At 37.1% G+C, this 129,623-nt stretch overlaps 5 protein-coding genes and 1 long non-coding RNA gene across 10 annotated transcripts; 4 read left to right on the plus strand and 2 right to left on the minus strand.

Annotated features, from left to right (window-relative positions):
* Positions 1 to 23,734: 23,734 nt before the first annotated feature.
* Positions 23,735 to 34,842, plus strand: LOC104607546 (aldehyde dehydrogenase family 3 member F1-like). 3 transcript variants are annotated; one of them, XM_010273208.3, is made up of 10 exons: positions 23,745 to 24,103; positions 26,110 to 26,178; positions 29,089 to 29,185; positions 29,841 to 30,047; positions 32,780 to 32,904; positions 33,260 to 33,364; positions 33,476 to 33,648; positions 33,837 to 33,927; positions 34,022 to 34,171; positions 34,435 to 34,842. In XM_010273208.3, the coding sequence occupies exons 1-10, from the start codon at positions 23,903 to 23,905 to the stop codon at positions 34,669 to 34,671; spliced, it is 1,455 nt and encodes a 484-aa protein (XP_010271510.1). In that variant the 5' UTR covers positions 23,745 to 23,902; the 3' UTR covers positions 34,672 to 34,842. The 3 variants fall into 3 exon arrangements, with proteins under 3 accessions (XP_019055023.1, XP_088744211.1, XP_010271510.1); XM_019199478.2 differs by lacking the exon at positions 26,110 to 26,178 and having other exon boundaries at positions 23,735 to 24,103; XM_088888085.1 differs by lacking the exon at positions 33,260 to 33,364 and having other exon boundaries at positions 23,737 to 24,103.
* An 11,320-nt stretch (positions 34,843 to 46,162) lies between these two features.
* Positions 46,163 to 51,370, plus strand: LOC104607548 (coatomer subunit alpha-1-like). The gene is made up of 4 exons (XM_010273210.3): positions 46,163 to 46,496; positions 46,731 to 46,973; positions 47,405 to 47,899; positions 48,025 to 51,370. Exons 2-4 carry the CDS (start codon positions 46,766 to 46,768, stop codon positions 50,976 to 50,978), a joined length of 3,657 nt encoding a protein of 1,218 aa, XP_010271512.1. The 5' UTR covers positions 46,163 to 46,496; positions 46,731 to 46,765; the 3' UTR covers positions 50,979 to 51,370.
* On the minus strand, positions 51,075 to 60,903 carry LOC104607549 (uncharacterized). Of its 3 annotated transcripts, none has more exons than XR_016076355.1 (6): positions 60,575 to 60,903; positions 59,935 to 59,967; positions 59,214 to 59,321; positions 58,445 to 58,529; positions 55,450 to 55,788; positions 51,075 to 52,386 (listed from the first exon to the last, which is right to left on the minus strand). It is a non-coding gene; the product is annotated as an uncharacterized LOC104607549 (long non-coding RNA). The 3 variants fall into 3 exon arrangements; XR_016076354.1 differs by lacking the exon at positions 51,075 to 52,386 and adding an exon at positions 52,602 to 52,815; XR_736982.3 differs by lacking the exon at positions 51,075 to 52,386 and adding an exon at positions 52,602 to 54,675.
* Positions 60,904 to 61,159: 256 nt separating this feature from the next.
* LOC104607550 (Glutaredoxin family protein) lies at positions 61,160 to 75,810 on the plus strand. The gene is made up of 4 exons (XM_010273211.3): positions 61,160 to 61,543; positions 74,867 to 74,940; positions 75,069 to 75,167; positions 75,281 to 75,810. The coding sequence occupies exons 1-4, from the start codon at positions 61,371 to 61,373 to the stop codon at positions 75,337 to 75,339; spliced, it is 405 nt and encodes a 134-aa protein (XP_010271513.1). The 5' UTR covers positions 61,160 to 61,370; the 3' UTR covers positions 75,340 to 75,810.
* A 5,017-nt stretch (positions 75,811 to 80,827) lies between these two features.
* On the minus strand, positions 80,828 to 84,879 carry LOC104607551 (putative methyltransferase PMT24). Its single transcript, XM_019199460.2, has 8 exons — positions 83,255 to 84,879; positions 83,030 to 83,179; positions 82,654 to 82,924; positions 82,442 to 82,552; positions 82,158 to 82,332; positions 81,753 to 82,025; positions 81,423 to 81,617; positions 80,828 to 81,302 (listed from the first exon to the last, which is right to left on the minus strand). Exons 1-8 carry the CDS (start codon positions 84,740 to 84,742, stop codon positions 81,086 to 81,088), a joined length of 2,880 nt encoding a protein of 959 aa, XP_019055005.1. The 5' UTR covers positions 84,743 to 84,879; the 3' UTR covers positions 80,828 to 81,085.
* A 23,303-nt stretch (positions 84,880 to 108,182) lies between these two features.
* STY1 (Lateral root primordium (LRP) protein-like protein) lies at positions 108,183 to 110,639 on the plus strand. Its single transcript, XM_010273213.3, has 2 exons — positions 108,183 to 109,356; positions 109,914 to 110,639. Exons 1-2 carry the CDS (start codon positions 108,810 to 108,812, stop codon positions 110,300 to 110,302), a joined length of 936 nt encoding a protein of 311 aa, XP_010271515.1. The 5' UTR covers positions 108,183 to 108,809; the 3' UTR covers positions 110,303 to 110,639.
* Positions 110,640 to 129,623: the final 18,984 nt, after the last annotated feature.

The raw sequence follows: 129,623 nt of genomic DNA on the forward strand, positions 1-129,623 counted from the left end.
TGTCTTGAGTACTTGGTAAATCAAGTACTTGGAACTTGATATCATAATAGTATGTAAATCAAGAGAAAACCAGACTAAGAAACAAGTAAGATATTATAATAGCAGTATGTAATAAAAAGTAAATGAAATCTATCAAAAAAAAAAAAAACAAACAAACAAAAGACGAAGAAAATTCAATTACAGAAATCAAAGGGAGACCCTTTCATTTCAGCTAGTAAATCCTATTTTGTAGGATGATATATTGAAACAGTATTAACAAAGATTTCAATTGCCTATAAATCTTCTTTACAGGAGATGAGAGCCACCCTGCCATTTCACTATTTCAGATAGTAATAAAAATCATTGTCTTCAGTAGTTCATGGATTCATCATACCTCAGAGCTCATGTAACTGAAAGGCACAATGCTTTTTCAATATTTGCTAAGGCGAGGTTCAAGTTTAAATAAAAAAAAAAAACAAAAAAAACAAAAGCTTAAACCAATAAGCCCAACATGTAAGAAGTTCAGTCTAAAAATACTAAGCATCAAAGTGATGAAACCAGACCGCAAGGATTAGACATGATGAAACCAAATGGAATCCACATATTGGAAGAGAAGAAAGTAAATAAAGTGAAAGAAGAAAGCCATATTCTGATCAAAACCAGAATTAGTATAGTTGCTAATCCAGAAAATTTGCATACAGAATACCCAGAAAATTAGTACAAAAGAACTGACAAAACCAGCATACAATTGCTAATCCATCCCGATACATATAGAAATTAGTATAACATTAAGCGCCTGGGCCAGGAACCCAACTTTTAGCATATCTTTTGCATTCACACCAGGAGCGTTCGAACCCTATATTTTATTCTTTTTTTTTCTTTAATCTGTTCTTTTTTTCTTTAGTCAGTTTTTGCTTGGAATCTCTTCTCTTTGTTCTTCGAATGTTGATGGGCAATGGCGAAAGAGAAAACCCAGTTTCATCTAGGAAATCAAGGGATTCGCCACTAGGGTTCCTCGGTTAGTATTTAATCATGCGCAAGATTATGCCTTCAAAATTCTTAAAAAATCCTGAAAATCTAGGGTTCTGCACAGCTGAAAATCAATTTTTAAAGATCTGCGGAAACTAGGGCCATCAGCAATTTAATGTATGCAAAGAAGTAGGGAACAAGAGCCGTCGGAGAGAACGGTTGCCGGAAAGCGAGAGGAACCTGCTTCCAGTCTTGTAGATTTCCAGAGTTCCAGAGATAAGATTCGAGTGTTTGAACAAGGATTTCAGCCTTAAACCTCGAATAGGGGTTTCAAACGTGGAGCCTTCGAAGTGTTTCAGACTTCCAAGGTTTCTGTTCAGTTTTGATCTGTTTTAAACGACAGGGTTTTGGCCTTATGATCGGTAGGGGTGCAAGTATATCGGATTTTTATTCGATCCTATTTTGTCTAATTCGGATCACCTGTTCGGAATCTTCGAATCTGATTTGATTTGGACCATTCCTATCCGATCCGATATATATATTATTTATTTATTTATAATCATATCATTTGTAATACATTTTTGCAAATTTATTATATTAATTATTTTTTATAAAAAATATTTATATATATGATGAAACTAGCTGAAAAGGAACATGTTTTTTTAATTATTATATTTTATTTTTCTATTAATAATTTATTAACTTTTTTGAGAAATTTAAGTTGGATTGGATTAGATCCAAAAATCCGATTTCTTCATCAAGTTCATATTGGAATCCATACTTATGATCAACTCTAAATAGTGTCAGATCGGGTTCAAATATACTTAATTCGAATCCAATCCAATTCATTTGCATCTCTAATGATCAAATTATTGGGAATTTGGATTAGGTCCAATTCAAACCGATAAGAACATTGATCAATTTATTTTGGATTGATCCAACCCAATAATTACAAGGGACCAATCAAATCCAATTTAATAAGATTTGAATCAGATTGGGTCCAATCCAAAATTGGTCCATTGACACCCCTAGATAGAGATATTGGTGTTCAACCCGAAAACCAACTAAGCGGGTGTTTGATTTTGTTACTGTTTTGTGAAAAAACAAAAAAAAAAAAAAAAAACGGTGCCATGTCAAATCCAACTAGGCGTGGCCGTTTCTTTTTTTTTTTTTTAAGGATTGCTATTTGGTTTACACGTTTTTTGAATAAATACCAAAAAAATGGCAATAAATCGAGATTTGAACAGTGCGGAAAAGTATTTTGTTTCTCTTTACTAACCCGCAGGTAAGGACGGCATTCTCTTTTTCGATAAGTATTTTGTTTCCTATTCTTCTTGTTTGGGTTCGAGTTCATCCAAAAATACCATAGAGGCAGTTAGATTGGGCATCAAGCACATGGTGGTACCGGGTTAAAAGAGAAATTGCCTTACCAGACAGCATAAGTTGAAAAACGTTTTGAACAAATGGTTCTAAACAGTTTAACACCAAAAAATTGGATAGACGTGTGTTGTTGGGCGTGAGCGTTTTTTTTTTACATTATTTAAAAATTAGGTTAGCAGTTCAGTAATATCTAGTTTTGGTTAATATCAATAATAATTAATATAGATTAATAATTAGTTTCAAGTAATGAAGGAAGCTTAATATTATTTTGGTATTTTTTTAGTATTGTACGTTTCTAGTCATATAGCAATGACTTTGAATTTGTGTAATTGTTTGATAGGATAATGGTGCTATATCTGTTTGTCTTTGCATAATGGTTAAAAGCTATGGATATGTTTTTTCCTCTCTTTTAGGTTTCCTTTTAAGGGATACTTTAAAATGTTCACAGTTTGTATTATGAACACTTATATTTCTTTGTACAAGGAATTGGTGCTGATTTTATTCCTGATGTTTCGAAGGTTGATTTCAGCAGTGAATTTATTCAAGTAAGGAATAATGTATTGGGGTTGCAAGGAAATTTAACACTTTTTCGGTGTTAATGAGTTGTTAAAATTACAAGGTTCTCATGAACAAAGGACTGCAAGGGAACGAATGTATTGGGGCTAAGTGATGTAATTTACTGCAATATTGTCTGTTATTGTATTCTCATATTATGTTGTTGTTAGTGGGGATTAACAATCTTATTGGTGTACCTATAATCATGTACTTTCTCTTAAACTAGAGAATAACCTCGTACTAAGTACGGGGTAACTAATGTGTGTATAATTTAGTTTGAATTTTACTATTTAGTTATCAAAAATTAAATTAAAAAAAATAATATGGGTCTTGCATTTTTGTAATTGACAATTTATTCTGACCTATTTTAATTGAAACCCACTATTAATTTATGTTTTTTTAATTTGATTTAAGATATTAAATGAGATCTTATTGGTAAACAATAACCTACTTTATTTAGTATTTAGTATTTATATAATAAATCTATTTTGAGTTATTTATTTTTAAAAGTTAAATTAGGTTGCTTCCTAAAATTTAAATCAATTTATAATTAATAAAATATTTTCTTTTTGAAAAAAATACATTTAAAAACAAGCATGGGTTTATGGTAGTCTTTTAATGGGTTCCACCATTTGTTTTTAATAGACTATGGATGAACATGTGTTAAGCTAATAAATAATTGTCTATTGGGAATGTTTAGGAGTGAAACTACCTACTTTTTGAATCATATTTCTTGAATTAATAAGATGCCACGTGTTTGAATGGTGGTAGTGGATTGTGGGATTTAGCAACAATTTCTTAAAAAATGTCATGTGTCTAGCTTTCTAGAAAAATGAGAATGCCACATGTCTAAATGGTGGGGGCTGGGTTGTACCTTGGTAATGGATTGCGGGCTTTTGCAGGAATTTCTAAAAAATTGTCACGTGTCTAGCTTTTCAGAAAATGAGAAGGCCACTTGTCTAAATGGTGGTAATAGGTTGTGGGCTTTAACAATTTCTCAGAAAATGCCACATGTCTAGATTTTCAGAAAAATGAGAAGGCCACTTGAAAGCACGAATCTGGAATCTTTCTTGACAAAAATTGTCCATACATTTAAAGATGTTCATACATGAAATAGAAGGTCAATAATGTAAAATTTAATCAATTACAACATTTATAGCATTTATTTCTCTAGGAAATAATACAACTTTTTAAGTTAGTTTTATTGATTGAAATAAAACAGACATTAATTATAAAGCAGTTCCGATCCATGCAATTGGATTTCAATAAGAATTTTCCATGTCCATATTGATTAGCACAAGGTCAAACCTTCAACCTGATGGATCTCTAATAAAAAGTGAAAACTAATAGAAGAGTACTTTGATTTATTTATTTTATTTTTTAAATATCAAAACCAAACGTAATAGCTCACCCTTTGCTTCCTTGACTCCCTTTAACCCAAACAAACATGGAAAAACACCAATATGCCAAATCAAATTTCAAGTTAATGGTAAGAAGGCAAAAAGTAGGAAAATCTTTCAACCCCTTGAGAAACAATGATGTAAAAGCTACACTTCACCTTAACAATATAGTAACCATTCAAAGGAAATTTCTTATTATTTGCAATTAGTGGGTTAAACAATGAATGTCTATTTGGTAGTGTAGTAGAGTGTTGTTGTAATCGATTCGCTTACATGGGTTGCTTTCAACGATAATAGCAATGGATTAGAAGTAGCAACCCATTGGCCTTGTATTGGAGGTTTATACGAAAATGATGTAAAACTCTAGAAAAATCTCATGTTCTGTTATGGATGATAGTTTAAATGATAAATATTTTTTTATCAAAAGAAACAACACATTTTAAGTGACTTTATTTCTAAAGGGATTTAATTATGAATCTTACTTAAACTCATAAAACAAGAAAGGTTGTTATTTGTCAACACAATAGCTATTGGCTACCAACATTTTAGGGAAGATCTATAGTGCCAGAAAGGTATAATATTGGAAGAGGTTTGACCACTCAAAAACCCTGGTTAATTTTGAGAAATGCCACTTAATTGGTTACAACTTTTATGATACCAGTTGATTGGTTACAAAAATTTCTAGTATCATAGTTGAACCACAAAGTTTTGCCATTCATCATTAAAACGGTCGAGAAGGGGTTGTTGCCATTTCAAGTTTATATCTCTTGAAAACTAACAAAAATAAATTGTTTTCATTTTAAAAACAAAATCATATATATTGACATACTTCCAAAGTGAAAATTTCTCCAATTTTTATTTGGTCATTGTAGACACAAATATAGAGTATATACACTAATATCTAGAGTATATTAATCAACTTAATTATATATATATATATATATTAATATCTAATATTTTAATTACTGAAATATTTATTAAAAAGTATGAATATCATGACAAGGTTGTCTTATGTTAGTCCCAGCTAAAACCTCATCACAAGACATTGACTTGGTGCACATTTTCTGAGATGTATCACTCCCTTGTGATCCTCCAATTAATGAATCATTGAACTTTAGAAAATAAAATGTAAATCCTAATAAATTCAAGTACTGAGATTTGTAATGAACCATAGAAAACTAGAAAAAATTGTTAATAGAAAAAAAAAGCCTTATAATTCACAACAATGTAATAAACAAATAAAATACAATAAAAAATCCTACGGAATAGTTGAATATGTATTTTCTTTCATAAGCTTGGTTGGAAAGTTTCTCCATTGCTTCTCTCATATTGCCATACATATCAAACATATCAAAGTATGCCTTTAACATAAATAACCTACACTTTGTTTTTCCTTCTTGTGATGACTATAAATTAGCGTAGTCATGATCCACCCTCAACTGATGCAATCCTCTATGAACCCTAATCCTTTTCATTATACTTAATTTGTAGTAATTACTGAGAGGCCCTTAAATGGGTTGTTAATTTTAAATAATCATAACATAAGTAAGGTCCATTACAGCATAAAATATAAACAAAAAATAAAATAAAGTAGTCTATAGGCCATTCGGCCCATCCTCTATCATCCATTTAAAATTTAATAAATGAATGTTATTTTTCTAAACCAAAAAAACAAAAGAAAAAGAAAGAACAAAAATGTTATCAAAGGTTCTTTTAAACTTAACACATGGATATTAGATCTCTTAATCTAATTTCTTATAATTAGATACATGCTTCTCTCTCTCTCTCTCTAGCATTAGTAAATACTAAGGGTGGATTCGAGCTGGGCTGAGTCGAATAACTGGCTATTCGAGCTCGATTTGCCAAAACAATGTTAGGCTTAAACTCGATTCAAACTAGAGATTTGACCTTGAATTCAACTCAGCTCAAAATCTCGCAAGTTCAACCTTGGGTCAGCTCAAGCTCGACTATGAGCCAAGCTTCCTATAAAAAATAAAAATTAAACATATAAAAAATATTTGTTATTATACATAAAAAATATATTATATGTAATAATATTATTATACATATAATAAAAATTATATGTTAGGCTCACGAGCCTCATGACCTGAGCTTCACTAGGATCAATCTTGGCTAGAAGCTCGATTAAAATTAAGCCGAATCGATCATTTCACAAGCCGAGCTCAAATAGCTTGTGAAAAGCTCGATTCATTTCCATCCCTAAATACTATGAATTGAAGCTTTCAAAAAAAGTTATGGGTTCAAAGATGTTTTGAATTTTCAATGTTTTGAATCAATATTATTTTGTTTTTAAAATGATAAATTTGGAAATACCATCACGTGCAACGCATGTGCACATTTACTAATATATATATATATAATATATTATTTTTTAGTCATATTTATTTCACTTTTTTGTTTTTTTGGCATGTATGAGTTTTTTTCTTTTTCATTGGTCTTGGATAATACTTTAGTGATTACTATGTGATGTACTAAGAGTTTTGCTCCTAATCATCTTTAATATACAATTAACACTTCATAATGGAGAACCCAAGTGGAGATATTTAAAGGAGACCTGTTATATTTAGGGGTGAACATTTGGTTTATTCGGTTAAAAACCAAACCAATAAACTAAAAATTTTAAAGCTGAAATAAAAAATGAAAACCGAATTGAAACCGAATTACAATAAAACCGAAATAATTGAACCAAAATTTTCGGTTCAGTTTTGGTTATTTCGGTTAAAAACCGAATTTAATTAATATATATATAATATTATATATTATAACCTACAATATATATATATATTATGAAATTTAATTTCATTATAATACATTATATATAATATATTAATATATAAATATATAGTATACTATATATTATATATTATATAATGAATTTTAGTTAATTCGGTTTTTTTGGTTGACCGAATTTCTAAATATGAAAACTGAAACTGAAAACCGAAATTGCTTAAAACTGAATTAACCAAACCGAATTACCTAAAAACTGAAAAAACCAATACAAGAAAACCGAAACCGAAATTTTTGGTTCGATAATTCGGTTTTAACCAAATAATGCTCAACCCTAGTTATATTATTGTTTATTTTGACCAATGACAACAATTCTAGTTTTGCCTTAATAGATTGGTCCATTATCCTTTTAGCAATTTTGTTTAAGGAAAAAGAGTTGTTCTCACCTCATAGAATGAAAACTTTGGGGTTTCACCAATTATATAGCTAAACTTTCTTCAATGTTTGTGGTTTGGTTGTATTTCTTAGTAGTGGTATGTTTGTTTGTTGTCTTCCTCGCCTCCTCACCAGGATGGCCGATGCAGGTCAAATTGCCATTTCTAAATGACATATTTTCATTTCAATTTAATCATTTCTATCATTATATTGAATTTTCAAGTATTCTAATGCATCACACGGGTCACCGCTAGTCAAAACATATAAATGAGTTTTATTATACCCTTAACCTATTATTTAAAGGGTTATGAATGTAATATCTAGTATCATTATAATATATAATATCATTAATTGGTTTATATTCAAAGTCAACTGAATATCCAATTTGAAATATCATAAATTGATTCCATTAAAAATCAGGTTTTTGAATACTGTTACAAATTTGTGAGAATTAGAGGGTATAGAAAAACCTCAACCCTTATTTCATAGGAACTGTGGTCATAAAGTGAGACCCGGGTTCATAAAGTGGTATGCTTGCCAATAAAGAGGGCTGTGTGACCACATTTCGTTCATACACTATACAATACTTTTAACATGAATTTGAGAAGATCCTGATGTATGTTATCATTTATGGGTCCAAGCTCATATTGCTCCTCTTACCCTCTCATTCTCATTCTTAGCTAGGGGTGCAACTCAAGTGGGCCAGGCTGGGTTATACCTCAACTCAGGCCCAACCCTAAGAATTAGGCCTAAAGCCCGAGTCTGAGGTCAAACCCGAAATATCCAACCCAAGCCCAGTCTACACTAAAATTTCAGGCACTCGGGTTGGGCCCGGGCCAAACTTGGATTGGTTAATCAGCCCAAAGTCCCAAACTAAAAATTAATATACATTTATGTGTATGTTAATACATGTATTGCATTTAGAAAAGAAAAAATGCAATATAATTTTCATCATAAAATTAAAAGGAAGATTGTTTCATCTAGAAAATATAAGATATACCTGGAATTTTCTTTGAATCATAAATTGAAAACTTTAATTTCAAAAGGGGGAAAAGAAAATGTAACTGGAATTTTGATAAGTTTAGTGTTAACTTCAACCATCAAATATAAAATAAAATAATTCTATTAATCTAAAGAGCCATCAAACTAAAATTTCACCCATCACTATTAGAAATTAACAATATCATGTAAACTTTGCAATACACCCATCACTATTAATCTAAAGGGCCGGACTCAGGTTACCCAAGACCTCAACCCAAGCCTAAACCAAAAAATATAAAAACTCCTTTTCAAGCCTAGGCCCAACCCAAGGCTCAAAAACTCCAACCCAACTTGTGAAAAAAATTGGGTTAGGTCAAGCTGGGTTCGGGCTAAGCCCGCCCAAATTGCACCCCCTATTCTTAATACAACCACTAGTAGATCACCCTTATTTTTTTCCTTTTTGGCCGCAATGCATCAAATCAACAATACATTAATAACTCTCCATCAAAATCGTGGCAACTGATAGCGGAACTCAAATCCCCATCTTTGTGGGACAACCTAGGGGGTGTTCTGTAGTGTGGATGAAAAATTGGTGGGTGTGGACTGCTCCACACCACACCCCGTGACAGGGACCAATCCACATCACACCACAATCCACAACTATTCTGAACTGTGGACAGATTGTTTGGACCGGACCAGTCCACACCCACGGTGGCGTTCTGGTCCATACCACACTTTTTTATTCCATGTATCTCATATATATTTTATAGGAGATCTACATAGTCGGTCATAAATGTCTAATTTTTGCATTTTATATGGTAAATAAATTGAAAAAAAAGGCATCACTATGTAGACAACAATTTCATTTTTTAAATAATTAAAAAATATTATTTTAAATATTAAAAGAATTAATATTTTAAATATTGTTTTATTGATAAAATATTAAAAAATTAATATTTAAATAATGAAAAAAAAGTTGAGAAGGAGAACCGTCGAACTTGTGCTAGAATTAACATTAAAAGATTAAATATTAAAATGTAAAATTTAAAAATTATTAAAAGATTAAATAAAATGAGAATAATTGGACCAATGTAATGCAGGTACATTACATTGAAACCTTCCCACAAACTGTCCACACTATAGTGTGGACCATCCACAAGAAAATATTGTGGACAATAAATTGGGGTGTGGACATCCCTATCAACGCTATTTTGTGGACAGAGACTGATGAAGGGCAATTTGGCCCAACCTAGTAACAGGGGGACACGTGGACGCGGCCTAACTAGTAAGATGACAGCTCACCCCGACATGCCAAGTTTGCAACAGATCGAGCTCGGATAATCAAACCACCTCGGGACGAGTTCACCTCGATGTAAGGTCGGATCTGGACCACTTCGATCCCAAGGCACTTCGGCGTTCGCCCCAGGCCGGATCTAAAGAGCGGTAGCTCAGGTAATATTAACAGACCACTACGTTGCAACCCTGAAGGTCTTGCCATCAGACTCCGGGCCTCGCGGGATCACGCCGCGTAACAGCTAGCGCTATCTCCTTCGACCGATTCAGGCGGACTCGATAAGCCCCATCAGTTATCTCCATTATCGCGGAAACGGATCTCATCGTGTCGAGGATCCCGCAACCACTCCACGGAACCCGCGAGGACTCCACTATATAAGGGCTTCACCCCCGGGGGTGCAAGGTATGCGTGATTTCCTGCTCTCAAGCTCTCTCATTTTCAAGCAATTTTAGCTCGCTAGTAGCCTACTAATTTAAGCATCGGAGCGACCTCACCGGGTTAGCATCCCAGGGTTCTCTGACATCCTTGCAAGTTCAGTCTACCGTCTGTCTAGAAGCCAAGTCACCTCCATCTTGAAGCAGCCAGATCACGCTCAATCAATTGGCGTCGTCTGTGGGATGCGCTGCTAGAAGCCTCTTTCCACCAAAAATCTCAAACTCATAATCAATGGCATCCACCAGCAACGTCGGACAGAACAGAGAAATGAATGTTTCCGGGGGGCAACCTCAGATCCCGACTGTGTGCATCGGTCAGTTTACCATACCGCTCTCCACAGGTGGGATCCCTACACTGACTGTGCCTCAAGCAACCGTGCTTGTGAACGCCCCACTTCCTCCTGTAGTGAGTGTGAATTTTGTTGAACCAACCGTGGTTCCCCCTGGAGTCGGACAGAATCAACTCGTTGACCTGGTACATTGCGTGCGGGCTATTCAAGCCCAAATGCAACAGGTCCAGCAATTTCAGCATTACCAGCAGCAGGTTTTGCACCACATCTATCAGCAGCAGTTCCCACCACTACAGCAAAATCAACAGCCAGTCCCACCTCGACATCCGGTGACACAGCAGAACAAGTCTCGCCGTCAGAACAATCGCCCTCCTCGCCGGGGAGAGACTTCCCAAATCCAAAATCCTCCCGAGAGCCAGGTCTCGTCCCGTGGCAGGAGGGAAAGGCAAGTCACTCCTCCCGCCTCGCAGCAAGTGAATAGGTCGGGAGACACTCAGCCCGCCATAGCTACTTCACCTCGGCCCTTGAAGGTTCGCTTACAGGGAACTGGTTCGGGGTTTTGGCCGTGGACTCCAGACAAGGCCCCTTTGTCCACTGCAACCAACGTCAACAGTCTAAGCCACTCCATGCCAGGACATTGCCTGACAACACAGAGGTCAGCAGCACCAATTCGGAGTCAGTCAGGAAGCAGCAAAGGCAACGTCCTAAAACACGTCGAGCAGTAGCTCCAAGCTAGCTCGCGGGACCCAGTCAGCCCAAGCACCCTAAAGATAAAGAGGAGGCGAGCTCGGAGGCCACGAAGACCGCTCCCCTCCTCTCCATGTTATCTCCTTTGTCCTTCGAGCTCTTGGCGACCTCGATGCCTAAGGACTTCAAAGTACCTCCGTTGGATAAGTATGATGGGTCATTCGACCCGAATGATCATGTAGACTCCTTCCAGTCACAGATGCACCTAGCTGGGGCTGATGAATCTTGCATGTGCATTGCCTTCTCTACGACCTTCAAAGGAGTAGCACGCACATGGTACAAGAACCTCGTGCCCAGGACGATCAAGAGTTGGGCGCAGTTCGTGCAGATGTTCACCTCGCACTTCATCACCAGCAAGAAGTGTCCGAGGTCACAAGAAAGCCTCCTCAACAAAGTTCAGAGGGAGGGGGAGTCGATTCGAAGCTACATCAAACGCTTCAACGACACTTGTTTGCAGATCCCTGACCTGGATCCCGCTATAAGACTCACAGCAGCAAAGAAGGGTATTACCCACAGGGAATTCAAGTGGCACGTAGTGGCGAACAAGCCCAAAGAAATCACCAAATTCCTCAAGCTCGCCGATCAGTTCATCGGGACCGAAGAGAAGATGAACCAGAAGACTGAAGCCCCAGCAGAGAAGAGAAAAAGGGAAGATGACAACCCGAACAACGGTGACAGCAAAAGAAGAAAAAGCAAGTCCCCAACCCGGAAAAGAAACAAGTTAGATCAGCATTCCCGAACTCCTCCGGTTGAAAGGACGAGCTACACGCCCCTCAACGCGAAGCGGGGAGAAATCCTCATGGCGATCAAGGACGCCTCTTATGTGAAATGGCCACCTCGGTTGAGGGGAGATCCCACCACTAGGAAAATAAATGTTTATTGTCATTTTCATAAAGATCACGGTCATAGCACCGAGAATTGTAGAAATCTCCGCGACGAGATAGAAGAACTCATCCGTCGCGGATACTTGAAAAATTTTGTACAAAAGGATAATAAAACCAGACAGATCGGTAGGGGGAGCAAAGGAGAGATGCTCTAGAGTCCAACAACAAACAGAATGAGCAACCACAAAGACAGCTACCCGAAGAGAAACCAATCCGCGGAGTAATCAATATGATTATTGGCAAGTCCATTGTCGCGGGATGCACCTCAATAGCAGGGAAAGCCTCGGTCGGGGAACTAGAATGTGAGGGGCAGAATCCACCGAAGTGACCTAGGCTCGAAGATCCAATATTCTTTACAGAGGTTGATGTACGCGGGGTCCAATATCCCCATGACGATGCCCTAGTCATAAAGATGAGGATCAACGACTTCGAGGTGAAGCGCGTCCTGGTTGATTCAGGCAGTTCGACTGACATCCTGTTCAAGGACGCATTCGACAAGCTCCAGCTCCAAGAAGGTGATCTCAAGCCGACAGATACACCCCTGTTAGGCTTCAGCGGAGAAGAGGTCAGACCACTAGGTCGAGTCTCAGTACCCGTAGAGGTTGGCACGTGGCCCAACATTGCGAGGTTCGAGCATACATTCCTGGTGGTTGCGACTCCCTCCTCGTACAATGCCATAGTAGGTCGGCCTATTACCTACGCACTTCGCACAATGGTTTCCACCTACTACCTGGCCATGAAGTTCCCTACGGACTACAGAGTAGGGTTAGTGCGAGGCGACCAACTTGAGTCTCGCAAGTGCTATGCCGCCGCTCTCAAGGGGAAGGCCAAGATAGCAGCTGATGTCGAGCTCGAGCGACCTGTGGAGTATCTTGAGGAGCGAGCTACACCAACTGAAGAGACGGTCCACATCCCGGTCTCGAAGGAAGATCCAGCCAGAACTCTCCAGATCGGCGAATCGATCGAGGAACCCCTCTGTTCTCAGCTGGTATGTTTTTTACTTAAAAATTTAGACATATTTGCATGGTCCGCAACAGAGATGCCCATAATAGATCCTACTATTATAACTCACAAATTGAATACTAATCCTTTAGTTAGGGCAATTAGACAGAAAAAACAAAAGCTCGCCCTGGAACGCTGGAGGATAGTCGACGAGGAGGTTGGGAAGCTCCTTGCAGCCGATTTCATCAGGGAGGTCCATTACCTGAGCTGGGTGGCTAACCCAGTTCTGGTAAAAAAGGCCAATGGTAAATGGCGCATGTGCGTCGATTATACCAACCTGAATCGAGCTTGCCCGAAGGATTGTTTCCCACTCCCTAAAATCGACCGTCTAGTGGATGCGACCTCAGGGCACGAGTTGTGGAGTTTATTGGACGCGTACTCAGGAAATAACCAGATCCGGATGGACCCTACCGATGAGAAAAAAATGGCATTCATAACCGAACTAGGATTGTACTGTTACAAGGTCATGTCCTTTGGGATAAAAAATGCCGGGCCGACCTTCCAAAGACTTGTAAACAGACTATTTGAGTCGTTGATCGGCAATAAGGTTGAATGCTATGTAGACGATATGGTCGTCAAGACTCAGTTTTCAAACTATTTAATAAATGATTTACAATGTGTTTTTGAAATTTTGCACAAATATAATATGAAATTAAACCCTAACAAGTGTGTATTCGGTGTCACCTTGGCTAAATTCCTGGGTTACATAGTCAACCGACATGGCATCAAAGCCAACCCTGAAAAAATAAAGGCCATCCTAGATATGAGGCCACCTCGTAAATTGAAGGAGGTTCAGAGGCAGAATGGTCGTACAGTCGCTTTGAGCCGCTTCATGTCCAAGTCGGCAAATCGCTACCTGCCTTTTTTCAAGGCAATTAAGAAAAGTAAGGACTTTGAGTGGACCGAAGAGTGCCAGGCCACCTTCGATGAGCTCAAAAAATACCTACCTAGCATCCCGGTTCTTACCCGACCCGAGGAGGGAGATGTTTTAAAGTTGTACCTCTCCGTGAGCGATGAGGTAGTCAGCTCGGTACTGATAAAGGAAGTAGATCAGGTCCAATGACCTATCTACTATGTCAATAAAGTTTTGCAGGACGCTGAAACAAGGTACCCGGAGATCGAGAAACTAGCGTACGCGCTAGTCATTGCAGCTCTGAAGCTTCGTCCGTACTTCCAAGCCCACACCGTCGTCGTCCTCACCAACAAACCTCTGAGGCAAATATTACTAAAGCCCGAGCTATCTGGTAGACTGACAAAGTGGGCCATCGAACTCAGCGAGTACGACATCCGGTATGAGCCTCGGACGGTGATTAAGGCCCAAGCCTTGGCCAATTTCGTTGCAGAATGCACCTTCCGCACCACAGTCCCTGAGTTGATCAAGCTCGAGCACAGAGTGGAAGCTTCAACCAGTGCGACACCAGTCCCGGTTAGAACAAGGCCGACCTGGGACGAGGAGCCCTAAATCCTCCACATCGACAGCTCATCTAATCAACAAGAAAGTGGAGCCGGCATTATTCTGTACGGTCCAAGGGTGGTGAAGCTGGAGTACGCACTTCGGTTCGAGTTCGTAGCATCCAATAACAAAGCGGAGTACGAGGCACTAATAGCCGGGCTCGCTCTAGCGAACGAGGTGCAAGCAAAACACATCGTCATCTATAGTGATTCCCACATCGTGGTCAACCAGGTCACTGGCGATATGAAGCTCGTGACCCCACCATGGTTGCTTATCTAGCCAAGGTCAGGGAAGTTCTATGCAGCTTTCAGTCATACTTCATCAAGCAGATTCCAAGGTCCGAGAACGCTGAGGCCGATGCCTTGTCCCTGTTAGCCAGCACGAGCAGCAATACCATGAGAACCGTGTATATAGAGAACCTACCTCAGCCCAGCATTCTCGGGGGGGGGGGGGGGGGGCAGAAGAGGTCGCTCCTATTGCACAAGCAGAGTTGACCCACTCGCGAGCTACCTGCTTCATGGGACCCTCCCTGTAGATTGCAATGAGGCCAGAAGGGTAGAGCGTCAGGCAGCCAAGTACATCATTGATAGACGGACGACTGTACTGGAGATCCTACACGCTCCCCTACTTGCGCTGCTTGCGACCCTCAGAGGCCGAGCTTGTTCTCCGCAACACTCATGAAGGCCTGTGTGGCGGACACTTGGGGGGGGGGGCAAGACTCTCGCCCAGAAAGCACTACGATAGGGGTACTACTGGCCTACAATGAAGGTAGACACACTCGAGCTCATTAAGAAGTGTGATAAATGTCAAAGGCACGCCAACATCCACCACCAACCTGCTACCGACCTGAAGTATCTCACTAGCCCATGGCCCTTCGCACAGTGGGGAATCGACATTCTTGGCCCATTCTCGCTAGTGACAGGATATAGGAGATTCCTGGTAGTAGCAGTGGATTACTTCACGAAGTGGGGGGAGGCGGAACCCCTAACAACAATCACAACCCGCAGCATACAAAACTTCTTTTGGAGGAATATAGTATGTCGCTTCAGGCTACCTCGGGTGCTTATCTCTGACAACGGTAAGCAGTTCAAAGATATCAAGTTCCAGAATTGGTGCGCCGAGATGGGGATACAGCAAAACTTCACTTCGGTGGCACACCCTCAGGAAAACGGGCAGGCGGAAGTCACGAACAAAGCTATATTCCGTGGACTAAAGGCCCACTTAGACTGAGCTAAGGGACTATGGGTAGACGAGCTGCCCAGTGTACTATGGGCTTATCGAACCACCGTTAAGACTGCCACATGTGAAACCCCTTTCAACCTCACCTATGGCACGAAAGCGGTAATCCCAGCCGAGATCGAGGTACCTACGTTACGCCTGGAGGTATACGACGAAGAAGCAAACGATGACGAGCTCCGTACCAACCTCGACCTGGTGGAAGAGGTACGAGACCTAGCGTACATTCGGACTGTAGCCTACCAACAAAGGGTGGCTCGGTACTATAACGCATGGGTCAAGAAACGGCACTTCCGTGTCGACGACCTGGTCCTTAGAAAAGTCATGGTACCTGAGCCCGGTGTTGGTAAGCTTGGACCGAACTAGGAAGGCCCCTACCGAGTAAGACGGGTACTCGGGGAAGGTACATATGAGCTCAAAACCTTAGAAGGAAAACAAGTACTTCGAGCGTGGAACATTGACAACCTAAGGCGATACTACCTGTGATTGCCGAACTGGAGAGAGGACTACCAGTCACTCCCAGAAGTCCAAGGACTAAAGTGCCGAGCTGACAAAAGACTTCGGCACTACGATAAGTCCCAGTTGCCTCTTCGGCATGGGCATACAAGACCCAGTCGCCTCTTCGGCATGGGCAAAACCAAGGGTAAGGAGAGCAAACTGTGAGTCGCTCCCAAAGCCTAAGGGTTAAGGTGTCGAGATAACAAAAGACATCGGCACCTCATAAGTCCCAGTCGCCTCTCTGGCATGGGCGAACTAGTCCCAATCGCCTCCTCGGCATGGGCATATAAGCCCTAGTCGCCTCTTCGGCATAGGCAAAGTACCTCTAATGCTTAAGGCATAGACAACTCAGGTGTGAGCCCTACGATGTCTAGCCCACTTCGGCATATAACAAGAGGTTGGGCCCGTTAAGGACAACCGACATTTAAATGAGTAGCCCGTGCGCGGATAGGTCGGGTATATACCCTGCAATGTCGCCCACCTCGACGTACATTACGTTGCCCCTACTAATAGTCCTAGTAGACATTTCGGGGTGACAAACACTTAGAAAAATTTTTACTTTGGTTATCCTTACTTGTTGTCCACCTCGGTAGCTCGACAATCTAGGGTAACCTATACACCTACTCCTACCCCTGTCTGGTTTAGATCGCCAGATCGGGAGTCATTTACACTTTGAATATTTTTGCACAAGGATTACTCAAAAAAGTTCGTATTTCATTGATGGAAAGATTTTAAGTACAAAGATCTCATTTAACCCGAGCTCGGTGGCCTCGGGGTGTACATCCAAATAGTAAAAAGAAGAAAAAAGTCAGGATCATGCATGCGGACTGCCAGGCAGATCGGTCTCCATACGCTCCTCCGCATCCTCTTGACCTGATGGGCCCACCTCTAGGACTTCGTCGTCGCTCTCTTCTTCAGATGAGCCGGGCTCTTCGTTCGCCGCCTCCGCCACCTCGGGAGTAAGGTCAGAATAGAGACGACTTTGAGGTCAAGATCGGGGAATTTCTGCCGCATTAGGTACTTGCACAGCTTGAAGATAGAACGATAGGAGCTCGATCCATATTCGACCTGGAGATCATGGAACTCCGAGGATTCCTTCAAGCAGTCAATGACGTGGTTTCTTTCTTCAGCTCGCACCTCTTGGATGGCGGTCTCGAAGATCTCAGTCCGCTCTTGGATCATTGCTTCAAGGTTCTCGACCTCTCGTTGAAGCTTCGCTTTCTCCTCGGTCATCGCTGAGATCAACTCCTGTTATTTCACCTTCTCCGAGGTCAAGGCCATGACCAGCTCCTGTTGCTTCACCTTCTCCTCGATCATGGCCATGATCAGCTCCTGCTGGCTCTGAACTCCCTTCTTGGCCCGAAGAACCTCACCCCGAGTTATGTCTAGCTCGCGGTAAAGTTTTCACACCTTTTCCTCAGCTTCCTGAGCTCTCTTCAGGCAAATCTCGGATTGATAGACCAATGAATGAATGGTGAAGTTCACCTAGCAAAGAAAACCGAGGTAAGTACGTTTGAAAATTTGAGAAGGAAATAAAATGAAAAGTAAGATACTTACCACCATGCAGTAGTTGGCAGCCCGACCTCTGAGCTAGCTTGTAGGCATATCAGCCCATTCCGTGACCACAGCAGGAAAAACGACACCCTTGCTCTTGAGTAGTCCGAGCCGAGGCGTCATTATGCTTTCCTTGGGAGACTTAGGCTTCGGCGCGGAAGTGCTCTCCGGTTCATGAGGCTGAAGGTCTTCCTCCTGGTCCTCGTCCAAGTCCACTGCAATGGGTTGAGGGCAGACCTCCTCCTCAAGGAGTTCATGAGGGTGGACCTCCTCCTCGGGGAGCTCAGCAGAGATCGGCTCCAGAGCAAGGACTTCGGATGGAGAGGGAGCAGAAGAATCGGCCTCCCGGCGAGATTTCTTCGAAGCCTTCCTCTTCTTCCCTCTTTGAAAGCTCTTAAGAAGGTCCTTAGCATCGACCTCTGGCATGGTAACTGCAAGAGTAAGAAGAAGGGTTAATCGCAAACTAAAGAAAACCTTAAAATAAAAACCGAGGTGGAGACCTACCAGGAGGGCTCAGCCCAACTTGCACAAGCTTCTCCTTGGCCAAGAAATTCTTCATCTCCAGGCTAAGGTCCCTCCAAGAGTTGATAACTGCCCTAGTCTCTGCATCTAAACTCACCCCGGGATCCTTGATAGCCACCCTCCAATGAGTTGGAAAAGACCACCCCTCAGGATTTCGGACAAGGAAGTATCTCCTCTTTCAGGCCGGAATCTTGTCCGAGCAGCCAAACAGGATTTTAAACCCAGGCCGAGGAGAGATGTAGTAAGTTTGTTTGACGTCCCCGCGCAGACAAGCGGAATTCTTTTTGATAGAACATATCGAACTAAAGACGTTTAGGGACAGAGGTCGGCTATACTCATGGAACAGGGAGATGGTGCCTACTATGTTCCAGATACAGTGAGCTGCTCCTCAAAAACCGCGAGCTCGTAAGGGTCGTGATCCCAAGGATACTGACCTAGAGGAACACTGAAAACTAAGCTATCGGGAAGACGATAGCGGGCTACTAAGTACATTAACCTATCCGAGGTCAAGGTAGAAGGACCAAAGTCGTCCGGATCCAGACCCCGGGAAGAAGATGGGATCTCCGTTCTAGAGGTCGGTCCATCCTCCCAAGCCTCGAGCTCGCCAGGCCGAGATGGCCCAACTTCAGACATAGAAGCTCCCTCTAAAGCCGAAGAGGGGAGTCGTCCAGCGATGAGCTGGCCTCCCCAGCAGGGCCTAGGGAATGCACCTTGGCGCCCCCGACCTCACTAGAATCACCTAAGAGCCTATCTATTCTAGAACTAGACATGATTAAAATAAAAAAACAAAGGAGAACAAGCAAAGGAAAACACAAACTCACCAAAAGAAGGACGACCTCGAAATACAAAGGGAGAGCGAGCTAAAAGACTCTGACGCGACATCGGGAGAGCTCAATCACAAAATTTATGGCAAAAAAGAGAGGTCCCTCGACCCCCTATTTATAGTTCACCGCAAGGCGATTAACGGCTGAGATCTGCTCGATCCAACGACTTTCATGAAAACCGGTTGCATGACGCTCGAGGACGAAATCGGTTGAGCGCGTTTTTGACGTTCACAGAGTCCATAAACAACGTGACGTCCGCACGTACACCAAATGCGATCTAGGCTACGGCTAGTTAAATCGGAGGTTCGAACAAGTCCGACCGGCTGATCCGCTCGGCAGATCGCCTAAACCTTGTGCCAAATACACCTGGACTCGTCATGAACTCCCCGCACTGGGTCGGGACCCCCGGCTCGGGGAGTGGGGGCAGTTGATGAAGGGCGATTTGGCCCGACCTAGTAACAGGGGGACACGTGGACGCGGCCTAACTAGTAAGATGACAGCTCACCCTGACATGCCAAATTCGCAGCAGATCAAGCTCGGATAATCAAACCACCTCGGGATGAGTTCACCTCGATGTAAGGTCAGATCACACTTCGATCCCAAGGCACTTCGGCGTTCGCCCCAGGCCGGATCTAAAGAGCGGTAGCTCGGGTAATATTAACAGACCACTACGTGGCAACCCCGAAGGTCTTGCCATCAGACTTCGGGCCTCGTGGGATCACGCTACGTAACAGCTAGTGTTATCTCCTCTGACCGGTTCGGGCGAACTCGATAAGCCCCATCAGTTGACTTGATCAATCACCCATTGACCTAGGTGATTAAACCATCGGTCCGTTCAACCAATTCAATGATTTTGACCTTTTATTTTAATTAATTATTATTTTTTAAAATTTTAATTTTTTTTAATTAAAACAGACCATTCATTCAAACCGAAGGATTAAACTCTACCCAAAAACTGATAGTCAGAATGGTACCGGTTCCGAATCAGCTTTTTAAAACATGATTTTTATGATAAACAAATAAATAAATGAACATAATGCCAGTAGATGAAGCACATGCCTACTCATAAATGTATTGTGATAATACAGAAACATTAAACTTTCAAGCACCAGATTTTCTTTAATGGGGATAGAAAAATTTCCATAAATCTAACAATATGATGTGACTTCATCGTCAGCATTATTGGTGAGCATTTACTTCTCCAACCGTTTCTGATAGAAATTGGTAAAGGAAGCATTTAAGTCTTCCAACAATATTCAATACACATTAGGTGTTACGGCATTAAAATGAATAATTATATTACTACATGTATTATGTATAGCAGATTAATTTATCATTCTATTTCGATTAAATTTTTTTTCTCTATATAACCAGAATGAAAGTAGCATAAAATATTGTATTTATTTTGATGAAGGTCCAAAGTATTCAGTGGATATTTTGAACACCGCATATTATATAATAATAGAACGAATGAAGTTATTCAAATCTAATGAAATCTGTTGCAAATTAATATCTCTCTGCCTTTCGACTCGTTTAATTTTGTGAAGGGCTATTAGCTAGCGTGTTTGGACTTTGGACCTGGATGTATATGATCATGTGGGTCTGATTTAACTGAGTTCACATCTCTGCCCCATAATGCCCCACAGTACATTCCGACTTTATATTGAGAATATCTTTTGATCTCTCATATTTATCATTGGGAGATGTTCAACATTGTAGGGTGCCTCCCTGTGGGGCTTAAATGTGAATTTGATTTAACTTGCCTCCTATAAAAATATATTCATAAAATAGAATTATATTTAAATAAAAAAAAAAAACTTGATTAGTATCTTGTACATTGGGCTTAGGCCCTCATCGATAACGCTGAACGCTTACCTCTTATCACTCACCGTACGCGTTCAGCGATTAAAGGCCCGTTCGATAACACTTATAGTTGAAAGTTACAGGGCATTAAATACAGTATACAGTTATTCGCTGACCATTTCACGATTTTGCCCTTCTAACTTTAAAAGTGAATGAACGTTGGACCTATAATTAATAATTAATAATCATTAATAATAACGTTATATTTAAAAATTAATCATATTAGAATCAAGTAATAAAAAATAATAATACATTACTTAAATAAAAACAATAATACTAATAATTAATTCATAATAATATTAAAATTAATTAATATAAATATTAGTAATCTATATTCAATAATAAATAATTAAAAATAATAATGTTAATTAATTATTGAATAATCAATTCAAAATAATTCCCAAAAGTAATATTAGGATTAATTCATTAATGATTTTTCATTTAATCATTGTTGTTAATTAATATTATTAATAATTAATAATACTATTATACAGTTATTAATAATTAGTAAATCATAATTATTAATAGTGAAAAACAATTACTAAAAATATTACTTAATATTAATTGTTTTAAATATAAATTAATAATAATCAATTATTCATTAATTGTTAATTTGTAAGTATTTAATTATAGTTAGAATAATTTATTAATAAAAATAATTAAGTAATGAATTAATTAACAACAATAATACTATTAATCAATTAACAATTAATTAATAATTAATACTTAACATTGATTAATTAGTATTAATCATTAATGAGTAATGAATTATTAAGTAATACCTAGTAGTTAATTAATCATAATATTAACATTCGTTAAAAGTAATATGAATAATACTAATCATTGATCTTAATTATTAATACTATAAATAATATTAATTATTAAGAATTGATAATATTAGTAATCAATGATGATGATGATGATGATGATGATGATGATGATGGTGATGATGATGATAATAATAATAATAATAATAATAATAATAATAATAATAATAATAATAATAATAATAATAATAATCATAATAATCATAATATGTAATTAATGATAACTACTTAAGAATAATATTATTAATAACACATAATAACAATATTAATATCAATTCAGTAATGACTAATTAGTACTTAATATTATTAACAATTAATAATCAATAATATTATATAGTATTATATAGTTTTTAATAATATTAATAATTAGTAATGCATAAATTAAAAATAATTGAAATTAATAAATAAAAATAATAATTTAATAAGTATAATTAAAATAATTAATTAATTAAGTAATAACAATGATACAAATATTTACTTAACAATGATTTAATAATTCATAACAAATTGAATATGAATTAATAATAATTAATTATTAATTACTAATTAGTAGTAGTTAGCAATAATAATAATTGTTAATTACGAATAATAGTAATAATAATGAATTAATAGGATTAATTATTAATGAATTAGTAATTTTTAATTATTAATTAGTGATAATAATAATTGATATTAATTCTTATTATTAATTAATAGTAATTAAAAATACTAATAATTAGTAATAGTAGTAATTATTAATAATATTAATTAATAATTATTAGTGTATTTAATTACTATTAATTAATAATAATTACTATTATCACTAATTATTACTAATTAATAATTAATTATTACTAATTAATAATTAATTATTACTAATTCATTAATTGTTAATAATTAGTAATAATAATGAAATAATAATAATAATTAATTATCAATTAGTGGCAATGAATTATTAATACTAATTATTACTGATTAATAATAATAATCATTATTAATTATTAATTATTAAAAATTAGTAGTGATAATTATTTAATAATAATAATTAATTATTAAATGAATTACAAAAAATTATTAATATTTAATAATTAATAATTATTATTTGTTAATTAATTATTAACTTATATATTAATTATTAATTAGCAATAATTATTAATCATTACCCTATTTTTTAATATTATTTTTCATTGAATTACATAAAAAACAAAAAGTTCTTAGATATAGGATTAAAGTGGACATTTGACAAATTTCAGAGTTCAGAACAACATTCTTTGTATTCAAAGTTTAGAGGAAAGAAAAGTTCACCAATACCAATATACCTCTTAATATAATTATTGCACTTTCATATGTCAAACTTCAGAGCAAACGAACAGGCCCTTAGTGTCACTTTGGTCCCCGAACTTTAAAATGCGATAATACAATATTGGAAGTTTTAAAATGTACCAATTTAGTACCTATCATTAACTAGCTGTTAAGTGGCATTTAAAAAGACACAAATACCTTTTGAGTGTCATCTAATTTTATTTGATATGATCCCAACTTTTTTGAATAGAAGAAGTAAATATTTGGAACTGTTCATTTTTTATCAATATTTGGATTGTTTATAAATAAAGTTAAATGACACTCAAAAGTCATTTATGTCTTTTCAAATACCACTTACTAATGGGGAATTTTCTCTTAAGAAATAAAATTTTAATATTTTATTTATACCCTAATTTTAACCAACAGGTGTGTCAGATTTTTTAGAAGCCAATTGGGTACATGGCTTAAATATGCCCATTATTCCATACAATTCAATTCAATAGTGTGGAGCAAAAAGTGTCATTGTCTTTATTGAAGCAAAACCGCGATTGTGATAGCGGTGGGATGAAAGTAATTAATATTGAAGAGATTGGGTTTAATTTAACTTTGCAAAATCTAGGGGCCTAAACAAGCGAAGCTCAAGAGCTCGTGAAATCCATAAAAGAGGAGAGGCGGCGAAGACATCACGAATAGATACTAGAGAGCAAGCAAGCAAGGCTAAAACACAGAAACGAGAGACCATAAACATGACGGTAGCAGAGTTTGGGCTGGGAGAGAGATTGGGGGAACTCAGGCGGACATTCCAAAGCGGGACGACAAGAAGCTTAGCTTGGAGGAAAGCTCAGCTGCAGGCGCTCCTCAATCTCGTACGCGACAATGAAGAACAAATCTTTCAGGTCGTCCATGAAGATCTTGGCAAGCACCCTGTCGAAGCTTTTCGTGACGAAGTAAGTCAATTTTTTTTTTTTTAAACTTAAAGAAACTGAGAGTTTTATCTTGATTCAGATTTCTTAATTTGCTGCAACTCATGATGAATACTTACATCCAACTGGCTAGTTGCTGCTTCCCCAAGTCCTCCAAGTCCTAACTAACCAACCAAAGCTTTATCAGCCAACTGATCAACTGGCTGCTGCTTACATCGCTGGGGCATTCTGATCTCTGATACTTAATTCCACTCAGAAGTCTAATAACCCAAATTCCCCACCAAATACTCCCTTGTAAGGCAGGTGCTTCAGCTATCAGGCACCGTGTTTCCTTTCCCTTTTAAAGCGCTACCCAGAACCCCCACCCAAACAATTTGAGAATTTATTCATTTTCTTTCATTTGTATTATCTACCCTCTGATCCATTAGATGGGCCCAGCCCCAACCCAATCTAACGGGCGGGTGGAACATATGAAAATACAAGGTGGGCTATGTCCAGTCTACGGATGTTTAGAAGGTCCCAATCTCTCCTAAGAGAATGTAATCCCCTGGGGAAGGGGTAATCATGGCCAGGCCGGGGCGGGTTTAGCATCAATGATAAAGGCTTTAACTTAATTAAGCCCAGGCCCGGCCCAGCACACCCCTTGGGCCTAATGAGAAATGAGTTAGGCCTATGATGTCTAATAATAAAAATTTGATTATTTATTTTTTTAATTAAATAACATGTGATACATACAAAAAATGTGACACAAGCCCAAGTTAAATTGGGAATGGCTAAATTTTGGGTCTACATATAAAAAAAAAAAAGCATGGGTCTCATTTAATTCCTATAGTTGGTTTGGCGTGGTTTACTTATACTTGCCTTCATTCTCATTCTTGAGCAATATGCGACTTGGAACAACATTAAATAGTAAATATTACCATTGAATGTTTTTCTAAGTCTCACATTGCTTAGGCAATGAAAATGAAGACCTTGCCCTCATCTATATAAGGCCTTGTTTAAGTGAACAATTTGCATCTCAAGTATTCATACATGTGTGGATATGTGTCAATTTATTAATATTTATTTATTCTTTATATTTATACGTTCAAACTTAATTTTTATATTATATATTAGATAATAAACATTTAATATAAAATAAAATGTATTTGTATATATATATATAACATATAAATATAAAATATACTATAATATTATTATATATAATATATATTATATTATATATTACAGGTTGACCAGTCTAGGCCGGGCTTGAAGTGTTAGGCCCAAATCCGGCCCAGAATTTTCCGGGCTTAACACAAAAACCTAGGCATAGGCCCAAAAATTTGTGGGCCGGGCCGAGCCAAGAATGGTCACCCCTACCCCTGTGTGAAGTGTGATACAACTTTTTTCTTCCACGCCGTAAACTGTATGCACCAAAAGCATGGACCCCGGTTCATACTTAATAAATTCGAATTTTGGTTCAGTAATTAACCCATGCCATGAATGATGAGAGTCCTAGAAACAAAGTCGTATACACCGGATTAGGCAATAAGCATGGACCCTATGTGGGATTTATCCCGTCCTGTTATACTGTCAAAAAGAGTTATATGTAAATATTGCTTAATGATGTGGTGTTGTACTGTTTATGAAAAGAGGATTCAGGCATTGATTCATACCGAAAATAAAGAAAAAAATTAGGCAATAAGCATTAAACACTTGTGAAGAGAGTCAACATTCCATTGTTCCATACGCAAATGGTGTCGGCTAGCGCGGTTTACATAGACACAAGCCATACAGTCACAAAGCACGAGAATTGATCGATCATAAAAGGGAAAAATAAGATAACCAAAGTCTTCGCAAATGCAAATATTAGAGTGCAAAATCTTATATTTTGTATTATTTTGTATGTATTTATATTGTATATATTTGAATTTGTACTGCTTTGAAACTGAACCTCATCAAAATTGATTTGCATCTCATCTTTGGGTACCAATCCAAAGTAAAAAATAAAAATAAAAAGTTGTCGTTGACCTGGTTTTTGTTTATAGGTCGGAGTCATATTAAAATCACTGACCCTCAACCTGAATTGCTTGGAGAAATGGGCTTCACCCAAAAAGGTAAGATTTTTCATTGGTTATTCATATTCACAATTCCACATCCCTTTTTCTTTTATTTACATTTCATTAAATATAAATTGTCAAATTATCCACATCTATTCTTTCAGAGGGTGTTGGACAATATGATTCAAGGTTTTTAAAACCGATCCGGAAATAGAATCGGTCAGGGGTTTGTTTTTCAGTTCGGTGGTTCAACCGCCTGGGTTGAATGTTTGACCCGTGATGTCATAAATCAATTAAAAATAAAAAAAATGTTTAAAATAATAATAAATAGCATAAATTAAATAAAGTACAGAACACATAGAAAATACAAAAAAAATACAGGAAAAACACAAAATTTTCAAAAAAATACAGAAAAAAACATAAATTAGGATGTTCATAATATACAAAAAAGTAATAATCAAGAAGTAATTAATTTAAGCAAATAAACATCATTTGATTAACTAATCAAAAATAAAAAAAGGGATTTTATCATTCTTCATTTCTTTGACATCATCATTCTTTGACATAGCAAATAAGCAATGTAATCTTACTTCAACAAATCTGTACATGAATCAAGAAGCAATTAATTTAAGCAAATAAGTATCATTTGATTAATTAATTGAAAATAAAAGGGATTTTATCATTCATAAATATTATCATTATCATCATTCTTTTACATACCAAATAAGCAAGGAATTGAAAAAAAAAAATTAATGAAGCAAGATTAATTAAGCAAATGTGAATCTGACTCTCTATAACTAATTAAGCAAAAAAATAATTAATTAAGCAAAGAGTACTAGAATAGAGAATCTCTGTAAAATAGTATGGTATCCCAAAAATTTTAGATGAATGCATACGAATTCAAAAGAAAAAACATGTTGGGATCACAAAAATATCAATAGGAATTCAAAAGGAAAAACATAAATCATAAAAAAAGCCAGATTCCATAAGCAAAAACATGAAAACAATCAAATGGTATGATGAAAACGGTGTTGGGCTCACAAAAATCGCCGCCGGTGGATTTTACTTTGGTTGCCGGTGATTGCCGCTGCAAATTCTGGACGCCACTGCAATGTAAAAAGCAGAAACCACCTAGTCACCTACAGCCGCTGCAAAACTGCTGTAGATGAAGCCTCACCGCTGTTGCCGGTCACCGTAGGTCGTCGGGGTACGAGGGCTGAGAGTTGGGAAGGATTAAAGTTAGAATGAAAATGAATTGGGGTCGGGGACACGGGAGTCTTTTTTTGTTTTTATTGTTTTTTTAAATCAGCAAACTTCAAAATTATAAACCTGTGAACCGTTGCCCGGGTCGAACAAATTAACAGTTCAACCGCCTGGGTCAGCAGTTCTCTGACTTTTTCAACGGTTTTGGTGAATTAGTGTTTTACAGTATAACCAGGACTGGGGGCCTGAACGATTACCAGTTTTTCCGATCCATCTCGGTTTTGAAAACCATGATATGGTTGGTTTTGTTTTTGATAACAAATCAATTCTTACATGAGAAAAAAATCACATTGGATTTCCAACCCACTACTCTCTACCCGCCTTAAATTGCAGCCACACGTAATGAATTGTGATCTGTGTGGCTGCAATTCACGGTGAGTAGAGTGTGGATAGAAAAAGTTAATAAGAAATCTGGGTTCAGCAAAAACAGTACAATTTTTCTGATGTGGCATAAAACACAAAAAACAACCATGTTGTTGAACATCCCATGAGAATACAATCATTTTACTTTAGGAACTATTCTCTACCTGGGTAACTGATACCGAAGAAAATAAACTTTCTCTAGTCCCCAAATAAATCTGAAAAAAAAAAACATAGGATTTTTGGTCAATGGGAACCAAAATTCCATTGACCAACTTTCCCCCTCTTAAAATCTGAAAAAAGAACGCCCCCTAAATAATAATTCAGTCTATTATTCACCAAATATCCAGTTATTTTTTTGTATGTGGGAAGGGTATGATACTAGAAGGGCTTTGACCGATCAACCTCTATTGGAGTTTTTGATGAATACAACTTGTTTTTTTTTTTCTTTTACTTTTTTTTGAAAGCCCCCAAGGGCAATTGCATTTAATTAAGGGAGAATAACTGATAACCCAGGGTCAGAATTTGTAAGCTCAAAATACATTTGGAGTAGATGCCAGCTCGAAATTGACGTCAATTCAAGGCGGTGGATATAAGTACATAAAGTATGGTTTTTGGACCTTTATAACTTTACAGTAAGAATCAGAAATCTGCATTAGGCCTGTCATTACTTTTCGTTTAACTAATCTTGGAATTTGCATCTGTGCAATAATAACACACAAAAAATCCGGACAAGATGATCAATACCTGATCGGCTGATCCCACAACAAGCTAAAAGCAAATTTAGTAATTTTATGAGTTGTTACATTAATAGGTGTAATAATTTTAAAGCCTGACATCATCAATTTTGCATTGGGTTTATTAACATGGAGAAATTTGCAGAGGTCAAGGTATCGAGAGATTAAATGCATTTAATATAAAACATAAAGGAAGTTTGAGTAGTTTACTCTTCTACATAATCATCTTTTTCTAACATGGTTTTAAAAAACGATCCGGAAATGGAACTATTTTGGCCTGTTCTGGTTTGAATGGATGGCCCATTTTGACAAAAAATTAAAAATAAAAAATGGCCAAAAACCGTTGAATGGGTTGATAGTTTGATCGCCCGAGTTAATTAGTTGTTAACTTTTTCAATTATTTTTTATCAGAAATTGGTTTTAGGATAAAATGAAACTGGTTGCCTGGATGGCTCCCATGCCAAACGGTCCGACCGTCCAAGTCAATGGTGATTCAAAAACCATGCTTTCCAAAATCACACTTAAAACTCTCAATTAAACTAATGTGACCTATATTACTGTTGAAGCCACTGCTAATTTCCTAATGGGAATTTGTGTAAATTGGCAGAGCCCACTACCCTTGGCTTTCTTCCCTGCAACTGCTGAATTGCTGCCTGAACCTTTAGGCGTTGTTCTCATATTCTCTTGTTGGAACTTCCCTATATGTGAGTTTTTCCTTTTGGTTTTTTATTTGATAATATTTCCTTTTGTTTTTATTACAATTCAGTTAGATATATGATGTTAATAAAATATTAATTTAGGTGACATTTGACAAGTCTTTTTATGTGATCTCCTATGTTTTGACAAATTTAAAAGACTGAAAATTGGTCTTTTTTCATTTGGTAATCAAAAGCTAATAAGACTAGAAGACACATGCACAAAGGGACCCAAAAAAATTGAAAACACTGAATTTCAGTTAACTTCAAATGAAGCTTTTTTATCTATATAATAAATAATCTCTAAATGCATTTTTAAAATCCCGTAGACCAAGCCACTTGCCAAACGATCTTTATCTTCAAAGACAAGGCCCAAAAACCCAATATATCTTTTGATCATTTGTTCTGCAAAAAGATCTTTCTAAAAAAAAAAAACTTTTCTAACGGCACCTTATACAAGGTCCATGATCTATCTCATGGTAGGCTATAACCAAAATAATCAGTTGAAGATTGATGGAGATGTCCATGTTTTGGCATGAAGCAAAAAACATAGTCTCCTGCAACCAACCATGCGCAGCACTTCCATGGTTGTTTGAGTACTCCTGCTACAATTTTATGATCTCTTCAAAATACTCTTCCCAGCTAATGAGATTTCTGATTGCAGCACTGGCATTGGAACCATTGATTGGAGCCATATCTGCAGGGAATGCAGCACTTATTAAACCTTCAGAGATGGCTCCTGCGTGCTCTTCCTTTCTTGCCCGTGTCATTCCACGCTACCTGGACAATAAAGCGATAAAAGTTATTGAAGGTGGACCTGAAACTGGGGCAAAACTCTTAGAAGAGAAATGGGACAAGATATTCTTCACCGGTATCAATTACTACTTCATCTTTTACATTTCATAGTAGCTATTAATTTAAGCACCCTCAATTTTTAGTAGAGAATCTCCTCTTAGCCCAGTTCTTTTTTTTTTTTTTTTGGGATTTTGAGAGGGGGAAAAGTTGGTCAATGAGATTTTGTTTTTTATTGACCAAGATATCCATGTTCTTTTTCTCCAGATTTATGTGAGGTTCACAGAATTCTCAGATGGATAAATAATTTTCTCACTTGGAAAGTTGTCAACACTTAGATGGGAGTTGGGACATAATTGTTCCTTTTAATAATGATTTTTTTATGACTAAAATGGTCATTTTCTTATTTACATAGGAATTAAAAGAACATGGGTTTATACACTTACCTGGGTAATGATAAATGCATTTACCCGGATAAATAACTTCCCAAAAAGCCAAGAGAGCCTAAGAGTAAAGTCCCAACAGGTCAAAGTTCAATTTGACCCGACTCAAATATATGGAGCAAATCATAGTAAACACCTTGATTTAATTGAAAGCTAACATTTGCAAGAAAGATTATTTTGGTACTTTTTGTAATGATACCACCATTTTTTACCTTTTTTTAATCTATGTGGTGTCTAACTGGCTTGAATATATAATAGTGTATATACACATATAATTAATCCAATATCATTTTAAAGATTTTAAAAGTATAAAGTTTCATGAAAAAAAGCACTCACATTCTCACAGTACCAAACACCCTCTTCAACCCAAACATGACACAGTCAGGCTTAAACGAAACCTAATTAAAGCAGACCCCAACCCCATGAAAGTCCTTGCCTGTTTCTTAGCTTTCCATGAAACTGGGCTGAAATTGAGGTAAATGCAATAGCCTGATATCGATCATCGAGTGGTGGGGGCAAGAAGCCCAATCTGAATCAGTGTAAGCCCGTAGTTGTAGATCTGAGTTGGCGGGAAGAAGAATGTCGATACTTGGTGATGATTTAAGGTACCGTACCACTCGGACTGCAGCATTCCAATGAGAGGTGCAAGGACGAGAGAAACTGACTAAGGGTGTTAACAGAGTAGACAAGGTCCGACCGAGTAATAGTGAGGTAAAGGAGGCGGCCAATGAGACGCCAATATGGAGATGGGTCAGTCAAAGGTTTGCCATCATCAGGAGAGAGCCTCAGATTTTGTTCCATCGGGGGAGAGCTTGGTTTTGACTTTTGAATCGAGAGCATCCATGTCAGTAAGTATATCAAGAGAATATTTACGCAGTCATAGAAATATATCAACGCCGGAGCGGGAGACCTCGATGCCCATTAAGATATTTTAAACGATCAAGATCTTTTTAAGGGTTTTTTTTTCGGATTTAAAGGGAAAGGTTGGTCAATAAGATTTTGGTTCCAAGTGATTAAGAATTTCATGTTCTTGGATCAGGAAAAGTTTAATTTTGTGGGTACCACTTACCCATCTATTAAGTGGATCAGGGAAAGTTGCAACACTTGAATGGGATAAAAATGCCTCTTTTAATAATAGATTTTTATGACTGAAATGGTCACATTATTTACATGAAAAATAAAATAACATGAATAAATGCACTTGCCCGAATAAGTGTTTACAGATAACTGCATATTTAATCAGATAAATAAATTAGGGAAAAGTGAACAGGCCTAATTGAAATTGGTTGCGAAAAGAACTTCTTCAACGATTGAATGGCCTGATCATCGCTGCCTGCAATTACAGTGTCATCCACATATACGAGAACGGTAGTAAATGAGGAACCATGCACTGTGGTAAAAAGTGAGTAATCAACTGCTCTTGGTAGGCTGTGGTTTTGAAGGCACCACAGGTACACGAGGCCGGTGTGATGAGCATTGACAATTCATCCCAGAGAGACTCCAGTTTGCTGTAGTACGTGGTAACACAATCAGTCCGTTGGTGAAGCATTGCAATTGTCCTCCGCAGCTGATAAATCCGAGGTCCATTTGGAAGGTGAGAAACGATCCTCGAGATCTTTCCGACAAACTTCGGCTGCTGAAGTGGCGTATAAAACGCTTGGTGCCAAATCACAGTGCAGGGAATTTAGCAACCCAAGATAACACCATATTGTCAACTCGTTTGCAGGCAGGAAAGACTGGATCTGTAGAGGACGGTTGCTTTATAGTCCCATCTACAAAATCCTAACTTATTTTTGGCAGATAAGGGCATCCTCATGGCTCTCTTCCAGCTTACATAATTGTCGCCGGTGAGGAGCGCAGTAACCAATACCACCCCTGGGTTCTCCGAGTGATGTAGGTAGTAAGGATTGGAGGAATCCCCTGTAACTGAGGTTTGTGAACTTTCCATGATACCATGTGAAATTTCATTGAAGAGATTTTTATATTTAATTTAAGCCGAATGGCTTTGATTAAATACAACAGGTGTCTTGTTCTACTATGACCCTCAAAAACCTAAGTTATAGTTATAGTAGGAGAGGGAAGAAACAGCTATCTTATAGAAAGGCAGAGAGTCCAACACGTTTTTGGTGTTGTGCATGAATACGCCACTCGTAACAGTACTGACTGAGTTCATTGTTCTCAAATCATAGGTCAGCTTCTTTGTTTCTCTTTTTGAATTTGGGTTGCTGAAATACCCCTTTCGAAGTATATCTTTCAGTGGGCTAAACTTTGCTTCTTAACATTGTAAATCAGTAAATGCCAAGTATTATCTGGTCTGGTATTTGCTTTCAATTAATATTTTCTTTCTCTTGTATCTATACATCCTCAGGAAGTCCACGAGTTGGACGCATCATTATGTCTGCAGCTGCAAAGCATTTAACACCTGTTACTCTGGAATTGGGTGGAAAATGCCCTGTCATCTTAGATACCCGATTGAGCTCCTCAGAACTAGAGGTAGTTTCTGTACTGTAACTCCTTTTATTGTTTATGGGAAATCCATATCTGGTATGGAAGACACCTCTGAGTAGAAATTGTTAAACAAACAAAGGATGAAATTGATTAATATAACCATCATTCTTAACCTTATTATACAAAGCAGTGTTGTCAGACTTTTGGACAGGTGTGGAGAGTTGAATTAGTGTTGTCAGTTTTCCAGTTCTCTGTCTGGTCCAAGTTTGACATTTTCTACTCTTGTTGAGTTTAGATCCCCTACATTCAAATGAATTAGAGATAAAGAGTTGTATGATCAAAGCAACCTTCTTTATCCTGTTATCCCTTTTCTCTTATTTAATTATGTTTTAACCTCAAGGTTGCCATAAAAAGAATAGCATGGGGGAAATGGGGCCTGTGCAATGGCCAATCATGTGTAGGAGTTGATTATATTCTTGTGGAAGAGAAGTTTGCACCAACTCTGGTAATATACAAATAATGTTAGTTCTTTTTTTTGGGACTTGATTTAAGATTCAGTAGTTACAGAAACTTCAGAATTTAATCATTCTTTTCCTTGATTTCTTGTTATTTTCAGATTGATTTATTGAAAAAGTCTATTGATCAATTCTATGGAAGAAAAGCAAAGGATTTCAAAGACCTTACCAGGATTGTCAACAGGCACCATTTTGAGAGATTGCATAATCTTATAAAAGACCCAGCTGTTTCAGATTCAATTGTTCATGGTGGTCAAGTAGATAAAGAGAGAATGTAATTTTTATGACCCTTCTCTTCATAGTCACCATACTCTTTTCAGTTCATAGAAGAGGATGACTGTCTCAGTATCTAGAAGCCCGGTTTGGTGCAGAACCTAATTAATAGTTCTAATACATAATCAATGTACAATCATCTCTTTCTTCTTCGATTATGAAATCATAATTTTCTTATGCATCTCGTAGGTTCATTGAGCCCACGATTCTGTTGGATCCTCCACTTGAAGCTGAGATCATGACTGAAGAAATCTTTGGCCCATTTCTTCCAATAATCACTGTGAGAAATCTTTCACCAAGATTTTTTGAATAATGCTTCAAATTAGTGTGCTATTGATTCAAATATTTTTCACATCATGATCGTCCCTGTACAGTTGAAGAATATCGAAGAGAGCATTGAGTTCGTAAGTTCAAGACCAAAGCCTCTTGTCCTCTATGCCTTCACCAAGGATGAAACACTGAAGAGGCTGGTGTTATCACGAACATCTTCAGGAAGCGTTACATTCAATGACATTGCAGTTCAAGTAATGCAGCATAAAAACCTCTCCTACTCTTGTTTCTTGACTTCTAGCAAATTCCATGGTACAGAAACATGTTCTGTGGTATTAGTACTGCGAAAACACATATATAGACTGTACAATTATACAGTGATTTTGGGGTGCAGCATTTAGAGCCATACAATTGCCTAAGATTTACAGCACTAAAGCGTTTTAGCAATATATTTGTGGAGTTAAGATCTGCTGCACTTGTTAGTAAACTAACCAATTTTCTTTTTATGTGTATGTAGTTCATGTCAGACGACTTACCATTTGGTGGCATCGGTCAGAGCGGCCTTGGAAAGTATCATGGGAAATTCTCTTTCGAGGCATTTACCCATGAAAAAGCAGTTCTCAGAAGAAACTTTATATTTGACCTGGAGTCAAGGTACCCTCCATGGAGTGATTTCAAGCTGAACTTCATCAGATTGCTTTACAAGTATGATTATTTTGGGATAATTCTCCTCTTTCTGGGGTTGAAGGGATGATCATCACATCACAATATATCAAGACCCTAGTAACAATAAATGGCACGAACATGCTTAATTAATATCAAGTATTGCCCAGATAATCAAAATATCACTTTGTTGAATTCCAGATGCATACTAGTGAGATGGTTCTTCTAACTTCAGCTTGAATGAGACTTCTTTAGTTTTTAAGGTGTTTTGTTTCTTTTTTTCTTTTCTTTTCTTCTGTCCAAAGTCCAGAATGAACTGGTTGAGTTTGAGCTCGGCTTTGAACAATATACCATTTGGACTGCTAGATTAGATTTTGGATTACATTTGGGTGGTCTAGATGGATCATGATGAGTTGGAACAAAGCTTGGAGTGCTACACCAATTGAGTGGTTCAGATCAATAGTTATATATTGGGATACTACTTGAATGACTTAGGACAAAGGTTGAATAGTTAGATATTGGCAAGCCATTAAAGGGCCAGTTAGATGTTCAATAGTTAGATCTAGCTCTCGATAGTCGATATGATCACTGATAATTTTGAAGCTTGTAAAGTGGATTTTGGGAAGGATGTGATGTTACAGTAGTGTGAGTGGCTGAGTGGGATCTTTTGTCAAATACTTATAAAGCCTTGTTGCCTTTGACCTTATACCGTCGATGCAAATTCTGCCACATTTATGGCGCAGTTGGTTGAAGTGTAGAGCTGATATTAGTGGCAATTGGCTGCACTGGTTGGCCTTTGCTACTTGTTAGGAATTGGCTGGTTGGGATGGGTTGAAGTCTACATATGGGCAAAGGATATTCTTATACCTAGTCCAGCCCAAGCCCATTACCATGCTTGGGACCTTAGAACCAACCTTTACCCCCTTTAAGAAAAGCCCAAGCAAAATACGGTCTTTTACGGCTGCCCAATCCCGGCCCGGAGTCCACAAGGTTAAGTTGCTCATTGTATCAGGCTGGCCCAAAGAGGTGATATTTCGATTAGGAGGGGTGCAGCTTGGGTGGGCCTAGGGCCGGGCTTGGATTTTTTATCCTCGGGCTAGGCTCGGGCCTAAAGAGTCAGGCTTTTTATTTTTCAGCCGGGCTCGGGCCTAGCCCTTATACATATATAATTTTAGAGGGGGCTCATTGATCAACCCAAGCCCAGCCTAGGCCTGACCCTACTTGAGTGCATCAAATTACAATGTGTCTAGGCTCAGGTTGGGACGACCGGGGCTTGACCTCGGGTTCGGGGCTTAACCCCAAATTTTAGGTCGGACAAAAGTTGACCATAAACCCGAACCAACACGCTCCATTTGCATCCATAATTACTCTAAGATAGCCAAAGTAGATGTAGAACAAAATACGAAACGGAGTAATTGATCAATTAAGGGAAAAATAGCCCTTCTATTGATTCCATGAGATATAACAGTGTTCTATTTCGAGGGGGAGGTTTCAGTCCTTGCAAAAAAAGAGAGGTGAGATAAGTCTTTTAGCCTTATTTTAATGTCTACTATTATCAAGGTTCAAAAAATCATTATGTATCGACTGATACGTATCATATCGAGAGCACACCGATATGCCCCTACAGAAGATGTGTCAGGGTTTTAACCGGTTCAGGGGGTGGAGTAATCTTAAATCGGCCCCCTTGAACTGGATTTGAAAAAAAAAATAAAAAAAAACAGTACCGATACTGCTTGGTACACCCCTACTAGCGTATCGGGCGTAGAACCTTGACTGTTATAGTTGTGCAAGTGATGCCGCCTAACAGTACAGACATGGACCTTCCTTTGGAAGAACTAGCGGTGACCCGTGCAATACACGGGATATTGTCTTTATACTTTTTTTATGTATAGAATAGTAGAAAAAGGTTCTTTTCAATTTTTCATTTTTAGATAGTTTATATATTATGAAAAGCACATAAACTAAGTGATAGTGGCTCAATTGATACCTTATCTAATTAGTTGTAGGAGAGAATTGGATTGGAGTAATGGGTTTCCTCCCATTGTATAGTCCTATAAAGCCAAAAAATATGCTTAGCATGAGATTAATAACCGAGTTAAAAAAAAAAACAATTTCAAAATTGAACTGATGAACATAACCAAAAGCTTGCATTTAGTTCTTAGTACATTTTATTATTAAATCAAAACAATCCACTAAACAAATCTACATTAAATTAAATTAATAAAAACAAAGAAAAAAACCTAAACCAAGGAAAGGAGCAAAATAGGGGGAAAAACCTAATAACTCAAAGAAAGGAACAATGATTTGTTTAGATTGGTTTTTAGACATTAATTTGGGTTCAAGCTAAGGTTCAAATTTAGGTTTTTCTTTCTTTCTTTCTTTCTTTTTTTTTTTTTTTTTTTTTTTTGATAAGCAAGGTTCAAACGTAGGTTGATCCTTAATCTAATCCAACTCATCTAGTTAACACCCTACTTTATTAGAGAGAAAATAAGAATTTAATAGGAAGTGAAGATGTTACAAACATTGACTATTAAGGCGAGAGAAAGATTTATTAAAGAGTAATAAATATGCATGAATTTTATTAGAGACAATAAAGACCCATGAGATTTTTAATGATTTAATATAAAAATAAATATGCACATGTGTAAAAAAAGGAGAGAAGGAGGAATTACAGGACCCTCACCTCCCTTCTTTCCTCTTTATATTATATATATAGATTACCATTGCCGATGACCCTATTCAATCATTACAGGCTAGACCGTTCATCCTCAAGATAAGCATCAATGCCCTTTGATTTGTAGACGAACCATTCATTGTATTTTTTTTTTCTTATTCTTTTTTATTCTTATTGTGTAAATTAAAAAGACCCCCTCTACCATGGGGTTAATGACAAATATCCCCTTGAACTTTAATTTATGATAAAGGCTTCCTGAATTTTCACTTTACGACAAATACCTTTGAATTTTCACTTTACCAGATATATCCCTGAACTTTCACTTTGTAACAAATACCCCCTAACTATTAAGTGAGATAATGAAATGTATTAAATTATCAAAATACTGAAGAACTTTTCTTATTTTCCTTTCCTTACCCCTTTTCTCTTAAACCCTATTGACCAAAAATACCTTCATTTTCTCCTAACAAAACTGGTTAAAATAACAAGAATCATTTCATTGGCATAAAAAAAATTAAAATTTTTATTCATTTCACCCACAAACATAAAAATTATCCATTCCTCTTTCCAATGAATTAAGAAAAATCAAACAAAAACCATAAATTTATATCCATTGGAAAGAAACCTCTATCATTTTATTTGAATATTGAATCTAACCAAAAATCTACAAGAATCTATTAGAACAATTGGAAGGACTTCAATGTTATATTTAGAAAATTAATCAAAATTCAAATAAATAAGAAAAAAATAATTTGAGAATTAAAAAAAAAAAATAGTTGAATGAGAATCTTTTTTAAAGTTAATTGACGAAACTCTAACGTAAAGAGATTTTTGCCACAAAGTGAAAGTTCAGGGGGCATTTATGGCAAATGAGAGTTTTGAGTATTCAATTTCACTACCGACTTCACATTCCAAGGGGTTCTTTATAATTTACCCTAGAATTTAGTAAAGTACTCTGATTCTCGGTTTCAACCATACTTTCTGCTTCGGTATTTAGCGATGGGTGGAAATTGGATTTGGAATGTTCGGCATGATCAAAATTCAAAACATCTGCCTCATGCAGCTTCTGCTTCTCGATGAATACATGAAGAAGAGAGGCTCCGAGGTGATGAAGAATTGGAGATGAGCCTGAGACGGGTAGCGGTGAAGGCTGTTAATCCCATTCCATATCGAAATCAAAAGGCTTCTTGTCCTCCTCGACTTCTCAGGTATCTTCATGACCGAGAGGTGGCAGCCGAGATGGTCTATGAGGTGAAAAAGAATCAACAAGATATGTTGATTGAGAATAAGGAGGAGGATATTAACAAAGACAACCAGTGGGCAGCTGAAAATTTTCTCCCGCCACCGGAGAAGCCGTTGCTGGGGGACTGCTGCGGCAGCGGCTGCATTCGATGCGTCTGGGATGTGTACCACGAAGAACTCGAGGATTATAACAATCGCTACAGGAAATATTCTCAATTTCAATTGAAGAAATCCAAATAAAATTCCAGTTAAGGGTAAGACCACACAACCTCAGGATCTGTATTATTTTATTTCCTATCATATATCTGAAATCACTTCCTTTCTTTATTTTGCTTCCGATCTGGAATCACTTCTTTTTGTGTACCATTTTTTTTTGGTCGAAGATTTTATTTGTCTAATTACACCAAGCTTTTCTTAAGGGGCTTTGATCATTCATTTATTGACTCGAGAACCTGCGTTTTGGTAATTCAAATTCCGGGTGGAAATTGCGGTCCTTCCTTCGGAGAGAGGGAACCCGTTGGTTGGGGGCGCAGAGAGTTCATAATTTCTGCAGTTCTACTCATAATTTTAATAAGGCAATCACATAGACTGAAGACTCGTTTGGGAGGGCTTCAGTCTTTGACTGAACTGCTTTCATTGAAAAGCTTTGAAGAATATACTAAAACTAGCTTCCTTAGAAAGTTGTTTTCTTGTTTTTTTTTTCTTTTGAAAATATTGTTTATTTGTGGAAACGTTGAATATAAACATTTAAGTTCAGTTTGAAAGGAGTACAAATACAAATATATAAAGTGCAAAATCTTGCATTTTATATTATTTTTTATGAATTTGCACTGTACGTGACTATATATTTGTATTTGTATTTTTTCATGTTTGGAAAAAGTGCAAATGTAAATATGTATAATGCAAATACAAGGTTTAAAAGTCCTGATAATTACAAGGATTTACGTTATACATATTTGGATTACAAGGTTAAGAAATATCTTGTCTTTGCTATCTTCCCAAATTGAGGCCCCATTTGGTTTATGGGAATAGGGGTTTGGAATGGGAACTGGAATGGACTATTCTAATTCCAATTATTTGATTGAGGGGAATCAGAATTATATTCTCATTTTTTCTGGAATGGCATTCTCCCATTTGAGGGAATGGTCATTCTGTGCCCCTCCCTTGGGAATGAAATTGCATTCCTGTTTATTCTAATTCCCATTCTCATTTCTGTCTGAATCAAACAAACTATGGGAGTAGACCATTCCGATTCCAATTCTAAAAGATTTCGATTCCGGTTATGAACCAAACAGGCCTTCGCCTTAATCAAATATCTTTGATAGGAAGTCCCTTGAAAGTAATTAAAACTCGAGAAGTTTTAGACATTGTAAGAAAAAAGTGAAGGTTTTAGATAATTTCCCTTATCACAACCATGGTTGAACCAAGACTGTAATAGACTTGTACTAATAGTAATATACATGTGTGTTGATAAAAGGGGGACAAATTCTTTCCGATGAGGAGAATGAAATTTCCCAAGCTGCTTCACCACAAACCCAAATCGGTTTTTAACATCAAAAATTGCAACTCACTTTTTTATAGAAAGAAGAAAAAAGAGAGCCATTGCAAAGAACACTTGATCAAAACCGAAACTGAATTGAACTATCGGTTTTCATGTATGAAAATTAAAATCGAACTGAACTATTGGTTTATATTTTTTTGTAACCTAAAATCGATCGATACCGAAGAAAAACCGACCAATTCGGTTTGGTCGGTTTGGGTCTTATTATGAACAGCCCTACTTCCGTTCCTTCTATAAATCTATCGGCATGAGATACAGATTTTTGTAACTAGCTCACTACCTCTGATTGACTCAGGGCGATTTTCTTGCAATCTGAAACATAAACCGGCAAGCGAAGATGTCGTTGAAATAGGACTGGTCACCACCACCATCACAAGTGGAAGAAGCTATTTTCTCAGCGAGTATTTGTTATGATTTTCGTATTCGTCATTATAGTTTTGTTACTGATGGTCATGATTTGTGGACTAACCTTGGACTGGTTCTACAGTAAATCCTTTAGGCCATCAATTACTTCATGCCATTGGTTTGTTGCAATTTTGTTGCTGATGGTCATGAAAATGCAGACAGAAAACCTGCAGAATAGATTTACATGTGGAAAGATCAACTTAAGGTGAATGGGTGGATGATGGAATGAAGTACATTCTTCACACTTGATACAAGTTCTAGCTGATCTCTAAGTCTGTAAATGAAGTTACAGGATTTGAGAGATCCAAGTTAGTCCTCTTACGGATAGTAATTATAAAAATTAATACAACGGAATCTGATCACTGAAAAGCAAGTAATTCTCATGGCCCAAAGGTTTAAACTTTGAAAAATAGAAGGCAGTAATTGGAGCACCTTTTGCAATTCCTGGGAAATTATTTTTGATACTAGATCTCATTCAACTTCATCTAATTAATGAAGATATGATCTTGGGTCCTTAGTTCTATGGAACATTTGGAAGTGTCGAAATGACCATTACTTCAATCACAAGGTTTTCAGCCCAGAAACCGTCTTATTACAAGCTAATCCCTATTATACCACACTTTGTGCTGCTCCACAACTTTCTTCCCATTACTCATTCTGGACACCAAGATAGTCACTCTGGACACCAACAACAGTGGCGTAGACCACCTCACGGTATGGTCAAACTAAATGTAGACGAGGCAGTTGGAACTCTCAAATCTGGTGCTGGATTCCTCATTAGAGACCATCTGGGCACTTTAGTATTTGCCAAATCAACTCCCTTGGACAATTCATCTCCTCTAGAGGCTGAAGCTACAGCGATGTATGAAGGTCTAAAAACCTGTTCTACAGGTTTTCTATCTGCATTTTCATGACCATCAGTAATAAAATTACAATGAACCAATGGCATGAAATAATTGATGGTTCAGAGGATTTACTGTAGAACTAGTCCAAGGTTAGTCCACGAATCATGTCCAACGGATTCTGCACTCGATCTAGAATCCCTTGTAGATCTTCATAGAAAAGGATCTCCCGCATCTACAAGGCATAACTGTGAAGCTGTCGGATGATGAATATCATGGAAGAGAAAGCCTTATTCATGCTTCTCTAAAGCCTTCTTGCCATTGCCTATTCTTCTTAATCATCCGAAGGGACAGGGGAAGATCAATGCGGTTCGCCTTTCGCTCTATACTCGTTGGGATAATGTCATTCCTTTTTGGCCAGTCGAGGGGTTCTGGACTGATCACTAGCCACGGAGTCTCTACGGAATCAAGAAGATTCGAAGGGGAAAATGGTATGGGACTCTATACAGGGTTTATGATACTACTCATTATGGATAAATCTTCATTGAAGCAACCGTTGTTGCTTCCACTTCTTCATTCGTGGAATTGTTAGCTCAGGATTGAATTGGACGGAAGGCTAATGGAAGGGGGTCTTTGTCTCACAGTCATAGTACAGTGGGATCTTTGTTGCAAAACAAAGTATAGGGGGCCTTTGTCACAGACCCCATAGTACATGGGGGATTTGTAATTTATTATATGTCACGTGGTGTCACATGTATACAGACGGAATATTAACGATGTTAACGATAGGGATAGAGCTAACCAATTGTCAGAAATAATAGGAATACTTTAAGATAATACTGAAATAGTAGGTATAATTAATTAATTTCTTAAACTTAGGGGTAGTTTGAGAAATTTGTCCTATTTTAAAATACAAATATTGAAAATTAGTTAATATTTCAATAAATTAAAAATTACAGAATTTTGAAAAATATTTGTATAACTAATGAATAATTACTGATATGTTACTGAATTATTGTATTTTTTCGATACAAGTACAGCACTGATTTATTAGATTTTTCCATGAATCACACGGGTCTTGAGTAGTAAATTTTATATTACTGCTAGTGGTAATGTGATATTATCATATTACAGCGCCAAGTGGTAATGTGGCTTCCCAAGATTCAATCGGTTTTCTCTTGGAAAATGGTTCAAGAAATTTCTTTTATTTTCATATAACAGGGAAGAGATCGTATGAGATCGAAGAACTCTAAAATATTGTTTATATGGCCAACTTAAAAAGTAGGGTAAATTACAAAGTACCACCCTGTTCTTTAGGGGTAGTGACACTTAGTTCCTCAAACTTTTATTTGCAAAAAAGACCCACTTCTAACTTTTAGATCTCAGCACTTTTGCCCCAGTTGTTAGTATTTTGTTTGGATTGAAGGAAAAGGTAGGGAAAGAAAAGAAAAGATAGGAAAACTTATACAAATTTTGCATTGATTTCCTTATTTTTCTCTTCCCTTCCCTACCTTTTCCTTCAAACCAAACATATGAATTTCGAAAAAAGATTCTTATGTGATTGTCATGTCATGTGTGCTCAAATATTTCTAAAATTGCAGGCTGTTCTTATATCATTTTATGAGACCATTTTTATAGAAAATTGATAAAATTCAACAAAAAATAGAAAATAAATAATTCATGGGAAATTGCATAAAATATAAGAAATATAACAAAAAATGCAGGAAAAAATAAGAAGCTAAAATAAAATAAAAAGCATAAAAATGCAGAAATATATAAAAAGGAAAGGTTATTAATTTATTATCTAAAACCCCCTTTCACTTTTCCCGCATTTCTTTTTAAACTCACCTTGAATTTTCTAAACCCCCATAGACCGTCCTCAGAGATTTGCTATTAAGATACAGACAAAATTACTATTTTAACCCTCCATTTGGATTTGCAATTTGTATCATTTTCCGAACATACCTTTCTCACTTGAACCCAAAAATCTATTTTGCTTTGAGACTTTGTTCAAGTAGCAAATTGGCTGCCAACTAAGAAAAGGAATAACCTAATCCACACCCAAAGACAACCACTGTAAGAGAAGTCATCTGAAAAGAAGTAGTGGCCACGAACCACTGTATTTCTCATTATCACTATAAGCAAATTCTTTTTTATCTCTGTTCTTACCCTGAAACTTTACCCGTGGCAAGCATTATATACAGTGCTGTCATTTGAAAGAAATAGTGGCCGCTGACCATTGAATTCTAACTTTTTTTTTTAATACAATCATCATTATGATAACATATCTACCGTCATCATTTGAGAAGATTACAACCATCATTATCCAAGAAGAGATATATTGTGAATTTCTAGTTAAATGGAAGAACATGAACAAATGAGCTATCAAGTGGAAGCAAGGTTTTTAAAACCGATCCGGATAACGAACTGGTTTGGGTCCGGTTCCTGGGTCTGATCGTTTGAACTGAATGATTGGTCTGTTCTAATAAAAAAATAAAAAATGGTCAAAATCATTGAACAATTTAATCATCTGAATCTATGGTTTGTTGACTAAATTAACATTTTTTTGGGGTAAAAATTCGATTTTGATGAAAAACGAAATCGATCACCTGACTGATTCCTGATTTTTCTGGTCCAACCATTCGATCTGATCCAGTTTTAAAAACTATGAGTGAAAGAGATTCATCCCCAATAACTCAAAAGCTCCTTTCATATTAACTTACTTGAGTAAGTGAATTTACTTGAACAAGTGCTTCTCAGGCGTGATGTAACTTACTTGAATAAAGGAAGAGGTAGGAGGGGGAGAGTGTTATGGATGGGTGGGTAAACAATTTACCCACCCTCCAAGAGGGTATCAGTTAGCTAGGTAACTGACTCCGAAAAATTCACTTACTGTGGGATACATTATAGTGGCATAAGAATGCGAGGGCCAACTTACCCTCATGAGAGACAGGAAAATGAATGGGCCAAAGAAGCAATAAACAAATAAGATAATTTTTTTGCAATGGTGTCAAAACATTTTTCCTAAGGCTCAGTTTGGAAGCAGTACAAATGCAAATATGTACATTGTAAATACATACAAAATAATACAAAATATAAGGTTTTTCACTCTACGTATTTGCATTTGTACTCCTTCCAAATATGTATAGTACAAATGCATACAAAATAATACAAAATATAAGGCTCGGTTTGAAAAGAGTACAAATACAAATATGTACAATACAAATATATATAAAATAATATAAAATTCAAGGTTTTGTACAATACATATTTGTATTTGTACTCCTTCCAAACTGGGCCTAAATAAAATAGCTACCTGATTTTAGGGCAGCCTAGTTGCACAAGGATGTCACTCATGTGGGATATGGGAAGAGATAGATGTATACAACTTTACCTCTACACATACAAAGAGGCTGTTTTCAAGATTTGAACCTTAGTCACCTAATTTGCAATAGAGCAACCCAACTGTTGCACCAAAGCCCACTCTCAACTGTTTGATGTTGAGGATCCAACAAATTACCAACATCCTCAAATAATGACAGGCAACCATCATAGAGCAAGAAAATACTTAACCCTCATAAGATTGATCATTGACAATAAGGCAGTGTTTGGTTTGAAAGAAAAGGGTACATGTTCAGACTTTAAGAGCTTCATTAAACCACATCTTTACATTATAGGTAGGGGTGAGCATTCGGTTTAGTTTTAAAAACCGAATCGAAACCGAATTATAGAAAATCGAAATTTTCAGTTCAGTTATTCCGGTTAAAACTGAATTTTAATAATATATACTTATTATACATTATAACATATAATATATATTATAAAATCAAATTTTATTATATTATATATTACATATATAATAATAAAAAGTTCAGTTAATTTGGTTAACTGAATTTCTAATTCTAAAAACCAAAACAAAAAAATGAATTAATTAAAAACCAAATTAAGCGAATCAATTTAACCAAAAACCAAAAAGATTGAGCCAAACAAATTAAAACCAAAGTTTTCGATTTTAACCAAATAATACTCACCCCTAATTATAGGTGAGAAAAACAACCATGAACAAACAATACTGGCACTCAGTCATGAACTTTGAAGTATATAGGAAATAGCATGTTCAGTACACCTCATCATCAAAAGTGCTGAAGACCACTAGATTTTTCAATTAATCGGTTAGGCAGAGAAGTTGCGTTTCATCAGAACTCCAATCTTTTAATCTTAGTAAATAAATATTCTCATATATTTCCTCAGATCGTCAATTGTGGGTGTCAACGTAGTAGTTGTGGGAAGTAAACCGTTAAGGCTTAATTAGTTCGGTCATTTAAAATATTTAGTTGCTTTACATGGACAAACTTTGTTAATGGTCACTAATTGTGACCTAACCGAAGGTGAGTTTAAGGCGATAAAATAAAACTCTCTGACAGGGGCATCTTCAAGTTTTGAAAAGTTTGGATAAATTTAAAAAAATGACAAAAACAGAAGGAAAAATATGAAAAAATACAAAAAAAAAACATGGAAAATTGTAAAAACAACAAAAAGGAAATTCAGAATGCAGTAAAAAGATAGAAATTCATAAAAAAAAAGAGAAAAATACTTCATGTTTGAAAAATACAAAAGAATGCATGAATTTTGAATGGCAACTTTATCTGTATTATCAACCCAATAATTAAGTACTAATAAAAGTTTAAGGTGGGTTTTTGTAATAAATGAGAATTCAGGGGGCTAAGTATGACTTCGCCCATAGTGCATAGGGTGATAATATGTAGTTTATCAAAAAAATATGGTAGAATAAGAAAATGTTGATAGTTGGGTTTCGGGAAAGAAAAATGGTATTACCAATCTGTCTAGTTCTAAATTTCTAATACAAAGAGAGAATCATCATTCATCTCCCCGGCTTCGGCCTCGTTTATTTTGTCCCTCACCGCATTCACTTCGCTTTGTCTCATAAACGCGCGCGCGCGCGCACACACACTCTCTCTCTCTCTCTCTTGTTGAGGCTAGATCTACGAGAGACCTCAAAACCCTCTCTCTCTCTCTCAGCTCCCGATCTGTGTGCCCCTTTACCGGCACCCCTTCTCTCAGCTTTTCCACACCCCTTGTCACTGACTTATCCTTTCCTGCCGTTGATGGTGGCGATTGCAGAGGTGATGAGAGGTTTCGCTTGATCCGACTTTCTCCTTCTCAGATCTGAGGTAAAATTTTGTATCCTCTTAAAAATTTTTTGTCATCTCGAAAAATTGATCCTTGTAGATCTGTATCTGATTGACACTCTGAGACATCTGGATCGAAGCCCTAAGATGGTTATGGGGACAAGTTATGATTGGCAATTCGAACTTGATTCGATCTCTGGAGTAATAGTGGGCATACGTTAGTGGGTTCTGTGATTGAGTAAGTTGTGGTGAAATTTGTTTTATGTTTTGATGCAGTTCTTAGGTTAGGGTTTGAAAATTGATTGGAAACGATGCTAACGAAATTCGAAACGAAGAGTAATCGGGTGAAAGGCCTAAGTTTTCATAGTAAAAGGCCATGGATTCTTGCCAGTCTTCACAGCGGTGTGATCCAGCTCTGGGATTACAGAATGGGTACCCTTATCGATAGATTTGATGAACACGACGGACCTGTTCGTGGCGTTCATTTCCACAAATCTCAGCCACTCTTTGTCTCCGGAGGTACACAATTCTACTACTCCATTAAGTCATTAATATTTGGTTCCCATCTTCCATGCATTTGAAAATTCTCCAATTCCAATTTGCCACATTCATTGGAAATGTCTTGATTTTGCTCGTGTTATTTTCCGTTTCCTTTTAAAATCTCAACTAAATTCGTTGATAGAATTTGTTACTATGCTTGGTGTTTCTATGTTGTGTTAGATCCATGCGGCAGAACTTCTTCCTCACGCTTCATTATATTGCATGGGTGATATTTTTCTGACACCACCTTAATTCAGCACCTCCTTGTTACCCTAACTGTCTTGTAACCCTAATATTGTCTATCTTGTTCTGTTCTATTGTGATTGTAGTGTTTGCTTATGGTTATTATTTTCTGTAGAGTTCTGGACACACTATCTTTTATTTTTAATAGAGAATGCTGTCTTTTGCAGGAGATGATTATAAGATCAAAGTTTGGAATTACAAGATACATCGATGTCTGTTTACTCTTCTTGGACATCTCGATTACATACGTACTGTTCAATTTCATAATGAATACCCGTGGATTGTTAGTGCTAGTGATGACCAGACAATCAGAATATGGAATTGGCAGTCTCGCACTTGTATTTCGGTACTAACTGGTCACAACCATTATGTCATGTGTGCCTCATTCCATCCTAAAGAGGATTTGGTTGTGTCAGCCTCTTTGGATCAGACTGTCCGTGTTTGGGACATTGGTGCCCTGAGAAAGAAGACTGTGTCCCCTGCAGATGACATTCTCCGACTAAGTCAAATGAATACAGATTTGTTTGGTGGAGTTGATGCTGTTGTTAAATATGTATTGGAAGGACATGATCGGGGTGTCAACTGGGCTGCATTCCATCCCAGCCTGCCTTTGATTGTTTCTGGGGCTGATGATCGCCAAGTGAAACTCTGGCGCATGAATGGTAATGCTGTTAAACCTGTTCTCTCCACTCTCCGAAAAAAAGAAAAACATTTCCTTTTATTTCTATCTATTGATTGATTTCTATTTATATTTTTTGTTTTAAAGTCAATTAACCTCTGTTTTCAGATACAAAGGCTTGGGAAGTAGATACATTGAGAGGGCACATGAATAATGTGTCATGTGTGATGTTTCATGCTAGACAGGATATTATTGTGTCAAATTCAGAGGACAAAAGTATTCGTGTATGGGATGTTACAAAAAGGACAGGTGTTCAGACTTTCCGTAGGGAGCATGACCGTTTCTGGATTCTTGCATCTCATCCAGAGATGAACCTTCTGGCAGCTGGCCATGATAGTGGTATGATTGTGTTTAAGCTGGAGAGAGAACGCCCTGCTTTTTCTGTGAGTGGTGATCATTTGTACTTTGTTAAAGACCGGTTCCTGCGCCTATATGAGTTCTCAACTCACAAGGACAACCAAGTCATCCCAATTAGAAGGCCTGGTTCAATCAGTTTGAATCAAGGCCCTAGAACTCTATCTTACAGCCCTACAGAAAATGCTGTATTGGTTTGTTCAGATGTTGATGGGGGTTCCTATGAACTCTATATCATACCAAAAGACAGTATTGCAAGGGGTGATACTGTCCAAGAGGCAAAAAGAGGTGTTGGAGGATCAGCTATCTTTATTGCTCGAAACAGGTTTGCTGTTCTTGACAAGAGCAACAACCAAGTGTTAGTTAAGAATCTCAAAAATGAGATTGTGAAGAAGAGTGGACTTCCTATTGCTGCAGATGCAATATTCTATGCTGGAACTGGCAATTTACTGTGCAGGGCTGAGGATAGAGTGGTCATCTTTGATCTCCAACAAAGACTTGTTCTTGGTGATCTTCAGACTCCTTTTGTTAAGTATGTTGTTTGGTCAAATGACATGGAGTCTGTTGCATTGCTAAGCAAACATGCTATCATTATTGCTAGTAAGAAGCTTGTGCATCGCTGCACTCTACATGAGACTATCCGTGTGAAAAGTGGAGCTTGGGATGACAATGGTGTGTTCATATATACAACCCTGAATCACATCAAGTACTGCCTTCCTAATGGAGACAGTGGAATCATCAGGACCCTTGATGTCCCAATATATATTACAAAGGTATCTGGAAATACCATCTATTGTTTAGATCGTGATGGAAAGAACCGTGCCATAGCAATTGATGCAACAGAATATGTTTTCAAGCTCTCGCTTTTAAAGAAGAGATACGATCAGGTTATGAGCATGATCAGGAACTCGCAGCTCTGTGGGCAGGCCATGATTGCTTATCTGCAGCAGAAAGGTTTTCCAGAAGTTGCTCTTCATTTTGTGAAAGATGAGAGGACTCGGTTCAACTTGGCACTTGAGAGTGGTAATATTCAGATTGCTGTTGCATCAGCTAAGGAAATTGATGAGAAAGATCACTGGTATAGGTTGGGAGTAGAGGCCCTGCGCCAGGGGAATGCCAGCATTGTAGAATATGCATACCAAAGGACAAAGAACTTTGAGAGGCTATCTTTCCTTTATCTGGTAACTGGTAATATTGACAAGCTGTCTAAAATGCTGAGAATTGCTGAGATCAAGAATGACGTGATGGGCCAATTTCATAATGCCCTGTATCTGGGTGATGTCAAGGAACGCATCAAGATTTTGGAAAATGCTGGCCATGTGCCCCTTGCGTATGTTACAGCTGCTGTTCATGGTCTGCAGGATGTTGCTGAACGGCTTGCCATTGAGTTGGGGGATAACGTTCCCACTTTGCCCGAGGGGAAGGTACCATCACTTCTGATGCCTCCTTCACCTATTCTTTATGGAGGAGACTGGCCCTTGTTAAGGGTTATGAAAGGCATTTTTGAGGGTGGACTGGATAATGCAGGTAGGGGTGCACAGGAAGAGGATGAAGAAGCTGCTGATGGTGATTGGGGTGAGGACTTGGACATTGTTGATGTCGATGGCATGCAGAATGGGGAAATTAGAGTGGTGGTAGAGGATGGGGAAGTGCATGAAGAAAATGAAGAAGAGGGAGGATGGGACCTTGAGGACCTGGAACTCCCACCTGAGATTGATACTCCAAAGGCCACTGTTGGCACCCACTCTGCTGTATTTGTTGCCCCAACTCCTGGCATGCCTGTAAGCCAGATTTGGATCCAGAAATCATCTCTTGCTGGTGAACATGCAGCAGCTGGCAATTTTGATACTGCTATGCGCTTACTTAGCCGGCAACTAGGCATAAAGAACTTTACTCCTCTGAAGCCCATGTTTCTCGATCTTCACACTGGAAGCCATACCTATCTACGTGCTTTTTCTTCAGCCCCAGTGATCTCACTGGCACTTGAGGGTGGTTGGAATGAGTCAGTGAGCCCCAATGTGAGGGGTCCACCAGCACTGGTGTTCAACTTCTCTCAGTTGGAAGAGAAGCTTAAGGCTGGCTACAAGGCAACCACAAGTGGGAAATTCACAGAAGCTTTACGTCTTTTCCTGAATATCCTGCACACCATTCCTTTGATTGTGGTTGAGTCAAGGAGAGAGGTAGATGAAGTCAAAGAGCTTATTATTATAGCAAAAGAGTATGTTCTGGGCTTGAAGATGGAGCTGAAGAGGAGGGAACTTAAGGACAACCCAGTACGTCAGCAAGAGCTTGCTGCATACTTCACGCACTGCAACCTTCAGATGCCTCACTTAAGGCTTGCATTGTTGAATGCCATGACTGTTTGTTACAAGTCAGGGAACCTCAACACAGCAGCCAACTTTGCCAGGCGGCTCTTGGAGACAAATCCCACCATTGAAAATCAGGCAAAGACAGCCAGGCAAGTCCTGCAGGCTGCTGAGAGGAACATGCGAGATTCAAGCCAACTGAACTATGACTTCAGAAATCCATTTGTGGTTTGTGGTGCAACTTATGTGCCAATATACCGTGGACAGAAAGATGTCTCATGTCCATACTGCAGTTCCCGGTTCGTGCCAGCACAAGAGGGGCAGCTTTGTAATGTATGTGAACTTGCAGTTGTTGGAGCAGATGCATCTGGTTTGCTATGTTCTCCTTCTCAGAAAAGATGATTGAGCTGCTGAATCAGGAGTCTTGTTAAACTTGTACTGCTGGCAGTGGCACCAGTAATGTTGGATGTTTGGTCTTCGCGAGCAAGGGTAGGAATATTCAAAAACAAGAGTTTAGTTTCCTTGAATTGTTTGGTCCTTATCTTTCCATGTTATATTTTTCTTTCTTACTTCTCTCTCTCTCTCTCTCTGTTTTGTTTTGAATTTTGACAATTATGATTTTACTGTAATAAACTATTCGAGAATTTTGACTTTAGCCATTCTTGCTAGTTGTTATTAAACAAGAGTGGCGAAGGACCTTGTTAAAATGTTCAGCCATTATAGGACTCGTCTTTGTATGCAGATGCAGTTGGTAATTCACTCTTTCTGGTGAATTAATTGGGTTCAGGTTTCAATTGGATTGTAGGCTCTGTTTGGTTGCACATATAATGAAGGAAAATGAATGGTTTTCTGAAAATTGCTATTTTGCGGTGTTTGGTTGCACATAAAGTATATGTTTGGTATGACTTTCTTTTATTAAATAAACGTTTGTACTTGATTTGTCTTCAAAACCGAGAAAAAGTGGTTGATAAACGTTTTTCTAGTATTTGTTGACAGGTATGTGCCATTAGGAGCCACATAAGTGGAACAGTAAATAAAACACCTTTGTGTTGGGGGAAACATTAAAATGAAGTTTCTTATATTGTTGGTTTGCATGTAAACCAAGACAAACATTTATAAGATAAATAGGCGTATGAAATAGCATGATGGGACAAATGCCCATATGGCAATAATCCAAGGTTCAAAGTATCGACACATAGTGGCCGATACGTATCGTTTCAGGACCCCTCTGATATGCCTCTATAGTGGGTGTATCGGGGGTCTGACTGGTTCAGGGTGTGGAGGAGGCTTAAATTGTCTCCCCTGAGCCAGTTGCGAAAAAAAATAAAAAAATAAAAGCACTAAAATGATGTATTGATTCGCCTGATACGCCTATACCGGCGTATTGGGTGTATCGATATTTTGAACCTTACGATAACCTGGCACCGTTTATCAAATAAACGAAAGTCATACCAAACAACCTCAAAATGGCTGTGAAAATGAATGATTTGCTCGATTGATAAGATAAAGAGCGATCCATGATAAACATAAAGGAGAATAAAAATTAAAAAATTGTAGAGAAGGGAACCTTCCAAGGTCTCCCATGGATAAATGAGCCCATCTTTGTTTATGTCAAAGAAGACAATGTGCTTTTGGAGAGCAGTGTGATTTCCATTAATGGGCTTCCCACCATTAATACTTGCAATGCTCCATAGGGATTAGAGAAGAAACAAGGGTATAAGGAGGAATAGAGCAATAAGAAACGTTAAATCCTGGTAGAAACATTATTTTGGAACGAGAGAACCAGAGAAAGTTTTTAAATTCAGAACCGCTGCAGAATAAGCAAAATCTGTTAATTTCACAACTTGTACATGTGTATCTCAAGCTTGCAACAATTACATTACACTACACGTCTACACCCATAAGAAAGTTGAGACCAGAGAGCATTCTTTTCTTTTCTTTTTTCAAAATTTAAAATGAAAAAAAAAGAAATCCAGAGGAAAATACAGAAAATTGGATCACGTAATTCATTTTTTTTTTTTCTGATTGGGATTACAGATTAGGAATTCTGCATAGGACTATCAGCCGATGAAATCCACAGCCACGTTATCCTTTTAAGATTCTTTCGGAAATGAGAGACACTGCTTTGTTGTCTATCTTCCCAAGGAGCGCTTCTTTCCTCCCTTTATCCTTAGGAGAGAGTTTTTGTTTTTGGAATGGCGTCAAGTAATGGTTGCCGCGGTATCTTAAGCAGCCGATACTGAAAATATATATTAAAATAAAAATTTTTCCTTTTTTTTTTTAATTTTTTATTCCATATTATTTTTGAAACAACCAATGATATGCACTTTCCCAATAACCTAAATAATTTCATCTTCTAAAATTTCTTCTAAATTACCTCCCCCACTATCCCCTACTTTCTCTAAAATTATCTCTAATTTCTATTTATCTTCTAAATTATCTTTAATTCCTATTTATCTCAAAAATTATCTCTAATTTAGTAGAGTCTCCTAATTTATCTCTAATTCCTATTTATCCTCTCCCCAACTTTTTATCTATATCTGTCCAAAGAAAGTTTGGATTAAAAAATTTAAGAATTATTTAAATATTCTAACAAAATTATATAATAACTTTAAAATATTTATTAAAAACATAAAAAAAATAATTTTATATTTTTACATAATATATCATGAAAGTATTTAACATAACTAAATAATTTTAAATATTTTACGTATTATTTAAATATTTAAATAACTAAATATTTACCATAACTAGATTTTAAATAATTAAAATAACGAAATTATGTAATAAATTTAAAAAATTTATTAAAAGTAGAAAATAATTATAGCATAATATTGAAATTAATAATAATTCAATATCTTACAAAATTAATAATAAAATTATGTAATAATAATATAAATTATATTTTTTATGGATTATTAAATTCAACAAATAATTAATATTTTACATATTATTTAAGTAGTTAAGTAACTAAATATTTTAAATAACAAAATATTTAACATAACTAGATTTTAAATTAGTTAAAATAAATAAGTTATGTAATAAATTAAAAAAAATGAAAAGTAGAAAAATAATTATAACATAATATTGAAATTAATAATAATTTAATATTTTACAAAATTAATAATTAAATAAATTTATTAATAATTTAATATTTTTACATATTATTTAAAGTAACTATTTTCACTTATATCAATTAATATTTCGAGAAAATAACTTTCACAAAAATTAATATTTATTAATAATAATTTTAAACTCTTAATATATATTTATTATATAATTATATATTCTAATAATAATATTTAGTATTTCAGTAATTATTTATTGTTTTTTGTGATAAATGTATTTTCAATATAATTATGTATAAATTTATTTTTATTTTGTTATTTATCAAAAAACTTTCAATAATTATTGGAGATTAAACTACTATTATTAAAATTTTTAAATTTTGTTTATTATATTTTTTATATAACTTATTGATTAATATTTATTAGAGATTATACTATTATTTGAGATTATACTATTTATTGACTATTTTAATATATTTTTAGTTCTTATTGTATTTTTGCAATTATTGTATTATTTTCATTATCAATATATTTTTCAATAATTGTATATTTTAGCTATAAATTTTCAACAATTATTGAAGATTAAAATATTATTATTTATCAAAAATGAGATTAAAATATTGTTATTTATCAGAGATTAAAATATTTCAATCTCTGAAGATGGTTACAGGTTGCAAACTCTCTCGTTCGGTTACAACCTCTCTCGTTCATGGTTTGTCTGAAGTCTTCATTCTTCACTCTAGGCTGACTAGGACTTATGAGACTTGGATTATTTGAAAGTTTGAGTAGAGACTGATGTGCTTAAGAAGAAAAGGAATTGTTATTTATCAGACTCTAGAGAGTAGAGACTGGTGTGCTTAAGAGGAAAAGGAATTTTCGTACTCTTTTTAGTTTTCCCTTTTTAGTTAAATTTTAGGCTATGTTTGGTTTGAAGGAAAAAAGGTAGGGAAAGGTTTCCCTACACCTTATAGTCTTGACATTTGAAGTTTCCTTGTATTGGACCGGGCAGCTTCCACTTTCTATCAAGAGTCCTATGCAAGTATGCAGAGATCTACATATCAACTATCAATAATATTAAAAAAATTTATATTACTTCAAAAATAAATCAGTTTTAGTTAACCAATTTGTGAATAATGACAACTGAAATAAAAAACCAAAATATAGAAAAAATGATTTTGACAACCGAAACTGAACCAAAAATCGATTAAATCGAACCAATTAAACCAAAACCGAAATTTTAGTTCGATTTTAACCGAATTATACTCACCCTACTACTACTTATAAGTTATAACTAACGGAGGGGTTGCAGGGGCTAGTGGAATTGTGAAAGTAATTTCAATAAAATGATAAAACAAATAAATCATATAAATATATCACTATATATTTCTAATACAAAATTATATATAAATAACATAACGCTTGCAACATTTGGTGAAGCACTAAATTATATGTATCGATCTTTTAACAAAATGAGAGGGGGAGAGTGTATTGAACCCTATACCCCAAATCTTAAGAGTAGCTAGGAGAAAGAAAGAGAGCCCCCTCCCTCTTTTATGATTTGGGGTGCATAGAAAACCGTCTCTTTCCTTTTCTTTCCCCCATTCTTTATATGCCATAGAAATATGTTAAAGTAACTAATTTAATTTAAATAATTACATTAATACTAATAAATTAATTAGTTAAATCAATTAATTAATCTAAATTTAGTTGATTAAGTGATTTAACTAACTATTTATTTTAACTGAATTGTATAAAATAAATAAATAATTAATTAATTTTAATTGAGAGGGGGAGAGAAAGTGTACCTAAGAGAAGAGGAGATAAAGAGTGTGTAGAGTACCGATGGTTGATGCTTGGACTGAGAAAGAAAGAGAGAGATGTCTATGGTCTGAAAAGTATTCAATATGAACAAAAAATGACAAGTTGGGAGTTTATTTGTAATAAAAATCTTAAACAATAAATATATTATAATCAACATCGCATTGGTATTAATTTAATTAGCATTAGCCACATCTCAGAGAGCGCTCCTCACACCGACCTCACAGCCACATCCCACCGTGTAATTGGAACATGTTGTGACTGCCTTGACCTCCTCCCTTTCGGAGATCGCAATATCTGACCGCCTCATTCTCATCTTCGAATACCTGAAATGATTTATAGGAAAAGTGGATGAACAAATAGGCAAAGATGGCAACGACAAGTTCCAAGTTTCCAGCTAATTTCTATGTGAAGGATATTTTTAATCCTTAAGTGGCCTATTTAATGGATCACATTACTTATCAATCATATATAGAATGTCTAGCCTCACACAACAGATTTGGCACAAAGGAAGAAATAGTTGTTGCTCAAGAAGTTCATCACTATCTAAGGCAGCAACGACAATATCAACTCATAGCATGAATCTCAAGGTGATACCAAGATTTTTAAACACGGGAATAACCTAAACAAAGTTAGGACGTCATTGACTGGCTCACGTTGAATCCTGAATTTCGGATACATAAATCAGAGGAAGATTAGGAAGATTAGGAATGGAAGCAGAATGATTTGAGTCTGGCTTTCCTGCACTAACCAATCACTGAGTGGCAGGTGTCCAGGACTTGGTGTAAACCTCAGTTACTCTCATATGTATGGGCTTTTTACACAAGGAGTCAAATAACATATCAAGCAAATGAATTTATTTATTGTTGGAGTTGTCAACACATACTAAAGAACTGGATTTATTTGAGTGTTGTTTTTAAATGATCACATATTAAAATTAAATACAGCAAAGATCATTTGCCAAAGGAAACCAACCAAATCATAGAACCGGAGCTGTTATAATTGGTTCGATCGGTTTGGGTCCATTAGATCGACCCAACCCATTGATAACCCTAATCTAGTTTCCTTTTTGCTAGCAATAATAGTTTGTTAGTAAATTATTCCTAACTAAATAAATACTTTAAAAATAAAATATAAAAGGAGTAAATAAAAAGCAATAATATATTTAATTTTATTAAATAAATAAATAAATGTTTAGATAACATTTTATTAAATTGAATAAAATAAATAAATAAATAGATAAAAGTTTATTGGATTGTTGAACTGTCTCCTGTCTCATGCTTTGTGGGCATAAACAATCCTAGGATCAACATCTTAATTAAAAAAATAATTTAGTATGGTATAGTATTAGCAACATATAATAAAATTAAAAAGTGAAAGAGAAGATATCCCATATACAAATTTTAATCATTGTTTAATTATGTATTGTATAGTGCTTTTAATTTTAAAGTGAAAGGCACAAGAAAATTAAGGTGCAAGTTTTAAAAATACATAAACCTGAGTTTTAAAAGAAATTATAAGTTTTGAAAGACCCAAACAAAAAATTCTCATTCCATCTCCTTTATCTTTCATATAAAGCAGGGACCACTTCATTTTAATTCCTATTTGTTTCTCACAAACAAATAATAAAAATTAAAATTCAGAGTGAAAGAACACCCATGCATTTACACCAGTGCAAATGAAATTTGCACTACAAACAAGTTGAGCCTTAAGCACAAAATATAAAACAAATTCAAATTCAGAGTGAAAGCAAATAGATGCAGAATATCAAAATGCTTCAAGCACTTGATAATCAAGTAGTGTGAAACTCTCAATGTATTTGTATCTCCTACTTGCATCACCTCAAGTAACTAGTGTGATGTTAAATGTCTTGCATTTTCATTTGCACTATGCCATATTTGTGAATTAGTTTCAATCAGATAAATATATCTCTAGATTCACAAATATGGCACAGTGTGAAATATAGTTAAGACCCAAACATGAAAGATTATTGGAACTGCCAAGTGGAATTTGTGGTACAGACTTCTTAATAGGCAAATAAAGATACATGTCGGTATTAAATTTTGAATCTAAATATTCAGGATTTAGACAACTATCAAATGCAACAAGATAATAAAATATGCAAGCTTTGTTGTGCAAGCAAAAAAAGAAAAGCAAGAAAGATAGGGAAAAAAAAGTGTTTTGAAAGAAAGCCACAACTTAGATAAAACCACAAAGACTGCATATATGAGACCCTTTGACCCTCTAACATCCATACTGGCACTTAAAAGTATGAATATGCAGAATGTCTCCAAGGACACAATTGCTTTCAGTGGCATCTCCCCAAGGATATTCCACTTCTCCCAATGCCCATGCCTTAGCATTTTCTGAATCACCTTAGACTAATAAAGGTATCCGCTTGAAATATATTTAAAACTTAGGCATTCAAGGACTCCCACATCTATCCCATAGGATCTCTTAAAATCAACTGTAGCACAGAGTCACTACAAACACCACCATCCCAATCAAAGAAAAAAAAAAGGTAGAAAAGAAAAGAAGGCAGCTAGGAAATTTCCAATGAGTACCATTTGGCCTTAACTTCCCTATCTCCAATCTTATCAATAACCAACATGAAACATGGGTACCAATAACCATGCACCATTGATTCATGTTACAATTTCTGGGTCTATAAGTTTTCAAAGCATAAAATAAAAACACAATTTATGGGTTTGTTAGGTCTCAAAGAATGAAAATAAAGGCAGATATAAAGAAATGAGGTTGAACACAATTTGTGGGTCTATTAGTTGTCAAAGTATGAAATAAAAACACCTAAGAACTCAGAATTCCATAAGAAATGTATAGCTCTAATTATATTTTTCATTCTTAAGAAAATGGAAATAATGTCTGCCATGTTTACATATATAATTTCATTACCTAATTAGCAAGCTACTCATGTACATTGCATAAATTTATATATCAAGAAAACTGATACAACTTTCTTACCTTATGCAAGACTTCAACACACCAACCACGAACCTGCCTCTAAGCCCAAAGATGGAGATGTTCCCTCTTTCTCCTCAACTTAAATCTGAAAGATCACAAAGCAAATAGATTAAAATAACAAACAAAAGCATCAAAATCCAAATTGTATCAGTTTGGATTAAAATAACAAAACCAGTAATTTGATGTTAAACTCTGAAAATACTATATTGCTAAAAGCCCAAAATCCAAACTTTCACAAACAAAAGCATCAGAAAATTTAACAAAAAGGAAGACATAGAGAGACAACAAAAGATGAAATCATGTTTCGGCCCTATATTGTTGAAGCCCCTATAAACACCCCAACCCAACTTAAACAAAGAAACCCTAAAATCATGATTTCATCTAAATACAAAACAAATGAGAACTAAAACCCTATTCAATTGAACTAAAAATAAATACTGCAAAGCCCTATTTTAAACAACAAATCATCCAAAACATCGAAAAAGGAACAAAAATCAAAACCGATGGTGAAATGATTGAACTATTAAAAAGTTTATTGCTTCTGTCTCTTAATAAGCTTTTGTGGAGGGGAGCTAAAAACATTTAAAAGAAAATAGTGAAATTATTATTATTACAAACAGATATAGAAATGTGCAATGCAAACTTATCACTTAAAAGAGACAAAAGCATTCCATAAGGGGGGGGGGTAATTGAAACCTATATCTTTATATGAGAAATGCAATGGAATTAAATCACAAATAAACACCAACCCGCAATTAATTTAACATACCATCAGTCACATAATTGACAATTTAACATGGGCGAATGGTGGATGGATTGGTTAGCCTTCAACCTCCATCTCCAACACAAACCAACCTAATGCATCCATTGGCTACCCCTAATGGCAATACATAGATCCAACTAAATTAAATCATAAATTACAAAGGTAGTGGGAATAAAGAAAACTAGGAAATATCAAAGAAAACAAAAGCCAAATATAAATGCCAAGAAATAAAATACCTTGCAAAAACACAAATCAAATAAGCAAAAAACAATTAAATAAAATACCCAACAAAACATAAATCAAATAACCAAGCAAGCAAGAAACAATTTAATAAACTGGAATCAAATAAGAACAAATAATTAAATAGACAACAAATTAAGGGAAAACATGAATCATACAGAAAGAAGAAGCCCTTTTTGAAGCATAGACCTAATCATGATCCATGGAGTAGATATGTAGAAATTGCATAAACAAGGGTTGAAGCAATGACATGTGAAATAAATATACAATAGCAAAATTTCTTAAATTTCCAAATGTTCCAAATACAAAAAACAGAGGTGAACCAAATGAAAATAGTGGTCAAAAAACTTTTTCCTGCACCTGTTTAGTAATAGATCAAAACGAATAAAACCAAGGAACATAGATGTACCATGTAGGAACCCTAGGAAAAAACTAAACAACTGCCAAATCGGAGTACAAACTACAAAAGAAAAGTTGAAACACCAACCGAAACCAGCAACAACTCTACAATAAGCGTAGCCTGCAATACAAACCAAAAGAGACACTTTAAAAAATGGAAAACAAATTAAATCAATAAACAAAAATGCGAATGGGATTTTTTTGGTAGAACAATGGAAATTAAATCAGAAATTATAAAGATAGTGGAAATTAAATCAGAAGTTACCAAAGACATTTGTTAGCAAGAAGGTCACTGTGGGGCACTAGTGCTAGTACAAGAAACAAAACTCAGAACCAGCCACAAAACCAAAAATTCAAGTCAGAAAAATTTGAAAAAAAAATGAAAAGGAAAATTTTCAAAAGAACGTAACCGCATTGAGAAAACAAATAGTAATATTAAGAACCCAAATGCAACAAATTATGCGAGAAAATCCAACCAAACCCCTATAATACAAAAGCAAATAGTATTACAATCCATTACAATGGAAATCAACCTTTCCAACGTCAGCAAAAACCCCTACAATCGGAAAACAAAGAGAACCAGCAAAATTAAGGGAAAAGCCAAATAAACCCCTACAATCAAAAAACAAACAGTAATACTCTTCATGGCACCATAAACCCAAATCCTCAGAACAAAAATAGAGAAAATCATGAACACAAAATAAAATAAAATAAAAAACCAGACCTACCAGATTCAAAGTAGCGACAAACCCATTCCCAGTCCTTCACTTTATCAACTGAGCTAAAATCAGGGGAAAAGAGGGTTTCATTTAGAACAAAAAATAAGAAACCCGAACTGCTAGACTTAGGGTTTCTTCAACGGAGAAGGCTGCTCAAGCATGCAAATAAGAAACCAAACCACAGAAAAAAGCTAAAAAAGATAGAGGAAGAGAGTGAGGGAAGTGATGAAATAGGATGAGAGGTAGAGTGGGAAGAGGAAGCGGAGAAAGAGAGAGAGGGGGCAGTGGAAAGATAAACAGGGAAGAGAGAGGAGAAAAGTGGAACACGTGTTATTCATGCAATGTGAGCTACGGTGCATGTTTACATGCTACATGCGATCTACTCACACGGTTGGGTTTCTCTCTGGTGCGATCATTGATCTATTCACACGAGTAAATTCCATTTAGCGCACGGAGAAAACATTGCGGTTGCATAAAATAAGATAAGATACGCTCTCAACATTATTCCAACAAACCATTGCGGTTGCATAAAATATGTCCTCATTCATGTGACATGTTTTTATGTACGGTTGCTTGTTGGGGCGTTGTTGGCACCGTTTGTTGGTATCTGATCCAAACTCATCTCGCGCACCGCAGCGAATTGCGGAATTGTGCGTCAACTACCAATTGTGTGTGTCTCACCCAAGTCCTCCTATCTACAGCCGAGCTGGGCCGTTTCCCGCCCTGGTCGGAATTTTACACACAATGGTCTAAGACGAGTGAAAAATTACTCTCTGGAACGCCAAACTGTGGTAGATAGAAGACGATGAGAAGGTCGATAGGTGTCGTCGGCTCATCTCCTATGGTTCTTCTTCTAATTGTTGGGATTTTCTTCTCATCCTCACCGAACTCAGCGCTCGCCTCCAACTCGGCCTCCGCATTCGTACAGAACGTCATATACTCCAACAGGATCGCCGTCTTCTCCAAATCCTACTGCCCGTAACTCTCTCAATCTACACCATCATCGTTGCGAGGATATGAAAATGTTTAATTTTATATTTGCCAATCAAATTGCTTGAGTTTGAACCTAGGGTTTCATAGGGCAAAGATTTAAGCCAATGAAACCTCATATTTTTTCCATATGTGAATTCATAATAGGGATTATTTTGTCTAATATTCACTTAAGAAATATTTGAATGAAAAACATAGAAATATGAATATGTGGACGAGCTATCTGTCTTATAGTGTCGAAAATCCCGGTTTTGTTGCTCTTACACATCTTTTTTAAGTGTATATGTTCCCCTTCCCATTTGTCCACCATCTTGGGACCATGTATTGTGCCGGCTAACGGACTATTTTTTAAAATGCACCTGCAGATCGTTTTTAGTGAAACATCCTTCGATGTGTAGAATTTTCTTTAATCCTTAATACCTCAATCGGCTCTTTCGAGATGGTTATATTGATACAGGATGGAGTTCTAAAGTTACTCAGAAGTAGTGTAGCATGTACTCTCCTAAATGGATGAAGTGTCCGTGTTGGGAACATGTCTGTTGTCTGATTCCTACATTCCTTTGATTCTTGACATGAATGAACTACACAATGGATGATATTTTTCCTATAAAATGTTATTATGGTACAAAGATAAACTTCTAAACCTTTTCCTATAGGTATGTAGTGTTGGAATTTGAAAAAAAGGTATATATAGACTATTTTAATAGTTATACTTTTCGACATGTCTCCTCAAATCCTTGTTTTTCCATCTCCCTGAGACAGATTCCTCCGGACACACATCAGGTTCCGATTCCTGTTTCTAAGCTTGTAGAAATTAATGATAACCACTCTATGTGATTATGGGGTATTGTGGCATCTACTACTACTTCCAAAGCTATGATACAGGAAGTTTGGTCCCCACTGGCACAACAAAGGGTGAAATTGAACTTTGATGGAAGCTCTATAGGTAATCCAGGCCCATATGGTATAGGAGGTGTTTTCAGAGATAATGGCTTTGTTTTCAGGTCCAATAGGAGTTGGAGATTCCTTAAGAGCGGAAATCTTGGCACTACATCAAGGTGTAAAACTGGCCAAACAATTGGGGCTATGGCAGATTGAGATAGAGGGAGACTCCAAGTTGGTAATTGAGTGGATGCAATCAGGGCAGTTGGGAATTTGGCAATACAGACAGCTGATAAGGGAAATTCTTAGCATAACAAGGGAGGTGAGTGTTTGGTTCAAGTGGGTAAGGAGATTAGCAAATGGTTTTGCTGACACCCTAGCAAAACAAGGGACTGTAAGGGAGAGTCTTTATTGGGCAGTTCTGTAATGTTTGATGTTTATTGGATCAACCTTTTCTAATAAGGGTTGAATTCTGTATTTCAGTTTAATTTATCTCTAATGAAAGTTATCGTTTCTGATAAAAAAAAAACCACTCTATGTGGTGAAGGAAGGCTTTTGCATCATGTCATAGTAATTGGAACTTGTTCCATTCTGTATTTTAAGTGCTTACTCCTTTCACATGTCATCATAACACTAGGAAAACCAATATTGAAAGTCTAACTCTTAGGCTGTATTTGGTTTGTATAGGTTTCCTTACCTTTCTCTTCCTTTCCCTATCTTTTCCTTCAAACCAAACACAGCCTTAAAGTATGCAATCGTTTGCATGATGCTTTAAACCTATGAGATCACAATTATGAAGATCTAGGTTTCATATCATCATTCATTGACTTACCCTAAGGACATTCTCTCTTGTAGAAAAATTATTTTCTTAAAAATTATCATTTCAGTTCATCATCATCATCCATGCCTTATCCCAACTATATGGTGTTGGCTACATGAATCATTTTTTGCCATTCTGTTCTATTTAAAACTATATCCATTGTTAAATTATTTAGTGATTAAATAATTTCTTACTACTTCTACCCATGTTCTTTTTGATCTACCCCTATCTCCACTTGTAACAAATCACTTCTTCTAATTGGAGCTGTTGGTGGTCTTCTAGGCACATGACGAAACCATCTTAGTCTACTCTTTCTCATTTTATCACTTATTGGAGTTACTCCTAGGTTTCTACAAATGGCTTCATTCCTGATCCTATCATTTCTTGTTTTTCCACTTATCCATTTTAGCATTCACATTTCTGCCACACTCCTTGTTTGAACATGTTGTTTCTTGACTGTCCAACACTCTAATTCATACAACATAGTTGGCCTTACAACTGTTTTATAGAAATTTTCTTTTACTCTTAAATGGTATTCTTCTATCATATAAAAGTCCTGATGCACACCTCCATTTTGCCCAACCAGCACTAATTCTTTGGGTGACATCATCCTCAATCTCTCCTTTGGTATAAATTATTGAACCAAGGTATTGGAAATGGTCACTCTCCAATCCTAACTGTATCCTGATTTGCACTACCATTATTACTAAACTTACATGTCATATACATTGTTTTAGTTCTACTTATATTACAACCTCTTGTTTTAGGGCATTTGTCCATAGGCTTAATTTTTCATTCAATCCTTCATTAGTTTCATCAATTAAAACAATGAAGGATTAAATGCAAGGTATTGGATGACATCCAGCTCTAATTCTTTGGGTGACATCCTCCTCGATCTCTCCCTTGTTATGAATTATTAAACCAAGGGATGGAAATAGTCACTCTCCAAGCCTAATTGTATCCTGATTTAAACTTATATTATTACTAATTTTACATGTCATATGCTTTGTTTTAATTCTACTTATTTTAAAACCTCTTGTTTTAGGGCATTTGTCCTGTTGTCCATAAGCTTAATTTTTCATTTAATCCTTCATTAATTTCATCAATTAAAACAATGTCATCCGCAAACAACATGCACCATGGGATTTCTTTCTGAATTATTTAGTCAATTCATCTATGATCATTGCAAATAGATAAGGGCTAAGTGCTAAACCTTGGTGAAGATCCATCTTAGCTGTAAAATCTGAAGCCTCTTCCACTGATGTTCTAACATTGGTTGTTTCCCCCTCATACATATCCCTAATTAGGTAATTAGGTCTATATACCTATTTTGAACCCCTTTCTTTTCCAAGGCCCACCATATTATTTCTCCAGGCCTTTTCTAGATCAACGAGCACCATATGAAGATATTTTCTTTTTCTCAACCTTTTCAATTACTGCTAATAAATAATCAACTATTACAATTTCTTGTCAGAAATGCTTTTTTATTTAATGGAGGTTTACAAAATGAACATGGAGCAGCAGCCCAGGTAACATCCAAGGCTTTTCATCCAAAAACGTGGGAGTTGTTGTTTTAAGCAGTTGTGTGCTACAAGTTTAGAAGGATCCTTGGTTGATCACTTAAATAATCAATGGGATTTCAGAACTAAAAAGCTGGCAGGGTGATGATTTTAGCATCATTTAAAGTGATACCGTTGGGATGGAGAATACACCTTTTAGATGTAATTGATAACTTAGGAGGGAGTAAAGTTATTAAATCTATCTTGAGGAATTATGAGTTGACAAAATGAAATTATATGAAGGAATTCTTGATGGTGCTAAGGATGTTTGGTGTAATTCAAAAGTGACAATACCATGGACCTGGAACAGGTTATTTTTTTTTGAAGGATCAAAGAAAATTCATTAAAATAAAAAGAGAATACAGAGAGAGGTGACAAGAAATCACCCGAGAGAAAAGACAAACACTAAAAGGCAAATACACCCAAAGACACTGACATACCAAATATATTCAAAACAAAGAAAAAAAACTCCAAGATGACCACCTGCACCTTGCTCCTAATTGAGTGACCCTGAAGCAAAGCCCAAATGCCAAGGCTTCCTAATCATCTTCCTTGAAACTTTCGTCCTACCCATCATCTTCTTCATCCCACTTGTCTCCTCTTTCTCTAGCTTCCAATTTCTTCAGCCTCTCTTCTGTCCTCTTTCTCTGGAACTCCTCAAAGGCCCTCTTGGCAAATTCCTTGCCCCCCCAAAGTATAGACCAAGACTTGTACCTATTTTGACTTCTCTCTCCACAACTTTCTTGATGGGACTCTTCTAAACCTCTCCTCCTTTTCTAGGCTTTTAACGGGATCACTTACTTCAACTGAGAGATCAAATTTGTAAGAACCACCTGAGTGTTCGTCTTACCATCCTCTTCCGGGTGTGGAGCTACCAATGCCTTCCTTCCTCTTCTTTTGTAGACCTTTTTGTAATTTTTTGTAGGTCCTATCCCCCACCAAACCAGGCTTCAAATGAGAGAAGACCTTGGTTACGTGAATGATGTGTGAATTCCTGGCCCCATGCAGTTTCTTGTGACACTCTTGAACTGAGTTAATTGTCACATTCTCTATCACCCTTTTTCGTCCTAGATCCTCACCTAATCTTCCAACCTTCACTTCCTCATATAGCCATTTATCAGAGTTGTTTTGTTCAGCCTGGAGGAGTGAACCACTAACAGCGCCTCCATTGTTACTCCCTGAACTCCCTCCTGAATCCACTGTAGTACTCCCACTCAAATCCTGATTCTCCTTCTCCACCCTGAGCTCTTATTCGCTGACCTCTTTTGGGGTATTGGTCAAGGCTTTCTTTGCCTGATCAAAGCCCAATGACATAGAGCTGTCCTCTTCCTTCTGGATCGAAGCTTCATCTCCCTCCATAGATTGATCGCAACCTACCAAAGCGTTCTCTCTTACGTTGGAGATCCAGGCAGCATCGGTTTCTGTGCTTCTCACCGCTGTTTTCACCAAAGTGTCTTCTCTTCCTTTTCCGTATCTGAAGATCACCAACTCCCATTGATCTTCAGTTCTTTTGATTTTGTTTGAAGTGATTTGTTCCAGACTCCACCTGGAACATTCTGACTGTTTAAAAGGGAAAAGGATCCTTCTATTACATTTTAAACCCAACAATCCAGGTAGATTTTTGGGCTTTTGAAAATGGGCCGCTCCTCAATCATCATTGAGTATGCCTGATTACTTCCTTTGTCAGACCCTAACCCTTTTTGCTCTTGGACTGCCAGGTGTCCTTCTATTTTCAGCCCTGCCCTCTTCGACATTAAAAGCTGAATCTTACGGGCCTCCCTTCTTTACTTCTCCTGACCCTGAGTGGACCCACCACTCAAGACCTCTTTCGAAAACTCCCCTGATTTGCCTCTCTTCACCTTCCCAAGATCTCGAAAGTCGATCAGCCCCAACTCGCCGACCCCACCTTCATCATTAGCTTGGAGCCCATTCGACTTCTGCAACTTTGAGCTAGTCGAATCAGTCGAAAGAGGAGCGCTCCACTCCTTTCTCCATTGATCCAGATTGGCTAACCAACTCCTAGGGTAGGACCCTTCCACCACCACTCTAACATCATATGGTTCTCCTCCGAAATGAGGTAACAAAGAGGTTGGAATGAGATGGATTTCCTCCATCTCAACAAGGATACAAGCATAGGTGAGGTTCTCCCAGTTTATGGTCCTTGAATCAATGAACCTAAAACTTCCACAAGCATCTCCAACTGCCTTGAAGGTTTGAAAACTCCAGGCATGTAGCAGAATGCCATATACATTTATCCAAATGAAACTTGATAGCCCCAGATTTCTCAAAGCCCCAACGAGGGTTCCATCTCCCCAACCTTAAGAAACCCGCATTGAGTCTTCTCACTTGGAAGTGACTTCTCGTTTTCCATTCAGTGACTGCCCAAGTCCAAATGTCTTCCACATCCGGTTCAGCATTAACGAAACGTCCAACCAAACTTCTATTAAGAACCTCTAACCGATTGCTAGTTCCTTTTGTTGAACTAACAACCACCTCTCTCATATTGAACTAACTCACCCGCATAGTCTATTCGGAAAACATAATTGGCCTTTTAAGGTGCATACAACAGAAGGCAGAGGATGGAACGATTACCAAATTTACCTGAGAATTGGAAGATGGAACAAGTTTGAGAATCGCCTCAATTATCCGCCCAGAGTCCTGATCTAATTGTTCCACAGAAACAGCAGGACAACTGTTGCTTACTATTGGAGCTATGGTATATTTAACCATCAAGTCTGCTACCTTTGCAAACCCATAATCAAGCATGCCAACCACCTGTAGATGGGAGACAAAGAAATTCAAACAATGCAGAGCATACAAATCTTAAAATGGCATTGGATCCAAACTGAGAGCAGAATCAGCTCATTTTTATTGCATCAGGATTCAGGCATCTTTGATTTTCATCATAATATGACATCCTTTCATATAGTTTCCGGCTGCAATTATTTGGCAGTTGAATGTGGAAGAGAAAGGAGTAGCCCTATGATGCAAACAAGGATGTAGCTGACACAACAGATAGGAAGATCTCCATGGCAATTTGTCTTTCTGGAGCAGGTTATGGATGGATTAGAATTAGTCAACTTATGAGCTTGGAACTTACATGGTACATTGACATCTGTGCTTTGGTCACATGAACCCATATGACCTTTGTTATAAAGGAGAGAAGAGAGGAAGAGAGAAGAGAGAGGAAAGAAGAGAGAAGAGAGAAGAAAGAAGAGAGGAGTGATTTGAGAGTCAAAAGATGATGTTGACGGCACCAGCTTTTAGTATTTATTACTAGGGCGACAAGACATAAAAAATAAAAGAAGGAAAGTACAATAGTACCCCTACGGTACTATACTTAAAGAATAACCAACTTTTAACACTCCCCCTCAAGTTGGGACATAGATGTCAATCATGCCCAACTTGTCACATAAATCATAATGTCGTGAGTTATGTAACCCTTTAGTGAAGATGTCTGCAAGTTGGTCTTCAGAGCTAACATAAGGGGTACACACTTCCACTGCAATGACCTTTTCTTTGATAAAATGTTTGTTGACTTCGATGTTTTTAGTTCTATCATGCAGCATAATTTCAACCACTCCATGACCTATGTTTTTAGTCATAGGTCCATCAACTGAAAAACCCAACTCACTCAACAAGTTTTTTAACTACATAATTTCAGCCACTCCATGAGACATTGCCCGATATTCAGCTTCAATACTAGACCTAGCTACCACAATCTGCCTTTTGCTTCTCCAGGTAACTAGGTTCCCTCCCACAAAGGTACAATAGCTGTTGGTCGACTTCTTGTCGTTCAAGGATCTTGTCCAATATGCATCGGTATACACTTCAACTTTCAAATGTCCGTGCTTTTGAAACAACAAGCCTGCACCTGGGAACTTCTTAAGATATCTGTGAACTCTTTCTGCTGCTTTGAGGTGGGTAGTCTTAGGGGCATGCATGAACTGGCTAAGAACACCCATTGCATAAGCAATGTCTGGTCGAATCATAGAAAGATATAATAATCTTCCTTCAAGTCTCTGAAACTGTTTCACATCCTCGATGGGTTTACCTTGACAGTCACCTAATTTGTGATTAGGATCAATAAGAGAATCTACCAGCTTCCCTCCCAATTTTCCTATATCCTGGAGTAGATCTAGGACATACTTTCTTTGGGAAATGAAGATACCCTTTTGTGAGCAGGCCACTTCAATCCCAAGGAAGTACCTTAGAGGACCTAGATCTTTCACTTCAAACTGGGTAGCAAGTAGACCTGTTCATGGGCCGGGCCGGGCTTTCACTCTGTATTAACAGATTTTTCTAAGGCCCGTGCTCGAGCCCGAGCCCGGCCCGACCATCGGGCCCACAACTTGGGCCCGAGCCCGGTCCTCATAAAAGGCCCGAAGCCCGGGCCTGGGCCTGAGCCTGAAATTTAGCCCATACTATTACTATTGCTGAAGCAGCTGAATAGAGAGAGAGAGAGACAGAAATTATAAAGAAAAGAATAAAAAATGTATATATTAAATTATAAATATATATTTCAATAAATATTATATTATTTATATATTTTATATAATATATAAAATACATATATATTTATAAAATATATAATGCTGAGTCGGGCCGGGCCGGGCTTTTTTGACAAATCCCGAGCCCGGCCTGAAACACAGTTAGGCTTACTGTGTTAGGCCCGCAGGCCTAATTACATGACCAAGCCCGACCGGGGTGTGGGCCGGGCCATCGGGCTACCCGGCCCACGAACAAGTCTAGTAGCAAGAAAACTCTTCAACTTTTGAATTTCATCATTCTAATCAACAGCGATAACTATATCATCAACATATACTATCAATGCTGCAATTTTCCCTTCCCCTCTTTTCACAAACTATGTGTGATCAGATTGACACTACTTGTATCCTCTTTGCTAAACTGCTGCATGAAACTTGTTGAACTAGGCTCTCAGTGATTGTTTCAGGCCATATAATGATTTTTTTAACCTGCACACTTTTTGTTCATTACCTTAAGCCCGAAAACCAGAGGGGTTGTACCATGTATGCTTTCTCTTCAAGGTCACCATTTAGAAAGGCATTCTTGATGTCTAGTTGATGAAAGTCCCAATCAAGATTAGGAGCTAAGGAGAAAAGGACTCTAAAGTTCATCTTAGCAACGAGTGCAAAAGTTTCTGCATAATCCACTCCGTACACTTGTTTTACCATTAAACGAGCTTTATACCGCTCCACCGTGCCATCAACCCTATGTTTTACTGTGAAAACCCATTTACATCCAATTGGTTCCTTCCCCTCAGGAAGATCTACTAGTTCCCATGTGTCATTTTTATGTAAAGCATTAATCTCTTCCTTCATAGCGTCTGTCCATTCAGGCACCAAAAGAGCTTCTGCCACATTCTTAGAAATAAGAACACTGTCAATGGAAGAGAGGAAGGCCTTAAAGGAAGGTGAAATGTTCTAATAGGAAACAAGGTGGGAAATGGGGTGTTTAGTGGTGCAAGACCTAACACCTTTCCGGTGAGCAATGGGAAGGTCAAGGCCATTAGCAATAGAAGTAGCAATAGCAATAGGGTCAGGAACATCAATGGGAACCAAGGTACCTAGTTGGGTAGGATCCACCCCCTAGAGAGTTTGATGGCATTGGTGGTACAACTTCTAGGTGCTCCACAACTCTTGAACATGGTTGGCCTTTGTGACGATGAAAGAAGAAAGGGAGGAGGAGCTAAACCAGTTTCTCCTCATTCCTACACTCCCCCTGAACTAGTAACCCCTAGGCCACTTCAAGAAGGTGTCGGTTCTTTCTTTCAGCAACACCATTTTGTTGTGGTGTTCGGGCACAAAAGCTACAGTGAAGTGATCCACGCGAAGCAAAGAACTCCGTGAGATCATTATGAAAATATTCTTTGGCATTATTGGATTGAAAAACTTGGATAACTTTTGGTACTTCATCCTTGGTTCACATGGGATACACCCATGTATATTTGGAGTAATAATCAATAAAGATAATAAAATACTCATAGCCACTCTCAGATGGTAAAGTAACAGGGCCCCAAACATCAGAATGAACAGTGTGGAAAGGAAATTCAGATTTATTATTCTTTGAAGAAAAATGAGTTCCACAATGCTTAATCAATTGACAAGTTTGACAAGTAAATGCTGACACTGGCACTGCTTAAACAACTTTGGAAACACCATTTTCAAAGACTCAAAAGATAAATGACCAAGACGACCGTGCCATAAATAGACCTGACTCTTAGACTCTTTGACTGTAAGACCAACCTTATTCTCCAACATGTAGAGACCATCCATCATGCGTCTTCTACCAATCGTCTTCCCCAAGGCCAGATCCTGGATCACATAGTAAGAAGGGAAAAAGGTCACTGAGCAGTTTAAAGAATTAGTGATACTACTAACAGAGAACAAATTAATAGGAAATTTCGGAACATGTAAAACATTAGATAGGATGAGGCCAAAGGGAAGAAAAATGGATCCTTGACTAACTATAGTAGAGTATGATCCATCAGCTAGTCTCACCTTGTTTCTTCCAGAGAGGAGGTGATAGGTCTGAAAATAAGAGGGCTTACTAGTTATTTGTTTATATCCAGAACCAATTATCCAAGGAGAGTTAGGGGAATGGGACGATACATGGAAAGCTGTGGCAGAGTTACCTGATGTAGATGCAAATGAAGTTGAGGGAGGAGGAGCATCCATTTAACGAATTGCCCTACCATAGAACACTAAATGGTCATAGAAGGAATTAATAATATCCTCCCTTGGGTCAGAACCAGAGGTGTGTGTCTGAGTCACAGTAGTAATAGGGGGCTGATTCTCCTTGCTGTCCTGACTTCTTATTCAGATCTGAACCTTGCTTCTTACTCAAATCCTGAGCTCATTTTGGCTTCCCATGAAGATCCCAACATGTATCACGGGTGTGTCGGGGTTTCTGGCAATGGGTACACCATAGTTTGTCTTTGTCATCCACCCTTTTATGAAAGTCCCCCTTCTTAAAGATATTTCCCCCACTTGTAGTAACATTCCCTTTCGTTGCCAACACAACTGCATCCCCACTAGAACTATTCATCAAATTCCTTCTACTTTCCTTTGACTGTACTAATGCATTAACTTCCTGGATAGATGGAAGATCTTTGCTGCCTAGGATCTAGACTTTGATAGATTCATATGCAGGATTCAAGCCATGGAGAAAAGCAAACACTCTTTGCTGGGAAACAAGTTTCTTATATGCTTTTGCATCTTCATCACACTTGCAGTCCACACTCTGACAATGATCTAATTCCTTCTAGACGAAGGTCAAGTTTGAATAGTACACAAAAAGATTCGTCTCCCCCTGTTTACAAGTGGATGATTCTACCTGTAACTGGTAGATTTTTGCATAGTGACACAGCTCAAAATAGGTTTATTTTGTTTGTTTCCAAATCTCATAAGCCATTTCAGCCCACATAAAGTTCCTTCTCACTTGAGGTTGCATAGACACTAAAAGCCAGGACATGACCATACTGTTTTCCTGGTTCCATTTGTCATACTTAGCATTCCCAGAATTAGGTTCTTCAATTCTCCCATTTATATATCCCATCTTTCCCCTTGCAGTAATGTATAACTTGATCCCTCTCGACCATTCTAAATAATTTAAGCCATCCAGGGGAATAACAGCCATGGGAAATGATAGATCCACACCCCCACTCATTCCATTCTGCATTGAGGAAACACTGGATGTGGCAGAATCTTCACCACTCATGATTACAATTTCAGATCACTCTTAAAGTGGGCACAAAACTTTAAAAAAAGGCAGTCTAACACCAAGGAAGAAAACACCTCTTTTTTCCTTCTGAAACTCAACTTTTTTTTGGTTAAAAAAGGTGCTGTTACAACACTAATGGGTCATCCCTTGACCTACAGAACCAAATATAGCTGCTGTACAGCACTAACAGGTCATCTCTTGACCTACAGAATCAAATATAGCTTCTGTTGCAGCACATACAGGTCATTTCTTGACCTATGCATCAAATATAGTTGCTGTTGTAGCATGTACAGGTCATTCCCTGACCTACAAGTTCATCATAAAGGCTGCTGTCACAGCATACAAAGGTCATCACCGACCTACAGCTTACACAGGGATCAACCGATCCCACAAATAAGGAAAGAAAGAGGTGCTGATCACCTCACATCCAACCAGCAGACCTAGTATAGGTTCTGTTCTGGCACACGACCAGAGACAAAAGAAAAGGAGGAAGAGAGAGAAGTTACTTCAGTGCGCTGTAAAAAAAACTGGATCTTCAATAACCCAAACAATAGCTGGCGAAGGAAGATCTGATAGTTTGATGCGAAAGAGGTTCACTCGATCTCTCCTTTCAGATCTGATAGTCCCGCTCTGATACCATGTTATACAGGAGAGAAGAAGAGAGGAAGAGAGAAGAGAGATTTGAGAGTCAAAAGATGATGCTAGCGGCGCCAGCTTTTAGTATTCATACTAGGGCGACAAGACATAAAAAATAAAAGAAGGAAAGTACAATAGTACCCCTGCGGTACTATACTTAAAGAATAACCAACTTTTAACAACCTTCATCCTCGTATTTCTCTAGACATTCACTAGAATACTTCATTATTGTTGTATTTTCTTCTATGATGTATTTTAGGCCATTCCCTGTGGGGGAACTGTGTAAAGTAGATGCTGCTGTTTCCATATCAAAAGCTCTTTAACACTGATTGGACAGGTTCACCATTTGAGGAAAGATCCATTATGGGGTAATTTGTCGAGATTTAAGAGTTGAAAAGCAAACAATTGGTGGTAAGATCTAGTGTAATGTAGATAACAAAGTATATATAAAAGAAGAAAAAGAAAAGAGAGATCTGTTGAATAGAGATAAAGTTATCTAACTTATATGGTTAAATCACTTGTGAAGGAGATGGTGTTCTATGAAAGTGGACATACTGAAATGCTTTTTGCTAGCAGGCAATTCTTGCATGGTGAGTAACTTGGTGTTCCAAGAGCACTTGATATATACTGAAGATTTGTGCTGCTTTTCTGGATAGTGTAGCTGTTAGATGATATGGTTAACTCACTTGTGAAGGAGATGGTGTTCTAGGAAAGTGGACATACTGAATGCTTTTTGCTAGAAAAGGCAATTCTTGCATGGTGAGCAACATGGTATCCCATGAGGGTTTGATATACACTGAAGCCTCATGCCACTTTTCTCGATAGAGTTTAGCTATCTGAGACTTTCATGTAAGGTCAGTAAATAAGCCGGATAAATTTTCCTAGTCTGGTTGTCATCAAGATTGTTTATTTTTGAGCTATACCTCATATGTAGGCTTTTGTCACTGTTCTCATTGACGTCAATCCTAAAGGCTCAATTTGGAAGGAGTACAAATGCAAATTTGTAGAGCGTAAAACCTTGTATTTTGTATGTATTTGCACTCTACAAATTTGCATTTGTATTCCTTCCAAACTGAGCCAAAGGGATTCATGTAGCATCTAATTTTTTTTTTTTTTCATTTTCATTTTGAATATACAGCACATATATAACTTCCTCATGCCCATTTTATTGGAATGTTTTTTTCCCTTTTCTGTCCTAGTGTACAGCATCTTGTTGTAAATGGGCTATTCTCATGCATTATGTTTTTATTTCTTTTTTTAACTATTGCAGTTATGCTTACCTTTCAATTTTTCTATTAAAAAAAGTGAAACATATGAAGAAAATAGAAAATGTCTGTAATGTAGGTCCCTTTTTTCTGTTTATTCTTCTTGTAACGAATAAATAAAAAGCAGTACTTAAGAAATATGGAAGAAAAAAAACCTAAGTTAAATATTTTTCATCTCTTGTAACCTCCAGTGTCATTCAGTTCATTATGACCCACCTAGTTTGCACAACCACTTTAAGAAAACTGGATACTTCGCAATTCTTGCTATTCACATTTTCTAGTTGTTAATTCTAAATGAATGTACACTATGCTTTTACAACCCTTCTGTTCATTCAATACATTTGTGTTAACACTTATTAATGTTGTTGAATGGGATGAGTTTAGCATTTACTGTCATGATGCCCAGGTATTCACTACGTGCCAAACGCATATTCAATGAACTGCATGAGAAACCTTTTGTTGTGGAGCTTGACCTTAGAGGTACATACAATCATGATTGTTATCTTCTGTTAGTTGCCACTATATGAAAATAAAGGTATTTATATGTCATAATTGATGTTAATTATATTCTTTTGATGGGTAAATACTAATACATGTATTCAATGCAGATGATGGGTCTCAAATCCAAGATGTTCTTCTAGATTTGGTAGGCAAGCGCACTGTACCACAGGTTTTCGTGAATGGCAAGCATATTGGTGGCTCTGATGGTTGGTATCTTTGAGTGCACTCATTTTACTTGGATGCTACCCTCTATCTGAGTACCTTTTTCTTCTTGATTTTTATGAAATTTCTGACTGTAATCCATTTTTTGATTCTTTAGATCTCAAGATAGCACTCTTGAATGGTCAATTGCAGAAACTTTTAGATAGAAGTGATTGAAGTGCTAAGATGAAGAAAACACATGCATCTTTGGGGAAGCTACTTATGGTTAATCAGATAATGAATCCTAGAGCTTGAAGGTAAATATTAGGACGGCTTGACACAATGATGCTCAAAAGTTGTCATTTCATATCCACAAAATAAAAAATATGATTGGTTTTGATGGTTCTTTCACTCTTAAATGTTCATGTGAATGCACTCAAAAGCATTAAATGAGGCAATTCTGAGGTGATGCAATGCATGCTTTAGCAAGTTCTGAATTTGAAAGTTTGAATAGAGCTCTAGATCCGTTGATACTATTGTTAACACTTCCTACCAATGTCACCTTTTAAGAATGGTCTACCTTTCATCCTGTTTTTCACTTTGCACTTGTAGTAAACTTAAATCAGCTTGCTTTTGTTGGTGTCTAAGCTGGATATGGGTCAAAATGAAATGTGCAATCAAGGTGCGTTTTTGTTGGTTTACAGTAAATTCTCATGGCACCTTGGCTGATAAGCCTGATATGATTCCATTGCGGTTGCATTTGAAAGAAAAATCTTCTCATGAAAAAAAGAGAAGCCCTTTCCTGTTAATAAATGACAATAGGGTGTATTGGTCTGTATTATTTTTTTTTTTTGAAACTGGTTCAGAGGGGTCGGTATAAGGCCTAGTTATCCTCTGAACCAGTGTCTGACCCGATACAATCCTTAGAGGGGGTGTATCAGGGAGCCATCGACACGATATATTGATACTTTGAACCTTTCTGGTAAGTGGTAAGCACTCAATTTTGCAAGAGTAGGACATTGTCGGTTCAAGTGCCATTAGAAAGTAAAACCATTTTTCATCCACACTACCCCATGGTAGTGCGTTGGGTTATAATCATTATCATTTTGGTATACTCACATAAGCTAACTCTGGGCTCCAAATATTTATATGATTGGTTCTTTTGGTGTTTGTCACAATTTGTGGCCGAACCAGACCTGGGGAGCTTGCTTAGTTCTCTGCTTGGTCCTTTGAACCCAGCCCCAGCCATATTCTGAGAACTGGTCTTAACAGAGATCTTAGTCCAAGTTTAAGAAAGTGTGTACAATGTGAAGTGAATTGATCTACAAATTCTAAATGAAAAAAAAAAGTCTATTATAGACTGGAGGGCTTGCTATATGTGAGGGAATGAGCAATAGAGAATAGATAACTTGCAAAGAGGGGAACTGGTAGGGGTTGGGACAGGGTGGTTTCAGTCCTGAATGATTAAGGGAAAATTCCCGATCAGTACCCTGTACTTTGACTCAAGTGACAATTTAGTTCCCAAACTTTAAAATGCGACAATCCAGTACCCGAATTTTTTAAATGCAAAAATTTGGAACTTATTGTTAATCAGTTGTTAAGTGGCATGTGAAAAGACACAAGTGACCCTCAAGCTTCATTTAATTTTCTTTATTAACCATCCTCTAAAAATCAAAACCAACACAAAAATAAGGCTAGTTATGCAGAAAATTCAAATTTCAGATGTGCGCTCAATGCTTCTTTAACCAGTTTTCAATTCCCCCGGGTTGTAAGTGATGAAAAGGACGCTCCTTCAGCAGCTAAAACGAAACCAGAAGAGAAAATCTCAGATATCTCTGTTAATGTTATACATCTCTCTTTCGGCCACCTAAATACTGATAGTGTATATTGAATCTTTTACAAATACAGCAGAGAAAATTGGACCTGTCAGGCGTCAGCTACACACCAACACCAGTACCCCTGGCCTCAATTTATTGCCCCGCTCTCTTTCATCTGTTGATCATTCACCTAAATTAATAGCATGCAGTTATATTTATAAAGCCGTACATAGATACATAAAATGAAATGGATTTAACTGTCCTCCCTACTCTTCCCCTCTCAATCGGATGGTCCAGCCTTGCTCTTTAGGTGCTGCTTGAAACCTTGTTGAGATGGTTGAATTCATAAAAAATGGTTTTGCATTTTAGAACAGAATAGAGTAATTGAAAAGGAGATAATGACAGAGACACATAGATACAGAGGGAGATACGTTGCAGAGAAGAGCTTTGGAGCTGTGAAGAAATTAAGCACAGTTGCTTCTTGCATACTTGGGGCAGCAGCAAATGTTGCATAAAAAATGGTTTTGTTATACAGTTGCTTCTTGCACACTTGGCATGCACATCGAAGCTATTGTCCATCGACAATCTGGTTGGAAAACCTAAATTGAGAGAAAGCTTTGGAGCATCAGTCCTGAAAAGCCCAGTCTTGGACCAAATTGTCATTCAAGCCAAAAAATCTCCTTTCTGGATTCTCCACTTGTATTACTATTACCTCAAGGCAACCTCTGTGAACATGGGGCATCAGTCCTGAAAGCCCATAAAGCAGAAACCTTCCTAACTAGTTCCCTCTCTCTCTCTCTTTGTATGTATATATATATATCTGACATAGAGATTGGGCTCTGTTTCATTTTTTGAGGAAGAAGAAGATGAACAAAGTGTTTTGTTTTCAAGGATAATTTTGACATTTTTAAAAGTCTTAAGTTGTACATAGGGTCACGTGATATACATAACTGACAGTCCATTAACGGCAGGTACTAGATTGTCGTGTTTCGAAAGTTCGGGTATTGGATTGTCGCATTTTAAAGTTCGGGTATTGGATTGTCGCATTTAAAGTTCAGGGACCAAATTGTCACACGAGCCAAAGTACAAGGTACTAATCGAGAATTTTCCCATTGATTAATTACTAATCAGCACAAAATCACAGATCATAACCGTTTCGGTTAATAGTTGGGCCTATTGGTTCTAGGTATATTGAAAAATATATTTGTTTATTTAAATAATAACTTAAAACTTAATTGGGAAAATTCCCGATCAGTACCCTGTACTTTGGCTCGAGTGACAATTTGGTCTCCAAACTAAAATGCAACAATTCAGTACCCAAACTTCCAAAATGTGACAATCCAGTACTTTCTGTTAACCAGTCCGTTAATCAATTGTTAAGCGATATCTAAAAAGTCAAAAATGCCCTAAGAATGCCATCTAATTCACTTTATCAACCATCCAAACATTGACAATAGAATGAACAGCCCCAAATTCTAGATTCTTCTACACAATCACCAACTTTTTTTGAATAGAAGAGGTTAGGATTTGGGACTGTTGAGTTTTTTTGTTAGCGTTTGAATGGTTGATAAAGAGAATTAGATGGCATTCAAAGGGCATTTTTTATCTTTCAAATGTCACTTAATGGTTGATTAACAGACTGGTTAACGGTAGGTGCTGGTTGCCACATTTTGAAAGTTTGGGTACTGGACTGTCACATTTTAAAGTCTGGGGGACTAAATTGTCACTCAAGCTAAAATACAGGGTACTGATCGGGAATTTTCCCTTTTTGATAATATATAGTCTTAATAAAAATGATAATGAAAATTTAAACTATTAATATGTTAATAAATTAAACATTTTAACTAATACTGTCTTATGTATTATTTATCAAATTTCTCATTTCAAATATTAATAAAATATGATAAAAATACAAAAAAAAAATAGAAAAACCTTATATATTTAATAAAATAATTGGCCCATAGAATCAAAATCCACAACCGGCTCATTTATAAATCAGGACAAAATCTTGGAGACAGAAACGACCCATTAACAGCCCTAGGAACTGGTATGAATCCATGAACCTGAAGTTGTATTAATTTGGATGATGCCCTTATTTCTTTTATTTTTTTATTTCCTAGGTATTAGAGGGATGCTGTTGAAGCCCCTAAAGTTTTGAAAACCCCCTAAAATTTTCTGCTGTGGATGGATATTTTGATCCTTGCCATGGACATATAACTGGAATTGGAAAGGAGGGACCAGTATGGTATGGTAGCACGTAATAAACAGGCAATACCTTGATATCCTTCCCACATCCCTACCCACTACCATCAAGATTCAATATAGTGGTCCCTACCTCTTTGCCTTTCCAGGGTGAGCCTGTTAGTCAGACAATTCTGGAGGTTCCTATTATTTCTATTCGGGCCCGTTGGAAAAAAGATTTGAGCCCAAATAGGTCGGAACTGCAGCAACAACCTCTTCTTATCCATCACTTGAAGATATTGGGCCAATCTAAGGGAGTCTTTAAGCGAGGGCTCAGAATCTCGTGTAGGAGCATTTATCATTAGGGACATGATTATTTCTGTTGAGAGAGACAAGGCTTAAGTCTTGCAAAAGTCTTGACTTCTCTAGCTTACTTGACGATACAAGGAGGGATGGATTTTTATTTTGTGTGCCTCCCTCAGAGAGTCAGAGAGGCTTCTTCTGCTAGGAGTGATTCTGCCTTGAATGGGGAAGCGGAAATGGAGGTGCAGGCAATCAAATCGGACATGGTTTCCGGGCTGCAGGTAGAGGTAGAGGAAAGAAAGGCGTTCTGGACCTAATATTCGTGTTGACAAGTGGATGGAGTTTGGCAAAAAGTTGGGGGGGGAGGGGGGGGGGGTTTCAAGTTTCAACTTCAATCCTGGATGGAGAGGCCTTGCGCATTCACAAACCACAATTGGTTCAAATCTCGAATTCAAAATCGGATTTTCCAATACCTCTACTACTCTATGTTGAAATGCTGATGCCTTGTTCTAGTCCTTTCTTGGCCCAGCCTTAGATTCCGGTCTGGGCCTTTTTAAGGTTTTGAGGTTTCAAGCTTTTGTTTGTTTCTTTGGTCTATGCCATGGTGTGGTAATTGTTTTTGTAATTGGGCCTCGCTTTCTTTTGGGGTGGCGTTTTGGGTGCTGCTCCTTGGTCTGGTGAGCTCTACTTACTTTTCTCATCTTGTTCTTCTCTCTAATAAAACGAAGCTTTACCATTCTCAAAAGGAAAACAAAGGACAGCAGAATTTTGTTCTTTGATCTTGTCCATATAACCTGCACTTGGAACTTCTTGTTTCACAACTCTCCTCTGTTTTTGTGCTTGATGTGGACCCACCGAATTTTCCACTCTTGTCTTTGGATAATGCAAACGTTCTAACCATTTTCCACTCCTTGCTTTAATTATCTTTATCTTCTATCTGCTGTCTGACCAACCAACTGAACTATCTCAATGTCGTGTTTGAAGCAATTTCCTCAAAACAATCCTTGGTATCCCTTTCAGTAATAGTAAGAGTTTTGAATGAAGTGATAAAGAAAAGTAGCGCAGACTGTAGAGAATCGTTTTTGCGTTTAAACGATATTTCATTTCATCTAAAGCCTCTGCACTTTTCACCTTCTTCCTTGCAAAAATGTTTCTTTGGTTTTATTCATCTTAGTGGCCTGCCAGCATGCAGCACGTGTTCATCAATCAGACTGCACTTTTTTTTTTTGGGTCCTTCACTTTCGACTCTATCCTCAAATAAACACTCTGCTAGCAATTGACACAGTCATTCATCGATGTGTGCTTTAGCACTAGAATAGCGACTGTTGACAGTTTGTGCCTAATCTACGCCATGTAGAGGATGGATCAGAGCCTTCACCTAAACACATTTGAAAGGTTTAACACTTAATATGAAGGCTTTGCAATTACAACTGAAGCATTTCTTTCACATTACTCTTGCACAGATTTGCAGGGAATCTGATAAATAAAAAAGCTGATATATTTACCTAATCGTATTCAATGAATTAACTTTGTTTTAGTGGAAATTAGCTTTAAAGGCTTATCATCCTAACAGAAGAGCAGCACAAATTTCACCAGTCTTTCCTTGGGAAATATTGGTGAAAAAAATAAAATAAAAAAACTCTACATATCAAAGCTTGGAACTCTAATCAATTTCTCTTAAATCAGAAAGAAGCTGCGTATGTTGCTGGTCGCCAATCGGATTTTTGTGCACTAAGGATTCCTTCTTTGTTTTTGGAAAAGGTCAAGTGAATTTCCCAGTGCAGAGATTTCAAAATGTTTTCAATTTCACGCATCGTGGTGGAATCATCACGGATAATCAGTTTTCCTCCTGGTTTAACTATTCTATCGATCTCTGCTATTACAGGCGCAAGCTTGCACCTGTAAAGTTCAAATCATACAAATATAATCATCAGAGATGACATGAGAAGAAAAAAAAAAAGAGAAGAGATCCCAACCCAAAAATTGAGTTGAAAGGCACAGTAAGTGGATGCATCCTACCTCTTCTTGAGCTTCGAGAATAAGTGGTCAGCATGCAACAGATCATAACTTCTGGGATAAGTGCTGAAAGATTCACACCAGTCATGATATATCCCAAAAAGACCACGCTCGTAGATGATGGGAAGTGTATCTGGGGAATCTATGTTCACCACATTCAGGACCCACACTTGTAGGTCCCTCAGTGCCGCTGCAAATCTATAAGCAAGAGAGAGAGAGAGAGATTAAAAAAAAAAAAGCTTCTTTTTACTCAGTTTCAAGTGCAGTGACAGACTGAAAGTGTTATAGTGTGTTCATGAAAAACAAAGAAAAACAGCAGATTTTCTTAATTACCCGCCATAAACAGCTCTCATGTCCATCACATTTCTGACGTTCGACCAACTGATGCCCAGTCCGGTGAGATAGGACTTAGTCACCACTCTTTTCCAATGCTCATAATCTGCAGAAAAATCATCGGGGGCTGGCTTTCCATAGACTCCCATCTGAGATCTGTTTAGCCAAAAGGGAGGGGTCTCCAATCTTTTCGGCCACTCCTCAGGCCACTGAGACCCCCTCTCAGTCCCGTCAACCGGAACTCTGTGCATGCACGATTGCAGAGGTACATACCTAGAGAACAGATAGATGCATTTATTGTTGGTTTTCCAACAAGATGAGATGAGCTAATTAATGCATAACAATCGAATTTTCTGCAACAAAAGTAAACAAGAAGAGTTTGGTGTGTATTTTGAGAAGACCTACCAAGCTGCATTTGGATCATCTTCATCCTTACACATGGGAGGACTGTTTTGCTTTCTGTTGTCGTAGCATTCATTGGAAGTGGGTTTTCGGTAAATGGCCGCACCAATAGAATTCAATTTATCATTCTTGATGGTGAAAAGATCCCAACACATGGATACTGTAAGTGCTGACATTGCTGCCATGCGTGCATGCATAACAGAAGTACACGAAAGTGAAACTCCGACCCACATAAACAAAAGCTCTATTTTGAATGGAAATTAAGATCAGAATTCTCATGATCCTACCCTTCCAAATCTCCACATCTTCCGGCAGTTTCTGGTACACAGGAGTAGCTGACCAGACAAAGTAACCCCCAGGACGCAGAACACGGTTCAGTTCCAAAAGAAGAGCACCACCTACAGGAAGCTCCAAATTCTTGATAACCATGAACAAGGTAAGCATTGTAATTAGCAACAGAGGAGCATCAAAGGGGGTGGAATGCAGAAATGAATTAGACCTTCTACGTGCCATGGGACTCTGCAACGTGCGCAGTGAACAAGATCAAAGACCCTGCTTGGAAATGGCAGCCGCTGAGTTCCCATCACGGCAGATATTGCTGGTATTCCCCGTTCAAGAGCAAACTGAACTTGGGCCTCGTGTTCATCTTTTGGTGCAAACGACATGGTAAGAACATCTCTCTCGAATAGATAACCACCAAAGCTGGCAACCCCGCAGCCAACGTCTAGTATCACTCGTGTGCGCTTCCCCCATGCGATGTTGGGCACAGACTGCCGGCAAATTACAAAGATGGGGTTTTAGTCTGAAACTCCGAACTCAGAGAGAGAGAGAGAGCATACAAAAATGAAAAGTCCGAAATAATATGAACTAACTACCTGTTGGATGAAATCAATGTAGTGCAGTGCGCCGTGTATGAATTGGGTGCCACCGCCCGGAAAAGTAAGAAACTCTCCGGTCACCTTCACCCAATTTTGATGCCCCTTCACCTCTGCCAGTTTTGTATGCGGAACGTTATGATACCATATCTGGACACGCACGCAAGTTGGTCACAATGAAGAGTTCAAATCTGACAATCGAACGGTTGAGATCCTTTGACATACCTTATCTCTGCTTTTAGGCCACTCGATGGATCTCCTGTATCCCTCAGGAAGTGGGACCAGGCAAGAGGGACTCTCATCGGGACAATGCCTCTCTCGATGCTCGTAGTGTTTGGTAGTACGAAGTTGCCTGAGCGCCTTCTCGTTGTCCAAACAAGGTATGTAGTCCGGACCTGCCGTAACGTTACAGAGTTCCCATGTGTATCCATATATGCTCCCGTCCATGCTGTTGGACTCTCCCTTCCTTCTCTCCTTCTCGTTCTCCGACTGATCCGCCTGAGTAGACCAGGTTTTTTTTGATTCTTTGGACTCCTTTGGGATCTCCGAGTGAGCCCCAACCGGAAACGTCTCCCCTTTCACCTCCGTCGTCGTCTCATTCTGAGTTTTCTGGTTGGAACCGCTGCCTTTCTCCTCGCTCTGTTGCCGAGTTTCTTTATTCTGAGATGCCATGCTTTCGCTTTGCTGTGATTCTTCATTCTCGTCTGGTTTATTCTCTTCTTCTCTAATTTCTTGGGATTGTTGATTGTCGGTTGTTTGGGTTTGCTGTTCGGGTTCCTGCTGCTCTTGTTGTTGGGTTTCATCGTTAATGGCCTCTTGAATTGCAGCTTGTGGAATACTGTTAACTTCTGAGATTTTGCTCTCTACAATCTCTTGTTGGGCTTGTTGATGATCCCCCTCGAATGTCTGCTGCTGTGACTGCTCTGTGTTTTCGTGGCTTTCGATCTCTAACTCCTGTTGACTTGTCTCTTTTTTGGCTTCTTCTGTTATTTGTTGAGTTTGATCTTGGCTTTTGTTACCTTCTGTCTCTTCTCTTTGTTGTCGGGTTTCTTCGGTTTCTGTGCTAGCTTGATCGGAGATTTCTTGGTCCCCTGTAGTTTCTTGGAGTTGTTGCTGGTTCTCTTGATTTTGATTGCTTTCCTTTGTGACCTGATCAGTTTCCTCTTTACCTTGCTGTTCGGCACCAGCAGATTCCTCTGTTCTTTGTTGAGTCTCGTCCTCCTTCTGATCTTTTTCTTCGTTGGCAGTAGTTGTAGCAACCTCGTCGTTCTTATTGGCCACAATGTTTTCTTGTTCAGTTTCTCCTTCCGCGTGGCTCTCTACAACAGGGTCTGAACGGTTCTCTGGCAATAATAGCGACAAAGACTGGCTATCGTCCTGAGAGACGGCATCGATATTAGTTGTCTCAACCGTCTGCTTGGGCTCGTCGGCAGCCTTGCTGACATCGTCGCCCTTGAGTGCGTCGTCAGGGAGGTCACGCTGAGCGTCTCCGAAGGCTGGAGCGTCCTTACGTGGGTCGACTTTGGCCAAGTGAGAATCGGCGGAAGAAATGTCGTTAGAAGTTCGTGTGCTTTGCCGGGGAATAAGGGTTGAGGATGTTAGCATCCACAGACCAATCACACAGGAAGCGACGAAGATGACTACGGTGATTGTCGATACGTAAGATGTCAACGATGACGACCGTTTACTGGAGCGTGCCTTCCCTAAAGCCATTTTCGACTCAGAGAAGAAGCAGAAGGAAAAGAAAGAAACTGATAAAAAAAACTATAACAAACAACCAACGATTGTTTTTGCTGTCGTACTTGGTGTATGTAAATCGGAGAGAATTCGTCCAGGCTGCAATTCCGAGATCCCAGTAAATCGGAGAATTTTGTGGACAATTTCTTCATCCTGACAGGATGGAAAAGTAGTTTACCAAAAAAAAAAAAAAAAAAGACAAGATGAATAATAACTAGACCGAGTCTGTTTTTTAATCACTACAAACTGTAAGAACCACGAACCTGTCTACCCTCCCAGAAGACTCTTGGTCTGTTTCTTGCAACTTGTAGATGTGTAGGGAGTTTTTGAGGAGACATCTACGCGGAGAAAGTGGAAGGCAGGCTGGGCTGGGTAGTTTCGTTGTCTTTGGCCCATTCAATTTCCGAGTGGGGCAGTCACAAAGGCCCAATGGGCAGTCATAACATGAATATTTCTGTCTGTCTGGACTCTGGACTCTGGAGTAATCAAAACTGTGTCTGAGACTCTGAACCAATTGCAGCATTGAAAACCATGAGGACAAGATACATCATGGAGAGCAATAATAGCTCATGAATTAATTCAATCACCAATCCGTCCAGCTTACAAGAGGTCAGCTACAGAGATTGGCCGGCCAGATGTACAGTGCCTGAATGGTGAAATGGCTTAGGAATTAGGATTATTCGACTTAAAAAAAAAAATTAACAAATCATTCTCTCCAGATTGTCAGTCAGGTTGTGGCGTTAACTCCAACCTTTATAATCACCAAAATCTTCTTTAAATGAACAGAGCACACACATTTTTCTATGATTCCTGTTTGACATATTGTTCGATTTTGTTCAGGTTCCTGTTATCGATAATTGGTATAAAATGCCTGTGACCTGACCCAAGTTGTCATACACCTTCGAAGAAAGCAGTGTTTGGATAGTTCAACCCAGTGCCAGCATATCCCAGATTAAGTAAGGTTGCAACAAGGAAATCCAATGGTAGGCCTAGTTTGGGCTGGGCTTGGGCAAATTGGGTTGTGTAATTGTAATAAGAACTCAAGGGTTTGAATTTAGGTATTGGAACTGGATTTGTTAGTAGACCTGTTCATGGGCCGGGTAGCCCGATGGCCCGGCCCGCACCCCGGTCGGGCTTGGTCATGTAATTAGGCCCGCTGGCCTGACTTCGGGCCTAACACAGTAAGTCCAACTGTGTTTCGGGCCAGGCTCGGGATTTGTCAAAAAAGTCCGGCCTGGCCCGACTCAGTATTATAAAAATATATAAATAATATAATATTTATTAAAATATATATTTATGATTTAATATATACATTTTTTATTCTTTTCTTTATAATTTCTCTCTCTCTCTCTCTCTCTCTCTATTCAACCGCTTCAGCAGTAGTAATAGTATGGGCTAAATTTCGGGCTCAGGCTCAGGCCCAGGCCCGGGCTTTGGGCATTTTATGAAGGTTGGGCTCAGGCCCAAGTTATAGGCCCGATGGTCGGGCCGGGCTCGGGTTTGGGCCTTAGAAAAATCTGTTAATATAAAGTGAAAGCCCGGCCCGGCCCATGAACAGGTCTATTTGTTAGAGAATAAAAACTTATTTAGGGATTTTAAAAGAACAGTCGTTCAGGATGATATTGTACGAATGGACCTGTATTGTCCACGCTTCAACTCTGATGGACCTTTGTCAGAGTCTGTATTTCCTATCCACAACAACTCTACCCACATAAGGCCGCAGTCACACATGGGGAATATCTCATCCTCTTACATGTTATTATGCATGGGGAGATGTTCCCAATGCATGAAAGTAGTGCTTTGTGGATAGGCATGTATAGTGTTCTTGTGGGTAGAATATCCGGAGTCCTTTTATCAAAGGGGTCATATTAAAGAACCTCACCCAACAACTAAAACTTTTGGGTTAAACGATTTCTTTAATATACTTGAACTCAAAATGGAAATTAATTGGACATGTTAACTCAAGAAATGGCTTCGATTTTCAGACCATCTGTCCGGTTGTGGACCCTGGGCTTTGAACCTGAAAACACAACATATTAGGCTGTGTTTGGATTGATAGAAAAGGTAGGGAAATTCCCTACATTTCCCTTCCTTTCCCTACCTTTTCCTCCAAACTACACACAGCTTTAATGATGAGCAGCGTTTAGTGGTTGCTGACTACTGATAGTTTCACCTTAAACTGTGAAAATGAAGCAGATCACACCATTCATTTCATTCTAATTGTTTTAATCATCTGGGCTTGTAAAAGAGGCAAAGTAACATCAACGATTCAATTTCTTGAATTCAAGGAAACTACTGGGGGAGCCAAACCCCTCAAAAAGCCTAGTGGAATATAAAGCGAAACCCAACTTGGGCTGCATGGAAGAACCTAGATGGGCTGAGACAGATGGGCCAGACTAGCCACCTGAGAATAATTGTTTATCGAAGAATGCTGAGCAACGAAGAAATCTTCCATGTGGCAACGCAGGAGAAAGTGGCCATAACCTTGTCAACTTGAGAGAGATATCCTAATTTCAATCTATGATCACTTTGTAGGCTACAGAGGGGTTTCAGTGAATAACAATTGTTAGTAAGCCGTAATTCTTTCATTCCATCCCCAGCCAGTCCCCCCCTTCCCCCCCTCTATATCGGACTCTTCCACCGTAAGTATCAAGATTCTGAATCAGGAAAGATTGATGCTTTTGTGGAATAAATTGTAGTAATGGATTTGAAATTATGACTCAACTTTACTCCATTGATCAATAGTTTTGGGGGCTAGACATATTTTCTTTTTCTTTCTCTTTTCCCTTTCTTCTTCTTCTTGTTCTTGTCTGAACACAAAAAGAAGACTTTGAGCCACGAGTTTAAACAGGGGTGAAGAGGAAAAAGGGTTTTGATTTGAAATGGTTTTTTTCCTTTTTTGTTTCTAACCTTTCACCACATGTGTTTGGGATGTTTTATGAGCTGATATAAGTTTGTAACCTGTAAGGCCACATGTAAATACGTATGAAAATTGACCGATTGACGTGGTTTGATCTTTGGACTTGGTCTGAAGCCTTAGAAACTACACTAAGGAGAAAGGAATTGTAAGGGCTTGAATTTAATGCCAATTAATAATCTAGTCCCTCTGTCTTAAACTCAAAACTAATGTTTAAGCTGCCATCCCATCCCAATCATAGTTCAAACCATGGAACTAAATGGAATGGCTGGTCTAATTTGGGGTGTATTTAGCAATTTGCCACATTTGGTTCAACTATCATTTTTTTTTTCTCATTATTATTCAAGATGAAATCCTAAAATGGATAAGTATGAGTAAAAATGGACAGAATAAGAAAATATTGCTAAGAATCAAATGTTTTTTTCCTAAAAAATGAATTCTTTTCAGACTGACAAGTGTCCTATGTTGCTCGTTTTCAATCTTCAAAAAGCTCTCTATCCACAGCCATAAACTGCCAGCCTAATTCCTCAAAACTGTTGGCATAGATATTTACTGGTGGGTAGCCGGTAGTCAATGTAAGTTTTCACAGCAATCTGCCAATAAGCTTATGTGGCAATGGTTTTGTAGATCTAAGCCATATTGGCATAAAGATTCTTTAAAGAATGAAAATGGATAAGATGGGGCATGGCATTTTTTCATGCTGCAGGCTATATATCTCAAATTTTATGTTATGAGCTGATTTTTCATTCTGAAAATATTAAGGCCCTGACAAAAATTTTGTAACCAAATACTCTAATGTTATTCATTCTTGTCTATTTTTACCCAAAATGAAAAAGAATTAAAAGAATGAGACCATGAACAATGAACCAAACATGGCCTACATGCTTGACTTTTAAGACCAATTGATTATGGGGTTTGGTAGCGTAGTTCATATGAAAATATTGTGCTTGATCTATTGCTGTGAAAAAAGAAAACAGCATTCATTTGAGACATAGCTCAATTTGATCATCATTAGAACAAAGATTGAATTGGACCTATAGATAATCTGTCATAATAGATACAATTATTTATGTAAAGTCGTGCAATAAATATTTAAAATACTTTATAGATACAATTATTTATCCACATTACTCTGATGTAGTTTCAACCACTCCACATATGGTAAGACTCAATAGATTGAAACACTTCATGTTTTATTGAGCCACAGTACCGAAGAACCCTTTAGCATATGAAGTGGGCAGGCCTGACTTAACCCTAGCAATTGTTAGCAGAAGGTGATAAAAGTTTATTGATGAATGCGAGTTTAAGGAGACTGACCATATGGCTTTTGTTGGTGTTTGTATGTGTAAAAACCTAAAGATGGGCTACTTGCCTACCTCCTCATGGGATTTCACCTTTTTTTAATAGAAAAACTGAAAAAGTACTTAATATTAACAAACAGACAGAAATGCAACCAGATATTTGTTCCATGCGGGTGCCCAAATATTAGTTCCATTATGTAGTATGTTCTTAATTTAATTTACATACCAAAATGACAAACAAGGTTAATGAACCACACTTGCTGTTCTAGCAAATGGGGAGCAAATCGTCAGTCAAATATAATCTTCTGCCTAACACAGTTTTCTTTCAAACTTTATGAGATGATTTATGTAGAGCAGATGTAGTTGTTCGGTAAACGTCTGGGCTTCACCCATTTCAGATATCAGTTTCCATCGGGAGGGCTTACATCACCCACCGGGGTTGTAGTTCATTCCAGAGGTTAATGGATTCATTATTACAAAGAGAATATCGTATTGCGTTGCCTGATTGTATGTATGGAAAACGTACGTGGCATTCATAAGAGTACCTGCAGCCATGATTATAGTTCTCTCTCTCTATCTATCTATATATCTGACGATCTGCATGTCACATAGCTAGCTAGCATCTTGTCAATTCAGACACAATGTACCAACAGAAACAACTGGAAAATTGACTATTTAATCGTAACTGTATGTTGAAAGTTCAAACCTTAGAATCCGGAACAATCTCTACGATTTTTCACTCGCTCTTAAGTCTTCTGTCGTCCCATCCAAAGTAATGGATGACCCAGAAACTGTAGACGAACAACTCTGAAAAGTTGCGAATACTGTTAGCCGATCGCTCAGGTCAAGTGATGAATTGGAAAGTTACTGTCTAATCATCGCAGCTTTTGGGTTGTGACCCATCTTAATGGCTCTACTCTGCTTGAATGCCGCAGGTTGATTTGATTGACTGCAAGCTTTAATTTGCACTTTCTCACACAGTAGTTGAAAACTTGCAATCATAGAAGGGGAATTTGACGATCGACCAACAACAACAAGGTGCATTTTGTTGACGAGAGCGATGCTCTCACTCTAACAATTCCCAGTAGCATGATTCGAGTAGTACTACCAACAGTTCAGAATATAAGCTGGCTGTAGATGATATATATATATATATATCATCGGACAGACTAGTTAACAGTAAAGTGGCCCGGCCTGGTCAGCGTAGCCCAGGCTCTGTTAAAATTTGAAGTTTATCTTATATACAGAGGAGGAATAATAAAGACCGAATCTTGAAAAGAGAATAGGATGAAAAGTTGGTTCGAGAGAAGACGGAGAGCTTCGTTTACCTGAACCGATCTTAACTTTGAAAGAAGGAAGCGAAGTCTCCATGTGGTTCATGTTCCTGAGAAAAGTAGGTAATCGATTGTGCGGAGAACAAACCATAAATATTCTGAGACTGAATAGATGTAATCGATCGTTACCGAACATTTTGACAAGGAAAGGTGGAAGTATATAAAAACACTGGCCCTACCGACTCGATCGACTTAAGGAAAAGTTAAATGCATGTCTCCTCTCCTGTACTCCACTCCAAATGAAACACGAATCCAGATAGATGTTTTCAAATTAAATGATCTAGCTAATATGGTAAAAGGAGTACTTGCTTTTGAATATTAATCTGGCTCTAATTATATATATACATATATATCACCTAAACACACCCTCATGTATGTTAATTTACATGTCTCATCTCATCACCATACCAGAGAATATACACGTCTCATCACTGCTCTAAAAGTTGGATGCAACATCGAACTAACACGGCTGGTGGCCGTAATCTGAATGGTCTGAGCAATGGTATTGTTCATTTTCTAACATGCATCTTCAAATTTCAATTACATGCAGAACCAGTAATACCCCATATCCATTTTATGGGCTGGATTCGGGTCGTCCCAACCCATATTCACCCTTATCTCGCAATGGGATTTATCTTCAATTTACAACAACAAAATATACCAGGTAAGGCCCCCCCAATCCCAAAAACCAATAAGGGTTGGTTTGAAAATTAGGTTAAGGTTAGGGTTAGAGTTGGAAAGGCCAACCCAATATAAGTCAGATGGGGTTAGGGTTTGATGCCTTGCGAATCTAATGCATTACACTTGCTTTTATGCATATATATGTACGTGTGTATGTAGATGTGAGAGGGGGAAGAGAATATGATACTGGGAATTTGGATTAGCTGATGAATGTGATGGCTGTTTAGTGGGCTGTAGAATCAATGATTGAGATTACAAGTCCATAATAAATTCATGGGCTCATTCACTGTAAAAAGATGCAGGTCCCATATATTTTATTATTGACGTAGAACCTCATCATTGGTTCTATAACCCGCTAAACAGCCTTTGGGTGCTGGCTGGGGAAGGTTTCAATCCGACCAATTAATGGTCCAGGCATAAAACCCCGGATTGAATGAAGTTCAGAATCCAGATTGTGTTAGGGTTAGAGATGAGGTTTGAACACAATGGGTTGGACTAGAAGTGACCTCAACCCAAACCAACCCGACTCTGCCCCCAGTTGCACCCCTATTAATTCTAATTAAACTGATCAAACAATTATATGCAAAGTAATTTCCTGGTATAGTAATTACTAGGTTAGGGATTATGAAGCCCAATGTCTTATAATTTCTTTTTATCTAAATTAAAGACCCAACCAAAAGGCATATTACCTGGTGTGTTTTGAATTTAATACAAGCGGGGACCGTGTTCATGTTTAATTGTTTACTGGGTGACGGTCGCAGCTGATGCGAGCTCTCTTTTACCAACCAAACAAAGCAATCAATAAACATTGACCTTCTTATTTCTTTTACCAAACTAATAATGTATTATTTCTTTATAGCTACTTAAACGTTTCAAATTCTGACTGGATATTGAACTGGTCTGCTGTCTAATAAGCTAAGTCACTGGTTTAGCGTTTTTATCTGGCTGGTAAACCCACTACAACGATCAAAAGTAGTCAAGACCATAAAAAGAATATCAGACCCATTCAGCTTGACAGCTTTCTTGGTCACCGGAAAGTCCAAGTCAACGATAGTTTGAAAAACATTACCTAGTTACTATATTAAAGCAGTTGATGAGAATGTGAGAGAGAGAGAGAGAGAGAGAGAGAGAGCCAAGTGAAGAACTAAGGCTGTGTTGTGTTTGGTCTGAAGGAACAGGTAGATTGGGAAAGGAAGGGAAGGGTAGGAAACCAACCATACACAAGGTTTGTATAGATTTCCCTTGCTTTCCCTACTTTTTGCTTGAGACCAAACACAACCTAAAGGGTTGATTAACAGCCTTATGAAAAGAGTGAAGGGACTATTTCTTAACCAGGAACAATTTGGCATTGATGAGGTCTGTTTGTGGGATGGATGTTGTCATGTATATAGGAGCTACAAGTTGGATGGTTTTAGGATGCTCCAGCCGAGAGACCACCACCTTTACATGCATCCAATCTCACATGATACAACTGTGTCCTTTTGTACTCTTACTACTTTTTTATTTTCTTAAACCCAAAAAACAATCAGGATACAAGAAAATTCAACGTACTCTAATAATAAAACTAGTGCTCCTATTCTACCATATCTATATGGTACCTACCATGTTCATGATTCGAGAAAAGAAATGAGATTGCATATGACAGATTCTGTACCCAGCTGGTATTACTATTACCATCAAATTAAGCCATCTTGGATGCAAAACATCAGCCAATCAGAACTTTATATTTCCATTCACCATGGTTAAAACTTGAAGGTAAGCAAATTTGTTCTTATAATTAATTATGATCATAAATGCAATCAGAAAAAAAAAAAAAGAAAAGAAAAAAGCTGTTGATGAAGCAGCTTACCATAACATAGGCCGGCAGGACTGTCCAACAAATCTAGAGGATTGACAGTCATGCTTTCCACAGCCTCTTTTTTTTTTCTGCTAAATATTTTTAATTTGAACACCAAAGCATTATATTATAGCTAGAGATATGGCATGAAACAATATTCATATTTCTGACAATTTTTTGAAGCATGAGTACTTGGAGGTAAGTAAGGGCGTTGTTCTGGGTTGGATCCTGTTCAAATCAAAATTAATTTGGATGGATTGGATGGACCAATAAGACATATTGAATTTAGACCACTAGTCTAGGCTTGATAGTCCAAAGTGTTTATTGGATTAGATCGGACCTGGTCCATCCATAATAGATTTATATTGGATTGAATCAATATCTGATCTATTGATAAAAGATACGCATACAGGTGTTAATGGATCAGGTTTAGGTTATAATCAATTTAAATTAAAATAAATTTGAATAGATTGGATGATCCAAACATTAAATTGGACCAATCCATATGATCCAAAATATTGGACCAAATCCGGTCCAACCTTACTTGGAGGAAACCCAAACAAAGTATGTCTACGTCCCAAATTAACCTTTAATTTCCAGGCTTGATGGACTGACCAGCTCCTCTGGGCCGGTGTTTTTAAAACATAATTGAATATTGGACCGTTAGAAAAAGGTAGGGACGATGGAGCTATTTTACCTAGCGAATTAATTTTAGGGAAAAAAAACTTAATGATTCGCATCATCAAAAATGGAACATGAGACACATTTAAGGCGATTGTCACTTTGCTCATCACATGGACCAGATACGAATTCTTCTAGTTGGATAATTTAAACAAACAGATTCTGGGTTTGTTCATGCACAGACTCTAATAAGCCAAGCCCAAGGGCATGTTTGGTTGTTTAAAGGTGGGGAACAGGGGGGGCCTGCCCCTTTAGGGCTCTGTTATCTTGTGAGTGTAAGCTCCAGTCTCCCTTTTCATTTTTATTTTTTATGGATGATTTAGGTTTCAGAATAGGGGTTTGAAATGGGAAGGAATCAATAACTATTTGACTGGGTGGAATCGGAATTCCATTTTTATTTTTGCTGAAATGACATTCCCCCCATTGGAAGAAATGATCATTTCCTATCCCTTCCTTGAAAATGGATCATTCCAATTCCAATTCTGATTGAAACTAAACTGACCCTTACAACTTAAGCGCGCCATATATAGAGAGAGATAATTCTGTGATGGATGTGAGTTCACTCACTTTTTGGGACTCAAGGAAAAAGACTATAGCTAGATGAAGCTCTATAGGATTGTGGGTTTCCATTATCTGCAATTCCTAGTTCCCTACAACCTTTGTGTAGGGTCGTCCAAGGTCATGTAGATAGATGTTAGGCACGTGGCTGCAACGTTTATAAGACAGAGTGACAGGTAACCAAACACACCCCTTCTCTATAAGGAATCCTATTTAAATTAATTAGGCCTATTAACTTTGACGCTTGTACAAGCTGCACACGTGCAAATGATCCACACAGTCTATCCCATGGGCCCTACCTAGGATCTTCGTTGATCTAAAGATTCCAAACCAATGACTTCAACCACCAACATCATATCATCATATCACCTAGATATATCTCCTTAGGCTCTGCTTGGTAGGGTAGGACCCATTGAATCACTTCATCCCTCGTATTCCCCGGGGCCCACATGTAACATTATTGATGACCGGAGCCGGAGCAACCAAGCAAATGGGCCTTTGGCGGGGGGGTCTTACTGTTTATTAGCATCTTAAAATGTGGGCCCCATCTGAAAATCAAGAAGATTTACTGCTACCAAATATGAAAATCTAACTAGAGGAACATAAGCACAAGAAAATCTGTACGGGGAGATACACAAGAGTACTTAAACAAAAAATATTAATATAGAAAGTGGTGATTAGAGTTATTTTAATCAAACAGATTTAGGGCAGAGGGGTTGAGTCACATGGGGTCCGGTCATTGGTAGCTAGATTTTGCATATTGCCTATATGATTAACGAAACCTTGTTATAAACAAAAAAAAAAAAAAAGGTTCTGCTTCCATATATGAGGAGCATTGAGACTAGGGAAAGTACTTAAAAGAAGCTTTTTAAAAATGGCCTACCTGTCGGTTGATCCAACGGCACTCGCCTCTGTACTGGATCATATGGGCCTCTAAGACGTGAATTTGGAGTGATCCTTGTATAGCAAGTCATGGGTTTGTGTTATAGCTACTGAACAGGAAGGACTACACCTTTCGATGCATATATGACATATCAAATCAATTTATGGGTCATATGCATCTTAGCAACATAAGTACATACAACCCATGTGCATGAAATGTTTTATATATCTCATATCTACTTATGTAGAGCTAATAAAATGAAAAGCCATTAGCCTTGACCGGTCCATGTGAACCCGATCGACCCAAACTGAAAGAAAGAAAAAAAAAATGCGGGTCAGTGATCAAGTTGTGAAACTCACGTTTGCTTTGATATGATGGAAGAGAAAGCATCGAATTGGAGCGAATATGTACTGTTTCTATATGATATTAAGTGATGCCTCCTCGCCTACAGCAAAAGGTGAGGCATTCGGCATTCCACATTTAAAAAATATATATATATTTTTGTAAGGAGTTGGTGAGAGCATGTGAAAAGCTATCTTTTATGTTGGTTATAGAAAGCTTGGCCTCTCTTTGTAGCTTTGTTTATTCCTCCTCTAATTAAGATAATGGTCTTCCTTTTAAGAGTAGTGAGTGGTAGTGTCTGTGTTTCTACATGGGCGTGTGTGATGGGATGATGGGAACAGTAGCCGTATATCCCTTTGCTCTTTAGCTTTCTCGAATCATTTGTTACAAACCAGAGATTGCTACTTTACGCTGCTTATAAGTTGACAGGTGGAAAATTACAGGTGCAGTTCGAGAAACAAGTTGAAAGTTTTTTTAAACTGGTTAAAGAAGAAATAATGGACGAGAGAGAATGGACCCACAAAACTTGGACTATTCAGAACGGGGCTCGGGCTCAAAAGTGTACGGAGGGTCTCTTTTTGCACAACCAAGAGAGAAGAGACGTAAGTATGGATTGTTGGATTTGGTGCAAACCTTTGTCAACTTTCTCTCTCGCTCGCGTGTGAATTGTGAAGCTGTGGTGGAGTCAAAATTAATTATTGGCTTTTATTTGGGGTTGGTACTAAATGTTTGTTATCGTTGAGGCCACGCAAAACCTACCACTCTCTCTCTCTCTCCATCGAAAAGCTTTTCTAAAGCTAGACAGCTTGTCCCTTACAAAATCTATGAATACGGTTTCCAAATCCTAATTCTTAACCCAGAAAAGGAAAAAGATTTCTTTTTTTTTTTTTTACCTCTTCATTTCATTCCAAGAGGTCTAGCTTAATTAATAAAATCAAATTATTCCCATTAATTAATAAAATCAAATTATTATTATTATTACATATAATATTAAAGACATTAAGAGAGAGAGAGATAGGACGATTTCCCATTTATGCAAAATTATGGGTGCCATGCAACAAAATTTTTGAGGTCATAATTTGCAGACAAGACGAAAGTCTATTTATTCTTTTCCAACAGTATTCTAATATATACAAAAATTAATAATAATAAGCAGAAGATGAAGCTGTGCAATTTTACATTTTTTTATATACTTGCAAGCTGATACGTATATGTACGTACACAACTTCCATATAAGCCGCGGACCATGCTCTTGTCCACATCAAACCTCTCTCTCTCTCTACATACAAGATAAAAAAAGGGAAACAGGTTCTCGTCTTGCCATGTAGAGTGCCAACCGACTGAAATTCTCTACCATTAGGGTTGTATTCTGTTGTTTTTGTTTTCCTTTTTGTGGGATGGGTTGGAGAAGAAAGAAAGAAAGTCTAGCTATAACAAATCTATTTGCATATTTGATTTCTTAACACTTAACTCTTTTTTTTTTCATTAAAAACTTTTTCAGTTTTGAAATCTTGATTCCTTAAATAATAGACCTAGTAATTGAGATGGTCACTTGGTGTTGATTCCTTAAACAATAGATGATGACCTAGTAATTGAGATTGTCACTTACAATGTGTTTGGTTTGAAGAAAAAAGTAGGAAAAAGTAACGAAACCTTCACAAACTTTGCATATGTTTCTCTACTTTTTTCTTATTTTCTCTACCTTTTCCTTCAAACCAAACGTAACATTAGTGTTCCTTCAAAGAGACAAGGTTCAAACCCCATCAACCTATAGTCCCTCCGTGGTAATATAAATGGACCTCACATACACCCTTAGTCTCCTGTAATTAATTTGTATTATATCAAACCAGAATTAGAAATTATAAAAAATCCATACCTTCTAAAAACTGGTTCTCACCTTGTCCATTGAGAATAACATTTTTGAAATGTACATGTTTTCCCACGGGACAAAAGTAATCATGGTCGGTTCTTGAAAAATATGAGAATCTGATGACAAAGTGAAATTTTTGGGGAAGAAGAAGAACAATTGGGCACCAAAGAGCTGCACCATGTCCCCTTTAAAGAGGGATCAAGTCACTGTAGTTCTGGTGAAGTAGCATCAGAGGAAAAGGTTAGTGAGAGAGAGATCCTCCTTGCTTCGTAAAGTCACATTCAACTTATTTATTTATATTTTACTTTATCTTTAATGGGATTTAGCATAAGTGGCCAGATGCCAAATTCATAGATTGGCTTGGTTTTCTAGATTGTGACTCGGGTTGGACTAGACTGGTTCGGTTTTAGTTCAAGATGGATTGAACCGGATCTATGGCCCCTAATATATCTATACTCTTAGAGTACAATCAGGGGCAGAATTACATCATGGGGGTTCTTCGTTCGTGTTGCCACCCCCCCCCCCCCCCCACCCCCAAAAAAAAAGATAAAATATAAAAACTTCCTCTAAAGTTTTTGACAATCATCAAAACTTCCCCTTTAGTTTAATTTTAAAAACTATTTCTCCTAAACTTTTGAGAAATTTGAAAAACCTCCCTTCCGTCGTTTTTTTAGACAGAAAACATTAGACTGATGCAGTAGTTTCTTCTAAATACTTATTCTACCCTTTTATAAATTATTTTACATACAAAATTATTAAAATAACCCTATTTTTTACTTGACAAAAATCTCCTTTTAACAATCATCTTCAAATGTTTGTATGTAATATGATTTATAAAAGGGTAGAATGGGTATTTGAAAGAAACTGCTACATCAGTCTATCGTTTTTTGTCTAGGAAGGGAGGTTTTTGTCGAGAAAGGAAAGGTATTTGTTAAAATGAAACTAGATGAGAGGTTTTTATAATTGTCAAAAACTTTAGGAGAGATTTTTATATCTTACCCAAAAAAATAATTTTAACTGTAGTTATAGGGAAACCAAGGGTGTAGCCACCAAATAAGGTGGGTCCTTGCCTCCCCCCCCCCCCCCCCCCCCCCCCAAACTTTTATAAAAGTAACCTCTCTCTCTCTAACCCATTTTTTGTAAATGGGTAAAGATGATGAAACCGGTTCATGATGGACTCGACTCGATTTCAAACTATCCAAATGAGCAGCCGGGTAAGCCTTATGGCCAACATGTGAATTTAGTCCATATGCATAAATATGTAAACGTGTATCCGTGTCTGTATATTGGTCATTGTATACAAGATGCATTAATTAGCAAGTTCAAAGTTTTATGTCAGGCTACACGGGATCAAGATTGTGTAAGAAATTTAAGCCCTATTTTTTGTATATTTTAGATAATTTAAAAATACACTTGAATGTTCCTACATTGTCTGCGGAACTCCACAATCTATAAAGTTTGCACATTTATGTAATTCTAAAAGAAAGAAATAAATAAGTTTCTAAAATTTCCAATTACTCAATATGTACACCTTTTTAAACATACATATACTGATCTACATCTAATTATCTAAATAAAATATTTGCATATATATTCTTGGAATTCCTTTCATTGTTCTACTAAAACTGTGTTTGTTTCTCCACAAATGGTGAAAATTTGTTTGGAGGGCCGAAAAGCCTATTGTAGGCCCATTTTTTTCAAGCATGTTGAAGCTTTTTTGTTTTTTTCCTTCCTCCATAGGCCCATTCCAGTGAAGGTCGGTCATCTAAGCTCTTCTTTAACAAGCCATTTTCCCGGGCCCACTATGCCATTCTCATTTTATTGGTTCCCTGTGGAGGGCAAGCTGCAGGAACACATTCTATCTTGACTTCAATTCCCTTGCAATAAAACTAGGCCCGACGGACCTTTTTCTCATGTCCATCTGGTTGACTCCTAGGAATAGTAGTCTCCTTAATTCAAATTGGTTACTAACAAGCCGGATCAGAATTGGAACTGTTGAACATGATCTAATTCATTATTGACTGTCCTGAGGGAGAGTATGATGAATAGGATGTTAATGTTCTACATCATTCATCCCTTCTATCTCAAGATTTTAAGCACAAAGAAAAAGAAAGACCGGGATTAGGTCATGGAAGCCCATCTATAATCCATACATGTAGCAAGTGCTTGTTGATGTTGATGAGTCATGTATATAAATGGTCCGTCACCCGTATCCTCTACATGGGTCAATGACGTGGGCAGTCCGGAATGTCCAGTTGGGTTGCTGATTCTTGGGGTCCGTATTAAATTTTAATATTCGGTCCCTATACTCTCCATCCTTATCTCTCATCTCATGGATTTGTACTTCATACCCTACTTGGCTACTTCTACTCTGTACCCAACTGCTTCCCCTATTAATTGTAGCAATTGAGAAGTCTCTCTCTGGACTCTGGTCTCTGGTCTCTCTACTCTTTAATGTTTAATCTCCACTTAAAAATAAAATTTTCATTAAAATAAAACAAAGTGACGGAGCAAGAAATAAGGAAGGGGACCCCTTTTTTTTTTTTCTTTTGGCTGGGGTGGCTATTGAGCAGATGAGAAATTTGCCAAATGAGCAGAAACCGAGGTTAGTCACGTGGAATCCTCCAATTTGAACAAATCCGTGAGCCACTAGATGTGGTTGACCGCTGAAATATTCGGTCACTAGTGGCTTGACTTGACCCATCAGGCCATCAGTGATCAGGATCAGAGCTGGGCTTTGTTGCCAAAAGCCCGCTTGTTCTTTACTAAGCGGTAAGCGCCAGCTTCTTCAAGTTCTACCTAATTATGGTGACCCACCCAAATACCCTTCCTAGGTTCCGTGTCAAATCTTGGTTTTAGTTGTCATCCATCCCACAAGCTTTTCTACGGAAGAAGCTTCTGAGGCCACGCCTTCTGCAACTCTCGGTTGGTACATTATGCCCTCAACCATTAAGGGAACAAGCTGAAGCAGCAACCCACCAGTTGAGTTGCCACTCACTCTGGATTCTGGAATTGGATGGGCTCTGACAATGCCCGGATCCATTTAAGGCCATGACTCATGGGCATCCGGATCCGAGATGGGTTTAAATTAACTGAATTTGAATGCGCAGAAGGTAGCGTAGTTCAGTTAGTAGAGTAATAATAGCATATTGCGGAAAAAATTACATCTTTTTTGGCATATTAGATTCCACATGAACGTTAACATCAACCAATTAAAGACTGATAGTGACTTCCCTCCACTCCTCTCCCTTCTCTCTAATCCAAAACGCACTCACTCTTTAATTCTTTAACCACAAATTAACACATAAAACATTGGCATGGCATCTCTATATATATGCAAAGACAACGCAAGAGTGTTAAGTGTGCATGTAACACAGCAACAGCCCTGCTCTCTCTCTCTCTCTCTCTCTCCCCCTTATCTTCGCTCTCGTATCGTGTACTGCCTGTGACTAAGAATGAGTTAGTTAACATCGGGATTTGTGGATCGCTGCCCTAATCCCTCCTCCCTCATTCTTTCTTGAGTCCTCCCATCTCTCTCTCTCACCTCTTTCTCTTTTCTTTCATAGCACACACTCTTCTCTCTCTCTCTTTTTCTTTCTGAGTGACAACGCGTCTGATCTTTCTTTTGCCTTTTTCTCTCTCTTACACTCTTCATCTATCACTTGCTACAGAGAGAGAGTCAACCAGAGGCAAGCACAGGGCTCGAGAATGACAGACAGGGAAACAATTATTGGGAGTCGCAAACTTCATTCATCCTCTCCTCTCTCTCTCTCTCTACATATATATATATATATACTAAAATAGTTTACGTAGTACTGGTACCGTGTATTTCTAATGCGTATTTTATTATTTTAATAATATATTCTGATTTCTGATGATTCACCGAATTGGCAGATACTAACAAATTAGAAGATCTTTTTCCCTCTGCAACCAAACAACGTCTCTTTTTCTCTTATTTTCTTGTTTTTTCCCTCATCCCTAGAAAAATATATATTTTCAAAATATTGAGAATAGAAAAAGCTCCTCCGGTCCGGTGAGTAATAAATCAGTGGGTAAATGGCAGAATGAATGAGTGATATGATACGTGGGACTTTTGGCCTGCCTAGGGCCCCTAATTCTAGTTTTTTAATAATGAGAAATATGATTGAATTTGAATGGTGGGTGTTTTCTTTTCCTTCCCTTTTTTGGGGATTGCCTTGCAAATTATTTAAGTGGTTATAACTTATAATGTTTTGGACTTTCAGGAATTCCATTTCCATCCTACAGGAATGAGCATTCCTCGCTACACGTGCTCTGCTTTCGATATTTATTACTAAAATCATCCCTGATTTTACTGACAATCATATAAACTTTCCCTATGTTTTTTACTGTAACAAATATCTTCCTAACCCTTTCAAAAATGTGCGATTATCTACTTTCTAGTATCTTTCCAATAGCATAGCAAATGAAATTACTAAATGATCCTCTAAATTTTCATTAATTAAACAGGAGAAAAAGAATGGTGATCTTAGAGTTGGGATCACCTGCCAATAAAATTCATTCCAACAATCTATCAACATCATCTCTCATCGCACATCTCTTACATTCGAAGTCCCACTTTTATGTTAGGTTCCAATCTCATGGTGACATGTGCGGTGTTACATCAAGTTGATGGAGGGTTGGAACATGTTTTATTAGTAGAAGATTCCAATTCATGTTCATGGTCGAAAATTGATAGGTGGTAACAGAGGGCCTTATTCAAAGAAGAGCGGTCGAGGCATGGAAACGCTAAGTTAGTTTGAAAGAAAAAGTAGGGAAAGGAAGTAAAAGGAAGAAAAACCGATGCGAACAAGGTTTGTTAAGGTTTTTTTCCATCTTCCGCTTTCTTTCCCTACCATTTTTATTTAGAATCTAACACAGCTTGAGGTTGGCGTGAACTGATTTAATGCCAGAAATCAAGAAAATTCTTGCATTGCTTGAGGGTTTTACAATGGAGAATGAATCGTGATGATGCACGATCTGAAAGTTCCTAGCTAGAAGAATACCTGGACATTGTTCGCGTGGCGAGCTGGATCAAACTGTAAAACAGAAATCAGAGAGATTAGGGTGGATGACCCAATGAGGCTTGTCATCCCCTAGCTACGGAGGACCCGGTGAGGCGAGCTGGACACTGTGAGGCCTGCCGTCCTCCACTTCGTCAAGAATGGCCAACCCCTAGCTACGAAGACTACGAAGTATCGCCATTTCCAAGCCAGCACTTTATTGGGTAAGCCATGCAAAACTTTGTACCCTGATCGAGGAGAAATATAGTAACTACGCTTCTCGTCTTTAAGGACACAGGCCGAGTTCTTCTTAATAGCGTAGATCGAACTAAAAACATCAAGGTTAAAGAGGTCTATTATACTCGTGGAAGAGGCAAATGATATCGACAATGGACCTGATGGAGTTCGGGTGAAGCTGGTCTATGATAACGTTAAAAAACTCAAGGACATCTACAACGAAGGGATGAAGTGGGAAACGGAGTCCTGCTACGAGGTGTTACTCGTAAACAGTGATCTCGTCTGACTCGTGATCCCAAGAGTACTGACCCAAGGAAATGCTATACAAGTGGTTGTCAAGGAACCGGTAGTAGGAAGCTAAGAATTGCAGCCTCTCGGCGGTCATAGTGGAAGGGCCGAAGCTATCTGGTTTCCGGCTGGGACGCGAGGTGGACGCCCCATGTTTAGACACCTCATGATTTTGACTAAACGCATCCACCCTACCCGAAGTTAAATCCGGATCTTCAACTGAAGCACATGCCCCAATAGGACCGAACTCCTCAACATAGGCCGAGGCACCCACCTCGGCCCGACGGACTCGTCGCTCCCATCAAGGAGACTATCTACACTATGACTAGACATACTGGACTAAGAAGGGAAAAAGACAACAGAGCAAAGGAAGATGAACTCACCGTGAAAACTGAAGGAAGCGAAATGACCTCGAATTTGGGGATAGCTGACGCCGAGCTGGGAGACTCAAAACGCGACCTCAAGAACTTCAGAACTCGACGAGGATGGTGAACTAGCCGATGGTCCCCGATGAACCCTGGGGAGTGACTGTTTGCTGCTCTTGCCCCCCAGTGATGTTCATGTCGCTCTTTCCGATGTGGCTGGAAGATGCCATTGAGGCTGAGATTAAAACTAGGATGGGGATGACCTTTCGATCGTTTCCCACAAACGACGCCAATTGATGATGCGCGATCTGAAAGCTCCTAGCTGGAATGATGCCTGGACACTGTTCGTGTGGCAACCTGGATCAAACTGTAAAACAGAGATTAGAGAAACCAGGGTGAATGACACGGTGAGGTTTTTTCGATGCTTAAGTTAGTATCTTTGTTGTGGTTGCGAGCTAAAAGCTTGAATGCTAGAGAGCTTGTATGTAAATAATCGCGCGTACCTAGGCCCTAGAGGGGTTGATGCCCTTATATAATTGAACTTTCGTAGGTCTCACGAAACGATTATGGGATCTTTGGCCTGAGTAGATGAGATCCATTTCCGCTTTAGGCGGGGAGTAACGTACTAGTCAATGAAGTCTATCGTTACCGCTTGATCCGGGGCGGGGAGAGGATAAGGCCTGCCATTACACGACATGATCCCGGGAGATTCGGAGTCCGTTGAGAAGCTTCTGGAGTCGATTACATGTCACTTTAGTTCCTGGGCTCGGAACTGGCTTAGGTGCCGAGGTGACTCTATGCCAAGGTGACCGAACACCTGAGCTCCCAAAACTACTGACTAAGCTCCTCTTGCCGAATTGCCATCTTACTAGTAGATCGCATCTACATGACCTTTACTTACTAGGTTGTGCCCTGATCAAATCGGATCTATCCATTTCCCTCTTTAGCGATGTTTGTTAAGTGACTAAAGTCCCATCCTTTATCAAATGCATAGAATGATAGAATCATAGCCTTTTGTCCTCAAAGGAATAAGTTGGTCCTTTTTCAGTTCGGAAGATAACAAAAGGGAGGTAATTATACATTTCCTCAAAATTAGAGGGGAATTTTCGTTACGGTGAAAGCCAAATGAGAGATTTATGTGATTGTAAGAAAATGGAGGGAGGTTTCTGTATTTTAACCCAATAAAGAAAGGCTTAACCGCTTAAATACCTAAACAAAAAAAATAAAGAAAGACATGATATAAAGGAGAAAAAGAAGCCATCAACATTCAGCAGTTGAGCAGTGAGACGAGACTTTTGTGTTGTGCTGTGTTGCTTAAAATTAACAAAAACCCTCGTGAATACAGGGAGCGAGAGAGAGAAGAAAGAGGGGAGCTACTTAGTACAGCGCAGGCACGCGTTACGAGTCCGTGAGAGACCGTATACGGCGGGATTTCAGGTCGGCGGAACAGTGAATCGCAATTAAATCACATCAATATGATATTATTAAAATATTATAAAAAAGAAAAAGAAAAGAAAGAAGGAATACGAGGAGTGTGCAGCGACAGAGTTTCTCCTACTGAATGAAATACGCACACACTGTGTAACTCAAACCAGAATTTTGGGAAAGTCGAGAAAATTCGCCTTTCTTTCCACCCCATAAAAAATCTCTTCCCCTCCCCGGGTCTCAATACTAGAGCAGAGCTGACTCTCAATCTCGAATAAACAATAAAAATAAGTTAAATCAACATCGATTTCCCACAACAGATTTTCTTTTCATGCACTTATCATTGTTTCAACTATTTATATTTATCATTAATAAATAAAATCGAGAGAGGCGAGAAGAGCTGTTGAAAGTTGAAACAACGTCGTCTCTGGACGGGGGACGGACAGTCCAGAAAGAGAAAGCTCTAGAGTTATCATGGATCCTTGTGTTAGCCACGTGGCTAACTTATTCCTCAATGCACAAGGACTTATAACGTAAATACCCCCTCCCCACCTCCTTTGCGAGTTGCACCGGCATGCTCTATTTGCGTTCGAGCTCTACTAAGTACACAACAAGTAAATGAAATCCAGTTGTGAGTTGTGACTTGTGAGGAGGTGGGAGCTCCAGCCCTCACCCTCTTAGGCTGTGCACGTATTAATGATGCACTAAAGCTGCAACTAAAGCCCCGTTTTCGGGTTTCATGTTTTTGAGTTGTTATGTCGTTCAAGCTTCTTCGTTTTGATTTCGTTTTCTTTTTGACACACAAAACGACACCCAAATCGGTCTTAAATAAATACACCTTAAACGAGTGCAGTCAAGTCCAACTGTTGCACTGTGCTACCTTACTTCTCTGCGTTATCTATCTATAGTCCAGTCAAGTCTATTCTTCTTTGATTTAAAAGTTTTCGACCACTAAAGCTTCCGACCTTTGGATTGGGAGATCTGTTTAGAATCTGTGTTAAGACTGGCTATATAAATACTATATACTACCACTCGAATATATACACAGACTGAATACGAATATATATGCACAGATTGCATTTGACAGAAGGAATCAACAATGAAACCCTCCTTTGTTTTAATACGAATCCTCAATGCAGTGAGTGATGGACTGCACTCTGGGTGTCATCTCGGCTTTGGAAATTCCTTTATCCCTTTTAAAGGGACAAGCGAAGAAGCATCCTTTGGCCACCTGCCAGAGTGCTACTAGGCCTCAACTCAACTCACACACAACTTCAGCGAATATAGGGATGCTTTTTAATTTATAACTAGTACGGACCCGTAAGATGCACTATATTTGTTAAGCTAAAGATAGATAACAAAAATATGTAAGAGTATATAATTATTTACATTTTATATATTATTTTTAATATTTTTTTATAATATAAGAATAATAATTAATTTTAGATAGGGTTGTTTATTAAATTTAGGGATGGCAATTCATCCCCGCTTTGCGCCGTTGCCATTTTGAATCAAACTAATGAAGCTAACCAACCCGAATTCTAGTATTTTCATTAGGCTTTAGTTCAACAATTTCCCAACTCGATCGGGTTCGATCAGTTTCACTATGCCCAATTGTAAATTGCCTAAAATCGAAGGACCTGAACATAGATATATTAATATTTTATATTTTAAATATATTTTTTAATATGAGAAAGTGGGAAATTTCCAATATTTCTTAAGCTAAAACAATTTATATCATAAATTTATTTTTTAATAATGCCATTATAATTTTTTAAAATTAAAACTTAATTTTTAAATTTAATTTTTTTTAAGTTTAAAATCTTTTGAATTTAATTTTTTAAGTTTTTAAAATTAAAACTTATATGTTGGCCAAACAACGTATAACTGAATTGAACCAACCCATGAACAATAGTTATTAAAAATTTATAGCAAAAATACAAAATAAATTATATTTAAAAAGCTAAATAACAGTAGTTTAAACTCCAATAATTATTGAAAATTTTCTATTAAATAACAAAGAAAATAGATTTATACTTAATTGTTGAAAATATATTTATAACAAAAAACAATAAATAATTACTGAAATACAATAAATATTAATTTTAGTATAGAAAAATATATAATAAATAAAAATTAAGTTTTTAAAATTATTATTAATAAAAAATATTTTTTTGAATGTTATTTTCTAGAATTATTAATTAGTATAAATGAAATTAATTATTTATTTATTGAAATAATATCATTATTTAAATTTTAAAATAATAATTACTTGTTGAATTTAAAAACCCATAAAGTTATAGTACTATTAATACATAATTTTGTTATTTTAACTTTTTAAAATCTAATTATGTTAAATATTTCGTTATTTAACTAAATATTTAAAACCTTAATCTATTTATTATAATTGAAATTTATGTAACTATTTAAAATATAATGTTAATTGATTAAAAATATTAATTTTAATTTTTTTATTTAAAATATTTTGTTATTGAAATATTTAAATAATATTTTATTTTTAATTTTAGATTTTTATTATTTGAATAACATTTAGATTGAATTATTCAGAAAATCATAATTTATATTGCTTGTAGATAAGAAGCTATTATATGATTTATATTGTTAGATTAAAGTTATTATATAATTTTGTTAGAATTTTTTAATTCAAACATTCTTCACATACATGTAGATAAAAAGTGGGGGAGAAGATAAATAACAATTAGAGATAATTTAGGGGAGAAACCCTCTACTAAATAAGAGACAACTTAGGAGAAAGTTAGAGATAGTGGGAGAGGTTGAGGAGAAAGTTGGGGATAGTGGGAAAGATTGTTTAAGAGAAATTTTAGAATATTAGATTATTTAGGTTATTGGAACATGTGGGGAAGAGATAGAGAGATTTTAGGATGATTTTTTTTGGAAGAAAGTAGAGTTTTAATTGATAGTTTTGAAAATAATATGGATTAAAAAAATTAAAAAATAAAAAAAAATAGATAAATAGATAGATTTGTGACTCAGAGTTCAGATTCATGGTGATACCGATCCTATCGATTCGATGTGTGATGGTCCAACCTGACACGTGTCGATTACGATTGTTGTAATCTCAATCTCATCATTGCAACGCACGAGCAACCTGTTAACCGTCAAATTGGAATCCCTCATAACCCCCAGGTTTTGATCAGATTGTGACTGTTGAGAGCCAGAGCCAGAGCCAGTTGGGAGTATTGAAATCAACATGCATCCTAAACCGGACTCCATAACCAGATGTCACGTCAGGGCATGTCTTGCCTACCAATTAGTTATCACGTGGCGCCAGCGTATGTCTACATTCTAGTTGTCACGTGTAGGATATCGACACGTCCAAACATCTTCGAAAACGGGCCCGTCCAGTGTAGTTAATGTTTCCCTGGTTTCTATATTTATTATTTAGAGAAGCGAATATTTTGGTTTGTTGAATTTAAGTGGTTAGTTAAATTGCATTAGAGTTTTATTAAAAGAGGGGTCACAAAAAGTAGCGGGTTTTCCGGTGCAAGGACGGGTGAGCAAAAGCTGGTACTTTGACACGTGGATTTTCTAGAGACCGTGAGATGGGCATGGGACTGACACGATGAGCATTTTAGATCGATCGGAATTGTTGTAGCTGTGAGAGATAGATAGATTACATTTTACACATAAAAACAGCTCTCACGGAACCCGTCCTCATTATCAGAAACTATCAACGCGAGAGAGAGAGAGAGAGATAATAAGTATATAGACGAGAGAGAGAGAAAGGAGGGGTGTTGGTGAGCTTCTCAGTTCTCATATCTCACATCTCAGTTCTGTTGTTTGTCTTAAATTGAGGTCGCAGAAGGAGTGCTGTTGCCATGGCGGCGTTGCAGAGTTGTAATTCCGTGTCTTTAATGCTACCAATACAGAAAAGGAATTGAACGATCAACTCTGCCCCAAAATAATCCGACGTGTGTCCGGAAAAGCTGCACCGCCCAACGACAACAACATCTCTCAAAACAATTCAGAAGGAAAGAAGAAACGAAAAAGAAAAAAAGAAAAAGAGAAATCAACACACAAACACAAACAAAACCCCACCTTCTTCCCCAAAACAAACCCAAATTCCTCTCACGCCCGCACTCGTTTTCTCTCTCTCTCTCGCCCGCACATTCGGGGGAGAAGAGGTTACTACCATCTATCTTCACTGGCTCTCCTAATTTCAACCCCAGGCCTATTCCTCAAACCCATCAAAGCCCAAGTGAGCTTCTGCTATGGATTTTCTCTCCCAATTGAGGTTTGGCTCAGCTTTTAGGTTGAAACAATGGCTGGGTTCTCACTAGGTGGAGGAGGAGGAGGAGGAGGAAATCAGCAGCAGCACAACGAAATTCCTCCAGAGAGTCTATTTTTGTACAGAAACGAAGAGATCTCCTACAACAAGGGTTTCGAGCTATGGCAACAACATCTCCACCAACGGCATGGGCAGCAAGATATCTATTCCTCCGCCTTAGGGGTGGGTCCTAGTCGGAGCGCTAACATCTCCGATGAGTCACCGTCGAGAGCAGCACTGGTCATGATGCGGCAAGGAGGAAGCGGGGGAGGAGGAATGAGTTGCCAAGACTGTGGCAACCAAGCAAAGAAGGACTGCGTTCATATGCGGTGCAGGACTTGCTGTAAGAGCCGAGGGTTTCAGTGCCAAACCCACGTCAAGAGCACTTGGGTCCCTGCTTCTAGAAGGCGGGAGAGGCAACAACAGCTCGCCGCTGTTGAACAGCAGCAGCAGCAGCTCCGAGGAGAGAATCCCAAAAGGCAGAGAGAGAATCCAAGTGCTTCCTCTCTCGCCTGCACTCGTCTACCCACCACCACGTCAGGTACAGTTGCTGCTGCTCTTCAATAATACAAAACATACAGATACAGAAACAATCTCTCTTTAGATAGATTGATAGATTGGATATACAGAATTCCTTATAGATACATACACATACACATGTATATAGTTATATTATATACTTGATTCTCGAAAGAGATGTAAAGGTAGATCTGGAGACAGATATCGAGAGAGAGAGAGAGAGAGAGAGAGAGAGAGAGAGCTATCCACATCCACCAAAGCAAAAACCATATCGTTTGCGTGTGACGAAGTCGACCTCCATAATCATCCCAACCAGCTTTTCTTTTTCTCCTTCTTTTCTACTATTAGTAAGTAATACTGACGAATGGATTGACATGAACCTATAAAAAAATTGAAACGAATTGATAATTTGATATTGATTTATTGTTCAGTCTATCTGTCTAACTTGCTCTCCTCCGTGAATATATATTTATTCAGCTCCATGGAGGTGGCGCATTTATTCCCTTCTTTTCTTACCTTGTTTCTCTCAATATCTAAATTGCCATGTTCTCATGTCGCTGCCTTTTTGATTTCTGTTAGGGTTGGAAGTGGGCAACTTTCCTGCCGAAGTGAATTCTCCGGCGGTGTTTCGTTGCGTTCGAGTGAGCGCCATGGACGAAGCTGACGCTCAGTATGCTTATCAGACAGCTGTTAACATCCGAGGGCACGTCTTTAAGGGCATTCTCTATGATCAAGGTCCCGAAGGTCATTACGTTCCCGGTGAAAGCTCCTCCGGTGGAGGAGGAATTCCCCTTAATCTCATCACCGCTGGAACCGCCGCCACCACCACCACCACCACCACCAATGTTAGTACTAGTACCGCAGCTGCCTCGGCCGCTGCCGCGTTGCTTGATCCTTCTTCTCTATACCCAACTCCCCTCAACGCTTTCATGGCTGGTACGCAATTTTTCCCACACCCAAGATCTTAAGAAAACACTGGTTTTTTATTCCTTCTTCCCATCGATCTCCTTTCCTTAACCCACCATCTCCCTCTTGTTCATTGTTCTTATTATTGATGTTGTTGATGCCGTTGTTGTTCTTAGCACTTTAACACCCATTGGTCCGGAGGAAGAGAAAGAAGAAAAGAAGTAGAGAGATTGAGTAATGCGGATGTTTGTTCCAATTTCAATCCAGATTTTCATAGTTATATCTACTCTTCTTATTGTCGTCATTGACCTTTATTTGCTTTATTTATTTGTTTCCAAGTGTTGCTTGTGTTATAGTACCGAATGAGTGTCTACTGTCTAGTAGTCTCTCTCTCTCTCTTGTTGTTTGTTTCTCACTTTTCTTTATGGTTCTTTTCTCGTGTATTGAATTGGGTTTTGCTTTCTGGTTGGTTTTGAACTTCGAACCGCTTTTTTCCCGATTACCCGTTTTGTTGCCGGTTTGAAATGGGACGAGATTGGTTCCTCGTTTGGTTGGGCGAAGGAGAATAGAGGTTTTCTTCCATCCAAAATTCCCAGCCTTGTTATTATTTTCTTTCTTCTATTATTCCTAATTAATATTACTACCACTATTATTGGGGTTGAGGAGTGTGGACTTGAGAATTGAGCAGTCCAGCACTGCAGTGCAGAGAGTGTTTCATGCATGAACATCTAGTATTTAAAAGTGAAAATTTGGACATTTAATTATTATTCATTTATTTATTGTAGGAGTTCCTTTTTTTTTTCAAATGCAAATTTATATTTTTTATGTACCATATATATTGATATAAATTTGAGTTTGTTTGTGATGTGAATTTTTGAAGTCTTGACTCTTAAGTTCTTTTTGAGTGATTATTGAAGGTTAGAAAACTTTTTAGGTCATGGCAGACTTACTGCATGTGAAGTAAACAGAATGGTTGAGATGGTTTCTCTTGTTTATAATCTGCCTGTCGCGTAGCTTGCTCTCTTTTCTTCCAGTGCAGAAAGGCATTACTTACAAAGCCATCTTGAATGACTATGCTTTCTCTTGTTTCTTCTTATTTGTTTCACATGTTATAATGAAATGTGCATTTGTTTGTTAATGATGATACATCATGGTATAAGAGTGGAAATAGATTAAAATCCATCATTTTAATGGTAAGAAGATCAGGAGAGATGGGTTCTTCTATCTGTTGTTTGCATGATCGAAAGAAGAAAGAGAAAGAAAAGAAAGGAGGAATTACTGAAAGTTGAGGGTAACTAATATTGTATGTTATAAGCAAAAAAGCAAAGATATCCTTTCATCATATATTTTATGGGGAGAAATAAAAGTTTAGGAGGTGGGCATCTAATTTTTTATACAAGATTAATAGTCTTTAATGTTAGAACACTATGTATATTTATCAAAAAAAAAAGAAAGTGTTAGACCACTATGTATAAGCCCCATGTTTAAATTATCTCTTCAAATGTGTGAAATATCCATACTAAAAAGGATCCACATGCCCAAATAGAAGGAAAGCAAGAAAAGCATCTTAAAATGGTTCCAATTTTTAAACAAGTAACTAAAACCACAACCTGCCTAGGAAATCAACTAAATGGATTCTTAACTTGATAAAAAAGAAAGTAAAATTTCTCTTATTTCCCAATTTTGATATTTAAATCTTACAATTTCCCAATGGAATAAAATACAGAAACATGAACTCTAAACATTTCCTTTGAGAAGAAAAAACACACAAACTAGATCAAAATAGAAAACAAAACTTGAGGCTTTGATTCTTGAGATGGGTGGTAATGTAGAGCTTTGTGATGGGAACACTTCCAAGAGACCTACATGAAACATGAACAAAATGACAATCATTGTAGAGAATGAGCACGATACATGAACTTGATCAGACCAATTATTACACAGAACAAAACTAGGCAAGCCATCCTAGCTCCTAAGCTTGAGCACATGGAGAACTGGTTGACAGATTTATAACCAAGAAAATACAATTTCTAGGGTAGTTCACCAATCAAAATAAAACAAGAAAAAGGATAACTGACTTAGAAAATTAATTCATTTTTGTAGTATCCATACAAACAACTAGCATTTTGAATATTCCAGTCGTTTTCTTATATTCTGCAAAACCCGAATTTTGACTTAAGTTCTGCAATTTACAAGCCTGGAATTAAGATTAGCAGGTCTGAGGTGCCTCTTAAATGAGACGACGAAATTTATTTTTACTCTACTGTAACAAGGGTTTTAAAGTTTAAACTGTATATAGCTTGCAGATTTCGTGAGGCTTCGATTGACATATACATTTGTAAAAACATTCTTCCATTTTTTTTTTTTTTTTTTTGTAGAGATCATTCACTTAAAATATACTAATTGATTGAACAAGTTAACATACGTTAGTACATCATGACCTGTTTCTTTGATAATTTGTCCACCGGATCAAATCTATCTGCTGACAGGAGGTCAAGAATGGGTGATTAATCTAATACAATCTGCAGTTTACTTTTCTAATTTAATCTTGTATACTGTAGAGGTAATAATGTAATACAAAATCTAGGGGCATTATGAATTACAATGCTATGAATTGGGTGGGGTACTCGAACTTGGGTGAAAGAATTCAGGACACAATCAATTGTCCCATTCCACATATTTGTACAGGTTTCCTACCTTTCCTTGCCTTCCATACATATTCTTTCAAACCAAACAAGCTACTGTAATGAAGAAATCATGTCAAGACCATCTGAATTTCCTTCTTGATATTGATTGTTCTTGTTCTAGCAACCATTGTTTCATCTGATCAAGTCCATTAAGCCTAGATATTCATTTTAAATGCCAAATCGATAAAAGAGGCAAGGTATTCATTTTAATTAATGCATCGTATATCATGTTTTGGATGTTAATAATGAACTAGATAAAAAAAAAATAGATGACTATGGTAAAGAAAGAAAGTTTTAGTTTATCACAAAAAAGAAATCAATTTTCTAAGCAGCAAAATGATATTGCCAATGAATCAAGAAGCGTTTACTAATAGTTTCAGATTAATACGTTACCTGAAACGAGCAACAATCACGTAAATATTTAATATGTAAATCAATATTCCCAATTTTCATTTAGTTTGCTTCAATATATTCTTGTATTATCGCCTTTTGAATTAGCTTTCTTTAATATCGGACAGCCATCATTTTTTTTATTTTTATTTTTATTTTTATTTATTATTTTGCCTAAGTGTTTTTACATTTGAATCCAAATTTATGGTTTTGTTACATACTAGATTCTCCTGGCCTTGGCCACAAACATGTCAATCCATTTATTACCTGGTTGGTAGAGAAGATTGTAGGGATGATTATTTTGATGATAATGTATTTCATGTTTTATGTATGTGCAGTGATTCCGAAATTGGTAAATCTTTCTTTCTCGAATGGTTTGTTATAAACCTCCTGGATGAATTCAGGTTTTGTTGTTACAAAATCTCAATTCCATTCTGGACCCCTAATTTATCTAGGATGTGGAAAAAGGATTTCCTTGCGAAAGCTATAAATTTGCAGTGGTATATTAATTGATTCATACATTTTGTAATTCTGTAGAGCAATTCCTCTATTACCCACTCTGGTATGTGTCGATAAATATTAGATTGTGAGTGAGTGTATTTCGATTTACAAGCATTTCACTTTGAAGAAGCCAATTTGTCGAGAGATTTTGGCTTTTGTCTTTTTATTTTATCATTTTTGGCTTCTTGGGACTCCTGTATTGAGACACCAAGTGCTGTGCAATGTGCTAGCTTGAGCCCGGGGAGCCTTACTACTTAATATAAAGAGGCTGAAATACTTTTTGTTTTAGACTTTTAGTTGCTCAATTTTACAAAGCTTTGCCAAATGAGATGATAATTTTGGTAGTTGTGCTATCTTCGTGGTTGTATTGCTTCAATTCAAGCAACGCAAGTAAGAGAATGCTTGAATTCCCATCGACCAAATGCAGTTTATGTGCCTGAATCCATCTGTATACATGATTTTGTGACCAAATGCAGTTAATACAAGTTAGAGATTAGAAACAATTTGCCGAGTGTATTGCATGCGCAAAGTGTACGAGAGAGAAGACCATCTGAATCTGAGAGTGGAGAGTGGAGAGTGGAGAGTGGAGCTGGAGTTGGTCGGGTCCCACGACGCAACTGGGTGTTTCACTTCATTTGTGGGATCTCCCCCCTTTTTGTTATGCGTCTCTCTTTGGACTGTTGGGTCGTACACAAGTGACTTATCAACTGCTCAAACTATGATGCTGCAGCCTACGTTTGGTTGTCTTCTAAATTCTTTGCTAAAAACTACCATAATCATTTTATTGCCCTTGCCCAAAATTCTTAAACTTGGTTTGCTATTAATGAGATCCTAACAATACCAATTTACCAATCCAATAACCTTAGTTAATTACTTTCCCATCAAAGTCTCAGTTTGGAAAGAATACAAATACACATAATACCAGTGCAAATACATACAAAATAAAAGATTTTACACTCTTCAAACTTGTTTTTGTACTCCTTCCAAACTGAGCCAATTACCTCCAACTACTTGTTTTAAAGAATTTGCACATTAGCCATTAATCAAGTATCAGTCCCTTGATTACAGTGGCCATTATTTCGTATTTAGTTTCTTAGCTGGTAATAGCCAAACCTGTTTTACACTATAATACATGGTTTTGTTTTTACCATCATTCAATAATTTTAGACATTACAAGTGCCTCTCTCTCTCTCTCTCCCTCTATTTCAATTTTCCCATCACACCAGGTTTTTTTTTTTTTTTTTATTGTGAAGTGTGAAATTATAAATATATAGGGGTATAGGCCGGGTACGGTGTTCAGCTCACAGTGCATCAATGGAACTTTTCTAATAAGTAAGGACCTCAAAGAACCACCATCACTACTCGTCAATTGATGTACATTTTCCGTCTGTCCCATGATCATGACATTGCTGCCTCTTCAAATGCAAATAATTGGTTGTGGTTGGGGATGTTAGGTCGGAGTGATTCTTGGGTTATGATTGATCTCACTGATGGCCCATCAAATGGACTTTTCTTCTCCAATCCCTCTAGAATGTTACGTTTCTGATCAATTCCAATTCATCTCTTAATTCCTTAGCTTCTTCTGTAATCACTAATCAGTGTATGTATCTTCATTTTAAGTGTGGTTTTAATTTCCACCCTAAAGACCTTGGAATTTGCTTATGGTAGTGGGTTCACGGTTCACCATCAACCTGGAGAGTTGATACCGTCTCCTGTTCATAAATTAACTAAAAAGACTTCATTTCTGCACTTTTCTGATGAAGAAGGCAGTGAAACTGTTGGATATGATTCTCGTTATCACCCTCGTCATCTGGTAAGTTTTCATTTTCAGGCCGGTGGTGTGCTGTACTCCTTTACAGCCATGAATGACTTAATTCTTTCTTTCTTTCCGCCCTGGCAGCTAATTTTTAAATGTAGAAGAAATCAAGAAAAAAGAAAAAAAAGTATAGCTTGTTTTCTCTGAGGGCAATTACCAACTACAGTGAGGTATTGAAAGGAGATGGGAAAGGACAGTGGAGACGTGGATATTATTGAGAGGGTCCATCATCACGTGGACTGTCAAGATCCGATCCATGTGGTTGAAAACTTTGTACCTCATTGCGCGAAATGACCGCAATGAGAGACCAGAATGGCTTTCAATCTTTCATACTTCTTCTTTTGGGATCATCATAGTCTTGTTCTTTTAACAACTACTAATGTAAATGTCACCCCACCCATTTTAGTGAATTTCTCATAAAGTTTCAGTTTTATTTATTAACTATTGTTGTAATGAAAATATCAGAAGAGTCCCTGATATATATTGTTATTATGGCCTTTTCAAATTTTTCTACACTGTTCTCTAGTGTTAAAGTCTTGAAATTGTGAAGAATAATGTAGTGTTATAGATAATTGGCATGAGAAATGTCTGATGAATTAATTGATGACTTGAGTAAGTTATGATTTAAAAGCCAAGATTGAGTGCATTAAGAGAGATGATAGGGTTTTGTTGGGATTCTGTCAAGATAGAAATTAAATGCGATGCAAACAAATGGTTTGACTTAAACTATGTAGCTGCTTAATATTGTCTGTGGGTTGGGTTTTCCAAAAATCATTTACGTACTATTTTGTTATTGCTACGTAATGTATCGTAGCATCAATCATCTCCAAAGCTGATGCTTCACGACTCCAGCTACACTTTTGTTCCATGTTAGATTCGTAGACACTGGGGTCCCACATCTCCTATCCTTTTTCTGTAGGGCCAATACAACAGTGGGCCCTGTTTTCTATGAATATGTAAAAGAAATTTTATTTGTGATATATATAGAATAGTGCATCCAAATTTCTGCATGTACCTAGGGATTGGTGATAGCTAGGTATATGGGTCCCTTGCGCATGGTGACACGAGTTTGTTTAGATATGTGACCTTCCCATGCGTTACAACTCTTGTCTGCGTGTGTATGGTTTGGTTGGAAGAGGAGAGAGAGAGAGAGAGAGAGAGGGGATTATTCACTTGGAGACACTAACATTATTCACTTGCATGAGCCCTAGATAGTCTACTCCATTTATTAGGAGTTAGCCTAGTCAAATGTTTAGTACTTTCCAAATGAAAGAGTTAGGAGCGGTTATCCCATGGGTGTTTGAATAAAACATTAGGGCAAAGGTCTCTTAAGCTAAAGCATGAAAATAGGATAATCTGTTTTGAATTCAAATCCGTCCATTTAGGAAATGCCACTCACTTCTTGTAAACCTTACTCGCCTACTCTTAAATTTGGTTCTCAAATTTTCCTGTTGAATAATTAATGGTTGTCAGTGATTTTACAACTAAAACGATGATGAGAAGATAAAACCCTGAAAGATGTTTATCTTTTTCATTCTATGGCTCAGTTTAATTTGGAAGGAGTGCAAATACAAATATGTAGAATGCAAAACTCTATATTTTGTATTATTTTATATGCATTTATACTGTACATATTTATATTTATACTCTCTCTCTCTCACACATACACAACTTTTTAACTGGAATCATAAAGCTGCAATAGCATAAAAATGGTTTGATTGCTTGTATTGTAGCACAAGAAGAATATGCCATGAGTATTGAAGAAACTATCTACTTTGGGTGTTCAGCCAAATGAGTCTAAAGTTTTCTTTTTCTGTTTGTTATGCCCTACTTAATAACCATGAAATATGATCGTATTAAATTGGTAAAACTGATGCTCAACTAGGTATTCCTTCAAGCAATTGCTTTTTATATCATTAGTTTTTTTTTTTTTTTCTGAATTAAGAGGTTTACTTTTTTATAGTTTTTTTTTCTCATGTATGGCTGGAGAACATGCATAAAGCATTAATGCATTTAATTTCTCTTATGTTTTCTCTATAAATTTTATTTTTCACATAATCTGTTAAACACTTAATTTAATTAGATCAAATCGAATACCAATAATATTATCAGTTATGGATATGAATCTTTACTTTATAAATCTGCTACATTTCTAATTGAATTCGAGTAATGGATATATCGTATCGGATCGATCAAATTCAGATGTGTCTACTAGAATTCAGCTTGTTCCATTTGCTGCCCCACATGAGAAGTTTTGAGAAGGTTGAGGTGGAAAAAAGCAGGTCATTCTTCAACCATAGTTGGGTATTCACGAACTAACTAAAATATACAAATTTCATCCTAATTATGGAAAAATCTATACTGTCGTAATGATACTTGAAGAGTTTTGACCAATCACCCTCAGGTTGAATTTTTATAAATACCACCTCATCGGTTACCACTTTATGATATTGGTTTATTGGTTATAAGCTTTTCCAAGTATTATGTCTTTCCGGTATTATGAATAGGGGAGAGGATAAATAAGAACTAGAAATAGTTTAGGAGAGAACCTCTCTACTAAATTAGAGATAATTTAAGAGTTAAATAGGAGTTACAGATAATTTAGGAGATAAATATGAATTAGAGGCAAATTGGGAGAAAGTGGTGGAACTTGGCTAAACATTATAAAAGCAAATTTATGGTTGTTAGAAATGGTTAAACATATGTGATTTCCTTATTGATTTAATGGGTAACTATGTGGAATTTAAAAAATAAAAAATTCATAAAAACAGAAAAATAACAAGGGGGTTTGGAGAAAGTACAGGCATGGTGATGTGGACTGTATTGCTATATATATACTATATATAAATTCAAAAATAGCAACACTAATGTACCAAAAATATGTTTTATGAAAGAAATTAAATTCTGCTTCTTGATGTGTGGGATCAAAACTCACCCATGAAAGATATGGTACTGGAAGGGCTTTGACCAATCAAAATTTGCCCATGAATTTTGATAAATATATACCACCTGATTGGTTATAACATTTATGATACCGGTTGATTGGTTACAAATTTTTTTTATATCATGTTTTTGCAAAATTATAGTCGAATCATTAAAATGGTGTGTTTGTAGCAAAACAAATTTGAAAATGAGTCATAGACTACGAGATACAAATCCATCTATATCTGGGCTAGGTATGAGGATAATATTCTTTGAGTAAGTGGTATTAACATTTTTATCAGTCGCGACATTAAATAAAAATTCTTACGAAGATCTGCTTAATTATACTTGCATTGACTAGTTTCTTTGTTATATTGACACTGAATCGTTAACTATAGTCTCTATCTCATATAGGATATAACACAAATTAAAGGCATCAGAACAAGGACTCAGAGTTAGCTTTATGTGAAAATTATGATAAGCAAGCGAAAGACAAAGGTAGGGATGGAATGAAGAATCAAGAAAAGCCATACAAGTGTGGCATTGAATATGTCTTTGGTCCAATTTTACTCACTGAACACAAATGATGTTTCATGTTCATTGACACAGCCCCACAGTTTCTTGGTCTCAAATTGGGAAAGTGGCCAATTATTCAGTACTTTTGCTAGGGATCAGTCACATCTGATGAGCTAACCATTCGATCTAGGAAACCTTTTTTTTCTTTTTTTTTTTTTCTGATTATTCACTAAATTGTAGCAACATGCATGAACAGAGTTGCAGAAGATGACTTGATGTGATCGTTTGTTGTTTCTTTGCTTTTACACGGGAGATCTCTCAAACAATGAATAAATAATCGCCTTCAAGAAATCATGGGTCATCATTATATCTTTAGTTTATAATATATATCTCTGTATTACGATCTTTTCTTTCTTTAATTAGCAAGGGCTGCATGAAATCTTTCTTTCTTTTTTTTTGGTCTTTTAATTTGATGAATTAAATGAACCTAAAAGCTGAGCAAAGGAAGAAGAAAAAAGGTTAAAAATCGAAGGGGTGTTTAGGCGGGTTTTTCATTTTTGCTCTTGTCTAAACAACAATGCTAAATTGAGCATTCTGTTCACTATCTGATCATGTATTGATGATCGAAGAAGTTAACCACCGGATCATCTCTAGCATTATTACCTCATGGGTTTAGAGTTTAGACGTACATGAATTATAAATTTCTTGCTACAAATCTAAAACGATTATTATTGTTTGATCAGATTCCCAGAGCAGTATTATACTGGAATGATTTAATTGGTTACCTAATAACAAGCCTAGTCTTTGTTCCAAAACTGAAGAATCCATGCTTTCCATCTGTCAGCTCATACATGTAGGTCGAGCGGTGAATCAACAGCATCAGTAACAGCAAAGATGGTGTCACTCTCTGGGCACAGATATCGTTGGAATCAGACCCATTTCTGTTGTTGTTGTTGTTTAATTTGAATCAGACCCCATTGTTGAATGAATAACTAAGACAGATCAGTACTAGTTTTAATAGAACAGAAAAGGCCAGAAAATTTCTACGGAAACTAATTTGTTTCAACAAAATACAAACTCCAAAATTTCCACAGGAGATCACTGCTGTCTCTTCAACCTTCACCAAGCCTACATGTCAAAAAGAAAATCTAGAAAAAGGTTGGTGAAAGAGGAATTAAGCTGCTATCGCTCTCTCAAATCCACCAAGGATCTCCACTGGATGCCGTCACGCCTGCCCATGTTTCAATAATCACAAAGAACAGTCGAGAGCATCTGCTGCACCGTGGTCAGCATTAGAAATAAATTGATTAATTGAAACCTCACACGAACTGCTCTTTAATTCCAATCGCTGGCGTAGGGAGTGCTGCAACCAAATATGGGTTCATTTAAGAAAACCACTATAAATTCGGAATGTTTCAGTGACTGATAGCAAGTAGAAGCTATAGAAACCATCTCTGGATCAATTTCTTCTTTATTTGTGGATACAAACACAAACCAAATCATCAAATGTAGAAATGGTAAAAACCTAAACTCTATATCCAGCTTTCTTTCATATTGAGGGTAGAATAGGATGGGAGATATGGTCATGTGGATCTATCTAATGCCTTGTAATGTATAAGGGATCAGTTTCCCCCTCCTTCGGTTCATTCTCAAACTATTCACTACAAGTTTTGTCCTTTTTCTTTCTTTTTTTTTTTTCAAATTTTCTGCTCTGCCCTCTTCCTGTTTTCTGCTTTTTTTTTTTTCCACTCATACTACTGGGGCCAAGGAGTTGGATTAAAACTAGAATCTCAAATCAAAGGATTATGTCACTGGATGGAATTGTAACGCCAAATTTAGCAACTCTGCCATTCGAGTTACCATTTTTCTGGTACATATTATGAAATGGGTGTCTGTAATTTGTTCATGGGAAAAAGAAAACAAGTGTAGAAGCCCATCTTTTGGACATTTCAAACCTGCAGACAAGGAGACAAAGCAAAGCGTGATCGTGTGTTTTCTCTTTCTCCAGGATGTATTTTTCACAAATGGCAAGTCTCAGGCCTGTGAACCCTAAGATGTTTAACATCCCACATGGAATGATCAATGATGAGGATTGAGGAATGGGGAGTAAAGGGTCTTAGTGTTTCATCATATACAGAAAGAAGAGAAATGCAAATTTACCCGAAAGAAAGAAAGAAGAATGCTAATAAAGCAGTTTATGATACACTTTGTTTTCTTCACCTTACAGAGACAAGGTAGAACTAATACATGAAAGACATGTCCATGTTTGTCTTGTAATGTGCAAGGACAGGAGAGTGTACAAGTGCCTAGTCCAAACCCCCCCCCCCCCCATTAACTGGATTTTTCAGACCTGCTTTACCACTCGGATCTCCATCCGACAAACAAAAGACAGACTGTCCCTGCTGCTTCAGAGTCCGTAGAGTCTTTTTCTTTTTATGGTTTGTTTTATTAATTATTTTGTTGGTTTGTGGGGTAGCAATACGAATTACTCATTACTAAACCCTTCTTCCCATCTTCACACCAATCTTATTAATAAAACATTTTTATGTTACTTTGCAACACTGTAACTGATAACAATTGCTTCCCTTTTCTGCCAATATCGTTTAGGATGGTGATTTGGGAACAGCTTGTTTTCTAATAAATGGGACAACTCCTGGCTAAGGGCAAATTATGTTCTTTTTTTGGTGAAAACTGATGAAATTCATTAAAACAGAAAGTTATATATTATGTTATATATATATATAACAAAATTATGTCACAAACCCATTTTTTTTCTCTATAGTAAGGTTCCTTTTCAATCAGGATTAATCTGCTTGTCGCATAGTTCATGTTAAGTGGCAACCTATTTCACCAGTTTGAAGCCCATTAAATTGATAAATTAAGATCTCAACTACCCTGTTTTGAAGCCCATTCCAAAACCCATGTGCACAGGATAAGAGGGGTATGATTTTGGGCCCATCTCATTTTTGATAGAGGGGGCATTTCTCTAATTATTACTCAAAAAAGTACTCCAATACTTAAATTTGACCTACATATACAAGGGTGTCTTTTACCTTTTTTCAATAGGATGTGCTCAAATCATTCAATATTGCTTTTTCCTAAACATTTTATCTATCTGGAACATTGTATAAGGGAAGCTCATTGGATATTAGAGTGATGTCTTTCAACATTTTAGCCAATTTAAACTTATGGGCTCTGGAGCTTGAAGTTCTCAGTTGAGCGGTTCGACCAGCTCCAGCTTGATGTCACCTTAACATCAACGTATAAGTAAAGACAGATCTTATGTCCCCCAATGCTGTCTGCTTGCTAGCAAAAACAGTAAGTAAAAGTGGTTTTTTTTTTTTGAAAAAAAAAGCAGTAAAAAGTGAAATAAAGAGTGCTATCAACACTGCTCATGGGGGAAGATGATGATGATGATGAAAGACGACCACCACCACGATGAGAGGATGAGGGAGACGATGGATTGACCTTACACTGATAAAGAGTCTGATTAACTGGAGAGTCTTAGACCACTGCTTGGGTTTTACTTATCTTGCCCCATATATCCCTTATGAGGGTCGGGCCACGCTTGGGCCTCTTAATGGTAGTCTGGTTTTGGACTTGTCTTGTGGGCAGAGTCCTGATTCTTGTCTGGACTGGATAGTGGGGAATGATTTCAAATTCCTGGTCCTCAGCTTCTAACTTCAACCATTATTTTGGTGAAAATAAATTGGTCCTGGCTTTTGATAAGAACCAAGTATCCTGTATTTTGAGCTTAGTTTCACTTTGGTCCCCAAACCTCAAACTGGTACATCTTGAAAATTTAAATATTGAATTGGCACATTTTGAAGTTTGGGACCAAAGTGAGTCTGGCCCAAAGTACAAGATACTAATATATAATAATTTGTTTAAAAAAAGCCATGAATATACAAAATAATGGAAAAGGAGGAGGAAGAGGAGAAAATTCCATTATTCATGATTTCAAGAAATTTTTAAGTTGAAGTCCTGAAAGAGGAGTCAATCCCATTTTCAGAACACCAAAAATGCATGAATAAGAAATAAAAGCTAAAAGAACGATCCAATGAGAGTCGGAGAATGGTAAATCCAACCCAGTATAATGGAAATTCCATCACACCTTTGTCACAATACCGATAAGATATGATGGAAATTCCACAGAAAAGGCCAAAACCAGTACCTAGAGCTTATGAAGAAGGTAATGACAACCCAATCGGGCTGAGATGACGACCACGGGATCCCTGCCTGAGATATAGGCCAGCATTGGATTGAAACCATCTTCCACGCGTTGGCACTGTGGCACATCAGCATGTCTCAGCATAAGAACTTTCTTAACGATAAATTTGTGTTCTTTATTTTTGCCAAACAAGTCAGAAACCCTTAAAGAATCTCGATGAGATACCATTTAAGGTCAAACGCTGATCTCTCTACAGACTACAATTCATGAATCACCAAAAGATATTCCCAGAACGTCGCTGTTCTAAGAAGCTTATGATGCTTCTTCTAAGGCTTGCTGTGGAGGAACCCAGATTTTCTACTCACTTCTCTACCCACATCCTATTCACAGTATAATGCAGCCTCACATTTTACATTACAAGATGGCCATATATGATTGCAATTCAAGGGAGTAGAGTGTGAGTAGAGAGTTGTGGACAGGAAATCCAGATTGGCTGTGGAGATGCATATTTATTCTTTCCAAGGTTATCTTGGAAAGCGATTGCTCCATCGATCCATTATTGAGGTCTTGAAGATGCAGTAGTCTGTTCCTCCCCTATTAAGGCCATTTCGTTCCATTTTTTTATGATACAAAAATTTAAAATATTTTGGATGATGGGGTTCCAAATCTTGTTTTGTACTTTTGTAAAGGGACGAGAAAATCGAGTTGCTAATTTTCAAGAAGAGATTAAAGCAATGTTTTCAAATCACCGTTGACCTGGACAGTGGAACTGTTTGTCCCGGGAATTGTTCAGGCAACTAGTTTTGTTTTACCCCAAACTCAATTTCTGGTCAAAAACCATTGAATTGGTCAATGACCCGTTGACTCGGGCAGTCAAACTGTCGATCCGTTCAATGATTATTGGTTGTTTTTTATTTTAATTATTTTTTAATTTTGTTGTCAGAAAGGGCTATCTGTCAATCCATAAACGGTGGCTAGAACGGTTTTGGTTCCAAGTCATTTTTTAAAACATTGGGTTAAACCATACCAGGGTAGGGGTGTAAAGTATTCAGGCTCGACTCACTAAATACTCAAACTTGGTTTAAAGTAATGGAGTTTCAGTCAAGTTCAACTCAAATTGATTAATTGGTCATGGTTTTCAAACCGCTGTTGACCTGAATGGTCAGACCACTCGGCCCGAGAACCATCTAGGCAACCGATTCCGTTTTACCCCAAACCCGGCCCCTGCACAAAAAATTGTTGAATCGGTCAATAATCCATTGACCCAGGCGGTCAGACCGTTGACCCATTCGACTCGTTCAACGGTTTTGGCCATTTTATTTTAATTTTTTTCTTAGAACAGGTCGTCCGTTCAAACCGAACAGTCAAACCGTCAACCTAGAAACTGGTGGCCAAAACGGTTCCGGTTCCAGGTCATTTTTTTAAAACATTGTAGTTGGTCAAGCTGAATTCGAGCTTCACAATACTTGGCCCGAGTGGCTTGTGAGCCTAATCGTCAAGTTCAACTCAAATTGATTAATTGGTCATGGTTTTCAAACCGCTGTTGACCTGAATGGTCAGACCACTCGGCCCGAGAACCATCTAGGCAACCGATTCCGTTTTACCCCAAACCCGGCCCCTGCACAAAAAATTGTTGAATCGGTCAATAATCCATTGACCCAGTAGGTCAGACCGTTGAACCATTCGACTCGTTCAACGGTTTTGGCCATTTTATTTTAATTTTTTTCTTAGAACAGGTCGTCCGTTCAAACCGAACAGTCAAACCGTCAACCTAGAAACTGGTGGCCAAAACGGTTCCGGTTCCAGGTCATTTTTTTAAAACATTGTAGTTGGTCAAGCTGAATTCGAGCTTCACAATACTTGGCCCGAGTGGCTTGTGAGCCTAATCGTGCTCATAATAAAATATTATTTTTTGATATATGTATTTATAATATAAATAGGCATTAATTGTAACTTATTTATAATATAAATAAATAAATTTAAAATTGATTCATAATATATTTTTATTTATAGTATTTGTGATATTAATTTATTTGTATTATATATATATATATATATATTCAAATTTCTTAATATATTTTTATTTTTATGGTTAAATACTTAAAGTACCCCTATGATTTAGCAAATGGACAAAAATTTAACCTACTGTTTAAAGAATTACATAAGGTACCATTAAGTTTTCTAACAATGGACAAAATCCCCCCTACCGTAAACATGCCATTACGATCCATTCGCATGTGATGTTATGTGATTTATATAATTTTTCTTAATTCCATAACTACCCTTTTGTGGTTGATTTAACGCATAGAGAAAGATGGTTTTTTCTGTTTTATTAAGTTGCAAATGAAACCCTCCTGAAAATCTACCAACAACAAGATGATCAGTGAAATTCCCAAAGGTCTGACAAGATCTACGTACATCACCACTGAGTTACCGAATGCTAAAGATGTTGATCTCAAGTTGGAATCAGAGGGTAAATTCTTTTCAAAAAAATACATTGTACCTCACTGCAGAATTTTGAATTCGACTGCAGACCTATAACAATTCAAAATGTTAAACACTTCCATCCTAAATACCAATTCCCATCGCTAAGAATTCTATAAGTGGGCTGAACAGTCATTTTTCCAATTTTTTTACTCTGCTATTAGACCTGTTCATGGGCCGAGCCGGGTCAGGCTCGGGCCTAGCTTTCACTCTGTATTAACAGAATTTTCTAAGGCCCGAGCCTGAGCCCGGCCCTCATAAAAAGCCCGAAGTCCAGGCCTGGGCCCAAGCCCGAAATTTAGCCCATACTGTTAGCGGCTGAATATATATATATATATATATATATATAGAGAGAGAGAGAGAGAGAGAGAGAGAGAGAGAGAGAAAGAGAGAGAGAGAGATTATAAAGAAAAGAATAAAAAATGTATATATTAAAATTATAAATATATATTTTAATAAATATTATATTATTTATATATTTTATAAAATATATAATTCTAAATCGGGCCGGGCAAGGCTTTTTTAACAAATCTCGAGCCCGGCCCAAAATACAATCGGGCTTATAGTGTTAGGCCCGAGATCAGACCCATGGGCCTAATTACATGACCAAGCCCGACCGAAATATAGGCCGGGCCGGGCCATCAGGCTACCCGGCCCATGAAAGACACCATATGAAATTGACATTGACCTGTATGATAAATGTTGATACGGATGAGAGCAAAGCTAGTGTTTGGAATAAGAAATATATGCTATCTAGAAGGTATAGAAGAAATGATGGAGTATATTATTAAAGTAAGAAGGGAAACCTCCGGTGTTTTTGAAAGTTGACTAGGACAAGTGGGTTGATGATGATGAGGAGCAGGAAAGTAAATTTGGAGCTGACATGGACTTTGGGTATTTTGATTTCTATACGTTAATCATGGGAGGTTCTAGATCAGAGGGATTTGATGCTGCTGCCGGGGATGATGAAGATGACAATGATACTGACGCCAATGATGCCAAGGCAGCCGGTGGTGAATTTGAAGCAAAAAAATAATAAAAGGTAAAGCATCCTTCCCGAAATGAGCATGGTTTTGCACTTCGGATTCAGTTTGAAAAGAATATACAAATATGTATATTAGAAATGCAAACAAAATAATACAAAATATAAGGTTTTGGACTTTACATATTTATATTTGTACTGAGCCTCATGCAGTGAATGACCAAATGATCATGTAATGGGGTTTAAAATCCACCGAGGTATTCAATATAAACTGATCAGACCATGCATCTAATGGATTTAGCTCGTGCTCAAATTATTTCCAAGTCACAGGAAATGGCTAATAAACTAGAATCAATGAGAAAAGTTTCATCACTTAGGTTTTATTTTGAAAATTTGAGGAATAATGAGTGCAAATTCAACATTTCATTTTTTCTTTTGTCAATACTTAAGGATAATATCAATTGTTAGAAAACCTAAAGATTCTATAAGTGATTCTTCAAACATTAGAGTAAGTTTTTATCCATTTGCTAAATCATAGGGGTACTTTAAGTATTTAACCTTTTATTTTTAATATGTTTAATATTAATTTATTTATAATTTTTAATACTAATTCATTTATAATCAACTCTAGTAGCTCATAATCATGAATATTGACTTGAGTCAAGTTCGAGCTAGAAACTCCAAAACTCGATCAAGCTTGAGTCAATTTTTAAGCTTTGAGCTTTTAAGTCAAGCTCGAGCTCAAGCTACTTACTATTCAGCTTGAGTTAGTTTGATTACACCCCTAATTCACCCCCATCCACCCTGACTAGGGCTGTAATCGGATCAAATTTAGTAAAATTCAAATTCGATCTAATTATTGAAAACTTGCATCCGAATCCAACCTGAAATCCAATTAGATTTGAAGACCTTGAATTTGAATTCAAATCCTAATAGACTCTAATCAAATTCAAATTTAATCTGACTCTGCTTTAATTTTTTAAAATACAAAAAAAAAATTAAAAAGTTAAGTACTTTTCAACTTTTATATATAATAAATTAATGTAAATATAACATACTAAATTGTTATATATAAATTCATATATAATATAATATATAAAAATATATTTTTTATAAATTTAAATATAATAATATAAAATTTATATATATTAAAATCAATAAATATTATAATATTATCATAGTCGGTTTTAATCGGATTAGATGGAGTCAAATCTGAATCTGATCTGATTATTAATTAGATACATATTGCAAAAACCGAATATGATCTAATTATATAATTTCATCATTCGGAACCGAGATAATCAAATCAGGCCATAGACTTTCAGGTATCATCGATAGGCCTATCCGTTACCCAACCCTCTGATGGCTGTTAATATTAGGAAAATTTTATGATGCTGAAAAAACTTTAACTATTCCAATTTTTTGGTAAAAGACTTAAACATACCTTGAGTATTCATAAATTGACTTAAATGTACCCTAAGTTTTTCAAAAATACTTAAAGATACCTTGTGACTCTTTTACCCTTCATTTTCATTCAAATTTTCAAAATATACCCTAAATTTTTGAGATCAGTGGGTGGTTGGTATCAAGGTTCAAAATATCGATACATATTGGGCCATATTGGTTAATACATATCATATCGGGGGCCTCCCGATACACCCCTACAGGGGTGTTTCAGGGTCTCAACCGATATGCCACTACCAACATATCGGACTTATCGATATTTTAAACCTTGGTTGGTATATCATCCCTCGTATCTATAGAATTTTGGTTAAACAGAGCCGTCCCGACACCAAAGGGGTGAAAAAGGCACATAAACGACAATCATATCACGTTTGCTTCATACAGAGCCATCTCTCCCAAGGGTGGTAAGTTCTTATTTTGATTTTTTTTTTTCATTAATTAGTTGAAGATTTGATGACAATATTTAATACTCATTTCAATGAATTTATCAAGACAATTTCATATTAGTTTCACATAAGTTGCACTTGGCTCGGGTATCATTGTTTGGAACTTTTTTATGAAAAAAATGTTGTTTCGTACTCTCTTTCTAGTTAAAGTCATTTGTTTCTTATCCGTAAAGATTGGATTTACCACTCAAGTTCTGGTACTGCACCATGTAGATTGAGTTGGGCCCCATAGTGAACAATAAAAAAGATTTTGAGATGAGGCCCCTCTTGTACATAATTAACTTTCCATTTCAGATTAATAGTAAAATGAATATTCACATCAAGTTGGAAACCATCATGTATGAAGCAGCTGAGAAAAAAGAAAATAAGGAAAAAAAGATGGGGCCACCCATTGATACAAGTTAGATCAACGAAAGCGTCTTCATTGCAAGGAATTGTGAAGCCACCCAGTGGAGGATAGAACCCAAACTCTTCCCCGGCTCGGCGTAACAAGTCCTGGAATAGAGGATGGTTCAAGTAATATAAAAAATCAGAATCACTAATTGCTCTTTGCTTCCATTTGTCAGGATTTGAGATTTAACCTAAAAGGGCAAAAGAGGATTTTAAAAAATTTTAAGTGAATTTATATGTGACATTTTATTAATGGAGGGTATGTTTAAGTTTAATAGGGTCAGCACGTAAGTTATATTTAAATCTATTTGAAAAATTTTAAGTTAATTTATGAAAACTTGAGGTATGTTTTAAGTCTTTTACCCCTAATTTATTTATCATTTATCAAAAAAATAGTTTTACCATCTTAATTTTTTATTTTGTTTTATTTCCTAAATTTGTTTTCAATTTTGTACTCCCACCACCAATCTTTGGCAGAACATTTTTCCCTTCAAGAAGGATCAATGAGGGTTCTTTTGAACTTATAATATAGAAAAAAAATCAAAAAATGATCAAATAGATTTTTGAAAATTTTTAGATGTCTTATGAACAGAGTCAATCTTAAGATTGATAGC

This window comes from Nelumbo nucifera, chromosome 5, assembly GCF_055504915.1.
Source record: "Nelumbo nucifera cultivar China Antique chromosome 5, China Antique-T2T, whole genome shotgun sequence".
NCBI classification, from domain to species: domain Eukaryota; kingdom Viridiplantae; phylum Streptophyta; class Magnoliopsida; order Proteales; family Nelumbonaceae; genus Nelumbo; species Nelumbo nucifera.

Coding starts and splice junctions, on each gene's coding strand:
- LOC104607546 (XM_010273208.3), top strand. CDS start 23,903: ATGACGGTAGCAGAGTTTGGGCTGGGAGAGAGATTGGGGGAACTCAGG. Junction 29,186..29,840: donor TTGTTGGAACTTCCCTATAT/GTGAGTTTTTCC, acceptor TTCTGATTGCAG/CACTGGCATTGGAACCATTG. Junction 33,365..33,475: donor AGAAGTTTGCACCAACTCTG/GTAATATACAAA, acceptor TGTTATTTTCAG/ATTGATTTATTGAAAAAGTC.
- LOC104607548 (XM_010273210.3), top strand. CDS start 46,766: ATGCTAACGAAATTCGAAACGAAGAGTAATCGGGTGAAAGGCCTAAGT. Junction 46,974..47,404: donor GCCACTCTTTGTCTCCGGAG/GTACACAATTCT, acceptor TGTCTTTTGCAG/GAGATGATTATAAGATCAAA. Junction 47,900..48,024: donor GAAACTCTGGCGCATGAATG/GTAATGCTGTTA, acceptor CTCTGTTTTCAG/ATACAAAGGCTTGGGAAGTA.
- LOC104607550 (XM_010273211.3), top strand. CDS start 61,371: ATGAGAAGGTCGATAGGTGTCGTCGGCTCATCTCCTATGGTTCTTCTT. Junction 61,544..74,866: donor TTCTCCAAATCCTACTGCCC/GTAACTCTCTCA, acceptor CATGATGCCCAG/GTATTCACTACGTGCCAAAC. Junction 75,168..75,280: donor GCATATTGGTGGCTCTGATG/GTTGGTATCTTT, acceptor TTGATTCTTTAG/ATCTCAAGATAGCACTCTTG.
- LOC104607551 (XM_019199460.2), bottom strand. CDS start 84,742: ATGGCTTTAGGGAAGGCACGCTCCAGTAAACGGTCGTCATCGTTGACA. Junction 82,553..82,653: donor AGTCCCATGGCACGTAGAAG/GTCTAATTCATT, acceptor AGCTTCCTGTAG/GTGGTGCTCTTCTTTTGGAA. Junction 82,333..82,441: donor AGATGTGGAGATTTGGAAGG/GTAGGATCATGA, acceptor CACGCATGGCAG/CAATGTCAGCACTTACAGTA.
- STY1 (XM_010273213.3), top strand. CDS start 108,810: ATGGCTGGGTTCTCACTAGGTGGAGGAGGAGGAGGAGGAGGAAATCAG. Junction 109,357..109,913: donor TCTACCCACCACCACGTCAG/GTACAGTTGCTG, acceptor GATTTCTGTTAG/GGTTGGAAGTGGGCAACTTT.